Source organism: Pteronotus mesoamericanus, unplaced genomic scaffold, assembly GCF_021234165.1.
Source record: "Pteronotus mesoamericanus isolate MK-2021 breed Mesoamerican mustached bat unplaced genomic scaffold, CSHL_Meso_final contig_33, whole genome shotgun sequence".
Lineage (NCBI taxonomy): Eukaryota > Metazoa > Chordata > Mammalia > Chiroptera > Mormoopidae > Pteronotus > Pteronotus mesoamericanus.
Window position 1 is genome coordinate 3,985,247 of NW_026555135.1, and position 114,191 is coordinate 4,099,437.

The window sequence follows — 114,191 nt, forward strand, 5'->3', positions numbered from 1 at the left end:
AGTCTTGTGGGAACTTCCACGGTGTCACTTTCTCCCTCCCCGCAGGCCTCAGGGATATGGCTTTTCCTTGCCCTGGGCCCTGAGTCAGCTCCGAGGAATCCTCTCTTCTCTCAAGAGGGTTCTGAGGATGAAAAGCAGGGCCGTGCTGCGCTCAAGAGCATGGCTTTAGGAGCCAGAGGGATCTGGACAGGAAACCAGGCTCTGCCTCCCACCGGGCACCCAGCAAGTCCCCTCTTCCCTGCACCTCAGTTTCTTCATTTATGAAATGGACATAATCATTGTATCTGCCTCACAGGCTGGCTGGGGACTAAATGATATCAGTGCATGGTCTCCAGCACAGCACCTGGTTTACAGTGAATGGTAGTTGTTAGAGGACAGGAAAGAGTCAGGGATGTGGCTTTTGGCCACAGGTTTACTCAGCCAGCCGCGGACGGATGGAGAGGAGGCAGGTACCAGGGGGGCAGGGCCCGGGGTGGGAAGGAGGTGGTAGGACTGTAGTTCCCTTTAGGTCTTGGGTTGTATGAAGCCCAGCGGACGGTCCAGCTGGCCCATTTCCAGATGAGGGGATTCAGGCTTAGGAGGTAAAGTGACTTGCCCAAGGCTGGCGCTGGGGCTGCCTCTCCCCAAAGCCTGTGCTTTCCCTAGCACACCGCCTCCTGAAGCCTGCGAATGGGCTCGGCGGGAAGTGGAGTCAAGAGAGCTGGAGAAGAAATAGGCTAGCATGACCCCTTTCCCACTAGTGGTTTTGAGCCTTTGAAAGAAAATATTTACAACTCCTGTCTTAAAGTAGGTTCCCCAAATCAGATCCTGAGCCAAGGACTTGAGTGCAGTTCACTCAGGAGGTGACCCCAGGAAACACAGTGGGGACTGTGAAACAAGGCAGGGAGGGAGAGAACCCAAGAGAGAGTGCTTGATGAGCAGGTCTCTGCAGTGGGCACCTGGGCTCAAGCCCGCTGGGCACCCTTTGAGCTGCTGTTTAGAACATACACTGGGCTTTTCAAACTGGAAAGCTGCAGACTAGGGTGTTTGTCCAGCTTCCACCCTTGGTGACCAAGTGTTGCCCCTGGGGGCCCAGTCTCCAGCACTTCACTGCACAGGCTGCGTAGGGTCCACTGGTGCTGAAGGAAACCCTTTGATAGAAAGAGAGCAGAGGAGCTGAAGCTGAGAAGGGGAGGGGGCGTCCACGGGGCCAGCCTTGGCCAGTGGATGGAGCGTCCTCTTGAGAAAAACTCCCTCCCTCCCTTCCTTCCTTCCCTTTCTTTCTTCCTTCCCTTCCTTCCTTCCTCTCTCCCTCCCTTCATTTCCTTCCTTCCTTCCTTCCTTCCTTCCTTCCTTCCTTCCTTCCTTCCTTCCTTCCTTCCTTCCTTCCTTCCTTCCTTCTCTCTCAGTCTGTCTGTCTGTCTTTCTCTCTTTCTTTCTTTAAAAGATTTTATTTATATTTAGAGAGAGGGGAAGGGAGGGAGAAAGAGAAGGAGAGCCACATGGATGTGAGAGAGAAACATCGATACCTTGCCTCTCGTATATGCTTCCACTGGGGACCAGGCCCACAACCCAGGCATGTGCCCTGACAGGGAATTGAGCTGGTGACCTTTTGCTTTGAGAGATGATGTCCACCCCACTGAGCCACACCGGCCAGGGTGAAAAAAAGCTTTCAAACTATGTGATGACAGTTTCAGAAGCATATGTATTTAATAGGGGATGTTTAGAAATAACCTGGATAGCCAGCAAGAGGGGATTGGCTTAGTAAATTATGGTGCACCAACAAGATCGAATATTCTGCAGCCAAAGTGGAAAAGTGAGGAATAACGAGTGCAAGTGCACACAGTCCCAGATGCTGGTGCCTCAGTCAGGTCCCCGTCAGAGAGGCAGAGCCACAGGAGACGAACACAGAGAGACGCACTACCTGGAGTCGGCTGTGGAGCGTGAGGCTGGCTAGGCAAGCCAGAAGGACTCAGCTGGGGACCAGTCTAGGCTTGCCTGAGGCCAGGAGCTACATTAGGCTGGTACCACTCTAGTCTGAAGCGGGACCCTTCCACAGCTTCCCCCTCCTTCACCTCCCATGACAGCAGACCGAAGGTGGCCAGGGTGGGGGCTACTTTTCTCCTCAGCCTTGGCCTCAGCCTGCATCACTTCTGGGCTTGGTGCCGGGGCTGACACACCAGTCCTCGCCCCTCCTTACGTCCGGTCCTCCTGGGATGGGGTGGGGAGAGCTGGAGGAGAGATAAGGCCTGAACACAGGGATCACTTCAGTGATATCACTCTGACTGGCCATCACTAGACTTTCCCTGGCCTAGCAAAGGTCTGGCGGAGGCTGCCCTCACCCTCAGTGTGGGATCTGTTCAGCTTCCAGTCCCCCGAAATGGACTGACACCAAGTGGAAAGTGAGCTCCTGCTGCCCCGGCATTTTCTCAGCCTTGTCTATGCCTTCTGAAGCAGTCCCTCTCCTTCCCGTCCTCCTTCCTCCCTCACATTCCCCCCTCACCATCTCGCCTCCTCTGTCCCCAGCTCTCTCTGCTTCTCTCCCAGGGTCCCTCCCTCAGTGCCTTTCTCTCCCCGTCTTGCTCCCTCCCACTGTCACATCTACTTTAACTCATTCTCTGTTTTGCCTTGCTCTGTCTCAGTGTCTCCCTCTGTTTCTCTCTGTCACCTTCTGTCTCTGATTTCCTCTGTGCCTCTGTCTCACGCTCCCTCTATTCAAGTCACCAAAGGCCCCGCTGGCTGCTCTGGACCATGCCACACCCCTTCCCCTCTGCTCCCACCTCTGGTAGCAATTACTTGGGCTGGAGTGGACTCCTCCAGTGCCCCAGAAATACCCACAGGCCGCGCACATGGGGACCAGATGGCGACAGACTTCTCAAGAAACTAACCACTGTGGGCAAGGGAGCAGGGGCCCCAGGGGAGGCCAAGCCAGCTGGAGAGTGGAAACCCACAGTCCCGCACTGCCAACCCCACGCAGGAGCCTCTGGGGCTGTTCTTGCCACCGCACCGGGAGGCTCAGGGGTGGTGCCGACCACCAGGAGCAGCCAAAGGCAGAGGAGCAGGAAATCAAGTTGCCCGGCCCCGACATCACAGGTCCCCGCACCTGGGCAGTCCACCCAAAGCCCGAGTCTGGATCCAGGCTCCGCTCCCCTCCCCAGAGTGAACTGCTTCTTACCCTGGAGCCTGACCATCTGGGTTCTAGGCCCAGCTCCACTTTTTCCTGTGTGACCTTGGGCAAGTCACTGACCCTCTGAATGTCTTCACCTATAAATCACTAATAATAGTAGTGCCTGTCACAAAGGAATGGCGGGAAAATTAGGGAGTTAATGTACTAGCTCAGGATTTGGCCAGAGCAAAGGTTCAATCAATGATAAATAACATATAATAATAAATAGTGATTATTATTAATCTTCCTAAAGCATAGCTCAGTTTAAGCCACTTGCTGCTCAAAAACCTACCATGCCCCCCAGTGTCTACTGTGTAAGTTTAAGCACGCCAGAAAGACCCGTTTCCTTCCCTTATCTTGTTCAGCTTAGCACAGCCGGTCTCTCCCGCTTGATATAGAGGCATTTTGTTCACTGGCCGCTGGGCCTCTGCCCATCCCACTGGCCATATATGCTCCCTCTCCTGCTGAGAACTCCTGACCATTACTGTCCCCCCCCTTCCATGTGGCCTTCCCCCAGGGCTCTTTCCATCCACCAACTCCCTTGGCCGTCTCAGGCAGGCCCGTGGCGCTCAGTGTCACCAGATGCTGAAGACACCCACGTGCAAATCTCCAGGCTGGGCCTCTGCCCGGGACTCCTCACCATTCCCAACTGGTTACCTCCTTGACTCTCGCACTTGGCTTGTCTGAACCAGAACTCGTGATGTTTCTCTCCAGCTTTTTTCTTTTCTGTCCCACCCTTCCCATCGCTCAGGCCAGGAACCTTGCAGTCATTCCTCGGTCTGCTCTTTTTCTCACACCCCACATCCAAATGCCAGCGAGGCCAACCCGCTCAGCCTTCCGAGCTGCCCCCTGACCTGAGCCACCCTGCTCTGGGCCACCACCATGTCTCGCCAGGGCTATTTCAACAGTCTCGAGCTGATCGCCACTGAGGCCACCTTTGCCCTAGAAACAGTATATGTTACCGTGTGTAAATGTCATATTAATGTTTTAAAAAATAGAACAAAAAAGCAAAATGGACTACATCGCCCCTCTGCACAAATGTGCTGAATGGTTCCCAGCTCACCCTTTACAGTGGTCTGTAAAGCCCTGTCGGTGTTTTTCAAACTGTGGGCCATGACTCTTTACTAGGTCAGGAAATCAATTTATGGCTCATGACCATTATTTTTTTTAGATAAAAGAGAATAGAATAAAATGAAACATATAAGTGTACACCTATAATAAAGGTATCTTTCAAGAGATGACTACTTTGGTTTTATTTTTGCATTTGTATGCTTGTACTGAATGGCCATATAAAATTAAGACAGATCAGCATGGTCTGCCCCTCAGCCCCTAAGATCCCCTTATTCGGTCCTCTTATTCTCTCCCTCTCTCCCTCACTCTGTGGCAGCCTCACCGACTCTGGCTGTTCCTGTGACTCTCCTGGCACAATCCTGCCGCAGGGCCTTTGCACCAGCTGTTCTCCCGGCTGGGACGTTCCCCCTCCAGACATCCCCACAGATGTCTCTCACTTCCTCCCAGTCTTGACTCCAACGTCAACCTCCGGAGAGAGGCCTTTCCGGCCTGCCTGATTAAAATAGACCCCGTTTCAGTTTCCTTGTCATTCCCTTATCTCACTTTATTGTCCTTCATAGCACTTTGACTACCTGGAATGTTATATACTTATTTGTCTACTTTCTTCTGCTAGAATGTTAGTTTCAGGGACTGTGTCAGTTATACTCACTGTTGCACCCCGGTGCCTAGAATAGTGCTATGCGCACAGAGGACATTTACTGGGTAAATTACTGCTGAATAATTACTATCCTTGCCTTGAAAGAACATGCAGTCTGGTTTAGGTGGCCTCTCACAGTTCTCTTCAAATGGTAAAGTTCCTGGAAGCCACCTCCAATATCCACCAAAAGGAGAGAGGACACACCTGCGAATTCACTGGGGTCCAAGGCCCAGGGAGACCGCAACAGCCTCTGGGATAGTTGCTGCCTCGCTGGAATCTCAGGGAGAGCTGGCACCCTCTCCAAGTACCAGGGCACCTCTGCAGGAATCCCCTATCGTCCTGCCAAGATCCCAGTGGTCTGTGCAGGACCCTCGGACCTGTGCCCTGCTGAAATCAACAACATGGAAATGCTGCGCTTGGCATGTTTCATTCCAGTTGACAAGACTTGTGGGCTGAGCACTCCAGCTGAGACAAAAACACAGAAACCTGAACCAGATGGATGGCGAGAGAGCAGCCTCCTTGCATGGGATGCTGCCTTGCTGATTTGGAAGCCAGCCTCACCATAGCGTCCCATGCGTCCCACTGGCGGCCACCAGAGAACCCCCTCAGAAACCCACACCTGCCTCAGGGAGACTGGCTTTGTAGAGAAGGAAGGGGGAAGAGGAAAAGACTGAAAGTCCAAAAGCTTGAGGGTCAGTGAGTTCTCTCTACTAAAATGACCTATTTCCCCAGAGGGTGAATCACAGGCTCAGAACTCCAGCGGGGCCCATGGAGATCGCATTTCCATGAGTGCATTTCTCCATTTCACAGGCAGGGAAACTGAGGGCCAGACAGGAGAGCAACAGCCCCAGAGTCACACAACAAGATGAGGCTAGAACCTGCATCCAGCAAACAATGGTCAGGAGGTTTTAAACTGAGCAGAAGTTGTGGGGTGCGCAGGCCTGAGGGACGAGGAGAAGAGCACTAATGCAGGACCACCTGTCCTGAGCCATGGCATTGGAAGGCCTTGGCGCCCAGGCGGCATCTGAACTAACTCTTTATAGATTTACTGGATTTCAACATATAACAAAGGCATTCCTTGGGGGTGGTGACCAACGGGGAGGCTGGTTAAGCCAAGTTTCAGAGGTTCAGAGGTGGGAAGCTCACTCAGGACCCATGTGGCACAGTGTGGCTCAGGTCCAGGTTGCTTAATGGTGGGGAGCAGTTGGAGCTGAGACTCAAGGCCTCATCTGGCAATCCGCAGTTAGCCTATGCACAGTGCAAGGACGAGGGGCCAAGAACTTCGTGCTTGGACGGGATCAGGGAACGCAGAGTGTGCTACCTGGGGGGTTTCTGTCCAGGCAACCTGCCCTCTACCCCTTTCCCCCCCACTCCCAGCACTGTCGCTACAGGTGGCTGTCTCTCTTTGCCAAGTGCTGATGCTATTTTAAGATTGAGAACCTGTCAGCTGAGAGGGGCCTGGGCTTGGGGCCCCACCTCCTGCAGAGAGGCCAAGGGTCTGGGAAGCGGGAGCAGAGCCTGGGAAAACAGGCCATCAAAGCAGCCCGGGCAATTCCCTCTGGCCATGGAGAAGAGAGGGCTGCAGGGTCACAGCGGACAGCTAAATATAGGGACACTGGGAGGTGGAAGCGGTTCCTGCCAGCCGCAGGGGGCCGTTGGCTCCTTCTCACAGGGGCAGGGGCGAGGCTGTCAGGAATGGTGGCGGTGAGATGGAGCTCTGAGTGCTGGGCCGACCCGTGGCGGACCTGCTTAGAGTGTCTCGGCCTGGATTTGGTGTCAAATCTTTGCCCATGGCTGGGGTAATGACAAGGGTGGCCCCCTGTATTATTATTCTATAATTCCAACCATTATCCGTTTGTCCTCTATTCTGGCCTAGGACTTGAGCTTAGAGCTCAGGCTCAGAGACCCTGCTCTTAGGAGAAAATTGTTTCCTGGGGAGACAAGCTTATAAATGGCCAACCCACCATGTGGGTAAACAAAATAAGAGCTGACCCTGGAATAGCAACATCTACCCCACTCGAATGTGAGCTCCCAGGGAGAGGGCTTCTTGTCTGGTTCACTGCTAGATCCCCAGCAGCTCCGAGATCAGTGCCTGGCGTATAGCAGGTGCTCGATACATAGGTGTTGAAAAGCTGAATGAATGACTCTGCCCACAGAATTGGAACAGGCTTTATGGGGTGAGGGTGGCCTGGGACTGGCTCTTGAAGAAATAGTAAATTTTTAAGCCAGTCCACCAGAGATGGGCATATCAGGCAAAAAGGCTTGCATTAGAAAGACACAAAAATGTGTGATGTACTCAGAGACATTGAATCTGGTTTTATGTAGGAGCCAAGGTAGGAGACAGGCTGGAACAGATGCTGAGTGGGTTGGGAACATGGCCAAGGACCCTGCTGTACCATCCAGAAGTGTCCAACAGGGGAGTGCCCAAAGGGATCCGTTCAGGCAGAAAGAACATTCTAGAACTTTTATTTATGTTTATTTTTACCTTTTTTTTTTAAAAAAAAGGAAGAAAAACTTAAGCTCTACTAATATTTAATAAATAGACTGACCCTGTCCACACCATGGTAGGTCATGTGTCCCGCATCCCAGGTCTCCTGAGGAAAGCAGTGCGGGGTCTCGGGTGGGCTTGGTTGACAGCGGTGCCCCCACCCCGCTGGGGCTCCTTCAGTCAGCCTGCCACAGGATTCATCCAGGCTCTGCATTTTATAAAGGCAAAATCTTTCAATTGTGGCATCTTCACAAAACTTATTACTGACAGAGGTAGAGGAACCAAGATCTTTTTTTCATTTGTTTTGTTCCAGGTAGAAATTTGCTGGCTATCTCATAGCAAAATACTTAAAAGAGTTACCACCTTAAAGATAAGTTTTACCTTTTAATTGTATGAAAAAACAAATGGCCCAAATGTGGTGGCTCTTTCTGTGACAGCAAAGTTAATTTCCCAGCACGTGCTAAAACAAATAGATAGCATAGGTACAGGCATTGTTTTAAATTGAGTTAAGAAAGCAGCTGCCTTGGAAAGAAACTCATGCTATAGAGAGAATACTCTGCAGCTGGATATTTTGGAATGATTTTGTGATTTGTGCTAAAGTGATTGTTAGAACATCACCTGTCTCTCGCATTTTCTAAGTATAGGCATGTACCATTTAACATTGGGGGTAAGTTTTGAAAATTGTGTCATTAGGCAATTTCATCACTGAGTGAACATCAAATAGTGCACTTAAATAAATCTAAACAGTACAGCCTACTACACACAGAGGTAATATGGTATAGCCCATTGCCCCTAGGCGAAAAGCCTGTACAGCATATACAGCGCTGTATAGGACAACATGAGATTAAATCAAACACAAGAGAAAATGGCCCAATCAAGAGACGCAGTAAACACGAGATATGTGAGGCGGCTGCTGGTGTGACATGGTGTGCTATTTTACAGCAAACTTTTTTAAGTGCCTGGGCCAGCAGCCAGTGAGGGGAGGCCGAAGCCCTAGGTTCCAGACCACCAGACCAGGAGGTTGCCCTGGCAACGGGCTCTGTTGTGATGCTCTGTTGTGATGTTAGTCCGAGCCATGCAGGAAGGTCCCCTGTAGCCCTGGAAGGCCTGGCAGGCCAAATCTGGACATGCCTGGAAGTGGTCCAAGACTGACCATTGTCTGGTTTGGTTCTGGCTACCAGGCCAGGGGAAGGGCAGCTGGTCAAAGGGCAGAGGTGAGTGCAGCAGGGATCGAGGTTCAAAAACTAAACTGCTGTGCATTAACAAACTGGACTCAGCAGGCAAATCAGGCCCTACCCTCGGTGGGGGGAGGAGGGTCCCTGTCTATCACCTGAGATGGGATATCGTGGATGTCACCAGAACAGCCAGGTTGCATCCTACCAAATAGGCCTCGGCCTTGGACGTAGTCCGCTTGGGAGGCAGCTGTGCATATGCCAGCGATGTGCCTGGGGTGCCCACGTTCCAGGACTCCCAGGGGGAGCCACTGGAAAAAGGCAACTCACTTCAGACGGGGCTGCAGTATTCTAGTACGGCCTGGGAGAGACAATCCTCCTTTTCCTGGGCCTCAGTCTCCCCTTGGTATGTCGGCAGAGTGCCCAAGCGACTTGCCCCCTGCTCCCTTGTCAGAGCCCACCTCCCCCGCCGGCCCCTACAAGCCCTCACTTCACCCACACCGAGCTTTGCCCGTGCCACTCGGGTCTCACTGCCACATGTTTGCTGTTCCAGTTAGCTGCTCGGGCTGTGGGGTCTGCGCTGAGGGCAATGAGAGGCCTTGGGCCCAGGCACCACTCACCCTTCATCCCTGCCAAGGCTGGAGTGACATCCCCAGGCAGAGGTCACTTTCCTGCTGTGCCCACGCCCTACCCCTCACAACACATGCACAAATGCCCCCACCTCCACATTGGGGCACAGTGTCCTAATGACTGTCCTCAGTGGAGCCACTTCCCTCCCTGAGTCTCAGTTTCTTCACTGTAGAAGGGAGGTAATGAAAGTGACCTCACCGGGAGGCGTGCCTGAGCAGTTAGCTCCCGTGCTTCTGATCACATTTAAGGAATTGTTATTTTTATTATTAACGTGGGCGGCTCCTGTTGGCTTTTTTTGGGCTGTAGGATGAATAATTCAGGCATGGGTTGGACCCCACTTCCCTTGAGCCTTCCGTGGGTCGCTCAAGGCTGCGAGGGTGGTGTGTGGGAGGCCACGCGCTCCCGGGACCTGCCCCTCAACGTGCAGCTCAGGAAGCTGTGTCAACAACAGCAGACCTGAATCACTGGGCCCTCCCCATCCCTTGGGAGCTCTGAGAATAGGTCCAGGAGCTCTTCCCAGAAGCAGCCCAGAGCAACTAGAATGGCTGCCAGGCCTCACGTAGAATCCTGCCTCCGCAGGTGCCTCGGAGCAGGTCAACTGAGCTCCCAGCCGCATTCCCATCCCCATCCTCACCTTCCTGGCCTTCCCTCCATGAATCTCTCCATCCCTATTGCAACTATCTCTGAGGGCCTTGTGGTTTCCCACTGCTGTATTCTTGCTTAAGCTGTTCCATCTCCCTAGACTGCCTTTTCTACTCTTCTAGGCCCAGCCACTGCCTCCAGGGAGTGCTCCCAGGCTCCTCTGCTTGGAAAGGATCTTCTCCTCAGTACCTTGTAGGCATCACTTTAAAGGCCCCAAATAGGAGTTTCAATGCAGCAGCTGGATCAGTGGCTGGGCCTTCACATGCGGCAGCTCACCTTCCTCTAGTCTACAGGTGAGAAAACCGAGACGCATAAAGGTTGAGTAGGTAGCCCTGGAGAATTTGCAGAGCTGGGATTCAAAGCAAGTTGACATGGCAACCTCTGTACCCGCCCTCCCTCCCCACATCTATACTCTGTCTTCACTAGACAAATGAAGGTGATGTCCTGAAGGAAATCGGGACTTTAAACAATTAAAAATTAACCCAAAGTGACTCTCCAGTTACCAGTGACTCTCCTAAGTTCATTTTTCTCCAAAATATTTCCTAGAACAACGCACTCTCAGTGAACTCAAAGATAGGGAGGGATATGAAGTCAGTGTCTCCTTTAGGAGCCTGGATCTGCCCCCTCACAGGGACGCTCAGCAACTACCGTGGGGCCCGCCGACAGCTTCCCCAGCACTAAGGACAGTAACAATAACTACGTTCACACCAGGCAAAGAGCTAAGGTCTTTGCCTCATTTCACCCTCCCAACAACCCAGCTATATGGCTGTTATTGTCCCATGTCATGGGTTAGGGGGGACACTGGGGCTCAGAGAGGTTCAAGGTAACTCTGGCAGGTTTGGCTGGCTCAAAGTTCATGTTCTTAGCCTGCCAAGTGGGGACATTCCCACCCTTCCTCGGCCAGGGCAGCCATTCCCACAGGGGCCAGGGCATTCTGCCTGGGGGGATGAATTAGGTCTTTTGTCAGGGGAACTACCTTGGAGGCTTCTCTCAGGGCTTTGCCTCTTTCCAAAGGCCACAGAGCTTGGCCGACCCCAGCACCTCCCCACTGGTCTGGGCCTGCCCTACAGTAGTGTATTAGAAGAAACAGTCCAGACTTGAAGTCAAGAGCCTGGGGTTCAAATCTTTGCTCTGCCATTTATTTGCTGTGTCGTGACTTTAAATGAGTCACTCACCTCTCTAAGCTTCTGAGGCGAAATGAGGGCGTGGAGGGGATTTGCTCAGGAGCATAGTGGGACTCCCTGGAAGTGAGCTGGGTCTGAGATCAGGATGGCGGGACAGGCAGGAAGAATCCTGACCCAAGAAAGCAGGTCATTCCAGGTCTGGGTCAGGAAACTGAGGAGAGAAGGAAGTAGAGCATGAGAGCAAGGAGTGCTCATTTGTGCTCGGGCAACTTCAGGGTGCATCTCACCCTCCCCTGGGTAGAGGAAGAAAGAGCTTTCCCCTTTGGAATGTGCCCCTCCCCCTCTCCCATGCCGCAAGACGCAGACCTCCAGCATTTGGGCTGAATTAAGAGCCTCAGACGTCAGCTGCCTCTGAATCACAGGCTGCTTGGAGCCCCAGGGGAGCACGTAAGATCCCATTCCAGATGGTGATTTTCACATTGTGTCCTGCAGGCTCCGGGGGACCTTGGGGCAGCCCAGGAGAGAGGGCTCTGGGCCCTGCCCTGGCCTCTCTCACAGCAACTCCCTTGATCTGCCTTATCTATTGGGTCCCTCTTATTTTAAGTGAAGAGAGAGCTCTGCATCCAAATAGAGAAAGGAAGTAAGCCACTCGTATAGCCAAGGGTCTGATTTTAGAGTTCTGGAGCAGTCACACAGCCCAACAGTGTAAGGGTGGGATTAGCACCCTCATTCATTCATGCGTGTGAGCCTTCATTCACTAATTCACTCAACAAGCACATATCAAATGCCCTTCCTGTGCCAGGCATGGTACTGACTATGAGGATTCCATGGAAAACAAAATAGACAGGATTCCTGTCCTCATGGAGTTTAAAATCTAAGGAGAAGACGTACTTTATACATCATCACCTCTCATGACAAACCTGTGAGCTAAGTAAATTCCCCATTTACAGAGAAGTACAGAGAAGAGGTACAGAGAAGTGAAACAATGAGTCAGGCAGCTAGGAAGTGGCAGAGCTGAGATTTGCACCTAAGCTAGCTGGCTTCAGGTGTGAGCTCATGACTGCTGCATCATACAGATAAATATAACCCATGGTGCTCTCTGTCTTATATATATTCAGGGGAACTTGGCCAAGTGAAGGTTGGGTGGGGAGGGGTGTCAGCAAAGACTTCCTTAAGGAAGTGATGCATGAGTTTAAGCTGCAAGGATGACGTTTACAGGTGACCGGTTTTTGACAATGTTGTCAAGGAAACTCCATGGGAGAAAGAATAGGCGTTTCAACAATGGCGCTGAAACAATTTGATGTCCACATGCAAAAGAATGAATTTGACCCCTTACCTCACACCATAAACAAAAATGAACTCAAAATGATCAAAGACCTCAATATAAAAAGTAAAGCTATAAAAATCTTTCAGAAGAAAACATAGTTGTCTTTTGGACCATAGATTAAGCAATGATTTCTTGGAAATGACACCACAAGCACGAGCAATAAAAACATAAGTAAAAACATTGGATATCATCAAAATTAAAAACTTTAATGTCTCTTGAACACGAAGAATGGGAAAATTTTTTCCAAGTCACATATCTGGTGAGGGACTTGTATCTAGAATATATAAAAAATTCTCACAAATTAATAATAAAAAGATTTAAAAAATCCAATTTTAAAACGGGCAAAGGATTTAGATAGGCATTTTTCCAAAGAAAAGATACAAATGGCCAATAAGCCCATGAAAAGATGCTCCGAGATTTTAACCATCAGAGAAATGTAGCTCAAAGCCACAGAGAGATACCACTTGACACTCACAAGGGCTATTTAAAAAAAACACAAGCATATAGTAAAAAGCATTGATGAGGAAGTGGAGAAATGAGGACCCTAAAACACTGCTAGTTGCAATGGAAATGATGCGGCCTCTGTGGAAAACAGTCTGGCAGTTCCTCAAAAGGTTAAACATAGAGTTGCTACATGATCCAGCAATTTCACTCCTAGGAATATATTCAAAAGAAATGAAAGCATATGTGCACACAAAAATTTGTACATAAATCTTCGTAGGAGTGTTATTCATACTACCTAAAAAGTGAATACCAACCAAATGTCCATCAACTGATGGATGAATAAATAAAATGTGATATCATCCATGCAATGGAATATTGTTTGACAATAAAAAGGAAGGAAGTACATATATACAGGCATTGAAAGCATTACGCTAAACGAAAGAAGCCAGTTACAAAAGACCACATATTGTGTGATTCCATTTACATGCAATGTCCATAATAGGCAAATCCACAGACACAGAAATCAGATCAGTGGTTGCCAAACTGGGGGTGGGGACAGTGATTAGTGCTGAGTACAGGTTTTGGGGGAGGTGATGCAAATTTCCCATAACTGATCTTAGCTAAAAGGCTGAGAAGCCACCAAATGTTTTAAAATTGATTGTGTGGTAGTTACCCAAATCTATGGATGCAATCAAAACCATTGAATTTTATAATTTAAACAGGTGAATTGCATGATATATGAATTATATCTCAATAAGTCTGTTAACTTTAGAAGACAGAATGAGGAAGAGGCATTAACTAGGAACATGGAAAGGGCTGGGGCTTGGAGCATGTCTTCTAACTAAGGGGCTCATCATGCAAAGGCCCTGTGGCTGGGACCCTGGTAGGTTTAAGAAAGTAAAGAAGACCATGTGGCAGGAAGAACCTGTAGGGCACAAAAGGAGGAGGGGAGAGAAGAGGCTGCAGGGCCAGTGGGGCCAGGCCACCTAGGGACTTACGGACCATGGCAGGGCCTCAAGTTCAAGTGGAGGCAGAGCAGGGTGAAGCTCTCACCTGGCGCAGGTGATGGCATCAGGCTCACCAAGCATGAGTTGTCCTGTCCTTCCCCTCTTCCTGGTCTCTCTCTCATACCTGGGGGACCCTAGGATAGGATGTGAGTTCCAGAGGAACTGCAGAAGTCATCAGGGTGTGGAGGACAGGCTTTGCGGCAGAGCCAAGGTGAAAGCCCCAGCTTTGTCCTATGCTGTGTGACTCTGGGCAAGTTATTTCCTCTCTCTCAGAGGCCAGATTTCTGCATCTGTACAGTTATGGCTCTCCCTGTTCTACCTTTCTCACAGGGCCATGGGGAGGGGGTTGGGGATGGGGTGTTCATGTGATGCATCCAGTGATTTGCAAAGAAAGTTTAAAAACCCAGACGAAGGTCATTATCTCTCTGCCGCCAGCTGCCTTCTTTCTGAATTCCAGGGTCTGCTGAGAGCCGCCACACCCCCGCTCTGGGGATGGCGGGTTTTACTGAGGAGCTGGCTCTAATCCTGAGGTTGGAAGGAAAGCTTCGGGCCTGCAGGCCACTTCTCCCTGGCTCCAGGGTACTCAGGGGGTCACAGAGTGGGAGAGCTGGGGGCAGACAGGCTGTGTCCATAGCTTCGGAGCTGACTAATTGAGAGCAGAGGGCAGAGGGCCGGCTGACTGGCCAGTGAGGAAGGGCTGAGAGTAGATTCCTTGGAGAGGAGCAAAGTCTGGGGCCTTGGCAGCTGGAATCTGTTCGCTTGCTCTTTGAACAAACACTGAGGCCTCCTGCGCAACCTCAGAGATCAGGTTCAGGATCTGTGGGGGTGGCCAAGACCCAGAATAGGGGAGGCCTTACCCGAGGCCACACGGTCAATAAGAGGCAGAGGAAAACCCAGAATCCAGGAAAATCAGACAGAGAAACAAGGGGCTTGGGGGTCTTCTGGTCCAACCCCCACACTACACACAGAACCGAAGTCCATAAAGCTCAAATCATCCACCGTTGTAGGGACAGGCCAACCTGCCAACAGAGATGGGCCCAGTTACCCATCCCACCCATGAGGTTTCTGCTGACCTGACCCCTGCGGCCTACCTGCTCTAGAGGAGGACTCCTTGGTATCTTCACAACGTTCCATTTCTTGTCCTAGTCATCCCACTGCATACTCTCCTGTGGTGGCCTTTCCTACCCTCTCCCCAGCCCTGCCTCCTACCTTGATGCCTGGAGGCTGCTGCCCAGAGTCAGGGCTGAGCCCAGGATCCGGCATCACATAACCATGCTGTGTCCCAAACAGAACCTGTCACTGGGCCTGAGTACTACCTCCCACCCTCTAGTCTCTGCCAGTGACGGACACCATCATCCCCACTGTGCCCAAGCCAGCTAGACCCCTGGAGTCACCTGGCTCCCCCTCTTTCCCCAGACAATCACTGTGTCCCAAGGCCATCCTTTCATCTCTGAAATAGACCCCACCCGCTGCCCTCAACTGGGCTCAGGCCCCTTGTCTTCCTACTTGCATATCCGGACTTGCATCCCAGTGAGCTCTCGGCCTCCCACCCATCTCCCCACTGCAGCCCAGAGACACATTGTGGACACAGAGTTCTGATCACACCCTTCCTCTCTTCGCGCCTTTCCACGGCTCCCTAGCACCTGCAAGGGACAGCCCAAGCGTCTCAGCCTGCCGTTCCAGGTCCTTCCTCGTGCTCCTGCTGTGAGCCCCATGCGCTGGCCATCCCCACAGGAAAACGATTTATGGGCTCCCACCTCCAAGCTTCGATCCCCAGCCAGCTCTGCCCAGGGCTGTCTTCTTCTCCCTCTGGTCTGCCGGGAACCCCTACCCATTCCTCAAGGATCACATCCTGCAAAGATTTCCCCATAAGGTGTCCCTCTCCCTGTGCCCTGTTTGACTTGATTGGAGCCCCTGTGACACTGATTGTACCCCCTGCTCAGCCTGGGAGCCCCTCAGCCCAGGACCAGAGCGTGGGCCCAGGGCAAAGTGTGAAAGGAAAGCAGGAATGAAAGAGAAAGAAGGAATTTACTTCAGGTGCCCCCTCACTGCCTCTCTCCGCAGTCAGGACCGCAGGGGGCCGCATGCCCCTGTCTTGCCCACCCAGGCCCCTTGCTTGCCTCTCAGCTGGTGCAGTCATGGTGACTGTGTTCGCACAGAGTCTGCAATGTCACCGGAACTCCCGGCTCTGGAAGTTCATTTCGGCCACACCTCATTTTATAGGTGGGGAAAATGCACCGCTGAGCCTTTAACCTCCATCCCCCGACCTCAAACCCTGGGCTCTTTCCCTGTTCCCGCTGCCTGACGTTGACACCTCACCCTGAAGGGGTCTCAGCGGGACTGGGAGGCCCCAGGCACAGACTCCGCCACAACTGGGCAAGTGGTGGTGGGGGCGGGGGGGTAGGGTGGGGAAAGGGTGTGCAGAGGAAGGCAACAGGGACTGAGCCTTGTGGGACGTCCACTCTGCACTGACCCCTTCCCACCCCTTGTCTCTTCACAGCTCATTCTAGCTCAGCCAGGAGAGACCGGCTGTTCATGCCTGGAGCTCCCGTCACAGCCTTCCTCGTGCCTCTATGGAGTCAGGCCTCCCGGCGTTGAACCCCAGCTCTGGGAACCTGTGCTGTCACCTCCTTGTGCCTCGGCAGCCTCCTCTGTGAAATGGAAATGTTAGCAATGTTAACACTGTGGGGCTGTGTGTGAATTAAATGAGTTTATATGTGTAAATCACTCAGAACTGTGCCTGGTGTGTAGTAAATGCTTAAAAACAAGCTTGCTATTATTGCTGATGGTTATTACCTGCTTTTCCCTTTTTCCCACCAGCGAACTCCAGAGCACTGTGTTTTGGGGGGTCTCTCTTTACCCTGGTGCCTAGCCCTGTACCTGGTCCAGCAGGGGTTTACAAGTACATCTGTGTGAGCAAGGAGAGCCCATTGGTCATTGGTCATGTGAAGGGACTTGTTCAAGGTCACATAGGTACGTCAGCCTGCGGGACGTGCTTCTCTGCTTTGCCGGCAGGGTGAACACCATGTTGTGCTCACATTGGGCACATTGGCCAACATGACCTTAGTAGAGAGGGCTCCTTGAGGCCCCACCAAATCCAAGTGTAGCTTGAAGAAAACAAAACACATCTGGGTGTTAGAGTAGAGGACACCGAGTCTGGCGGGTGAAGGGCTCGCCTCCTGCCCTGTGAAACAGGTATCTCCACAGCGCCCACTTGCAGGGTTGCAGGGAGGGGACGGGGTGATGAAGAGAAGGGGCCAATCCCCTGCGCGCCTGCTTCATGTCATCCTGTGTCTGGCGTATCAGGCGTGTTTACATTCCCAAGTACTCCAGACAACAGCGGCTGATAAGGATGTCGCTGGTCTGGGAGCCTCCGCGTGACTTATCTCCCTAGATAGGTCTGGCCTGGTCCTGTCTGGAACAGAGAGGGTGACTTCGGTCCCTATGCCCACGTGTGGATGAGCCTACCTGGCTCTGGTGCCGTGTCCCCCCGCCCCCACCTCCGGCCCCTGCCTGCTGCACCCTCCACTCCTTCACCCCACTCCCCGGCCCAGTCACCCTGGACTGGGCCCTGACAGGGCCCACCCCGTCCCACTTCTCTTATTTCCACATCTCAGGCAATTTGGGAGCAACCTGCGGGCAGTGCCTTCTGGGGACCCCTCGGCCCTGCACAGAGCTGGGCTCCTCACGTTCAACATCCACCAGGACCCATCGCTTTCCAGGCTCCCTGAAATCCAGTTGTCCTCTGTCTCTTGAGTAAGTCAGAGTCTGGGGCCACATCTTTGACCTCTTCCTATCTCCCCAGTCTCACATCCCGGCCTCCACCTAGAAGCACTCACTATGTGCTGGGCGCTTTATTTAATGGCTTCCCAGACTCCTCAAAGTTACTCTCAGAATTTTCACTTGACAAGGAGGAAACTGAGCATCAGAGAGGGTTGGTGACCTGCCCAAGCGCACACAACTGGAAGCAACAGAGCTGGGCTTTGAACCAGGGCCTTGCAGCTTGGCTTGAAGGGCTCAGCAGTGGGCAGAGGACAGACTCCAGGTTCTGCCTGTGGCGATGGGAGAGAAACATGGGAAGGAGTTCTTGCCTGTACCTGGCTGGGTGACTCAGAGGGCTGCAGGAGAGGGAAGGCTGTTCCTGATGCCTAGCCTCGTGTGCCGAAAACTTGTGCTTGAAACAATGGCACTTATGTTGTTCTCAAATCTGTGTTTGGGTAGGGCTCAGAGGGGATAGTTCATTCTGCTCCACGGGACATTCCCAGAATGGTTTGCATTCTGGGACCTGGAATCATTTAAAGAATCACTCATACATATGTTCAGAGCTTGAAGCTGGCCATTAGCTGAGTCCTTAACTGGGGTTGTTGGCCAATGCAAGTATGTGATCTCTCCTTGTGTCTTGGGCTTCCTCACAATATGGTTGCTGGATTCCAGCGAGAGACAGAGACAAAGGGCTAGGTAGACAGGTGGAGGCCGTCTCACGTTTATAGATTTGGTCTGGGAAGTTATGTAATGTCACTTCTGCCACATTCTGTTTGTTGAAGCAGCCACAAAGTTCTGCCTAATTTCAGGGGAAGGGGTAGTAGACTCATCTCCTCATGAAGAATGACAAGGTTTCAGTAGGTGGACTTGAAAATACTCCTGAGGCCATTTTTGGAAAGTACGCCCTACCACAGGACTTCCTCTCCTGACCTCTCATTGGCAATTCTATTTCCATGGCCTGGCAGGACACTTCCAGAGGCTCAACCAACACTGCCTTTCTCACCCAGTCCTAAGTGGTGGGAGGGGAAGAGACAGTGAATGGCCATTTACTGAGCACCTATCGCATGCCAGGCTCTGCCCTGGACTTTCATGCTTTATTTCATTCAGTCCCCACCATGATCCTACATAACAGGCAATGAGGTCCCCATGTTGAGGGTGAGAAAACTGAGGCTGAGAGACATAAGGACTCACCAAGGCCACAGGGAGTCACCAGCAAGGCTGGGGTCTAAAGGTGATTGGTTCCTAAGGCCCTATTCTTACCTTTGCACCAGCTGTCCCCAGGCTCAAGATAAGGAAGGGGTGAGGAATTTAGAACATGGGCCTTGGATCAGAACTAGTTAAGTTCTGACTAAAGCCCCTTGACCTTGGGCAGGTCACTTCATTGCTTTAAACCTTATTTTCACGTCTGTCCAATGGGACATCACAGACTTTAAAAAACAAACCAATGAAATAAAATAATTTGTGTTACAACTTGGCACAGATGCTAGCAGGTCACACATGGTATCCAGATCTCCCAGCCCTCCCTAGACAGGATTGCTCATTTGTGAGGCAGAGCAAGTCCCTGGGCCTTTTGGCACTCACCAAGGGGGAGCCCCGGTCTCCAACTGGCTATTTTTAGGTGTGTGTGGGCAACCACAGAACCACATGTGGGGTTTACCACGAGCTGCCCAAGCCCGGAAGAATAAGAAAATGCTTCCAATGACAGAGGGTGGGCATCTGAGGTCACGATGGGCCTTAGTCCTGCCCAGCACCTCCAAGTTGGCTTGACACAAAGTCAGAAAGCCTTGTTAGGTCTCCATTTCATCATCTGTAAAATGGGGGTCATTGTAAGCAAAATAGACCACACTTTGGGACCGCTTACAGCGTGCCAGGTGCAAATGGAACATCTGCATGTGTTGACTCATGTCGTCTCACATGACGCTGGCCGTGAGGACAGCTGATGGTGCGGGAGTTGGCAGATAGAAGAAGGGGCGGTAGTAGAACCAGAACCAATCATTTTTTTCTATTCTGCTTCCAGCCTCTCCAAGTAGATGGGAAGAAGTTCACAAGAATTAGCTGAGATTATGGATGTGGGTATGCTTTTTAAACTATAAACTAAAATGTAAACTGAAAAGACCCAGGAACAACCTAGGCTCAGAGCTTAGAACTATGTCATAGAGACCCTGCCGCAACCGCAGCCTTTAGCCACACCTGCTCATCTTCTTTTCATGTGAAGGGTCCTTGTAAGATTTTATTTTGACTACCGAAAAAAGAAAAAAGAAAGAAAGAAAGAAAAGAAAAAGGCTTTGAAAGCTACTGAGGTGTGGACGGAAGACCAGAGGTGGCAGCGACATTCCTCAGGGCACACAGTAGGGTCTGAGGCCCCTTGGTGCCCCAACCCCTTCACCAGCCTGGTCCACAGCAACGGCCCTAGGGGCCTCCACCCAGTTCTCAGAGGAGCCCCAGCCTCAGGCCTGCTCCCCTCCTTACTTACCTGGGACCTCTGACGCTCTTACTTTTCAGGTCCAGGAAACCATGTTCCTGGAAGAACCACCAGCCACAGCAGGACTCAGAAGCCCTGTAATTCCCCAAGAGAAAAAGAAAGAAAGGGCAAGAAGGATACATTTGTGTGTGCACATACTTGCAACCGTATGCATCACCCACACCACACATATCTCGTACGTGCACATGCATACTTCACACACACTCACCTATACCCACATTTGTAGATCTCCATGCACGCGTGTTCACACAGGCACACACAAAACACTCATTTCCACAGGCACCCATACATACACCTCGCACCTTATTCCTAATTAAGATGCACCTACAGAGCACACACACACCTTACACCAACATGCACACATGTTCTATACACTCCTATGAATTAACATAAATGCGCAACATGTATTTATGCAAAAAGCAGAAACAAATGCATATTTATACATACCCATATATATACAAGTCCATGGATAAACAGGTATATGTACTCAATGTACCTGCATTGTGAAAGCTTGTATGTAAATGGATGTTCACACAAATACATATGCCTATGCAGACATGGGTATGCATATGCATTTTATTTACATATTTCCATATATAATAGCAATAAACACAGATACATCAGTATCTGTATATCCATAACAAAACCACACATCATACATGTTCATACACACATGTGGAAACAGATGTGCACACACCTGCATGCACACATACACACACCTTTGCACGTGTACACACACGTTTGGCAACTCAGTATGCTCCAGGTACACACTGCCTTTTCTGGCTCCATTGTTGCTGTGCAATCCTGCAAAGGTGCAGAGGCACAGACACATAGTTCCGCTTCACCTGAAAACCCCCAGCCCCTGTGTCTGTGTGGGAGGGTGAACCAGACGCCCTCCCTGCAGGGGGCACAGTGGAAAGTATGACCCAAGTTGACTTACACAATAAGAGCAAAGGTGAGGATTTTTTCCACCCTGCTACCTCACTGTGTTGGAGGTGACCAAGGTCACCATTGCTAATCCTTGTACTATTACTCTCCGCCAACACTTGAGCACATTCAGGTCTAACATCAGTTCACTAAGCAATTAACTATCAACACCCAACTGTGCTGTGTGCCAGGCGGAAGGCCAGGGTTAGAGGCCGAGAGAGTGGCTGGACCTGAGCCCGGCCCACAGGGCTCGCAGGAGCAGGGGTGAAGGGTCAGATCAGTGAGAGTCTCTTACCCAAGTCTCTAAAAATATACTCACTTGACAGCAAATTTGCCAAGTGATCAATCTTCAAGTGACTGATTTGCTGAACATACCAAGTTTATCAATTTACTGTTATTTTTTCTTTCAGTTCAAAACTATATGGCAATTTTGTTGAATGGATTGGCATTTGTTTTCATTTGGTCTTCATAACAGCATTTTAAGGAATGTTCAGATGGTCAAAAACTAAGGGAGGGGGAGTTTAATTTAATAAAGACTCTTAATATTTTTAACTGGAGGAAGACTTTCTGAGGACAAGAATCAAGAACAGGGAATTCTAGGAACCCTGAAATATGACAGGCTTTCTGGGCCTACTGACCCCAAGTTTCCACGTGACCTGTGTCTAAGGCTTCCTTGTCCTGTGATATTGGCCATGTCCCTTCTCCCATCTGGGCCTCAGGCTCCCCACGGACAAAGAGCTCATCTTTAGGGCCTTGCTGATGTTGATGAGCCCCCCCCCCCCAACTTCCTATGACCTCAGTCTCCCAGGGTGACCAGGGCCTGGGCCATGGGCTCCAGAGGGTGCTGACTCTGTTGGAGGGTCGGGGCAGCCCTGCTCGGAAGTCAAAGTTGTAACAGCCCATACTCACCCATATTGTGTCGGTGCCTCTGTCTGAACCGTGGCACTTCTAGGTCCCGTTCCTAGCCCCAGGCAGAGGGGTCTAGCATGTTCTGAGTGGGGAGAATGGGGCCGCAGAGGGTGGGGCCCCGCTAACTTTCCTTTCCTGGTAACACACTTGCTAACCTCATTTCCTTTTTCTGAAGGGAAATGCCATTGACATCACACAACTGGATTTTCAGCGAGGCCAGAGGAGAACTCGTGATCTGGCTGGCAAAATGATGCGTGTGTGGGCTGGGCGCAGATCTGTCTAGTGGTGATTTGGGCAAATTCTGACCTGAGATGCCTACCTGTTGCTTCAGAAATGGGACCCAGAGGCCAGAAAGGGACAAAGACATGCCCTGGGGTCCACAGCCAGACAGTGGAGCGAGGGCGAGAACGCAGCCAGGGCTCTAGGTAGAGGGGCTAACCTGTTCCTCGAACTCTCTCTTAATAATGGCATTAACATCCACCAAGCTGCCCAAGCTTGAAACCTGCCCCGGCATGGCCTCCTCCCTCCCCAGCATCTCCTCTCTGCAGCTACCCATCTCCTCCAGTCCATCCACAAGCCACATCTCAGCTCTGGCCTCTCGTCTCTCTCCAGAGCCCCTGCCCAGGTTCTGCTCAGGTCTCCCCACACCCATCCAGACTTCTTCCTCCCATCTTCCCAGCTGGCTGGGTGACATTGCTAAAACACAGCGTCTTCCGGGGCTTCCTGGCTGGACATTCAAGGTCCTCCAAGATACTCTCTGTCTTCTCCGCCAGTACCCAGATATGCCCCTCTGTTCCCTCAGTGCAGAGGTTACTTGCTCTGCCCATCTGTGGAACCTTCTTGCACTTGCTCTTCCTTCTCCTGGAAACTCCTGTCTCTGCCTGCACATTCCTGCCTAAATTCACTCCCAACCCAGGAATAGCACTCCGGGATCTGATCTTGGAGGGAACTGATCGCTTTTGTTGACATGTCTGTTCTCCTTCCCACACCTTGAGAGGAGCAAAGACATTCTTTTGTGGAAAATTTCAAGCACGCACAATAGCAGGGCAGTACAAAGAACTCCATATATTCCTCACCCAGCTCCAACCCTCACCAGCTCAACACCAGAAACAACCAGCTCTTGTTTCATTTATACCCCCCAACTCCTGCCTCACTGGATTATTTGGAATAACTCCAAAACATCAAATTATTTTACCCATAAGTGTTGTTATATGTATTTCTGAAAGACAAAAGCATGACTAGAATAAAATCATCATACTTATATTTTAATAATATTTTTAGCATCATCAAATGTCCGAGTGTTGAAATTCCTCCAAACCTCAGAATAACAATACCAGCAGTATTATTAAAAATATACTGCTGGTATTGTTGACTGAAAAAATTTCACAGTTTATTTTGCAGTGTTTTTTGTCCTTAGGATTTACATCCTACAAGGGATGTACAGTCAAGTCGCCAGATTTCTAAACTGTTCCAAATAATTCAGTTCTGCGTAGTGAAGCCATGAACTCAAAACACTGATTTATTTAACTTTGTTTTTCATTTTTTGGGACTGCTTCTCACTTTTATTTTGATTTAACTTTGTTGCATTTTTATGTAAAACCTTTACATGGTTCTGAAATTAATCTACAAAACAAGGTATATTTAGAGAAGTCTAGCTTCTACCCCCATTCCCTTTACCCTATTTCTTCCCTTTCCCCCAAAGATCATTTTAAATTTGATTTTTTAAATATTTCAACTGATTTTTTGAAATTAAAGAAAATATGTATTCCCTTTCCTTGTTAAATGATAGTGTGCTATATATATTTTATCCCACTTTGCTGTTTCACTTAACACTGTAGCCTGGGGATGATGTCATCACAACATCCAGAGATATTCCTCCTTCCTTTTTTTACTGCAAAGTCACCTCTTGTGTGGGCTAATAATCCCCTCTGATGGACATTTGTGTGGTTTCTAGTTTTTTTACTATTACAGATGGTGCTTCTATGCATAGTATTTATGCATGCATCTTGTCTTATTTTTGCTAGTATATCTTTGGAATAGATTCCTAGAAGTGGGATTGCTGGGTCCAAGGGTAAACATATATGTAATTTTCTAGAAATTGCTGAATTCTCCACCATAGAGGGCTTGTACCATTTTGTATTCCCACCAGACAAAGTACAACAGCGCCTGTTTGCCCACAGTCTTGCCAATAGAATACATTGTCAACTTCTGGGGTTCCTGCCAATCTGATAGATGAGCTATGGTATTGTGGCTTAGTTTTAATTGGCATTTCTCTGGTTATGAACAAGGGTAAACATATTTTTATTTACTTAGATCCTGATTCACTTTTGGGTCCACAGCTCTCAGCTGGCACAGATAAAGTTCTTAGGAGAGAGTTCTAGAATGAAGGAAGGAACACATGAACAAACAAAGTGAGTCTTGAAGAGGGTGGCTGACTTTCTCAAGGCCACATGTTCAGTTAGAGCAGAGTTGGAACTAGAATGGTTCTCCTTTCTCCCCCCTTGTCTAATTAATGTTTTTCCAGCTGAAATATAAACAAGTTTATAGTTGACTTTTTCTGACTATAAAATGAATAGAAGTTTATAGTAGAAGGTTTGGAAAGTACAGGAAAGTATAAATCTAGAAAAAATTTTAATTTTTCTATCCTAAGCTAACCATTTTTAGCATTCTAGTCTATTTCCTTCCAGTCTTCATGCATTTTTTCAGTTATGATCACACTACATATATGGTTTTGTATTCTGGGGTTTTTTTACTTAGAATTTTCCATATTAATAACAACTTTTTATAAACATAATTTTAATGGCTGCACAGTATTTCACTATCTGAATACAACTTAGTGTATTTAAGCCTTTCAGTTACTGCTGGGCTTCTAGATTGTTTCCAGATTTTTGCTATTATAAATAAATTTCACCATGTTCATCTTTGTTCACATTCTGGATTTTCCCCTTTAGGATTGATTCCTGGAAGTGGAGCTCCTAGAATCTCAGGAATGACTTCCAAGGTCAGAGCTTTTCTTGGCTGCACTCAGAGGACACTGCTTGTTAAGTCTTGTCCCCATGATGTCCCAGAGCCCTGGGCCTGGCCTGGTTCTCTGTGTCCATGATCTTGACTAGAAATACACTCACATCCATGCCAGGTCAACAGGCGGGCTAAGCTGGGTGGTATGGAACCCACTCAGGATGAGGAATCAGACTCTACCGTCATTTGCCCTGTGCTCTTTGCCTTCCCAGGGCTATGAACAGATAATCTGGAACCAAAAAGAGGAAACTACACAGGAGCAAGGCCACATCTGGCTAAGAGTACTGGCAGGCAGCGATGCTGAATGGGTGTTATCTCTGTTTTGGAAGCCCTTGCCATCCAGTGGGACAGACAACTTGGCTTAGACCCTCCCGTCCTGAGAAGGGCTCCGTGATAGACACAGTGCCATTCACAGAAGGAGGGGCCTTGGAAAGCTGACTGGAGGAGGCTCCAACTGAGTTTAGCAGTGAGGAATACAGGTCTTACTTGACTGGTGAGGTTGGGCAGTGGTCAACTATGAGGGGCCCTGTATGCTAGGTTATGGATCCTGCATCTTGTCCTATAGGTAGTGAAGCAGGCAGATGACAGACTTAGGTCAGTATTAAGAACAATCCTCCTGCCTTCTGAGCTAGGGGCAGGATTGCAGATGGGAATTGGACAGACTGTTAGAATGAGGCCAGCATCCAAGCAAGAGACCCTGAAGCCCGAAACAGAACAATGGCCATAGGGATGGAAAAAGAAAATCAAGACAAGAGACGCTGGGTAGTCACTAATCAAAGCAGAAGAAGTCATGTTAACTTATGACCATCCTGTCATGTATACAAAAGAGTCCTGGGGGGAGTCAAGGTACCTGGGTTCCAGTCCCAGCTCCATGTGACCCAGGGCAAGCCTCTTGCCTACAGCTAGGCCTCAGTTTCCACTGTTATATGCCAAGAAAATTGTACTAGATTGTCTCCACAGGCCCTTACGATCTGAAACCCTTAGTCTTAAGATTGCAAAGTGGCCAAGGTCCCTGTGGGGAGGGGAGGGAAAAGACCAGGCTGAGCGAAGGGAGCATCCTGGCCTGAGGCCTCAAAGCCCAGGCTCTCTGTCTCCCTGCCCCATCAATCTTGCAGCATTGATGTCAGTGGGGTGGCCTGGGCCCAGGCCAGAGACCAGCTGCAGAGAGGGAGGAATTGTCTGGCCAGAAAAACAGAGGAAAGAATGCAGAGCTTCCAAAAAGCTGTGAACAAGTCGTCAGCTCTGGCTGGGTGCCCAGAGGTTTCGCAACTGTCTTCCTAGCTTAAATATCAAGAGCAGGTCAACGTGGGGAGGGAGTCTCGCTCCCCCTCTGTGCATCAGAAACTGCAAGGTGACAAGGGGCACTGAAGGTGCCTTTGGCTGCAAGTAAGAGAACACCCTGGCTCCAACATCTAAGTGTAACAAGAAAACATATCATCTCGCACCACAGCAACTCCAGAGTGTGTGGCTCCAGCACCACCAGCAGCCCCTAGTGTCATCAGGAACACAGACTTGTCTATTTTTCTCTTGCCCTCAGCTGGTTCCCTTTGTGGCCCCACGACAGCTGTCACTCTCCTCAGGATGAAAGACGGCTGACAATGGCAGTGGGAGCTACCGGCTTCCATGGGAACGTCCCGCTGGAGAGTGCAAGAGAGGACTTCTCTCCCAACCCCAGACTGAGTCCTTTTCTCTGGTTCAAATAGGATGACTCGAGTCATCCCCAACCAATAACAGGCTCTCAGGGAATGCCATGTGCTGATTGACTCAGAGTAATTGGGATCTAGTATTAAACTGGGGGGTAGGAAGAATGAGCAGTATCGGGGCTCTATGAGGAAGGAAGAGATGAACAGATGCTGGAGGAGCAACCAACACATCCACATGACCATGAGCCTCTGTTCCCCATCAGCCTATTGGATCCCCACCCAGCCCACGGGTCAGCAGGACAGCTTTCCTCTCTAGATGACCACTGAGGTCACTGAGGCATAAAAGTGGAATGGCCTGCTTGGGTCACACAGTAGGTGAGGGGCAGAGACTGAATTTAGAAAAATAAATACACAGCAGACAAACCGAGGTGGCCTCAAGCTGCCAGTCTTCCCTAGTCAAGCTCCTGCCCCTGCTCCCACAGTCAGGGGGCCTGCTGTCCCTCGGGGCTTCCACAGCACCTGCCCCACCAGCGGCCCTCTGTCTCAGAGTCACCTCGCAGTGGTGGGCGGCCATCTCCCTCTGCGGCCCGAGCGTGCTCTCATTCGCTCATTAGAGAGGCTGTCCAAGAGCTTCAGGATCCAAGGCCAGGGGTGTGGGTTTGGAGCCCAACCTTGGGCTTCTTTGTCCTCCTCTGTGAGATGGGACCATGAACCTCCCCTTTACCTCTTGATATAATTGATGGGCATGCCAATGAAATGAGGAGATGGTGCTTTACTGATTGTGAAGCACTCTGGGAACCATCAGGTTTCCCTTCTCCTGGTGGAAAAGGGTCCTTCCATGAACCTCACTGGCACCAGAAGATGTCAGGAAACAGGTAGCCAGAGGGATCAATGAGACAGTGAGAGATGGGTCCATTCAGCTGCAAATGCATAGCCCTGATCCACCAGCTGATAGCGGAGGAGATAGATCCTGAGAGTGTCAGTGACTTGCCCAAGGTCACACAAGGGTAGGACCCAGCCCCCTGGCTCCCAGCCCTGTCCTCTCTACACCAGGCCAAGGGGTCAACTGAGGTCCACTGCCCAGCCCAAGGGTGGGTGCAGCTGCAGCATGGTCCGTGACGGCCTGCACGTCTCCAGGTTTCTTGGGGGCCATTCTTCAGGGGTTCACTGAGGCGAGGCCACACTTCCCCTCGGGCGGCTTCCTGTTTTGGCCAAACAATGACTCTTGCCGAGACCTGGTGCCAGCTGGCTGCAGCTGTTGCCAAGGTCCTGATTCTTACATGAAGAAAGGGGAGACCTTGGCCCCGGGGATCAGCTGCTGGCCTCCCCAGGCCATGAACCCCACACTCAGATGTGGCCTTTGAGCCCCACTGAACTCTGTGATCCCTTCATGTACCAGTCACACTCATGCGAGCACCTTCTGTTTGCCAGGCTCAGTCTGTGTACCCAAAACACAGAGCTACATAGGGCGAGAGTTTAGCCATTCCACATTTATTCTCCATGAGGAAGGGGAGATTGTGCTAGGTACCAGTGATGCAGCTATGAATAACATACACCCTATACATCTGCTGACTGATTCATCTGTTTGTCCTCCCAGTGCCTTGCAAGAGCTCAGAGTTGGCCGTACCTGCCCATGTGAATGAGTCACCCAGCTCCTTCCTGAAGGAGTGTTTCAGGGCACATTGGGGAAAGGGTGTTAATGGGTGTAGGTAAAAATAATAAAGATGAAAATTTTTATGATACTTTTTTAAATAGGTGAGTAAATCAAGATTCAGGTATGTGAAGGGAGGGGATGGAACTGGGACCTTGACCCAGGTCCTCAGACTCCAAACATCGCACACCAAGATACTGTAAAATGCATCCAATCCAATGTGAAGATTGGGTTGAAGCAGGCTGTGAGTATGCCTGCTGCTGAATAAAATATGGGGGGGTGACCATACCATGGAAGGGAAACATGGAGTGCTCTCTATGTGCTAGACGCCTAGCCAATTGTTATTTCTATTCTACAGATGAGGAAAATGAAGAGGTGAAAAAACTTTCCCCCAGATCCCACATGGGTACTGGCAGTTCTTTATCTGCCCCAAGTTTGTCCTCTGGCCCACTCTGTATTCTGGAAGGCTGACTTCTGTGGATGCATCACCTTTCTGTTAGGTTCAGCCAATGGGAGGTTATGGCAGGAGACCAATGAGAGTGGAGAGAGAGGTGAAAGCATTTGGTCCCCCTGCTCTTCCCTATGTGGCCACCATGCTGGTAGCTGCTGCATTCTGAGGTTATGGCTCCAAGGACCAACCTGGTCCCCAGTGAACACACCATTGCTGTCTCTGGACCCTGCAGGCCTAGGAAGATAACCCTGTCCTACTATTGCTGGTTGGGGGGCTCCTCACCTTCTGTTGGTTCTCTTCACCCTGCCCATCTTTCTAGTCTTCTCTCTTCAGCCCCTCACCTTGAGCGGGCCTGTTTCCTGCTGGGATCCTAGCCAGGACTGAGCTGGACCCTTAGTCCACCTTGCTGCCTTGCTCTCTGTATCCACTGGGATGTCCCCTACCCCTACCCCACACCCACACCTACACCCACCTGAGACAGGGCAGTGACTTAGAAAAGTCTGCTTCGCCCTGGGTGTCCTGAATTGTTTGGGGGCTGGTGCTGCTGTGAAGATAATGAGAAGTTTTCAAAAGACTGGGACCAGGTCTGTCCACATCACCCATCTCCTGGAACAGGCTGGAGGGGCTGGATCTCCTGGGCTCAGGGCCCAGGAGAAGCACAGCGTTCTGCTTGGAAGGGAGGGGGGAGGGGTCAACCTTGGGAGAGTAGCAGTCTGGACCCAGGCGTGTCTGCTTCCACCTCCAAGCTGGGGGCAAAGAAGGTACCAGAGGCAGGGGAGGAGAAGCAGCAGGAACGGCTCTTCCTGCTGAGCTGCAGGACCCTCAAGAGTCACTCGAGGCAACCCTTTGGTTCAGCAGCAGAAACAGGCCTAGGAGTGGGTGACATGACCAAGGTCATTAGTTAGATGTCCCTCGAGTCTGCTTCAAGCCCAGCCTCCCTCCTGAGCACCACACGCAGAGCTCCACATGCTCCAGGGGCCTTCGCACACCACGAAGGCTGATGCCCATCATGTCCCCTTCCTCTTTATTCCTCCCCCATGTCCCCTCCACCAGGGAAAGACACCAGGATCCTGGCATCAGCCCTGACAATCTCCCTCCCACTTCTCTCTGCCTCCAACGCCTGACCTTATCCAGCTTCTCACCAAGTCCAGCAGTTCCACTTTCTCAACTGCCCTGGACTCTGTCATCTCTCCAGACCACTTCCATCTCCCTAATCTGCGCCTCAAATCTACACACAGTTACGACAATGGCCTCCTTGCTGGTCGCCCTGGCTCTGGTCTTGCTCCCGCCAGTCCATTTCCATTTAGTCTTTCAGAAATAGAAATAGAAGCATGTATCTTCTGTGCTTACATGGAGCCCAAACTCGCTAATCTCAGTGATATGTCCTGGCCTCCCTCTCCAGCTTCACCTCTAAAGCAAAACCCTATTCAATGGTCCATAACCCATTAGCCTTTGCTGGCTTCTTCACTTATGGCTCTGAGTCCATTCAGAATGGCCTCCTTCCTCTTCATTTCCGCCACAGCCTGCATTGCTCTCCTAGTCTGGGTTCCTCCAAAAACAGGGCATGACACAAGGCCTTGGTGCAACTAGTTTACTGAGGAGGTGACCCCGGGGAGGAGTGGGGAGAATGAGTTATGAAAGGAAGAACAGCCCACGCCAGAGTGTATTCATCTCCATAATGGGTGACAGGACCTTCCATGCCAACAGGACCCTGCAAAGCCCACAAACACCTCCCAGAAGCATCCCCTTGCAGGATGCGAGGCTGGAAGTCCATCTGCTGGCTCCTGGCCTATTGGGTGGAGCGTTTAGTCTTCTTGGCTGCATTGCCTGCCCAAGCAAGCTCCTGTGATACCGAAGGACCTGCAGCCCACACAGAAGCTCATGGCTCAAGCTTGGGGTAAAACCCTGGCCATGGGGGTGATCTCTGGCTGAAATCAGATGTGACAATGTCTTTGGAGGCGGCAGCACAGAATCATTTTTTACTCCGTCAGTACATCTGGTTTGTTGGAGCTCAGCTGCACATGAGATACCCCAAGTTGCTGAAGAGGAGGCTGTGGTCAGAATGTACCTGAGGAGTTCAGGGAGGAGCTCAGGAAGGACCTTGGCTGTCAGACGTTCTGAGCTCGCATTCTGCTTAAGCTGGTGCCTGCTGGGGCACCCTGAGCAAGGCACGTCACTCTTGAGCCACCATGTCACACTCAGCAGTAAAATAGGTAGGAACTAATAATTCCTACCATACAAGCTGTTTCTGAAGATCAAATGTGCCCTTGGAAATGAATGTGTAAAGCAGTCTGATGCTGAATGTAATGTCACACCTGCTTCTTTCTTCCCTCATGAAGCCGCCACCCCAGACTCCTCCGCAGCCAGGAGTACCCCCTCTCCTCCATGCCATGGGTTTAGCCGATGCTGCCCAGAGAGCCTGGCCTCCTGGCGGCAGTGCTGGCTTGGCCTTGTCCTGGCTTCGGGCCAGCACATTTACAATCCCCTCCCAGTTCCACTGCATTTAATTCCAAAAAGCAGAAGTAGCTTCTGTGGGAACACAAGATTTGACAGTGCATACCACACAGAGATAGCTTATTTTTTAAAATCCCATGAGCTCTTTCTGGTTTGTTGTTTTTTTTTCCCCCCCAAATCCCTCTTCTGACCCAGATGCCTTTCTTACATGAGTGAATCTAGCTTGTGAATTTAACAGCACCGCCAGTTCTAGCCTTCCACGTCCCTGCCCTTTGGGTTCTGGCATCTACTCACCTGCTATCGGTTGAATTTTGCCAGCCCCACCCCCGCCCCTCAAAAAAAATCTTACGTTGAAGTCCAAATTCCCAGCACCTCAGAATATGACCTTATTTGGACATAGGATCATGGCAGATGTTAATTAGTAGAGATGAGACCATACTGAAGTAGGGTGGACCCCCTAATCCAAAATAACTGGCTTCCTAAGAAAAAGGAAAAATTTAGGCACAGAGGCACAGGCACAGGGACAACATCATGTGGAGATTGGAATTGTGTTGCACAATTCATTCCCTGAAGCCAGACCAGAAGCCAGGAGGCAGGTTTAGAACAGACCCATCCCTCCCACCCTCAAAGGGAATACAGCCATGCCGACACCTTGATCTTGAGCTTACAGTCTCCAAAACTGAGACAATATATTTCTGTTGTTTTAAGTCCCCACCCCCACCTCAGTTTGTGGAACATTGTTCTAGCAGCCTAAGCAAAATAATACACTACTTACAAGAGCAACTTCTTTTTGCTGCAACTATCATTTTCTTACCCTTCCCTCCTAATTCAACATTTGCATCTCTGTTTGTCTTTATATTTCTTCACTCCTTAATGGACTGTGAAGCCCTCGGAGGCAAGACCTGTGTGACTCTCGCTGTTGTCTCTGCCGGGCCCGGCACAGCACCGGGTACAAGGATGCAATCAGCAAAGGTTTGCAGGAGACTCTTTAAAAGAGGTAACGTCGATGCTTGCCCTTGGAGGGTGATCCAGGTTTGGACAAGGAGAGCTGTGGGGAAGGCGTTGCGGCGGGGAGAGCAGCATGAGCAAAGGTACCTCGGCAGGAAAGGGCGGTGTGGGGTGGGGGTGAGTGAGCCCCTGCGGTTGGCTGGGGTGTGGGACACTGGTAGGGGGCAGAGGCAAGGTGGGACAGAGGGTTGGGGAACGCAGGTGTTGTCAGTGTTTCAGGGAAAGTATTTAGTTGAGTAGGTGATGGGGCAGTGAGGAGCCATGGAAAGGAGATAGAACAACAGCAGGGCTGTGGGACACTTATTCAGCCACAGAGCAGAAGGAAGGCTGGGAGGCCAGGAAGTGTGTGGCTGGGGCCACAATTCAGGTGAGAGATGCTGTTGGTCTGAACCCTCGGGGCATGAGGATGGAGAGATGAGAGACATTTAGGGGGAAGAAATGCCAGCCTGGTGACAGATTTGTAGGGATTTTCCCCTTTGAGGTGCCAGCCTCCAAGCTCCTCCTCCTTCTGAAGATGCTACACTGAGAATTTCCATGATGTCTACAGTGACATATAAATCACTCCACCCCCATCGCCTCTCTGACAGCTGTCAGTCTTGATGAGAGCAAAAAAAAACGAGCCACTTCCACCTCAGGTTGCTGAGGTTTCTGGGCACAGTTCAAAATGTCAATTCATGGAAGCAGATGATTTTTTTCACCTTTTTAAATATCATTTTTATCATTCAGAAATAATATATGTTAACTGTATCTTAAAATCTCTGAAAATAAGTGGCACTGGATCTTATGAGTAGATGGTGAAAATTGCACTCAGTAAAAATGACCCTGGGCAATCCCTTCAGTGGAAGGACCTGGGATATTAAAAATTCAAAAGACAAAGATTACATTGTGTAATTTTCTGTACCTTTTGACTGTGACCTTCTTTTCCCTGGAGCATCAAAAGCCAAGGTCTAATTTGAAGTGGGCAGAGTTTGGCGGTGGTAGGTAGCTGTATTAAATGCTTGTTGGCTGTGAGTCCTTTCTATGGATAAGACAAAGAAGACAGTAGAAATCACCTGAAACTCTCCCACCCTTTTTTGTAGGTGAATATCCTCCTCCTTCCAGTGTTTCCCCCACCCCTAGTACATATTAAAAGCTGTTCTCAGTGGAGCATGAAGCACCTCCTGATGTGGTGACCTCAGAAAGACACATCATTTGGGTGGTATTTCTGCCAAAAAGGCCGAACCTGGCAGAGGAAACATCAAACTCACACTGAAAATCAGTGTGCAAAAATGGCCCACACTCAACTAAAGGGTCAATGACATGAAACACAATGAAAGACCGAAGAACTGTCCCTGACTAAAGAGGATGAAAGTGACATGTCAACCAAATAGAATAACATGATCCCGGATTGGGTCCTGGATTAGAAGGGAAATTGCTATAAAGGGCATTTTTAAAGCATTTCATAGAATTTGGATCTGGCCTGAGAATTTGATAATGGCAATGTTAAATTTCCTGAATCGGTAACTATCCTATGGTTATATAGGAGAACGTCTTTTTTTTTTTTTTTCCTTAGGAAATACATCCTGAAATATTTGGGGTAAGGATGTAACACACTCTCACATGGTTTTGGAAAACATGGGTATATATAGAGATAGATGGTGACGAAGCAAAATGTTAAGAGTTGCTAACAGTTGGTGAATCTGGGTGAAGGGTATGTGGGAGTCCTTTGTACTAGTCTCACGATTCTTCTGCTAGTTTGAAACTGTTTCAAGACTAAAAGTTAAAAAAAAAAAATCCAGTTGAATTCAGTCTCTGGAAGAAAATATTTGCAAAAGACATATCCAATAAATGACTGTTCTAAAAAAATCTATTAAAAATAACAAAAATATCTTTAGTTTCCTACCATACTCCTATCTAATGGACTAAAAACAACAGTAACAATACCCAGGGTTGGTGAGGATGAGGAGCAACTGAAACTCTTGTACTTTGCTGATGGGAATCAAAAACAGAACTACCATTTTGGCAAATACTTTGGAAGTGTCTCTGAAAGTTAAACATATGCCTGTCACAAGACCCAACTCTTTCCCATTCCCAGGTGTTGACAAATGAAATCCTATGTTCTCATCAAAACTTATAGGTGAATGTTTTAGTAGTTTTATTTATAATTCCAGCCAGAAACTGAAAACAACTCACATATTTCTTAATAGGTGAATGTTTGACGAACTGTGATACATGCACTCAACAGATGGACTACTACTCAGTAGTACGAAGGAATTTCAATACTGTCAACACCATGGACGAATGTCAAGTACATTATGTTAAGTGAAAGAGCTCGGACTCAAAAGTCTGTGTACTGTGTGATTTCATTGATATGGCACCCTGCAAAAAGCCAAACTATAGCAGAAAAACAGATCAGTGATTGTTAAGGGCCGGGGATAGAGAAAGGAGTTGGCTGAGGTGCCCAAGAGACCTTTTTGAGGCGATGGAAATGTTTTACATCTTGACTGTGGCGGTGAGTACACAACTGTGTGTGTTTATCAAAACTCATGGAAATGTACATTAAGGTGAATTTTACCAAATGGAAACTACATCTTAATTACGCAACCAAACAAAGAAACCAAGTTTCTCAAAGCTTCTCTGCTCCCCTAGAGCTCTCTGCCAGATACGGTTCAGAAACCCCAGTTACAGAAAGGAAGGATTGTTGTCTTCCCTGTGTTCTGAGTCTTCGTCTTTGAATCAGGCTTGGAATTGAGTGGGGCTCTGGACAAGGTAATAGAAAGTGACTAGTCTGTTGGGAATGGAATCATTGTAAACTGGCATCAGACATCTCTGGGTGACAGATGCCCAAACTCCGGCCCTTGCTGTCATGAGGCAAACTCTTTTTTGGTTGTGGAGCCTTCTTTGTGGTCTCCTCCTGCTGGTTTCTGGGCTTAGGGGACATACTCCTGGCTGACCACCTGTGCTTGCCTCCTCCATTCCAACTCAGGGGTCCGCGTGTAGGCGAACGGCAGGCTGCTTGGACAGGGATCTTTCAGGAAAGCTCATGCTCAGCTACCTTGCACCATGTCCAATTGGTTCTGTCTTGGATGCACTCCTTTCTTTTGCTACCAAGCTCTGGAAGCACAGGCAGCTCCCACAGCACCCCCCGCCCCGCACCCCTCTCCCCCGCCCCATCAGGCTACCACCGGGACAGCTCCAACCATCCTCTTATCTTCAGACCTTTCCATGGAAGAGGTAGGCTCAGGCTCTGTGTCCTTTAAGCTCCAGGAAAGCCCCAGTTACTTGGCTTGTGCTGTGTAGGGTGACGCACAGAACTTGGATATCTGTCCCCATGGAAAGCCTCAGCACCCATTCTCCTCTGCCGGGTCAGTGCCTGCCATGAGGCTGGAGGGGAGACCTGGTGAGGATGTCACCATCGCTGCCGGAGGCTTGCTGGGTTGTGTCTGGTGCTGCTTTTGAGGTTCTGGGGGACAATAGCAAATTTGAGACAAGAAAAGCCCCATTGAACATCTTATTACACATACCTAACATTATTTTAACAAAACTGGGATCTTTTACATATTTTATAACCTGCCTTTTTATTTCATATTATGTTTTGAGCATCATTCCATGTCAATAAATACATCTCTACATTCATGTCATTTTAAATGATCACATTCTTTTGTGTAGATATACTATAATTTACTATAACAAACCCAGATACAGTTTGAGTTGTTTCTAATTTTAGATTATTATTAACAATGCTTTAATTGGCTTAATTTATGTGAAGCTAATGAAGCTTTAGCTGTAGAGTCCCTCGCCTCCTCAGAACTATCCAAACGCCTGGGAACGGTCTAGTAATTTTATATTCATGATTTCACCTTCTTTTTGTAAAAGGGTTCCTCTAAATTGCATTAGCTTCAGTGTCCACAAAAGCTGGATGTGCCTTTGGCTATGATAAACAGACTCACACCCAATTTTTTCTTTGGCTACATCTTTATTTCCTTAGGACGAACTCCTGGAAACAGAATTGCTGGGTTAAAGCAAACGCACCTTTTTAAGATTCTTGGAACATATGGCCAGAGAGCCCTCCAGAAAAGTGATCTAACTTGCACCTCAACACTGCCCTAAAAGAGAACACCCAAGGCTGGGATGGCTTCTATGGTTTGTGTTTCTTTGTTACTGTGGTTCAGTTGTCCCTGCCATTAACACCATTTCCGGAAAACAGGGATCTTGACCTGAGATCCATGGGTAAAATTCTTAGGGTCTGGGAACTTGGATGAGGAAAAAAAAAATTACATCTCCATTTCCATCATCAGCCTCCAATTAAAATGTAATAGCTTTTCCCATCATGAATGTAAGCCACAAGTCGCTGTGGTATTACAAGTCCCTGTGACATTAGCAGTCCCATCGCCAACAGAAAGCACAGGTGTTTCATGCTTGGTTACAGCTGCTGCAGATCTCTCCAAATATTGTTCATGTACATCAGGGCTTCAAAATTACAATAGTTATTAGACCTGCCGCTAGATCTCATTATTTAATGTATTAACTAAAAAAGTCTATTACCAAATCATGATTATTTTAAAATATTTTTACAATTGTAGTCAATAGAATTGATTTCCTTTGTAATCATGTGTGTTATTTGTTTTATAAATTTGAAAACCTTCTTCTGAGTTGGGGCCCATAGGCTTCCTCAGATCGCCAAGGGGTCCATGATACAACAAAAGGCAGACCATTAATGCACAGGACTCTTAACTCACATGTTTTTGAAACTTGTACATGATATAGAAGGAAAGAAATTAAGCTTTCATGGCCCCTGCTGGAAGCCACGTGCCGTGCTGAGGTATGGAAGGACGGGATGGCTCCCTGCCCTTGAGAAGCCCATAGGCCAGGAGGGAGATGCAGTTTCACAGCTCCTGCCACCCATTGTCCTGTGGGCTCGGGGTCCAGGTTTTCAGACTTTCAAGAATTTTAAGAAAAATCAGAAATCCAGACTTTTTTATGTTCCCACGTAAAACAACTCTTCCAGTTTTTAAAGGTTGGCAACTAATCCAGATTTACATAAACCACTGTGTGGGCCAAACAAAGCATGCCTGAAGGCTAAATCTGTCCCATAGGCCATCAGGTTTCAACCTTTGCTCTAGGAAGAGAAGAGAATTCCAGTTAGGGTGGAACAAATTCATTCTGGAGAACAGAACAGCAGGGACTCTGAACCCCCAACCCACGCCCCCACTCTGCTCCTGTAAACCACGGAGATGGAATTGGAGCCCTGGACTTAGGAAGAGAGGACATGGGAGAAGCTTTTGGGTGGGCAGTGGGGGTGCCTGCAACCTGGCCACAGGCTGGGCTAGGACGGGTCTGGATGGAGGCAGGTGATGCTCTGGTGACAGCAGTGAGGCCATTAAAAGATCGTATACCTAGAACACCCAAGAGCCTCTAGCAGAGAAACAAAAACCAAAAGTAAATGAAAAAAAACAAAGGAATGAATTTTAAAAAAACAATTTGAATTAAGAAAAATTGATAAGGTTATTGGATACAAGATAAATATACAAAAACCAATCACTTTCTTTATTTTGACGATAAACACATAAAAATGGAAAGATACTTTCATAAATTGCTCTTGGAAATGTAAAACATTACTGTCTTCTGGAAAGGTGAGCTTTATAATATCTATCCATTGACCTGGAATCCCACTTATAACTACTTATTTGACAGATGTACAAGTCTAAGAGACTATAGGCATATGAACAAGGATATTTTTGCAGCATGTTTGTAGTTTCAATAAAATATAACAAAGTCAATGTTCATCAATTGCCGAATGGCTGAACAGATTATGGAATACCCGCACTATGGAATATTGTGTACTATCAAAACTGAATCAGAGTTATATGAGTTTGTTTGGGGGGATTTCCCTGAAGTATTGTTGAATAAAAAAAGCAAGAGGCAGAAAAATGTATACATTACCCCCTTTTAATAAAAGACTGATATATACCTATGTACACTTGCATATAATGTAAATGTCTGTCAGTGATTACTTGATTATGGAGAAAACACTACAGTAGGTGAGATATGAGAATGTCGACAATTTACCTCAGGCAAAAGAAGAGGGGTGGTGCAAGCTGACATGGGTGAGGAAGAAATGGAGGAGGGAGCCAAACCCATCCTACACCACCGCCAAAATTTAAAAGCAAGGGCTTTTGGAACTGGACTCTCTTAGCTTGCAGACTAGTTAGCCCCATACCCTTAAAATGATTGACACCCAAGAGCCTTTCTTTGGCCCTCCCTCCCACCACCAGGTGGCCTTCCATGTATTTCTCTATGATTCTAAAATGGACAGCCAAGGCACTGAGGGCGGGGAAGGGCTGGGTGGGTCCCCGTGGAGGGGGCTGTCTTCAGTGCATGAAAATGAACCTCAGGATCTAGAGTGTGGCTTTTTCTCTCCCCAAGCATTTAGGCAAATTCATGAGGGCGAGGGGAAAAGGTTAGAAGGAATATCAGTTCCCTCCCTCACTCACTCAAGTCCTCCCACAGTCTTAGCTTATGGATGCCATCCTCAGAGACCACTTGAGTCTACCCATCTCAATTCCAACTTCTTATTTCCTCTCATGGTTCCCATAATAATTTGCCATTTTGTATTTATTTGAGTGCTTGTGTCTGTGAGTGTGTGTTTAAAGTCAATTCCCCCCAATAAACAGTGAGCACTATAAGCAGAGGGATCTCGTGTGTATAGCACCTAGTGTGCTTTGTAGCAGGGGCTTACGAAATTTCAGTTGAATTCAGTAACTCACTTACTCATTCTCTTTTTCATCGACTCACTCTTTTATTCATTCCTTTATCATTTCCTTATTGATTCCAGAAACATGTGTTATTGGCTAATGATTTCGCCCCTGCCCTAAGTCTTCAGTTTTCTAGGGTGACTGTTTGGGAGGAGGGGGGAGTGCGGACATGACTGAAAAATTCTGGGAACAGACATCCGCAACTTGGGAGAGTGGGATGAGTCCAGGTTCTCCGGAAAAGTAGAGAAAAGCCCAGAGGCTGGAAGTTCAAAGCAGAAGGTGCTATGGGATCAAGGAGGACAAAGCTGGGCATAAGCAGACCGCTATCCGCCCCACCCAGGACGGCCTCTTCCCACTGCCCCGCTTGCTTATGCATTTGCTCTGTCTGGAAGAGCCTCTTCCCATCTTCATAAGCTGAATTCCACCCTTCCTTACAGGGCAAGCCCAGATGTCCTCGAAGTCCACCTCACTCCTCCAGCTGGAAGAGCCACTCCCTGCTGCAAACAAATCCCGAACACAAAATCTGGACCTCCCTCGCAGCCCGACCACTTCCTGCCTGTGCTGCGGTGCAGCCCCTCCCTCCCCCTGTAGGCAGAGGCTCTGTCTGACTGTTCCCAGGGATCCCACCAGGACCCCGCCCAGAGTGGACGCTCCAGCCGTCCTGGCCTGCTGCGCGTGTGAGGGGCAGTGATTATGACCCCATTTTACAGATGGGGAACCGGAGACACAGACAAGTGGCTTGGCTTGTTTCTGTCCCCAAAGCAAAGCAGCAGCAGAGCCTAGACTCAGGCCTGCCTCTCTGATCCCACAGGCTGGGCTCTTTCCAGGGCAGCTTGGTGGGAGGTGGGAGCTAGGTGGGTGGAGTGGGAGCTGGGTCCTGAGAACCAGCAGGCCAGAGAGCTTTGGAGTTCGAGTGGACGAGTTCAGGGAAAGCACAGCTGGGGAGGAGCCAAGGTATTTATTATGCTTGGTCTCCAGCTCCAAACAGAGCTGATGGATGGAGCTGCTCCAGTTCCTATAAACAGCTCAGGCCTCCTCCCCTCCACCCGACCCTGCTCTCAGCCACCGCAGCCCCGACAGCTTCCAGTAAGACGGGGGAGGGGAGAGATGACCGAGGGAGGGAAGAAGAGGAGAGTGGGAGGCGGGGGAGAAGATAAGACAGGGTCCTAGAGGCAAGAAGAAACTGGAGGGAAGTGGAGGGAGGGGAAAGGAGATTGTTTCTTTGCCGCACCCCTGGCCACTGCTGCTCCTGCGCAGCCCCCACACTGAACTACCCTCAGCATCTTCTGGGTGCCCTGGGTCTGTCTGAGAAGCCTGTCACCCCACCCTCTGACTGAGGGCCAGTTGCAAGCAAGTGTTTAAGTCTTGGAGAGCTGGGGCCTTCAATATAGGAAACTTTTTCTTTTTTTCTTTTTATTTATTGTTTTTATTATTGTCCAATTATGGTTGTCCCATTACTCTCCCCGCCCTACCCACCCCCACCTTCCACATTCAATCCTCCCCCTCCCCCTCCCTGCCCATTGTTTTTGTCCCTGGGTCCTTTATTCAGGAAACGTTTTCTGAACTCACCTTCTGCATTGGCTTGTGGGCCCTGGGGACACAGAGAGGACCCTGGTAGGCCCCCTCTCCAGGAGCTCCCCACCTGGTGGCAGATCAGGCTGCTATCCCAATGGCGGTGGCCCAGCGCAGTCCCGGGCTTTGGGCAGCTGGAGGAGGGAAATCAGGGCAGTCACCCCAGAGGAGGTGATGTGGACAGTGATTGAAAAAGGAGGCGTTTGGCAGGTGGAGTCAGGGTGGGTGAGACGTTTCGGGTGAAGGAAGCAGGAGAGAGCCTGGTGCTGGAGAGGCCAGGAGGCAGCACCACCCAATGGGTGAGACCGCTGGCTCTGGAGTGGGGTCCACCCGGATTTAAGTCTCAGCTTTGACGCTTCCCAGCTCCGGGAACTTGAGTCTTGGTTTCTCTAAAATGAGGAAGATAATACAAATCTCTTCAAAGATGACTAGAATTACATATGACAATGTACATCCCGTGCCCAGAGCAGGGGCTGCCCAGAAGCACTCAGTAATTGTCATCTCTGAACGCAAGGCGACAGGTGGCCAGAAAGAGATGGGGCTGGAGGACCTTGGGGACCTGGCCTTGGAGCTGCCTAAAAGACAGGGGCGCAGAGAGTGGGTGCCGGGTCCTGAGTGGGGGGCGGGTACCAGGGGACCGAGAGAGCCAGGAAGCTTTGGGCCAAGGGTACCGCCACCTCCCCTCCCACCTGGCCCACACACCCAGCTCCTGCGGGCCTGAGCCTCCTGGGACGCGGAAACGGTGCGCTGAGTAACATGAGCCCAGTGGCCTGGCACCGCAGGCTGTCTTTACTGGGCGGGCGAGGGCCTCCTCTCCCTGGCACTTGCCGGATGCTCTGATGACCTAGTTGGCAGCTATGTCCATGTTTGGCTGAAAACAGGAACTTCTGCCTCACTGAGGGTCTCACCAGATGAGCAAACACCCCTGTTTTCCAGGAAAAGGGGTCAGGGGCCTGATGGGCTCCCACTGGATGGGAGGTTGGCTAAGCCCTGGGCCCAGCTCAGCTTTAGGCCTTCGCTGAGCACTTACTGTGCATTAGGGCATTGACTCACATGCTCTCTCACTGCCCAGCCCCATCCATGGAACAGGAATTTCAAATTTTCCTTTGGAGAATAAGCGCTGGGAGCAGGAGTTGAGAGGTGAGAGGTTACAGACCAGAGAAGAAACAGGGTTGGAGAAATTTCCCAGATGCTTGGGAGGGGCGGCGGGAGCATCATTAAGCTGGAACTTGGGGGAAAGGAGGATGGCATCTGCAGAGGAGGGTGTCTGGGTGTCAGGCAGCTGAGATGGGGAGGAGGGGCCACACCAAGACAAGCACAGGGGCCTGCGAAGTAGGGGTCGGAGGAGAGCCATCCATGCTCTCTAGACTCTGCATCAGAGACCTTTGCCTGCCCCCACCCCATGTGAGGTGGCCTTGTCTCCTCCCCCAGACCTCACAGCCCACGCTCTCACCCTCCAACTCCCTTCTGGGAACCAGGAATGCTTCTTCTGGACCCTCTTGGTTCTTCTTCCGAGGCCAACCTTGAACTGCAGCCCGGCTGCTCACTCTCCAGCCCCTGGGAGACCTGGAGTACTCTAGCTTGGGAGGCCTTGGGGTATCTGGGTATCAGGGCTGAATGCTCAGAAGGGGCTGGGGCTGGAGATAGAGATACGGGCACCGTCAGAGCCGTGGGCTGGGTGGCTATGGCAATGAGGGCGATGGCATTGCCAAGGGAAGAGGGCCTGTGACAGGAGTCCTGGTGGTCACCATTCTGACCGTTCAAGGCAGATGAACACACAGCGGAGCCTGAAAAGGAGTGGCCCAAGAGGAAGGTGAAAAACAGGTGGGGTCCCCGATCCCGGGAGAGTGTGCCAAGGGGCGGGCCTGGGTGTTGGGGAGGAGAGGAATGAGGGGCCCCCTGCAGCAGAGAGGTCAAGGGGGTACGGACTGAAAAATGCGCTGAGTTTGGCAAACGACATTCTCGGTGACCTTAGCCAGGCCAGTGTGGGGCTCTGAGGGGAAGGGAGGGAGAAAGAGAGGGAGGGAAACATTGATGTGCAAGAGAAAGATTGATCGGTTGCCTCCCACACACCCCCAACTAGGAACCTTGCCTGCAACCTAGGCATGTGCCCTGATAGGGAATTGAACCAGTGACCTTTTAGTTTCTAGGACAACGCCCAACCCACTGAGCCACACCAGTCAGGGCATATTTTATCAAGAAGTTTACTTGTGAAGTAGGAGAAGAGCAAAGTGGTTTATGGATCTTTCACTATTTTTAAGATGGGCATGGCTTGAGCTCAGCTAAAGTTTGAGAGGAAGAAACTTCCTCTCAATGAGATCAATGAGATCAATGGGGATCAACGAGAGAGGGAGGGCTGAGCAGAGAGGGATGTGGGGAGCAATGAGAGAGGAGGGGATGAGGACCCCGAGGGAGGGGCAGAGGGGGTGAGCACAGAGAAAGGGCCAGGAGTGTAACTACTGACAAACACCATTTTCTCAGTGGTGGGGTGGGGAGCAGGGTTTGTTGCATGTGAAGGGACATGACTGGGACCAAGGCCCTGAGGTCCAGAGTGGCGATGACCCAGAGTCTCAATCTCCCACCCAAAAGTCCTGTCTCCCCAGTGCTGCTCCATGAGAGCTCAAAGACCGTAATGGGAGCAGGAGAGGGCAGGGTTCAAGTCGATGCGATGGTGCCGAACACCCGAAGCAAGGAAGAGGCTGGCAGGCCGCACTGTTTCTCCAAAATCATTCTTTAATACATTCACGTGGGTTATACAAAGAGCTGGTCCCAAGGCCTGGGCTGCGGCCCGGCCCCTGGGAGGTGAGAGCAGCACTGTGTAGTGTTTTCAAAGATCAGGCACAGAGGGGCCCACACCTGCCCCTAAGCCTGAGAAAGAGTGTTTGTGTGCGGTGAGCACCTGAAGTCATCATCCCAACCAGGACTGGGTCCCCTGAGCTGCTCCTCAGGCCCCCAGAGCCCCAGATGGAGCCAGGACTCCAAGTTCCAGCCCTAGCTCTACCATCAACTCCCTGAGTCCTTGACCATCTCTGGGCCTCAGTTTTCTCATCTGTAAAATGGGGCAGAGAGAGCGAAGGTTTCCTTATCTCACACTTTACCCAGCACTGTCCTGAGCCAGGTCGCTGCCCAGCACGGGGTCCTGGGCTGACCCCAGGGCCTCCTTTCTTCTGGACAGCCCATGGTTCCATGGGTATGAGGGGCAGAGGGTTAGATCTGGATGGTTTTTTACCCATTTTTCGAAAGGGGGAACATTCCTGCATGATGAGGACCAGAGAGAGTGTTTAGAGCCAGCATTGTCTTGAGATGTGACAGCTGAGAGAGAAGGAAACCACTCAGATCCAACCCCAATCCCCACCCCACCCCTCAAACACACCCCCAATGAGGTCTGAATCCACTTTTTCCTCAGAGGCTCTGCCACTGACTTGTGCCATCTCTGAGCAAGTCCCTTCCTCTTCCTAAGCCTCAGTTTCCCTATCTGTACAATGGGCAGGTGGGACTCAGTGATCTTACGCTCTAGGCTGTGCTCACTGGACAATGGGAATGAGAGCATGCAAGAGCAAGAAGAGAAAAAGGAGAACCCACATCAGTCTGCAAAGGAAGGAACGAGGGAAATCAAGGCAGAGGAGGAGGAGAGGGCCTGTAGCTGCCGGGCTTCTCTCTGCCTGCCTGGGCAAGGAGGGAGAGGAGCCAGCGGGGACAAATAGCTCAGGATGCTCCCAGGCCCTGTTCCAGCAGTGGGGGTCACTTCCTGTCCACCTGACAGCCTGCAGCCCCCGCAGTGGCAAAGCTCAGCCCCCAGGGTCAGGATGATGTGAGTCTGAATCTCAGTTAAGGCATTTCTTAGCTAGGGCACCCTGGAGGGACACCTGGAGCCACTTGTATAAAATGGGAATAAAGACCAGCCTCAGACGGTTGTCATAAAGAGGCAGATGCGGGCTTGGGTTTGTTACAGCTGCCAAGCCTGGTGCAAAACAGAACCAGAGAGCTGAGGCTCCAAGTCCCATCTCCCCCACCAGGGAGGGACTGGGGTGCAGCACGGAGTGGGGGCTAGGGCTGTATTTGGGTGGTGTGTGCAACACTAGAGTGCCAAGTGGGGAAAGAGCCTGTCCAGAGCAGGAAACGGAAGGCACCAGTGCTGGCCAGAGCCCAGGCGACAGCCTCTTAGCCCGGGCCTGCTGGAGCCACGGCCTGCCTAGTAGTGCGGGATCCAAGGCGCACTCGTGTGGCTCCAGTTCTCTTCCAGCTGCAACTTCTTCATGTTCCAGAGAAGCTGAAAGTCATTGTCAGAAGATGTGACAAATAGTCTACTTGGAAGGATCTCAGACAAAATCCTCTTGGTCTCTCCCTTCCCGGGCCCTGGCCTGGCAGGGGCAGGACTCTTCGCACTCAGCTTGCGCTGCCGAGCTTTGGAGCCCTGGGCCTCACTCTCTGTGTGGTCGCGACACAGTTCTGCGCCCCCTCCCCACCCAGGCTGGGAGATGCTTGAGGACAGGGATGTGTCTCCTTCACCAGTGTCCCCACTGCTCAGAGCAGGGTGTGGCACAAAACGGATGTCTGGCGAAGATTTGTTGATCCGATGGGTCATCCTCGTTCTTTGTCGCTCCCAATACTGCTCAACTTCCAGCTTCCACAGCTGGACCACATGTGTGGCCTGGGACATGGGTCACCTATCAGTGCAGCAGGATGCAGAGAAAGCAACCCTGGGCTGGGATTTAGGGACCAGGGTTCTGGGACCCTGGCCCACTGTGTGACTCTGGGTCAGACCTCACCCTTTTCTGTGCCTCCAGCACCCTCACTGGCCTGGAAGTGTCTCCCGGCTGAGGTGTTCTGCAGCCTGGCTTCTCTAGGCTTTGTACTGTTGGTTGAACTTCTGCTGGCGGACACAGCAATAGGTGGCCAGCATGATGAGGACAATGGCAGAGACAAGCGCCAAGGTGACAATGATAATGAAGTTGACATTCTTGAGCCCTCCTTTCTCACAGTCCTCGGGACGCACGTGGCTAAGGAACACCTCCTCCTGGGAGCTGAAGCGGCAGATCAGGTCCTGGGTGGCATCCATGTCCACACGGCCCTGGTGCAGCTGGGCCGCCAGCCAGCTATTGCCGCAGCAGCTGAGCGGATTCCCCTGCAGGTAGAGACACCGGAGGCTGGTCTCCAGGGCGCCCATGGCACTGCTCGGCAGCAGGCTGAAACTGTTGTTCCTCAGGTCGAGCACTTCCAGGGACACAGCCTGCGTCCAGGCCGGCAGGCGGCTCAGGCGGTTCTCGGCAAGATTGAGCTTCTTGAGGCAGCTGAAGCAGGGCAAGTCTACCTGCAGGACCTCCAGCCCGTTGCCCTGCAGGGCCAGGACCTCCAAGGAGGCCTCCAGGCCCGCCAAGGCCCCTGTGGCCACATCCAGCCCAGGGTTGGAAGAGAGGTCTAGCTCGGTAAGTGGTGTGTGGAGGAAGGTACCTGCCCAGAGTGTCTCCATCTCATTGTCCACCAAGTTGAGGACACGGAGGGAGGCCATGTCAGAGAAGTCCACGCAGCCCGGGGGTTCAGGCCCGCCTGGTCCCCCACAGGGGCTCACCCGGTTCCCCTGCAGGTTAAGCCTCTGTAAGCTGGCCAGGCCAGCAAAGGTGTATGGGGGCAGGTCCCGCAGGGCATTGCCCTGTAGGAGCAGCGTCCGCAGAGACCCCAGGGCTCTGGTGCCCAGCTCCAGTGTCTCCAGTGCATTGTGGCTGATGTCCAGGAGCACGAGGCAGGGCAGGGAGCCTGCACTCCGAGCCTCAAAGGCCCGCAAGCAGTTTCGGCTGAGGTTCAGGAAGCGCAGGGAGGTCAGGTGATCAAGAAATCCCTCGGGGACAATCTCAATCTCATTGTAGCTCAAGTCCAGATTCAAGAGCTGGGAGAGGGAGTGGGTGCTGGCATTCCAGCTGGGGTTCGAGAGGGGCAAGGCTGACCAGCCCTCGGAAGGTGCTTGGATGGCCTTGCCGCCCTGCGCTGACCCCGCAGGGAGCCGGATGAGGTTGTTCGACACGTTCAGGTAGATGAGTCTCGGGAGGGCGGCCAAGTCAGGCAAGTGGAGCAGTTTGTTTTCCCGCAGGTCGAGCCAGGTGAGCTGGTACCCGGCCTGGGGCTCTGGGGCCATCTGAAAGGCCTCGATACTGTTGCAGCTCAGGTCCAGCACCCGCAGCTGCTGGAGGCTGAAGTCGGAGATGCAGGTGAGTGAGTTCCTGGACAGGTTGAGGTGGGTCAGACGGGGCAGGGCCTCGAAAGCGCCGTCCTCAATGTCCATCAGCACATTGCTATGCAGGTCCAGCCACTCAAGGGCAGGTGTGCCCCAGAAGGTCTGGCGGGCAAGGCGGGTCAGGCTGTTCTCTGCCAGCGTGAGGGTGCGCAGGGCTGGCGCCTCCCCCAGCAGCTGCTCCACCAGGCCAGTGTACAGGCTGTTCCCAGACAGGTCCAGGGACTTCACGTGCAGCAGGGGGCCCAGACCACCTGTGCTCAGCGCCAGGTGGTTGTGGGCCAGGTTGAGGTACTCCAGGTGGGACAGGGCCTGGAAGACACCTGGTTGGAGGAAGCTGATCTCGTTGGAGCTCAGGTCCAGGTGACGAAGCGCTGTGTAATAGCCCAGGGGTGAGGTCGGGATGCGCCGGAGCTGGTTTTCAGACAGGTCAAGGGCCTCGATGTCTCGTGGGAGCACCGAGGGGACCTGGAATAGGCCAAGGAACTGGCACAAGACCTCCTTGTTCACCTGGGGAGGGGGCAGAGGGGAGAGCAGCAGGCATGAGTGGTTGCAGTAGGAGCTGGAATCAGACACGTGCCTCTAGGAAGGATGACTTGAGCCCATCCTGCTCCTACCCCTGCCTCTGGCACCCCATACAGCACTGGCATCAGGGAGGGACCCAAGGAGCTTTTGACAGGTAGACAGACAGGTGGCAGAAAGTGAGAAGGACAAACAAACAAAAAAACAAAACAAAACAAAACAAAAAACGCTGTGCTGATCATTACCCCATTTTATAGGAAACTGGGCCACAGACCATCCAGAGTGACCCAGAGCCAGTGAGGAAAAGAGCCAAGCTGGGACCCAGGGCTCCTGGTTCCACATCCTGAGTTCCTTCTATGGACCCAGGTCGTTAAACTCACCCAGCTGGTGTTACACTAGAGTAACCCACTTTGGGGAAATTGTTTCCAAAACGGAGAAATGCGATTTGCCCTCTTGTCATCAGTTTTGTCTCCCCTCCCTCAGACCTCATTCAAGCCTCATTCCATAGGGCCCAGCTCTGGGTCCAGAGGCTGCATCCTCAGTGACACCGCCAAAAAGTCTCCTCCTTTATGCTGCTGTTCCCTACCCCCGCTCCCCACCAGTGGCTTCACTACCCACCAGCCGGTCCGTGCCTGCCCCTGGAGATGGGGTAACAGTAAGGGGCAGGAGGAGAGACGGCCAGGGTCCCAACCCACATTCTTTAAGGACAAGGTTATGATTTTGCTATGTGAGCCTCATCAAGTCACATTATCACTCTGGTTTCTTATCCAAAGCATAAGTCATCCTTCCCCAGCACCTACTCAGCGTTGTCTCATTGGATCTTCACAATAGCCTGCCCATCAATATGATCAGACCTATTTAAGAAGCCCAAGCTCAGAGAGGGTAAGGGAGGTTCTGACATTACCCAGCTGGTGAGGCACAGACCTGGGTTTTGAATCCAGGTCTCTTAATAACCAAATGCCCCACTTTTGTCCTTCTATCCCACGTACTTTCTGGGGCCAGAATTCTTTGCATGTAAATGCAGTCTTCCTCTCATCTCGTCCCAGGAACCCCAGCCTTTCCCAGTGGGTCTGACTTCTACCGCCACCCAGCCAGGCCCACTCCTCCCCCAGCCTCTGTCTTCACTGACCCCTTCCGACCAATCTGCCAATCAAATGCCTGGCAGCTGCTCAACAATTCCACCCTGACAGTGCTGCCCTCTGCTTGAATCCCTCCAGGACAAACTCCAGGACTCTCAGCAGGGTTCAAAGCTCTTTGTGGCCTCTGACACACTGTCCTCTCTCCTCCCAACCCACTCTGGCCCAGCCCCCACACAGCGACCACACCTGACGACTGCCCATTGTACCCCCCACCCCCGTCCCCACCTCTGGGCCTCCTCCCTGCTGTTCCCTCTGCTGGTTATGCCCCTCCCATAAGGAACTGCATGGTGAACTCTGCATGCTGAGCTTCAGCGGTCTCCTCTACCAGGAAGCTCTCCCTGACTGCTGGCCAGGTCAGGGCTTCCTCTGGGTTCTCACAGACTCTGTGCTTCCTCTCTCATAGCTTTGGCCCCTGCATTGTGGCTGTCTGTGTAGGAACCTACTAGGCAGGTGAGCTCAGAGCAAACAGGGACTGGTTTGATTGATGTGAGTGCCTTGGATTTGGCCCACAGAAGGTGCTCAGTAAGTTTTATTTAATGAATGAAAGAGTCACAGACATCATCAGATTGAGGTACTGAGTCAATCACCTTTCTAAAAGGAAAGAAAAGGGAAGATCCATATATTCAGACTAAAATCAAAGACTTTAGCCCACCCAATTCCCAGATGGGGAGACCAAGCTTAAAGATGGCAGTAACCTGTTCGAGGTCATGGTGAGTCAGTGGCTAAGCTAGCAGGGCAGGAACACATGCCTGGAACACTTCCCAGCCTAGCTTCCCTTCCAGACCCCCAAGGTGAGGTTGGGATGAGAATGGACCGCCCTCCAGCAGGCACCTGTGTGCCTCTTCCTACTCCCGGCAGCACGGTGACTAGCCTGCTCAGAGGCCCAGGGATGCGCCTGCAGTTGAGCACCCTTGTAAACCAGAAACCTAGCCCAGCCACCTTACCAGTCCTGCCTAGCTCCTTGTCCCTTCCTCCCTCACAACCTCTCAGCCAGCTGGGCCACCAGACATGGTCTCCTCATCCTGTCCTTGCTCCCAGACTATCCCGATTAAAGAAGGAACAGCAAAAGGAACACAAACACAATGACTGTCTCTAACTGTGGAGCGCTGGCTGTGAGTCAGACTTGTGCTGAATGCATAGATTCCTTGCCTCATTTAATCTTCTAAGGCATATTTACCCCATTGACCCCCTAAGGAGACTGAGGTTTGGTGGGGGGTGGCTGCCCCAAATCAGATAGCCAGAGGCTCAAAACTACCATCGCAAGTTCCTTTCCCTATTGGTGCCCACCAAGTTCTGAGCACTGGGCCCTCAGCTGGCTGAACACCCGGTTGAGTCCTTCAGCACAGTAAATAACACCAGCCACCGCCTCCTGGGCATCTACTGTGGTGGGGAGGGGGCACTGTCCTGTGCATCCCTCGTCATCCTACAGGCAAGCCCATACCTCGCTTCACCCCTGGATACTCAAAGGCTCCCTGGACCACCAGCCCCTGAAAGTTGAGTCAGGGTGCAAAACTGGCCAAGCCCTGAGGCTCAGACTTGCTTTCTGGAAACCCTGGTGCCCAGGACCCCTGAGGAGGCCGCTGGCAGGCAGGGCTGCTCTGGGCTGCCCGGCGCTCCAGAAAGCCCTCTACCCGCTCCCTGGGATGCCAGGATGCCACTGCCCAGCTTCTTTTTTTTTTTGGAGGGAAATGGACTTCCCGCCTAACTCCGTTTTACCACCTGCACAGAGAAGAGAAGCAGGGCAGTAAGAGTCACGGGCAGTAGACAGCATAAGCTCTGAAGGGCAGGGTTCTAATACAGCTCTGTTACTTCCTATCTGTAGACCCTGGTAGGTCACATCTCTTCTCTCAGCCCCGGTTTCCTCAGCTAAAAAGAGGAGTTCTGGGCAGGAGAAGAGGAAGAAAGCCCTCAGCATATTGCAGGTACCTTGGAAGCCCTCAGAAAGTGGCAATTTTTTTTTTTTTTTTTTTTTTTTTTTTTACCATTTAAGCAATCATCATAATTCTTTCTGTAGTCATCCAGAAAGTACTTTCCTGCCTATTATCTCATTTTTCCCCAATCCGAAGCTCACCCAGTTGGGCGGCCCAGGCCCCTCACTCCGCTGAGCCTGTCTCCCCAGGTAGAATGTGGGGCTGCATTTGGTGGTGTCTGAGACCTTCTCTGCCTGCTGTTGTGGGTCCTGGGCATCTCAGAAGGGCTCTTAAGGCAGGAAGAGAGGTGAGAAGAGCAGGACACTGAACCCCAGGGAAGGGCTGCCGGGCCCTGGCTGCCAGCACATCCAGCCTCCCGGAGCAGCCGCCCATTCTGTCTCATAAGCTTCCAGTTCCAGGTCCAAGCGCAGATGCCAGAGGGCTGTCCCTTCCCCAGCACAAACTCCTACCTTTACCTCAGTGGCTGCACAGCCTTACAAGCAGACCTAGGTGCCCCCTTTTCCCTGTACCTTAGAGGGGGACAGTAACGTTGGGGCTAATCTCCCTGGCGTGGGGCAGGAAAAAGGAACAAAGTGAATCAAACCTGGTTCCTGCCCTCAAGAAGTTCTTGGTCTAACCCATAAGACAGCCTTGGGCCCATTTTTCAACTACACCATGAGCTCAGTACTGAGACAGAGGAAAGCCTGGGGCTGTGGAAGCCCAGAGAAGGGAACACACTGAACCAGGTCAGCCTGAGATTAAAAGAGGCTTCCTGAAGGAGGCAGCATGTATTTGACCTGGGCAGTAATGAGTGAGAGACTTCCCAGCAGGATGTGGCAGATGGGCCCAAGTCAAAGAGCCCAGTTAGGAAAGGGGATTTGTCCCCAGGAGGGACCCAATACAGAAGAGCCTTTCCCAGCTGGCCCGCCCTAAATTCTGCATCACCCAGCTAGACCCACTGCCCTACGGGGGCAGCTTTGGGGAACAGAATCCAGTATTGGCCCCACTGGTCCCAGCTGAATGACCTTGGGCAAATCACCTAACCTCTCTAGGCCTCGGTTTCCAACTCTGTAAAATGGGAATAATGGTACTTACCTGGCAAGATTAATAATAAATTAGGTATTTAAGCATTCTAGCAGGTGCTAATCAAATGCAAGGTTTAAATGCATTCTCCTTCCTCTTCTGACTCCTCTAACCTCTGGTTTCTGGGGCTGGGACAGTAGAACACCATAGGGCTGGGGGTGGGGGTGGAGCTTACCCTGCCTGGGCAGGGCTTCTTACCATCTTACAGGGCACCTTGTCTCGGTGTTGGGAGGTGGCCAGGTCCAGGGTCAGCGCGGCCAGGAGCAGCAGGATCTGGTGGCTCATGGCTCTGCATAGGGCAGGGAGGAGAGGGGAATATGTAAAACCTCAGGCTCCTTCCCATGGCCAGCCAGCACCAGCCCACCCCCCCACGCCGCATCCCGTTGGTGCCTGTGCTCAGGAAGCCCAGACCACAGCTGCATTTGAAATTAAGGTGCAGGGAATGGGGCACCTTGTGAAGGGGTGGGAAATGGGACTGTAGCCCATCACATAGGGCCTCCAATGCCAAGCCAAGCAGCTAGGCCATTTCCCCAGCAAGAGCTCTTAAGCCGTGGGTGACAAGGTCAGAGTCGGGTTTCAGAAGACCCCACCTGGTGGAAGACATCTGGAGGGAGTGAGCAGGAGGCAGAGGGACCCTAAGGGCCAACCTCGGGGCAGGTGAGTGTGGAGCTGGGTCTCCCATTCCATTTCTACCCAGGCTGCAAGCAGGTCACCCCATCCTGGCTCCTCAGACCCCAAAAGGAATTCCTCAACCCCCCTCCCACCCTGGACTTTTATTTTGCCTATTTTCTTTTGATTTTCTGATTCTCAAGCCCCTGCCATTGTTTGAAGCTTGGGCCCAGAGCACTGACAGGAAGCCCCACCAGGAGGTCTGCCCTGCCCCCAGCACTGTGGCCGTGAACTTCCCCAGGAGCAGGCTGCCAGGCCCTTTACTTTCACTGAAGCCACCACCAGTGCCAGGGCAGGGGGACGCTCGGGCCTGCTGGGCCAGCCCTTGGCTCTGTGAGCAGCCAGGGTAAGGCTGACGGGGAGCACAGCGGCCCTCAGAGGGTGGAATCCCAGGGCTGCTGGGGGCTCGCTTACTGAAGACCTGGGTCAAGTGCTAGGAATACACAGGTCAATCTATTAATTTCTTTCATTCATTCATTCACTCACACTTTTACTGAATGCCTCTTCACATCTAGCTCTGTGCTGGGAACTGGGGACACAAATAAATGCACAGAAGTGACCCTAATACATACAGAGCATTAAGCAGGAGGGACACATAAAGCCCTCCAAGAGCTCTGGCCTCAGAGTTACTTATATCTGACTGTTTCCTCTGTCTCCTCCACTTACCTGCTCTGTGACTTTATGCAAATCACTTTACCTCTCTGGGCCTCAGTTTCCTTTTCTGAGGTTATGGCCAACTTCATCAAGTTTTGCTGAGGATCAGCTGAGATACATGCTATGCAAGTGCCACTTAGAGAGCCCTTCTTATGCACCAGGCACTCTCCTCCACGCTTCACATGCATTAACTCATTTAATCCTCACAACAATTCAATGGCTTGGCCCCATGATTACCATTCCCATTTTATAGACAGGGAAGCTGAGGCTCAGAGAGATGAAGAAACACATCCAAGTTCTCACAGCTCACACTTCTAGCTCCCAGGTCTGTGCCCTTAACTTCTGTGAGGTCTCCCACAGGGAATAAATGAGTGCTGAATGGTGACTCTGAGGGTGCTTTAGAAGAAGAGGCATTTATAGGACCTCTGAGAGCTGGGCCTTTACTGCTGGGACCCACTAGTGTTTTTATAATGAATTCTAAATCAAGATGGCTGCCCTGAGGTCCTTGCTCTTTCAAACAATGGTCTTTTAAGCCCCGTTTCCTGGGTTCCCCTAGGCCATGGGCCTCTGTCTCCGCAGCTGCTCTCTCTTCTCACCTGCATTACAGGTCAGACTTACACGGGAAATTTTGTTCTGCTGTTTAAAAAGCAGAACATCACCCCCCACCTGAAAGCCGGTGAACTCAGAATTGAGTGGAAACCCCTCAGTGGAGCCTTCGAGACGCTGGGGAGCATGCTGTGCCCCGCTGGCTCTTCTCCCCAACCTCAGCTCTTACTGTCCCCGCTCCCACGATGGGTTCTGGAAGCCTCCTCTCTCCTTCCGTTCTCAGGGCCCTTTTACACTGCCTCAAACCTTCACTTCTTCCCTTCTCTTGTGCTGAATACCTCCTCATCCTTTGGGTCTCAGCTGAGATGTCTCTTCCTCCAAGGAGCCTTCCCTGGTTCCCCAAGTCGGGCTAGGTATTGGCTCTTCCTCCAGGTTCCCACAGCCCCTGAGCTTCCGGTGAGCACAGCACCAAGCACTCTATGGTTTACCTCCCGCCCACCTCCACACTCCCACGGAAGTGCCCCTAGGGCAGAGGGGGCTCACTCGCCTGTGGGGCCCAACTCAATCCTCTGGGCAGGCCGGGGAGGACACTGAGAATTGACATGAGGAGTCTCGGTGACACGGTGGCACTGGTGAGAGCAGTTGCTCTGCTTAACGCTCCCTTCACCTCCCTGCCACACTCCTTTTTCCGTCAGTGGGTTCTGCCTGTTCTCCCTGAGAAACAACCCCCGGATCTGCCCACCTCCCTGCTCCATCGTTGCCACAGACAGACGCCACCATGACCCTGGGCCTCGACCACAGCAACACCCTACTCCCACCCTGACGCCTTTCAGTCTGTCCTACACAAAGCTGCCAGCAAGGCATTGTTAAATCATAGATCAAATCACAAATCTCACTGCTTAAAAACCTCCAATATAATCCAGGCTTTATACTTCTGTCTCTGACTCCATCTACCATTTGCCCTTCCCTTACCAAATTCTAGCGTTCGCCGTGCTTCTTGCCATTCCTCAAACACAGCAAATGCCTGCCTGCCTCAGAACCTTTGCCCTGCTGCTTCCTCCACCTGGAATGCTCTTCCCCAGGCCCACACATGTTTTATTGTTTTCGTCGCATTGATCATTTCCTGATAATTAATTTTTTATTCTATGAGAACAGGGGTCTAGTAAGTGGTGCTCATGAAAGATCTATTGAACAAACAGCAAAGAGAGGGGTAGAGGCTCTACTGAAATGGGCTGAGGGGTAAGTGTGAGTGGAGTACAAGGAAGGGCCTGCCTTGGCAGAACCAGAGGCATCGCTGCCCAAAAGGCCCCATTTCCCCCTCCTCCATCTGCCTAATCCCATTCCCCCCCACAAGGTGGGCATCAGAGCTTCCAGGAGCGACTGGATGAGATGAGAGTTCCCTGCACCCGTGGAACTCTGCCCTAGCATCTGACAGAAGGGGGCCCCTCACCGGTTGGCATCCATTGGCAGTGTCTAAATCAAAGTGTGTAGAATTTGAGGGCAACTCACTCTCAAGAGGAAGGACTGGGGTCCCTTAGACCCAGGCTCACATCCAGACTCCACTGTTCTCGCCAGCCTGTTCTCTGGGGCAAGTCCCTTAACCCTTCAGTGCCTCAGTGTCCCATTGGTAGAACAAATAGCCTGGTTCCCATCCTGCCACTGGCTATACCAGCCATTGTGATGGTCAAGCTGAGAATGCCTGTGAAGGTGCCCTGGACAGGCACAGTCTTTTTAGCTGGGACGATGAACACAGGGCTGGGCAGCCCAGGTGTGGTGTGCTGAGGATGAAGGCCGCAGGCCTGCAGACAAGAGGCCTCAGCAAAAGGAGGCAAGAGATATATTAGGACTCTGACTGGGAGAAGAATTGTCAAAGAATGTCTGTGTGCATCTGTGTGTGAAAGAGAGACAGACAGAGAGAGACAGAGAGTGATGGAAAGAGACAGAGAGGCAGAGGAAATGAGGTGGGGCAATGCCTACTATCATAAATAAGCCCATCCTTACTATTTAAGGATATTAGACGCTCTTCTAAGTACCTGACCTATATTATGTCACTTAATTCTCACAACAAACCAATAAAGTAGTTACTATAATTTCCATTTTACAGATGAGAAAAACTGAGGCTCAGAGAGATGAAATGACTTACCCTGTAGTTACCCAGCCCTTAAGTGTTTTGGGATTTAGCCCAGGTCTACGTGATCCAAATGCTGTTTTCTCCAGCAGTGGCTGAGCTGCCTGCCCCTTTTAGAACTGTCCTCAGTTTGCTCACGAGTAAAATGAGGCTCAGACAGGTGACTTACCCAAAGCTACACAGTCAGTAAATAGAGTTAGGATCAGAATCCAGTTTCTCTGCCTCCAAATTAAATGTTTCCGCAGCACCAGGCCAAGATCTCCCCCTCTAACCCTCTCTAATGACAGCCCCCCACCCCAAACACCAATATCCACCAGTTGACAGACTCACAGTGCTGGGTTTGTGGTGCTTCCCCCTTCCTCTCAGTCAGGATCACTGGCAGAGTGGGGCCCTGGGAGAGCTGCTGTGGATGCCCCTACGCTGCAGTGAATCACTAAGGGCAGACATGTGCATCCCACGGGGGAATTAGACCTTAACCCAAAGGAATGTGGCTGTGATGGTGGAATTTCAGGCAGCCCCGGGGGTGGGGGTGGGGGGGCCCTCACATCTTACCACCCATGAAGAAGGCTCGTTTTGGAGCCCCCTGGAGAGAGATGGGGGCCCCCCACCAGGCGGGAAAGCTCTCTGGTGGGGTGAGATGGAAAGCCCCCCACCCCCCGCCCGGCTGAGTGAGAGGATGGTAGGAGACCTGTATTCAAATCCTGGTCTGCCCTTGACTAGCTGTGTGTTCCCGCCAAGTGCTGGCCTTTCTGCCCTTATTTTCCCATCTGTCAAATGGGAACACTGGCCTCACCTCTCTCAGGAAAGATCAGTTGAGACAGGAGTCTGGGAGACCTCTGGGGCAGCAGGAGGGTCAACCCTGGGTCTACTCACGAGGTGGGGGCTGCGGCGGCAGGGGGTTCTTGGGGATGGGGATAGGAGTCCTGATGGACTGGCCCCAGCCCAGCTCCACGCCCTCTGCTCTAGAGCGGCGCGCGGGACAGCCAATTCCCCAGAGGGCTGGCCAGCCTCGCCGCTGGGCGGCTCCTACCTGGCTCAGCGCGGCCGCCGCTCCTCTCCCGGGCAGCCACCGCACATTTTGTGCAAACCTGCCCCCTGGTCCCACCCCGTGCCAGACCCCGGGGTCACGGCCCGAGGAGGCGCACGGTCGCTCCACTGCCCCTCGGGAGCCCGAGCCGCCCCCTCGCGGGTCGGGCTCCAATTTAAATACCTCTCCCGCCCCACCACGCCCCCCCCTCGGCCAAGCCGCGGGGTCCTAGCGCCCGGCCGACGCAACCCGGCAAGACTCGGTTTATCCGGAACCCACGAGGGAGTGAAGCATCTTCTTTACGCTGAAACCCCGGCTGGGAAGGGGCGAGTTATAGGGGGCGGGATCAAAGGGCCGGAGGGCGATGGGTCACTGAGGAAGCCCAGTGGGAGCGAGGACGGACCCCGGACCGCTGCACGTGCAGCTCGCGGCCCCGCGGGGTCCGGAGGGGCGGGTGGCTCTAGGAGCCGCAGGTCCACAGAGGAAATCCGGCCTGGCCCCGATTTTCCCGCTGCTGGCGCCGCCGCACTTAGAATGGTAGTGGGGCGGGGCGGGGGGGTGGGGGGGGGCACGTTGCGCAAACAGGAGAAGTGACCGGGGGTTAGAACGCGGAAGGAAATGGCCCTTCACTGGCCCTGGGGCGGCCACCGAGGGGGTTCCCCACACCGCGGCAGTCTCCTCTGGACAGTCCAGGCAAGTCACCGACCCTTAAGCAGCACTGTGAAATGGCACCTACCATCAAGTTTCCAGATTTCAGATCGAGAAACTGAGATTAAGGATGGGGACAGTAAATATAAATAAAAACCAATGGTCTGCGATTGATTAAGATCCCTATTTATGGGGAAAATGAGTCTCAGGAAAAGTTAAATGACGTATTCAAAGTCATACAGTCCATAAGACGCAGGGATTTGAGCCTAATTTGTCCATAAAGCTAATTCCAGGCCAATCTGAGTGCCCCTTCCCAGGCACCATTTTGCTCAGGTTGTGTTAAAGTGCTGTGCAAGGTAGCACGGGGGCATTACAGTCTTTTACATCAGAGTTTGGAGCACATCTTCCCCAAAGCCACCCTCTCTTCTAGATGCCTGACCCTACCAAATCACAGCTACCGGGCCCTGCTGGCTGTGGACTCGAGGCAGGGGGTGCTTGCCAGCGGAGGGTCAGGGCTGTCTTTGGGGTCCTGCTTCTCAGGGTAGAAGGGAGTTCTTCTTCTGCAGTGTTTCTCTTCCCTGATGGAGTGGCACAGTGCCCCGTTTTACAGATGAGAAAGTGACCACCCAAAGCTCGTGGTAAATCAGGGTAAAGCTGGGATTCCTGAATGCTAGACGGCTGCTATCCTCACTTTCTCCCATCTGGCTCACTGTGGGGATGGGCCTGGGCAGATGGGGCCAGCCCAGAGAAGACAAGCTGTGACAGCAGGTGGCCCGGGGCCTGCAGCCTCAAAGGAGGTGATCAGGGGAAGCTTCCGAAGGAGAGACCTAAGCTGCCATGAAGACCTGGGTAGGAAAGTTGCCAGATGTGGGCAGGGTGTCCACACCTCCGCGTTCCCTCCCAGCCACCTGAGGCCTCAGGTCTATGCTCACAGAGGTCCCAGCTGGTCATCCCAACCCCCCTCTCTGGGTTCTAGTTGCTCGCCTGGTCAAATGGAACCTCAGTTTCCCTTTCTGTAAAGCAGGAAGATGGTAGCTACTTCTCAAGGTTGATGCCAGAACTAAGTGTAGTGGACCCAGCCTGGGGCCTGAACCCGGTGGTTGTTAGATAACTTCTCACGGTGTTTGGTGGTGATTGGAGATAACCTCTGCTATACCTTGCAGGCTTCCTTTTCCAAATCCTTATCCAAGAGACCGATGTCCAGAAAGTGATTGTCAGCACCATCACCACCCCCTGCCCCCCGCCCCGCCAGCATGGGTGGGACGTGGCTGAGTTGTATTCAGACAATTCCCAGCTCTCCCACCCAACCTGATCCCCCTGGGCCAGCTGACCACTGCCTCACCCTTTCCTGAGCTGCTGCCAAGCAGCAAACGCTGGGCTGGCACACAGCACTGGCTGGGGCTGGAGGAGGGCAGGGCTGGCGCCATGGCTGGCTGGGGAGAGTGGCCCGCCTCCCCACACACCCCCCAAGGCTGCGTGTTGTGGTTACTTAGTTCATGGGGTTCTACCTCACTCATTGCCCAGATGGGGCTCCCCAAGAGTTAGACACAGTTGGGCAACCAAGTGTGTTTACCTGCTGCAGATGCCTCTTGGGACCATGGGGTGAGGGGGAGCTAAAAGCTGGGAACTCCGCGTGCTCAGCACCCTTTCCTTCATCTCTTTACTTCTTCAGCAGTCATGTTGCTGTGTGACTTTTTGCAGGTGCCTGATCTTTCTGACCTCAATTTGCTCATCTGCAAAGGAACGCTAAGAGTAGCACCTGACGTCCTGGCTTGCTGTGAAAACAAAATGCAATGATGTATGTAAAATAGCTAGTTTAGGGCCTGGCCCATGGGCCTTGCCCAGTAACCATGATCCCTTCCCTGGTGGGTCCCGGAATGCCCAGAATTTACCTTTGTGGAGCTCCCAGTATAGATGGGAGGCAGAAGAGGACATAGGATGATTGAGGCCTCAAAGGCCAAGTTCGGGAGTCTGAGCCTGATCTGAAGGAGGAGCAGTTGGAACTGAGCAGGATGGGATTTGCCTGGCAACCATGTGAAAGGCAGCTTTCTTTAAACGCCACCAAGGCCAACTTTCCGTCCTATGTTGCTTACTTAGCATCTGCTCACACACCTCCAGGAATGGGGAGTTCTCCTGGACAGCCCATCAATGGGCAGCTCACTGTGTTGGTATTTTTGTGGATATGCTACCAGTCCCGCATGCATCTATCCGTGAAAACAGGAGGCCGTCTTTTCCTGTGCCCTCAGGAGTACCATCCTGAGGTGAGAAAACCCTGTCAGGCACCAAGCCATGCCCCAGACCCCCTGGGAAGTTTTCACCTTAGGCAAAAGTGAAACCCAAGGGTCCCAAGTAGGAGCAGATGACCCAGGAAGGTAATGATGTGCATATCCTGTGTGACCTTGAACAAGCCGCTAACGTAGAACTGGAGTGAGAAGGATTGTGGCACCCTAGATCCCCCATGTAGTCTCCACTACTCGTTGCTGAATACCCACTATGGGCCAGTCCTTCATCTCATGTGGCAAATTAGGATAAGGCAGCTACAGGCAGCCTTCCAGTTAGTTACCTTTATTCTCAATTACTCCTAAGAAACTCAGGCTCAGAGAAGTTAGGTAACTGGCTCAAATCATGTAGCTTTAGAACCAGGAATTGAACCCAGGTCTCCAGACTCCCGGTCCAGATCTCAGTGCAAAGACGTGGCTGTCCTCACTCCTTGCCCCTGCCCAGCACCTCTGTGGGCCCTGGGGAGTCAGGAAGTTCCCTCGTCAACCCCTGTTGGGGCCTTGCCCTTTGGAGCAGAACCCTGGGTTCCTCAGTGCTTCTGCTCACCCTCCCTTGCTCCCTGGGGAAACTGGGCTCAGACCGACCAGCTACGGTCCACCTCCTGGAGGGGCAGGAGGAAAGGAGAGCAAGGACTGCTGGGTGTCAACATTTGCGGGGAGTTTGTGGGCCAGAAGCCAACACTGGGTGCTTGGGAAACAAGCACTCACAAAGGGACAGGTGGTGTAGCCCTCGCTCTGAAGAATAGCTGAAGTGTTAAATGGGAATAATGAGGGCTTGCAGAACTGGGCCTGGCGCCAGGTACTTTACTTGAATTATCTCCTCCTCACAGCCATTGACGAAGAGGGGACTATCACTGCCTGTCTTTTACAGAAGAGGGACTGAGGCTCGGAGGGATTCCGTGACTTGTCCGTAGTCACACAGCTGATGGGTGGGAACGGGCAGGGCCCAGCAGCCATTCCCATCCGAGTCCTCAGGCTCCAAGGCCCTTGTGCATGGTCAGCACCCGGCTTGGCTGTTTTTCTGTTCTCACTGGGCTACAAGTCACCCCCCACACTGTGGCACTTGGAGTGACCGATGCCGGGCAAGCAGGTGCTGGTGAGGCCCTGTGCACCCCAGCTGCCGCACCAGAGGCTTCCGGCTCAGTCCTTTCAGTGAGAACTGAAGCTGAGGAGTCTGGGGGCTCCTAGGGGCCCCGAGGGAGCAAGGGGCTGTTAGGTGAGAAAACTCAAGACTGGGTGAAGCAGGCAGGGCAGGATCAGAAGTGTTTCCACAACTCTACTCTGCTGTGTCACGGACCATGAAACCACAGCTCTCGGCAGCACCCAGCCCTGCTGGGAACCTGAGGGTTTGTCCCTTTGAGCCACACAACTTTTTCCTCCATTTTAACCATTTGAAGGTTAAATCCAGTGTACACTTTTCTTGATGATTCAGGGTTATTGGTATGGGTTTTGGTTATGGCCCATGATGTCATAAAGTGTCCTTTTCATGTTAACAACAACAGCAACAGAGCCAAGCCCAGGGTGAGACAGCAGCAGACACGTGAGCGCCTCTGAAGGCAGCGCGAAGGAGAGGAAGACCCGCCGCAAGGGAGCTGGATGACCTTGGACTAGGCGTTTTCCCTGGCAGGCTCCGTTTCTCATACGTAAAATTGGGCAGTCATTCTGCCACTTCGGTGGGGGAGGGGGGGGAGGTTGAGATGGTGACACCGTGGAAATCTGAATGGAGTACGGGTCAATATAATTATTGATATTGCCTTCCTCTTGGGGAAGTCGGTGGTTAACTGAAGGGCTCTGTGGGCAGATGGAGCACCCAGTGCTGGGAGACGGGCACGGAGAGGGAACGGAGTCGGAGGGACTCTGTCACTGCAGGCTCAGTGGTCCCAGAGCAGAGGTGGGCGCGGGCTCCTTGCAGGGAATGGTCGTGGCCCAGACAGGGCACCCCATGGCTGGGGCACCTTGCCTCCAAAGGTTCCCTTCCCAACTTTGGATTTTTTGCTCTGCTGAGCTCCCAGAAAGCTGTGGGCTCCTGTCCTTGTCTGGGTGGCCAAAACCCCGAGGGCTGGCAGAGCTTCCAGAAGCAGACTCGCATTCCCGGTGATCCCCACAGATAATGGTCACCTCTTGAAGTGTCAGCGAATCCCCACCCCCACCCAGTTTCTCTTACTTGTCTCACATGAGGTACTGCCGGTTCACACAAAAGCCCCTTGGGGTTCTAGCCCAGGTCCTCTCAGACTTTGGAGAGTATCAAAATCCCCAAGGGTGTTAAAGCGGACTGCTGGGGGTTGTATTTTCCACCCTCTTGGGTGGGGTGAGGAGGGGCCTGGGAGGGCAGAGCCAGTGAAGATGAGCAACCCAGGTTTCCGAGAGGAACCCCCTTGAGTTCCCATCTTGACGGTACTGCTCCCTGCTGTGTGACTCTGAGTTGGTGGCCTCACCTCTCTGAACCCATTCTGTGTCTGGAAAGTGGACCAACGATGGATGACTGGGCTGCTTGAAGAGTGAGCTTCTTGTGTCAAGTGCCCGCCTGCCCATGGCACTCACCCAGGCCACAGCACAGCCTGTGATTCCTGGCCGGGTTATTGTTGGCGGGTTTTTGGCAGCAGCTCCATCTTCTTCATGCTGGTCTAGTTCAGGGAGGCGGATAGAGGGGCCTGTGAAGCTCTCCCGGCTGTGCTTGGGGGATGTGGGGTGGGGAGCAGCTGGGACCACCTTTCGGGGCAGGGAGAGTGGGCAGCTTTTCCATTCTGCAGGGGGGCGGATGGGGCCCCCAGAGGACGGACGAGGGACCGAGGCCTGGCACATCCAGCTCTCACTGGGACTGTCCTCTTTAGAGCAGGCCTCCGTGACCCAATGTCATACTCACATTGCCTTCCTCCGGACCATAGGGCCTTCCTAGAACATGTCAAATCCTTGCCTTTGGGGGAATCTGAGACTTAAGTAGGGCAGGAATTAGCTCAGGTCACACAGCCAGGACATATCAGAGCGGGAGCTGCAGCTCGGCCCCTCTCTGCCGTGCTAGGCGCTCCCCCCCGGTCCCCCGCCCCCGACAGCCCTACGTGCACACAGGCCCCCCCCGGACACAGTACACTTGCAGACGTGTACTCCCCCCCAACACACACATATTCGCACACCCTTCATATACACCCTCAAACAGCACAGGCTGCACAGGGGCACAATTCACGAAAACAACAAGCATGCATCGGCCTCACACGAAAATTTCACATAGGCACACGTGCTACCCACAAACATTTCAAACATTTCACAGAGACACCCAGAAAAGTGGCCTCAGTAGTTCAATTCTTGTATATGCAGCATGCATGAACCACACAACACAAGCACACACATTGGACATACATGATGTGCACACCAAACACCACCATCACAAACGCACCACACACATTGCCAACAAACACATGCCACATCCCATATATACAGCGAAGACTTAAAACACCCAGGCTCCCAAACTCAGTGCACACACATCAGACACAGTGCACAGCGCACAGATCAGCACGCCCTCTGCATGTGTGGATGTGGGCATGCACAGACATGTGTGTACATATGCACATGACCATGGGAGCCAGGCTGTGATCTTGCATTGCTGGTGACTCTGGTGTCCTCAGAAGGAGATGGGTCTTGACCACACATGAGTCGAGAGACTTCCTCTAGGAAGTGACAGACTTCCGCGCCTCCCAGGGGTCCTGTGACTAATCCTGATGGGATGCTGTGGGCTCAGAACCCCAGGAGTATGGAGGCTAGGCTGGGGTCCAGGGTGCAGAGAGCTGGATCCCGTCTCTTGATGCCCATTTTTGTCCCCATAACCAGCCCCTTCCTCTAGGTCTGGAAGCCTGGGAATGGGGGTTCAGCCATCCAGACTGCTGCCCTCTGGCCTCTTCTGTCTGCTTGCCTTCCCTCTCCCCTCTGTGCTGGGGCAGGAGACCTGGGTTTGAGGCCTGAACCAGACCCCTGAAACCAACCTCCCCTCTGCCAGCTCGAGGGCCCGCCTGGCCTGGGGCTGGGTTGGACTGTGCCTCGGGCTGGCAGAGGCCGCCTCTTGAGAAAGCTCCTAGGCAGCCCCCCGCCCTCTGTAGGCTCGCCCACCAGCATGGACACTCCCATCTCACAAACCCCTCCAGACCTTCCTGGTCCCCAGCCGCCTACTGCCCCGCCCTCTTGTCTCCTCCTAGCCAGACCTGTCAAGGTCGTTGCCTACCCCTGCTGTCTCTCTTTCTCCCCACTCTCCTGACTTCTTCCTCCACTGTCTCCAGCCCCATGACTCCACCCAGCCCCTCCCTGGCCCCCACATCTAGAACTGTAATGCACAGACACTCTTCTGTCTCCAGCTGCCTTGGTCCCTTAGTCACTTGGCTGCATTCTTTACAGCTGCTCAGTCCCTCCTTCCTGAATTGTCCTCTTCCCTTGGTACCTGCCAGGCCCTCTCCTGGTTCACGTCCCAATTCCCCAGCATTGCCTCCTGGGTCCTTGCGCTGGCCCTTCCTCTTCCGCTTCTTCTTCCACCTGATCTTCAAAATGGAAGCTCTTGGGTCTCCCTCCCGCTCTGGTCTTGGCTTCTTTCTCTCCTCTCCCTCCTCCAGGGGAGCTTCCTGCCCGGGGTCTCCCTTTCCTGTTCATCCATCCAGCCATTCACCCTCCGAATGGAGGCCAGATGGAGTCTCTCCAAACACAGACTTGGCTAGGTCACACCGCTGCTGAAAACCCTTTGATGGCCCTGGGGGTCCAAGCACATGTCACATTTCCCATTTTCCTGTCTCTTTCACTACTCAGGGGGGCCAGATTCCATATCATGCACCCACAGACATCCTCCATCTCCCCCTCTCTCCTTCCTGCCCTCTCCCACTGTGCTCAGTTATCTCTGTCAAACTCCCTCTCCCCTCTCACTCTCTCTCCATTTAGAGTTGCCAGAGGCGAGGGCTGTAGGAACTAACTTATGGGCCTCCCATACACAGGGGAGGCTGTGGCTACGAGAGTGAGAAAACCACCCTCCTCATGGGCTGCCCACAGGGGTGACCTTAAAGACATCCGGCCCAGTGCGCAGAAGGCCCAAATCAGCTCCTTAAAAGGCTCCGGGGGACCCGAGCGAACTGGCTTCCCTGCTCCTCCCCTCTCCTGCTGCCCCACTTTCACTGCAGGTTATGACCTCGACCTCTGTTCACAACACCCTCTGATATCCGCCCCATTCAGCTCCTCCATCCGCCAGCCGGACACCTGGCTGTTGGCCTTGGCTTTACCCAGGGCCCCGGCCTCATGTGCCTGGCCCTCCGGACCTCACCCCAGGACTCACCCCATTTCCTTTGGCTCGTCCCACCCTGCGTCTGGTGACTGAGGCTATTGCTGCATTGGTGTCACCTTTTTCCATGTAATGTGTCCATGGCAGGCAGGGTGGCCAGGGTGGTGTGTGTGGTGGGCCTTTGGAGGCAAGGTCTAGTTCTGCCACGGGCTGCCACGGGCTTGCTGGGTGACTTTGGAATGAACCTCAGTAGCTTCATTGAAAATAGGGGAAAATGAGGTCTACGTTTGCAGTGAGGATTAAAGTGCAGGTATTCCATTGATAGCAGTTCCTTCTTTTCAATGAAATAAAGACCCTCTCGTGGGCTGCCTGCAGGTGAACCCTTGAAGACACATGCATGGGAAGGCCTGCATCTGACCTTTAAAAGCCCCCTGGGCCTTAAATTGAGGTTGTAGTTGCTCTTTGGGTAACCATCAATGAAGCAAGAAGCTGAGACTGGGTGCTGGTTAGCTTGGGGCAACAGGGGGTTGGGAGGCAAGGGAGCGGTGAGGAAGAGGAGTGGGGAGAGGGGGTGCTGCCAGGGAGGGGTCTGGGAGGGAGAACTGGAGGGTTCGGAGGGGTTCACAGAGCTTGGCTGCATGCTGCATGAGGAAACACTCTCTTCTCTGCTTCCCAAGAAATCACCAGCAAACCCTCAACTCCTCACTGAAACACTAGGAAGTTGGGCTTGGTTTCAGGGCTATAACGAAGTGTTGAGTGTGGGCTCAAGGGGGATACAAGGGGGAACAAAGACTGTCCCCACTGCTTAGCTTTCTCCAGGCCCTGAATGTAGTGACCGAGTGGATATTACGATGATCTCGCAGCTGGAAGGATTCCGCACCTGGACACAGTGGTGAAAGGGGAAGTTTAGACAATCTCCAGGCCACTGGTTGCAGGTCCTGGGAGGCTATTATAAGTGCTAATAGGAATGTTTTCATGATAAAAATCCCCTCGGTTGACACCGGGGTCTGAGCCATGTGAGAGGACAAGATGGAGTTCGGCATGGGGGTGGGAAAGGGCTGGGCATCAGAGGAGATGGTGCGGGGGGCGGGGGGCCTTTGGGCGGGAGCATCGTGATGGAGGGCCCTGGTCGTCAGCAGCGGGGACAGTGCTGGGTAGGAAAGGGGCACGGCGAGGTCTGCGCTGCAGGTAGACTGGAGGTGGCATGAGCCTGCGGGGGAATGGAGGCAGGAGAGCAGCAAGGAGTCCGGTGCTGTCCCTGGGACCCAGGCGAGGGGCCCAGACAAAGGCAGAGGCTGGTGATGGGTGGGATGGACAGGGGGACTGACGGGGGTGGAAGGGTGAGAGAGAGGGCCGTGGGAAGGACAGGGGAGAGAGGGTGATCGCCCTGGCTCTGGCCAGGATGGCGCAGGGCACAGCCAAGGCGATCCTGGCTCATCGGGGCACGCTCAGAGTGCAGCCGGGCACGAGGCCTCAAGTCCAGCAGGAAGGTCCAAGTCAGCAGTGGAAGACGACTGCCAGCAAGAGCCTCCTTCTCTTGTCTGTGCATGGGGACTGTGACACCTGCCTCCTAGGAGTGGTTGTCTTCGGCTGCGTGAGCTAACATCCAGAAAAGCACTGAACAAAACAGAGTGGCATCCATATGTTATTCAATAGGAAAAGCAAATGGCTGGAGGCTGGACAAACCTCTGACACATGCCCACCTGGCCTTTCAGGTAGGGCAGGACACTGAGATCTGCTGTCCTCTCACCGCCCTTTCGTCTCCAGGGGGATTCCTGAAGCCGGAATCACCTAAGGGGTGGGGTCCCACCTATTACCCTGTGCCATACCATCCTCCCTCTCTGTCTGGGAAGTCGAACCCAGGGAATCTGTGGGCTGGGCAGGGGCCAGGAACCTCAAGGTGGCAGAAGGGGCTTCTGGCTCTCTCTGAAACAGCTTGCCTGCCCTCTAGTGGACTTCTGAAGAGTCTCGCACACTCGTGCTCTTGGGAATCCAGAGCAGGGGTGCAGCACAAGCAAGGCCAGGGACAGAGCGGGGACTAGAGGCTGCACGGCAAGCCCTCGGGGAAAGGACTGGGGCTTTGGTGTCCTACAGCCTCAGGTGAGCTCAGCAGCAAGTGGGGACCCACTTCCTAGGGCTGCAAGGACGGTCCCTGAGACAATGCACATACCACATGTTCAGTACATGTGTGGCCCTTTCCTCCTGCTCCACATCACTTCGCTTCCCCCTGTAAGAGTATAGACTCAGCTTTAACAGTCTTTTGAGTAAACCTGGATTTTTAAAAAAGATTTTATTTATTTATTTTTAGAGAGAGGGGAAGGGGAAGAAACATCAATGTGCGGTTGCCTCTTGCGCACCCCCTACTGGGGACCTGGCCCAAACCCAGGCGTGTGCCCTGACTGGGGATCGAACTGGCGACCCTGTGGTTTGCAGGCTGGCGCTCAATCCACTGAGCCACACCAGCCAGGGCCAAACCTGGATTTTTGTGCATTAATGTAGGTGAATTCCCTTAAAGTGAGGTTCACCTGCCACCACAGTGACCTCCTCCACCTCCCTTACCCTGCTATATTTCTTCTTTCACCAGGGTCACAGAAAGAAGGCTTAGACCCAGCCCTGCCCTCCAGAAGCCCCAAGTCTGCTAGACATGGTGGCAAGGATGCTGTGGAGCCAGAGGAGATGCCCCTCCCATAGCACTTGGGGGTGGAAGGCAATATATCAGGGAAGGCTTCCTGGAGGAAATGGCAAAGTAGCAAAGATGTGAAGGGTGAGGAGAAGTTGGCCAGAAGGGATGGGAAGCAAAGGGGCTGGGGAAGAGCACCCAGGCTGGTGAAAGGATTGGAGGTAGACAGTCCAAGGCAGCAGCAGGGGTGGTAGCCAGTAGAGAAAGAGCAGCCGGGGAAGCCACCGGCTGGCACACCCAGCATGCAGGATCCCAATGAAGCCTTAGACTAAGCAAATCCAGATGCAGGGAGCAGCCGAGGAGACCTCAGGAGCAGAGATGGCTCATTGAAGGCCTTTGGGCTAACTAGTTCATTAGCTTGTTCACTCATCCACTCAGCCTCCCAGTACGCACCTCTCCATGGGCACTGGAATGAAGGGATAAACTACATAATGTTGTTGCCATCAAGTGAGGGTCAGGCACGGCACCTACCTAATTACATACAGGGGGAAGCTGGGAAAGGTTTTCTGGAGGAGGTGGTTTTTCTGGTGGACTTTGAAGGATGTGTAAGAGTTTACCAAATGTTGCAAAAGGGCTTAGGTGATCTGGGTAGGGAAAACAGCAAGAGCAAGGCATGGCATCATGAGGCGCTCAGGGAAGAGGACACAGACAGGGCTGCCACGGCCGGGGGCTGAGTGGTAGGGGCCAATGAGGTGAGGACAGCGCGCATAGGGCTTCGAATACCAGGTTCAAGCATTTGGTTCAAGCACTTTTCTAAGGAGTTCATCCCAAATTGGGCCCGCCCGAAGAACCATGAATCAAGCAAGTCCCGATCACCTGGCCCTGTGAGGACCTTCTGGAGCCCCGTGGGCCCATCTGTCATCACAAGAACCCAGTCCCCTAGAGGTACCAAGAGTGTCCCATTGCTGAGAACCATCCCAAAGGAAGAGGAGTGTGGTCTCAGGCTGGCAGGGGAAGATAGGGGGACTTCAGAGGGACCAGCTAGCACTGACTGATCATGAAAGTCATAGTGTGGGGCCCCATCTTTGGGGTTCCACCTGGCATGTGCCCGGAAGCCCCATGCAAATGCTGGGTGGCTTCTCACAAGAGGAGGGCCAGCTCTGAGGCCTCTTCAGCCTCATCCGTCCTCACCCCATTTGCAGAAGAAAAAGTTGTGTGGCCCCTGAGGCCATCCCCTCCAGGAGCCTCTCAGGGACCGTTGCCATTTCTCTGGGCTGTGGCCGCACTGTGGAACCACCTCAGATCAGGAGACCGACTTCACCCTCTGAGCCTCTGTCTCCTCATCTAGAAAGTGGGCAAATAACTCATCTCTCAGAAGGTGCTTGTGGTTGAGACATTGTGAGTAGACGCTCCAGGCAGAGTCTGCCCCACAGCAGGCAGTGGGGAATGCAGAATAAATGAGCCCAGGACAGAGGAAACCAGCCCTGCCCCTGGCAGGGATGCGGCACAGGAGCCAGGTGGGCACTGGCCTTCCTCCTCAGAGACCTGGTTCCAGGCTGATGGAAGAAGGCGGGGAGGGGAGAGGACCTCAGTGCGTGGTGGTCTGTTTACAAGCAATGTGTCACCCTTGGAGCCAGAGTTCCTCCCGGAGCCCCCAGGTTCCGCCCCGGGGTTTGGGCGGGGGCACCTGAGAGCAGAGCGGCCTCAGTCCTCCTCAGACGGTGGGCAGAGGGCTGGGGCCGCCCTCCTCTGGAGGGGGACCCAAAAGTAAGGAGACCCATGGCTGGATGCAGACACACCAAGACATACAACCCACACGTGTACAAAGCATGCACTTGGACACACACCGCACATACAGACACGCATTGTGTGCGGAGGCAACAATATAAGGAGATTCACCACTGTTCTCAGACTGGTGCCCAGACAGACATACTTGGACACATGACATACACAGGTAAAGCAGCACGCATGCAGACACACCAAGGCCCATGTATATAAGATACGTATACACAACTCACACAGACACAAAAGTGCACATGTACAGAGCCATGGGCATGTCCCACAGACGGGTATGTGCAGATCCTCCCTTCTCAACACTCCCGCCAGAGGTGCATGGTGTTTCCACAGTCCTCTCCGTTAATCTCACAATGCCGTGGGAGGTAAGAGTGACTGGCCTCGTTTTGCATTTCAGGAAACTGAGGTGTAAAAAGGTTAGGTCTAAGATGAGCGGGCCATGGCATCTCCCAAGGCCAAATCCAGCACTTCCCACCACACAGCCACTCATGGCTCCAAGCATACATTACCCATATCCCTTTCACATCGCTGCTCTCTTACACACACACACACACACACACACACACACACACACACACTCACACACACTCTGCCTGGCCTCTGTGAGCACAACCATCAGGCAGAGCATTTTCCCAACAATTCCCAAGGGGTCTTTTGAAGAAGGACCAGTTTGTTTAGGGTTGAACCTGGCCCTTGGCCCCCAGCCCTCTCCCCCTTGTCAGGGAAATGAATCCCACATGCTCCTGGTCTGCCTGAGGGTTTTAGTAAACACTCTTTGATGTCAGAAGCCAGTTTAATGAGTTAGCTGTGGGTTTGTTTTTTTTCTGTAAGAAGTCTCCTTTTCTTTAGAATCAAGGCATTATCACTCTCCTGCCCTCCCCCCCCCCCCCCGAGATTCTAGGAGCTCACGACCTGAATTCCCAGCCCAGCGCTCACAGATGCTCCGAGGATTAGGCCGGCTCGGGGAGGAGGCAGTGTCCTCTGAGTATCCACTCTGGGCCGAGACCTGTGTTAGGAACAAGCCCTGCACGGGCCTTTCGACTCCTACTTTAGAGATGACAAGACTCCGAGAAGAGGTGTAATGTGAGAAGGTGGTAGCCCTGCTGAGCCTGGAGCCCTGTCTGCCCGGTTCCAGTTCCTGGTAGCTGTCCTGCTTCCTCCGTGCCACTGGGGCAGATGACCTCCTCCCCCTGCGCCTGGGCACCTTGGCTGTACAATGGGGACGGTGTTCTGGATGTGAGGGATAATGAGCTCTATACTAATGAGCTTTCAGAGTCAAAGTGATTTGTCGAGAACAAAGCACTGCCTGAAAGGAAGGGAATATTTCCATTTTTATTGCTTTTGTGTCAAGAGGCAGCATTTACCCATAGGATTCATACTAGAATGCGTCAATTAATATCGCCCCAAGGCACTTCTTAACAAGCCCCCAGTTGGCTGCTAGGGAGCTCGGCAAGAGAATTCTTTGAGGGGAGTGAAGCGGGAAGAGGGGCTGGAGGTGTCCAGGCACAAGAGACTCTGGGCTGGTGCAGGCCCCTGTCCCACTTTGTCCCTCTCCTCGGGGGCCCAGTCTAGGCCTTCTCTGAGCTCAAAGGTCCAGCCGAGCTCTGGCAGACTTTGGCAAAAGCCTCCCTGATTTCTTGGTGTATGAGGTCCTTCCAGGAATCCCTAAGGGAAAAGAAGAAACAAGGATAATAAAACCCCACCCAGAACAACAGGGGCAGGGATTAGGAGCCCACACTGCTTCCAAGGAGCCCTTTTCCCTTCCTTGGCTTCTCCTGATCCCTACATGAGTGCCTTTCCCATGTGAACTTCGGGGGACCACGCCCCAGAGAGGTGCAGTGCTGCTGACTCATCCGCACATGTGGCTTTGAGTCCAGAAGTCTCCCAGGGGATGGGGAGCTAGCTCAGCTCTGGCCTTTCTTGCTTAGGACATGACTAGGAAGTCCATTAGGGTGGGGGGCTCTGTGACTCTCTGGGTATTACAGGAGTCCAGAATGGGGACTCTGGACCCCCACCATGCACACATTCATTTTCACATTCGCTTCCCACATGTGCCCAGAGGAGAGCAGAGCTGGGTTATTGCCTTTGCACAGAAAAGTGAGCAAGGCTCTGAGGACTCACAGCAGCCTGGCGGGGGATGCTCCTGAGCCTGGTGAGCAGAAGCAGAGGGGAGAGAAGGGCCGCTGTATGGAATGTTTCTATGACACATGATAAGGGGCACTTCCGTGGGCCCCGCTGCCTGGGTTGTGGCTTCACCAAGACATGGAGAGGGCTTTTGCCCCCTTCCCCTAATCTCCACCAGTCTTCCCAAACTGCCCCAAATACAAGGATGAATAACGTAAGCAGATATGAAAAATATAGAAAGGGAGGAAAAAGCATCCTTAGAAAATGTGACTTAAAAAAAGTCAGACTACAGCAGTTCAAGTAAAATTTAGTTAACTGCCTATAAATGCAACTCTAAGACAAGTTCCCATCCAACTGGCATCTTAGCCCTTCCTGTAGAGATTCCGTATGTGTGTGGGTCTGTGATATCATTTCCAAGCAGGAGGGGCATGCGGTGGTGTTTCTATGTGTGTATGAGCATGCGTGTGTGTGTGCGCGCGTGCGCGCCTGATGCCTATGAGGAGTGTAGTGCGTTTGCACATGTGTGTGCACTTGCCTGTATGCGCCCTTGTGCATAGTCCTCTGCGTGCTCACTTGCCGGGTCTGAGCCTGCCCATGGGCCTCGGTAGGTGTAGGATTCTCCCCTGCCTGCCTGGGAGCCCAGGTGAATGATCTCTATTCTCCTCCCTCCCTGAGCCAAGAAGATGAGAATGTTTCTGGCACTTTCTAAAGCTTCTGTCCAGGAGTGGAAAAGTCATCAGCTGAGGGAACTTGGGATGACAAACGGCTGCCAGACCTGCTAGTTCCCACTCCCAGGACGGGCGGGTCAGGACAGCCGGGAACTGGGCTGCCCAGCCCCTGCATGACCAGGGCCCCGCTGGGGAAAGGTGGGAGCAGCATCAGAGCTGAGACCTGGGGACTAGGCCAGGGCCTTCCAGGTACAGGGGACAATGAGAGCAAAGTCCCTGGGGTGGAAAGAAGCGCAGTGTATATTAAGGAACAGTGAGAAGGCCCCAGGCAGGTGGCTTGGCAGCGGAAGGTGGCAGGAGAGATGAGGCCAAGGGGCAGGCACGGGCTGGAAAGAGCGGGGCCTCAGAGGCAACAGGAAAGAATTTGGGTTTGAGCCTCAGAGGGATAGGAAATCTCAGAGGGTTAAATGGAGAACTCTCATGTGGATCATGCTTGTGTTTTCTTTAAAAGATCACTCTGGCTGCCCATGGAGACCGATGGCGGGCCCAGTGGATGATGGGAAATGGCGAGGAGCCCCTGCAGTGGCCAGAAGAGAGGCGAGGAGGTGGGGAGCTGGCAAGTAGGGGGTCTGATGGAGGCCGAGCTGTGGGATTGCTGAAGATTCCAGGACAGCGTCCGGCTTTCTGAGGGAGGCCAGCAAGGCCATCCATGAGGAGAGAACTCTGCAGGACGGCCCAGCTGCCAGGTGGACCCAGGAGTCTGAGATGCCATGAGAGCTCCAGAAGGAAAGAATGAGGGGCAGTGGGAGCTGTGCAGTCCTGGGGCTCAGAGGGGTGGCGGGGGCCCGAGGCCCAGGAGGGTACCGTAAGCATCTGGATAGGACAGAGAGCCCCAGGAAAGAGCCCTGAGCATCCGCAGCATTGAAGGGTTGGGGAAAGGAAAGGAGCCCCAGGAGGATGAGCTGGAGAGCAGGGAGCACGGCCGGAGTGCCAAGGAGGCAGGGGAGAGCCTTTTCTAGGAAGCAAAAGGGCAAAGGGGAAATGATGCTAAGCAGTCAGGTTGAGAACTGCTCATAGGTCTAGTGACATGGGTGGCGGTCACCGGTGACCTTCACAGAGAGTTCCGGGAGGATGGGTGTGGAAGTCAGACTGCGGGGGCTGGGCAGGGAGTGGGAGGTGAGGAAGTGAGGTCAGCATCAGCAGATAGGCCTTCTGAGAAGTGCAGCTCCGAGTGGAGGCGAGAAGTAGGGTGGGAAGTGGAGCGCTGTGAGGTCAGGGGACTGCCTGCTCGCGGAGGGGCGAGGCGAGCTGGAGTAGAGGGCCTCGAGGGACAGGGAAACGGCACAAAGGGCCAAAGCCGCTCTCCTGGGAGTGGGTGAGCCGAGGCTGCTATGGTACATAGAAAGGTGCAGAGGGGACAGGGACCTGCCCAAGGTCACACAAACAGTCCATGTATTGGACCCAGGCCCCATCCTCACACCAGGCAGCCACACCAGTGAGCCTTCCACACAAATGCTTCCTGCAGAACTGAAGGGCCCAGGGCTGCGTGGAGGCCTTTCTGCAAACAAAAAAAGCTGGTTCTGCACCCGGGAGGCTGGCGTGTCCTTATAAAAAGGGTATATCTGTGTGTTCTGTCCCCTGGCGGCTTCTCTCGCCCTGTCCCCTCCCTGCCTCGCTAAACCCCACTGTTTCTCGGGGAAGGGCACTTGGAGTTGGATGGGGCCAGTTCCTGTCCTCTGGCACTCTCTGCCCCAGGGTTCCTGGGGTTCCCGAGGCCTGGGGGCGCCCTGGCAGCAGGGTGGAAAGGAAGTGGCTGCTGCAGCTGGCTCCCTGCCAGTCACCCCATCCACATCAATCCATCCACATACAGGACACAGCCTGTGCTGCCCTAGGGCTGCTCCTTTCCCAGGAAGCCCAGGTGAGTCCCACACATTTTTCATCTTTGAGAGACAGCGGGGGGCAGCTTGGGAGGGGGCCATCCTGAAAGAACTGAGAGGAGCCAGAGGGAAGTTCCGATAAAGGAAAAACTCCGGTCTGTGATGGGGTCATGCTGTGGGACCCTGTGTGGGCCCTGGCCATCCCCAGGCTCAGTGTCCCCACTGGCAGAATGACCTGTGGGCCCCTGTGGGCCCTGGGACCTTCTTATTTATAGGAAACTGTAATTCTCAGTAATTGACAACACCTGTAACCCTTGCCCTTTAACCGCTGCAAAAATAGCCTGAATGGTAACAAATGCCCAATAATATTTATCAACACGTTACCCGTAGGCGGCTCAAAATGGGAAGAGTCTATATTCTCAGCCACAGGGGAAAGGTTGAGCTAATCACGGCGCACCCACGTGTTGCGACCCTGATGCTATCGCTACCAGTGTGTTTATAAAAGTGCTCTGAGCAGTACAGGAGGCTCTCAGGACACGGAGCCGAGAGCTCCGATCCGAAGGAGAAGTCGTCGAAGCAGCATGATCTCATCCGCGTCAAATGCCTCAGAAACAGGCTAGCAGGAGCCCTGCTGAAGTGCTAACAGTGCTGGCTCTCAGGGGTAGGAGAGTGGCGATTATTCAATCATTAAAAAATTCTGTATTTTCCAAGTTTTCCGCACTGGACAGGTAAGACTTTTATAATCAGACAAATAACAAGTATCAAATTTCGCACCAAAAAAAAGGCCAAACTTCTGGGGAAATTCCTGTTACTCACCCAAGTTTGATGTCCAGAGGTGTGGGGAGGGGTCTGGGGAAACCTGCCTTCCCCATCAGCCAGTAGGTTTCCTCCACACCCTTCCCCTGGAAGAGACAGGAAAGAGGATTGAGCAACCTATGCAATAGAGAGCAAGGCAGTGGCACGCAATTCCAACAGCTTGGTGGAGGGCAGCCCGGAGCCTGGAGGCAGACTGTCTGGGTCCAGATCCTGGCTCTTTCACTTCCTAGCCGATTCAGTTTGGCCGACTGACTTGACCTCTCGGTGCCTCGATTGCCCCAATACCTCCCACAGTTGCTGTGTGGATTAAATGACTTAATACTTATCTGTCAGAGAAATAAATAATCAATCATGAATTCTCTGACCAGCAGATCTGGAATGCTAAGATGCCAGGATTCTATGATCTATACTTCTCCCCGGCTGCTGAAGGGCCCGGTGGCCTCCCCTGGGATGGGGCGCAGCTGCCTGGAGGTTACGAGTAGAGGGGGCACGAGGGGCGCTCGGGTCAGGGCTAGCTGGTCAGAGGTTCCAGACCACACCCTGGGACCGAGGCGGCCATTGCCCCTTGGAGCCCCCAGGACAGCCTGAAGGAACTGAGAGTGGCTTGCTGCCCTCCCCATTCCCTTCTGGCTTCCCTTTCTGTCGTCAGGGTGCTTCTGTTCCTCAGGACACCCCATGCCCACTCCTCCCAACAAGACACACTTGCCCTGACCTTACTCCAGCTCACTCTCCTACAACCTCAGATTCCAGGGCAAAGGATTGCACACTGTTGGCCCTCGCAGGCTTTGTGGCTGTGGACAAGTCACTGCCCCTCTCTGAGCTGTATCCTCCTACTCTAACACTCTGCGGCGCAGTGCAGTAAGTCCCCTGGAACACCCAGTTTCTGGGGCCCAGTCATATCCCTGGGCCCTTAAATGCCTAGGCTGCTCTAGCCTCCCTACCAGGCCTGACTCTAGCTGAGGGACTGCGGGAGAGAGAGCAGGTGGCATAGGGGAAAACCCATTCGCAGAAATACTGTACCATTTAATGAACATTAACGCTAAAAAAGGATGCAGAGGTTACAGAATTGTCTCTGCGGTGCTCATGTGCAAGTATTACCTAACATCACACCTGCGACCACAGAGGGCTTGTCATTAGACTGGCGGGTGCACAGAGAAGGCAGGAAAGCTTCCGCTGGGGCCGAGGAAGAAGAGAGCTCCTGGGTCAGAGCAGGCCTAGTGAGCGGTGACTTCTGTGGCAGTGTTCCCAGGGCTGAGCCGGGGCCCAGCCGTGCCATGGAGAAAGCGCAGGCTTTGGAGCCACGAGACCTGGGAGACAAGCTGTGAAACTTTGGACAAGTCACTTTGCCTCTCTGATTTGATTTCCTCAACTTATAAAATGGGGACATTGATCCCCCTTTCGTTACTCCTATGAGTAATAAACATGTTAATGTATGCTGTGCACCAGCATGCAGCCAGGGTAGACCATCAATAAAAGTAACTTCTCTGCCCCGGCCCTTCTCATGAGAAGCCAAATGAGAGAGCAGCTCCAGGAAGAAGCGTTTCCTTAGAATGTGGGGAGTGGAGAGAAGGTGTGAAGGTGGTCAGCTCTATCCCCAGCACCAGGCAGGCAGTCCCTTTGGCCACATAAGTCAGGTGAGACTCTCTCCTGCTGCCCACAGACACGGACCTTTAACTTTTCTCACCAATACCAGGAAATAAAGCCTCTTGCCTTTAGCTCAGTCTGGCCTCTGATGTCAATTCTGTAGCCTTCATTCAGGCGGAGCAGCGTCTGGACAGTGCTTCTGCTGACGTGGATTCTGTATGCTGAGAAGAAAGGTAGTAATCCAAGTCGCCGCCTGGTGGCAGCACTCCTAGAGTTTGGTGGAATCCTTAAGTGCCTCTAATAGCCCCAGTTCCAGCCAGTAACACGCACAATTCTGATTCATGCCACACCCTTTGCCTGGCTCTCTTGTTTCTCCACTAGGTAGCTGGTCCCTAAAATAGAGGCCTTGAGGAAAAGCACAATTCATAAATTAGGTGGTAAGAGGAACTCAGGATGAAGTCAGAACCTTCAGGAGCAGGATTTCCACATATAGGGAAGTCCATGAAGGCTGAGTCAGAGCAGAGAAGCAGTCTTTTTTTCTTTTAAAAGCAGGACTCCCCAGTAGGGCCACCACGTCTGGATATGCAGGACGGGCACTGAATGACCGTATGGAGCCCACAAGCAGTGTGGCCAGCAGCAGAGGTCTCAGGGCTTCAACTTTTTGGCGGCTCTAACCAAACCACAGAGTGGCTCCTGCCGCCAGCAAGAACCAAAAGTGGCATCTAAAAATTGGAGGGGGCCTCCTCATTGTAAAAACGGCAAAACCAAGACCCAGAGGAAGAGCGTTTTGCTCAAGGACACTAAGCAAACCAGCTGCAGTCAGAGCTAAGACCTAGGTTTCCTGCCTCTTGAGTCATTGTTTTCTCCACTAATTTTCTCATGAGATCATCACAAAAACCTCGTGGAAAGTTAAAAGAACCAGTGACATCTCCTTATACTTGCTTTACTAACAACTAGGGTGCGCTGCCACCAGGTGGTGATTTGGTCACTCAGCACAGTTTCAAACAGCCAGGCTGCAGAGGTCATTGAGACAGAGCCTTTCCCTGGGCAGGATAGAAATAAGAGACACTCACGTAGCCCTGTGGACTCCATCCGAGATGCGGTGTTAGCAGTGTCTCCAAAGAGGCAGTACCGAGGCATGGTGAGACCCACGACCCCGGCCACACAGGGCCCTGAAACCCAAATGTGCTTAGTGAGCTCCAGCAGGTTCTGGAGCACAGAGAAGTCCCCACGACAGCCTTACCCTTCCCACCCGCACTGCTGTCCCCACCCCACATCCTGGGCTCCAGCCAGGGGTGAGGATGAAGCTATCCGGAGTTTCCAGCAACATCTAGAGAGGAGATGACATCTGTGCCAGGTTCCGGGCTGGGGGGGGCGGGGGCAGGGGCGGGGGGAGGGGAGGCAGTGGGGACACTGATAAATCAAAGACAGTCTCTACTCCTGGCTCAGTGGGGAGATGTGCAAGCTGTGATCAATGGTGTGAAGAGAAGCACCAGCACGGTGCCAACCCAGAGAGGGAACTGCGACCCGGCCCAGCGGACTTCCTAGGGGGGGCGGTGCATGAACTGTGTCTTGAAGGATGAGAGGATGAGTCCGCAGGGAACAGCAGGTGCCAGGGCACAGAAGCAGAGCCCACGTGTCTGTGGGAAACTGCAAGCAGCTGAGTTTGGTTGGAGGGCCAAGCAGAGAGTGGTGGGAGGTGAGGCCCGAGGGGTTAGCAAGGGCCTTGGTGACGAAGGGGGCAGGGCATTTGGCCTTTCTCCGGTAGGAGAAGCTATGGAGGGAGAAAGGAATGGGAGTATCCGAAGGAGAGATCAAACACCCTGAGGTTTCTCTCAGACCCATCGCAGCAAACATTTAGTTGTTCGCATGACCACAAGAGGTCTCTGGCCTGCCTCTTCCATCACACTATCTGCTCCTCGGCATGGACTTACATACTCTTGACAGATGCTGAGCCAAAAGAAAAAAAAAAAGATATGCGAATCTCTAAACACAGATTCTGTGATTTATAACACCTTAAAATAATAGGAAGAAAAGAAATGTGAATTTTTTCTATCACAGAGTTTTAGAATGTCTGAATTCCAGAAGCACATCGTTGGGGTTGCCTCAGCCAGTAAATACCCCAGGCAGGGCTGGGGGATTGGTCTGGCCCATCATCCCCACAGCCCCGAGCCCGTACCTGAGTGCAGCCCAGCCCTGATGCAAATGGGCACGTTGGGAGCGCGCCTCATCCGGAAGCTGCCCACAGAGCTGAGGATGTCCAGGGCCATGTTGGCAATCTCAGCCGCATGCCGGCTCCGGTTGCGCCAGGGCAGCCCCGATGCCACCATGTAGGCATCCCCAGTGGTCTCCACCTAGAAATCATAGCCTTCACACTCCAACGTCAGAACACACTCTCTGTGGTCTCCCCGACATCCCACACAAGGCCACCCTATGGGAGCTCACAGAGACATCTCTGCCAGGCCTCTGATGTCACTCTAGCCATGACTGGGTCTACTTATTTCAGATGGCCTTTGTCCGAGTCGCAGGCAGCCATGCCTGTCTCATCTCCTCTGACCCCAGGGCATGAGATCCTTGAGGGCAGATGCAGGTGCCCTGTCTGCGCAATGCCACCATGACAGATCAAAGTTTCGTCTGCAAAAGAGCATGTGTATATTGAATATATATCCTGGTTTCCAAACCTCATTGGCCTTGCAACACATACTGAAAAGAATGTAGATTTTGGAATCAGACAAGAGTGGGTTCGAACGCTGGCTCTACCGTTTACCTGGGGCAGACCACTCTACCTGTGTGAGCCTGTTTCTTCTTATGGGGAATGCATAGTAAAGATGCCGTATTTAAAGAACTAGGCAATTCACAGATACTAAATAAACGTAGACTTCTCACTCCATCATCATCATCATTTCCTTGGCTAATGGTTTTGGAAAAGATAGAATCCAGAATCTCAGAATTGGGAGGGACTTTAAAGGCCACCCACCCTCCTCCCCGGCTCCCGTGGCTGTCCTGGCCTGCTCATCTCTCTGAATAAGAAGGTCCTTCCTTCTCGGGGTGGCCTCTTCTCCCTTCAGGCAACTCTGACTTTCAAAAATTTAGTTGAATTGAAACTAGCCCCTCACCTCTACCGTCTGAATTCAACCCACAAACTTTTCCTAAAGGTCTTCTCTGTCCCTAAGACCCTGTTCCAGGAGCTGAGTACACGTGTGTACCACGGCTTTCCCCCTGGCCATACACCAGACGAGCCAAATTGAAGATAGCACCTGCCCCTCCGAGTCTTCCCCTCTGCAGCTAAAGAGCTCAGTTCCTGTACTGCCTCTCCCACAGCCAGCACATCCTGGCACTCCCCCGCCACCCCTCCTCTCGCCCCCCTGGGCTGGGAAGGAGAGCCCTCCTCCTAACCAGGCATGGCCAGCCACTCTCCCTTTGTATCTGGTCAGCCATAATGATAGTGATGATGCTTTCTCTGCCCACAGAGGGCGCTGTAGTTCAATACACAACATTAGCTGTGGACTGTGCCCTACTATTGCGTCCCCCAAATCTCTCCCTCACCGCAGCTGTGTCTGCTCTGACACCAGGAAGTGATCTGCTCCAGTCACACCACATTCTGCTCAGTTAAATTTGCTGTTTGTGGCCAATGGCTTAAAATTCACACCCCATGACCTAGCAATCAGGGTCTCCTATGATTTGCAGAATTTCCTGACTTATTCCTAATATTTGCTCCTGGCTCCCCAAGCTTCAGCCTAGCGGGGACCTTTCTACTTTCCTCAGAGACACAGAGACACATTTGCTCATCTCCAGGACTTGATCATCAGGTCCCTCTGCCTGAAAGGCTCTCCCCGAATCCCTATCTGTTGAAAACCAAGCCCTCCATCAGCCCAGCTCACACCTGACTGAGCCCATATAATCCTTCTGGTCACCAGCTGGGGAAAAAATTTTTCCCTCCTGAGGGCTGTGTGACCTCCCTCCCTGTCCATGTCACCTGTTGTTGGCCACCCAGCATTTATGGACTGGTGGCGAATGTGGCAGGGGCAGGGCTACCCCACCCAACTGTGTATATTTCCACAGAGGAGGGAGACCTCCCAACCCACACCCCAGGAAAGGAAAATATGAGTGAGCCCCAGCTTTCTCCCTGCCTTTCCCCTTCTTGGAAGAAGGCAAGAGTAAGTGCTGAAATAATTGTATAGCAGTTATTATGGACTAGACACTGTTCCAAATCCTTTACAAATATCACGCATTAGATCTTCACAGGAATTCTGTGAAATAAGTATTATTACTATTGCCATTTTGCAGATGGGAATGGGGCCAGAGAGGTTAAGTCACTCACCAACATCACACAGCGTAGATCTGAGCTTGGTCAGTCCAGCTCCAGAGCTCGTACGCTATGCTGCCTCTTGATGCACATGGCTTGGCCTTTTCTCTCTCTCTCTCTTTTGGGGAGAGAGGATCTGCCTGCCGTGTGGCGTTTCCCTCTGATCCTACCCTGCACGAGGTTAGCACATGTGTCTGGGCTGAGACCTGCCTCTCACAGACGGCCTGGGAGACCTGCTGCCTGATGGGCCCCACCACCAGCCCACCAGGCGTGCAGCTGCAATTCGAGGACAATGTACTTCCTCTAGGGACCCAGCACTAACTCAGAGAGGTGACCCAAGATCCAGACTGGGGAGGAGGAGCAGCGGAAAGCCACATGGTGGCCATACATCCAGGCCACATTCTCCAAACTGCAAAAGTTGACCTCTAGCCCTCCATCTGCCTGCTGCCTGAGCTGAAAGGGAGAGCACTGTGTAATCAACCCCAGCAACAGAAAGCTGGCCAGGCATGGGATCCACTCTCTAGGAACTCCGACTCATAAGCATGACCTCTCAAAGACTTAATTAGATCTTAGTTCATGGCTTCAAGTGAGGGCCGTGACTCCTAGTACACAGCTGTGGTCCTTTCGCAGATGGGAGAACACAGCCAGGGGAGAGGTGAAAACAAAGGCTTCCATACTGACAAACACAGATGTGAATTCTAACTCCACCACTGGCTTGCTGTGTGACCGTGGGTGAGTCACCTACCTCTCTGAGCCTATGTCCTCACCGGTACAATAGGGATAATGATCCATCTCTCTGAGGGGTTCTGGAAGGGCGGAATGAGATGCCCTGTGACAGTCCCTAGGCTGGTCCACCCCCCGTAGATGCTTCCCTAGGTCCGATGCCCCCCGTCCCCGGTCTGTGCTTTCAGGGAGAGGCCTCAGTGGCTGCACCTACAGTGCTACACTCCACAGTGAGTCGGCGAGTGAATGAACGATAGCACTTTGTTTCATGTTACTTAGTCTGCAGAACAATTGTAAGCCATAAACACTTTCATTTCTGTTTACAAATGAGAGCTGGAGGCTCAGAGTGGTGAAGTGATTTGTCTAGGGGCACTTGGAAGTATGGCTGGGGCCAGACTCACCCCCTCCGGCAGCTCACGTGGACTCTGCTCTAGAGTTCTTTCCACAAAAATGCTCACTCAGCGTGTGCTGTGAGGGAATTGCAGTCCCCCATGGAACCCGGAAATGGTTGCCTGGTTGCCTCCCAACCCAGACTGGATTAAAGAGCAGTAACCAGATCCTGCTGGGGATGGAGGGGAAACCAAGGCGGATGGTGGGAGTGATGAGAGACACGCTCGCACATCGTGAGGAACGGGCGTCCTGTTTCCCCACATCTGGAGGGGTGTGCGGGCCTTGTTTTATTTCATTTCACTCTGCCAGAAAGATGCAGACCTCTTGGCCAGAGTTCAGAGTAGATTAGAAGGTGTGATTCAGAGCTGGGAGGGACCCATGTGTGAGAAAAGATTAACAGGGGAAGATGAGACAGGCCAGGGGTGACTCAGGGCAGATCAAAGCTGCAGGGCTCAACAAGACAGACAAGATGCGGAATCTTTTCCTGGGGCCCATGGGGCCAGGGTGGCTCTGGAGGGAGAAAGGAAATTCAGCCAACACAGGAGACTAGGCCTCAGCGCCACAACCTGGGGCAGGAACGCGGGGTCCTGAACAGGGAACAGGAGGGACGCTGCATGCCTGGAATGTCAACGGCTCAGGTGTCTGCAGGTCAGTGTTGGGCAGTGTGATGCGGTAAAGAGAGCCAGGTTGGTAGAGGCGGTGATGTGGACATTGCAGATTCCTATTCTGGCTCTGCCACCTACCAGCTGTGTGACCTTAGGCAAGTCACTTCTACTCTGGGCCTCAATGAACAACTCATTCAGTGAACATACGAGTATATTTCCTGAGGACCTACCATGCGTTGGACATGGCCAGGCGCTGGAGACAGAGAGACTGTTGGAACCATAAAGTGTGGCTGTGTTGTCTGAGACAGTTATGAAGGCATCACACGGGAGTTCCTAACCGTGTCTGGAAGGGCAGGGAGCTCCCCGGAGACCAGGATGACCAGGGGAGAGCCAGGTGAAGACGAGGGAGTGGTGTTCCAGGAGGAGGGAACAGCATGTGCAAAGGCCTAGAGGCTACAGAGAGCAAAGCAGGTATGAGGGATATAGAGGCCTGTGGAGGTGGAATGACAAGAGACGCAGCTGGGGAGGTAGGCGGAGCCAGGTCCAAGAGGACCCTGTGGGCCACTGTGAACCTGTGGCTTTATCCTAAGGACGTCCATATCATGGGGATGGCGAGCCCGCCTAACGGGGTGTCTTGGGACTTCTACACAAGTTCCAATTGCAGCTTCTTATCCCACTGAGAATATGGAATTAGATAAGCCACCTCAGTTTCCTCATTTATTAATTAGGAGTACCTCATAGATTATTATAACGATTAAAAGGGTTAATATACACCTATAAAGTGCTTAGACTAGTGTCCAGTATATAGTAAGCACTCAATAGGTACTGATCATTGTTGTTGGTATACTGTACATAACGCTATCAGCAGACTGCCTGGACCTTTGAACACTTAGTTCTCCCCTCTGAAGCTTCCTGTTTAAGCATCGTTTCCACTCTGGCTTCAGCCCCAAGGCCTGGCCTTCGCCGCCGCTGTGTCCTTGGAGAGCTGTGGTAGGAAGGGGGATGGAGGTCACAAACAAAGGTTAAGGCCAGTCGAGCTTGAGTATGGCCGATTCCTGGGACCTCCCTTCCCCCCTCCCCTACCTTGTTGGAAGCTGATCCGAGGCCCCCAGCAACTGGATCAGAGCAAAGGACAGGGCTGGGGTGGGAAGGTCGCCACAGCAGGCTCAGAGGGGCAGGAAGCTGGTCTCAGTTTAGGCAGAAGTCCTAAAGTCCAACCATCCCCTGCGACCCCTTCTCCTTCTGGGGCTGGGGATCGCTATTTCTGTTTCATAGATAAAGATACAGATGCCCAAATAGGGGAAGCCATTTTTCCAAAGTCACAGAGAAGCTAGTGGCTCTGGAGCCAAAGCCAGGACCAAGAGGCACACAGATCGTGGAGGGTCTTGAGAGCTCTGCCACGGCGGCCCCCGCTGCGCTCTCCATGCCCCCGCCCACCCACCGCCAGCCCACTTCACGGCCAGCCCAGCCGTCACAACCATTCAGCATCCGCCACAGCCGCCGGGCCCACTCTCTCAAGCCTTGAGCTTTAGTACACGTTCCCCCGCTGCTCACGGGGAGCCACCGCACCCAGACTGACCAGTGCTAGGAAGACAGCACCTGTCCCCAGAAGGCTTTCTTGCTCTTTATTCTGCATGTCTGCCCTTGGCTGGATTGAAGGCCTTCTCAGCCTTCTCTGCCTCCCCTGATCATCAGCTTCACTGTGGGTTGCCTTCACCTTTTACCTACAGCACCCTGAAGGCAGGCACAGGAGCTGGCTCGCCTGTCTGCCCTTGCCCAGCTAGCCTGGGGGAGGCTGAGAGGCCATGTGGACCAGAGCTGAGTGGTCCCAGCCAAGGCTCCAGAGATGTGAGAGACCCAACCAAGATCAGCAGAGCTTCCTATCTCATCTGACCACAGGCGAGTGAGTCCCATCAAGTCCAGAGAACTTTGCAGCTCACCTATAGGCTTGTGAGCAATAATAAATATTTATTGCTTATACTCGTGGAGTCTGGGGTTATTTGTTACACAGGAATAGCAACCTAACAAAAACACATGACTAAACGAATGGAAGTAAATGCATGACATAAACATAGTGGAAGAGGGAGGAGACATAGAATGCCAGCCTCCTGGTACCCTCACCTTGTATACATTGTGGCTGCCCAGAACAGCATCGAACAGCGTGTAGAGATCCTTGAGCAAGCTCAGCACGTCAATGGGCTCACTCAGGGCTGAGATGGTGGTGACACCCACAATGTCACTGAAGTATATGGTAACTTGGTCAAAGTACTCCGGTTCCACAGTTGTTTCAGTTTTCAAAGCTTCAGCCACAGACCTGGAGGGGTGGGAAGGGTCAGAGTCATAAGATAGGAAGGTCCCTTTTCCACAGTTTCGAGGTGGGGGGCGGAATATTTAGGGGGAAATCCTTGGCTGAGAGTCAGGAGATCTGAGACAGGTATGGTGGTGTGTTGGCTACCCTCCAGCAAATACCTGTCTCTCTCTGGACATTACTTTTTCCAAAGTGAGACAGGGGATATTATACCCTCTCCTTGGCCCTAAGAATGCGACAGAGCAGAGATTCAATACCCAAGTGCCCAGCACGGTGCCCAGCACATGTCAGGGCTCTATGAAAATATGTTGGATAAATAAACAACAAATGAATTGAATGAATTCATGGAACCCAGATTTACTAAGCACCTACTCTGTTCCAGGCCCCATGCCCAGAGCCACCGAAGCTAGAGACACAATCAAGTCCCAAGGGGTCACTCACGGAGAGAGCATCTGGGAGAGCAGCCTTTCCGTCTTCTGCCTCTCCAGCTGCAGTTCCTCAGTCCGCTCCTGGATCAGGTCCTCCAGGTCCTGCGAGTACTTCTCCAACATGTGCAGCATGGAGTCGGCAACACTGGTCTTCTTGCCTTGGTTGATGCTTTTGAACTGAAGATGGAACAAAAATCCCAATGTATCCATGAAGACCTGCACATTCAGCCCATAGCGTGGTAGTGCTGGCCACAGGAATGAACCCGACACAGTCCCTGCCTGGAGGAGATGGATTGGTGGGAGCCAGTTATGTAATAGATGGGGACAGCAGCTCTGAGGAGGGAAAGCACAGACAGCTGGGAGGAAAAACGGCTTAGTTCTGTACGGGGCAAGCTGAGAGGGCTTTGCAAAGGAGCCCGTGCCCACCCCAGCATTACCATTAACAAACACTAGCACTATTGCACTGGTTCTTACAACAACATTGGGGACAATGCACTCTTTGTTCTTCTCAAAGATGGAAGGATGGATGGATGGATATGTATGGATGAATAAGTGAATGGATAAATGGGTGGCTAGAAAGGTAGGAAGAATATATGTAGATTATTTATATAATAATCTACTTCTATCTCTCTATTTCTGCCTATGTTCTTAAGTATTAAGAAAATAAAGAAATGCCACAAAATGAAACAGCAAATATATAAGGACACTGTGACCAAAGGAGAGTAAAGTTGAAAAAAGACAAAAAAAAGCTAATCTAGGAGTGAGGCCTCTGTGCAAAATGCATGCTAGAACTTGGCCAGAAGTTTAGATATGAGCTCCCTAAGAACAACAAAGGAAAGAGGAAAATATAGATTACATGACCCACGGGGCCCACAAGACAATGGAGCATTAAACTAGTTGCTCAAAAGAAACACACTTAGTGCTGGCACTGAGCAGAGAGAAACACCTCTCTTAGGCCTTCCTACGAGGACATGCACGTGTGGTTATAAACCGTACCTTCAACAGCAGCCTTACAACCTCTGCTTGACAATGTTCTGCTGTGGCTGGGGAGCGTGGGGGCAGGGGAGTGCGGGGATAGTTGGGAGAGGCCTGAAGATGTCCCCTCGGGCTTGGTGGTTGGCCCTGAGGGAGCCATTAGCCCGTTCAATCAGGCCCACACACCCGCTGCCCCATAGACTCGTACAGACTTGCCTCACCCCTCCCTCTGCAGTCCCCGAGGCAGCCCGGGGACCCTGGCGCCCCTTGCATCTCCTGCTCGTTCCACAGGGAACCAGCCCTGCCACCGCAGTCGCAAACAGCCTCTCAGCTCCGGTGCCAGGAGGGGTTGGGGTTCCCAGTGCCAGCTCTGCAGGCGGATGAACCTGGGTGCGGACTCCAGCCCTCAGTTACCTCAGGCAAGTCCCCTCACCTCTCTGTGCCTCAGTGTCTCTCCTATAAAGCCTAGATAATAACAACATGGCTTTTCGAACTACAGCAAGGATTAAATAAAATACGCAGAGCACTTAGCATGGGGCTCTGCTCTCAGGAAGACACTCAGAGGGTGCACCTCAGGCCCCACCCTCAGGGGTTATGGTGCCGGCCTGTTGCCCTCTTTCTGCACAGGCTTCTAGGCCCCAGGGATAGCCTGGGGCTCCCACTGGGCAAAGTGAGGTGAATTGATCAGCCATTCCTTGTGAGTACCCAGCTCCTCCGGGGAGCACTGACCTGGGTGTAGATCTGGTCCAGGCCGGGTCTGTCCTCCAGAGCCTCCTCCCAACACGGCTCCATCAGCTGGATGCACTCAGGTGGCCCATGGTCAGGGGACACGAGTGGCCGGCCCAGGGGAGGGGGCGATGCCACCTTTTTGATGATTTCTGCAACAAACACTATGTGTGTGGTGGGCCTGACGTCTCCAGGGGGGCCGTGGAAGGAGCTTGGGGTCCTGAAGGGAGAGCAGGGCAGGCCTGTACGGTGCGGGGATGAGGCCTTGAGGGTACTCCTTGGCCCCTGTTCCTGGCCCCAGGGCATGCTAACCAGGGGCCACAGAACTATTGCTTTCCTGGGCCTCCCCTGGGTGTGACTAGGGAAAGGGCCTCTGGTCTCAGGAAAGGGCCTCCCTCAGGGTATGGCTGGAAGAGTGGGGTTTAATTTCTTGGTCTGCCGCCACCTCTCTGTGAGAAGGTGGGCAAGGCAGCGACCCCTCTGACCCTCAGTCTCCCCATCTGTGAAATGAGAGTAATAATCTCTCTTCTTGAGAGGGTGCTGAGGAAGGAGATGATAGACTTTAGGTGCCTGGCACCCCGCAGCCTCTCCGCCACCCCCAGATGCTGTTGCTGCTCTGCTGCCAGTGAGATCCCCCACCCCCGGCCTTCCAACCAGCCCCGCCTCCTGGAGGCCTGCGGGCACCCACTCCCCCCACAGGCGAAGCGAACTGCCTGCTTGTCATTATCACCCTCACCATCATCATCGTTTCCCCAGGGCGACCCCTGCCATGGATCTTCTGTCCTCACTGCATGTGATAGAGACCACCAGGCTAAGTTGTGGTCAGAGAGACCCGTGTTCTAGTTCTGGCTCTGCCACTTGGCCTCACTCAGGGCCTTGGTTTCTCCACCTAACAATGGAGGCAAAGAACCTCGGGAAGCTGTTCAGCAGCCCCGGGGAGCTGAGAGAGTCACGAGGACGCGGAGAGGAAGAGAGGCTGGGCACAAGTTCAGGCTTTCGACAGAGCCGGAGGGAACTTCGAGATTACCCATTTACATTCTGTACAAGTTACATCACCTCTCGGAGCCTCAGGTGCCTCACCGATAAAAGGGGCATAATAATAGTGCAGACCGCCCAGGGCCTTCAGGAGCCATAGCTGGTTCGTCTCCTGCAAGGACGGCTGCGATCCTCCTCTCCTGGGTGAGGAAGGGGGCATCCTGGGAGCCCGTGGGAAGCTTCTTTCTGGATTTCACTCTCCTTCCCCCGCCCTTGTTGGCCTCCTTGTTGGGGGTAGTACCTGCATCTACAGACTGTGAAACTGAAGTTCCTGGAGTTAAGGCAGTAGCCCACAGCCACAGAGCAGCTAAAAAGCAGACTCTAGAACTGGGCCGGATCTCCTCCCGACCCGCCCGATTTCCTCCCAGCCTGCAGGCCTCAGACCCGAGGGCCTCTGAGTACGGCGTCTGGAAGCTGCCTGTGCTCACGAAGGAGTGTGAGCACATGGAACCAATAATACATCGCGTACGCACATGTACAACACTTTTTCAAAAGTATTCAGGTGGTGTTGTGATGGCCTAAAAAACAAATCCATTTCAAAGTGTTACCGATCTCTCAGGGCAGGTTTTGTCTTTGGGTATTTTCTCAGTCAGCGGATATTAAAAGTCAAATATTGTTACTCATTGACATAAAGGTCGAAAGTCGTGAGGTGTGGAGCTGGGTTGAGGTCGGTGTTCCCCAGTGACTGTGCCCTTAACATTTTACTCCCCCAGACCAAGGAAAGCACCGCAGAAAGTAGCAGCCTCTGCTCTCACAGCCCAACCCAAGGGTGGCCACGCGGCTCCAGGCCTGGTCCCTGCACCTAAATGCAGGATGGAGACGCGGCCTGAAGCACCCTGCCCTGGCGCCATGGCTGGCGGGCCCCATCTGGCTGGTTTTCCTTTTAATGGGCAGAGGTGGGGAGGTGTGGCAGCTGCAGAGTGTTGAGCAAATGGCCTGATGAACCCCACTTCTTCCCACCCCTCCACCTCATAAATTTGGGGCCTGGAACGCTCATTATTTACTGAGCACAGCTTTGATGAGAAAGGGAGCAGGGCCGGGCCTCCTTGTGAGTTAAAGATTATCCACTGGGGGTGGGAGGGGATGGTGGGCTCGGCTCCACCACTGCCCTGTGCTTCGAGCTGAGATGCCAGGTATCTGTGGGGACAGGCCCCAGAGACGGGATAGAGACAGCAGGGGGACAGCAGGAAGAGCAGCCTGGAGTCCAGGAAGCCCTGACAGAGAACAGGGAAGGGGAGGAAATGTTTCTGAAGTTGGGCCGTGGCACTGGGAGAGAAAACGTCTAAGATCAGGTGACAATGGGGAAGGTGTGAGCGATTCTCCTGTCCACCCAAAAGTATCGGGATAGAGATGCTCTTGAAGGAGCCCCACCCAGGCACAGAACCAGGCCCCCAAGACTGAGCAGCCTGGCCACATCAGACATGGGCTGGATGTCTGGCACATTTTAAATTTGATTCCCATCTAAAGGTGAGAAAGCTGAGGCTCAGAGAGGGTACATGATTTGTGTGAGGTCACACAGTAAGTGAGACAGCCAGGGAAGAACTGAGATCTGTGAAGACACAAAGCCTGTCCGGGGCTGTAGGGAGGGTCCTGCAGGAGCACCTACACACTTGGCGACAACACTGGGAGAGGCAGACAGGGTTGGGGCTTTCACCCAGAAACCAGTGTCCTCAGCCCTGGATCTGCCGGCTGCCATTTTGGCAGAGTTGCTGAACGCCGCCTGGCTTAAGCCAAAGAAACCCAGCAGTAATAGTCAAACCAGGCAAGCATGTCTGTGTGGTTATTTTCAGGCCTGGATTTCCAATGGTCACAGAGCCCCCTGACTATGTGGGGAAGAGGATGCCGCACCTTCTGCTGAGAGCCCTGAAGAGCCGTAGGGCGGGCCTCGAGTCAGGACCTCCTGCAGGATGATACCAACCCTGAAGACGTCTCCTTTGAGGGTGCCCCGCCTGGGCCCCCCAAGTCCCCATAACAGCTCTGGAGCCATCCACAGCAGCTCTGCAATCACAGGGCAGGGACACACAGTGTCACCCACTAACCACCCAAGCTGGGCTGAGCTGGGCAGGCATTTCACACATGTAGTGTCACCACCCTCTCCCTTTAGCCACGGGAGGAGGTAGGGTCTTCCCCAATCACAGGCAAGGGGCCTGAGGCTCAGAGAAGACAGCTGTCTGCTTCAGGTCCCCTCACTTGAAGTGCTGAATGATCATGATCTCACCCTTTCCCCTGCCTCACAAGCACCCAGTTAAACAGAGGCCTCAGAACAAACTGCTAACCCCCTGCCCACCCATGGGCTGACCTTCCAGCGCTGGACATAGGCAGGGAGTCCGCTGAGCATCCAGGAGCTCCGCATAGCCGTGGTCAGTGACCTTTAGCACAAAGCGGACATCTACCACACAGTTTCGGGACTTGAGACGGCCATGAGGGAAATGTCGATGGTGCAGATACCGCACCCCCTGGAAGGGACATAATGGGGGACCATTAGGGCTGTGGTGAATGAAGGGGAACCTGGTCCTCTCAGAATTGTCATGGACCCCAGAAAACTTTCTTGCCTCCCCTCGCCCTTTGCCACACTATTCAGACCTTTCTCAGACAAAACGAGGACAGCCCAGGTCTGGGAAGTCTGAGCATCTTCTCTCTCTACCCTCCCCACTTCCCCCTCAGCTCCAGGCCCAGGGGAGGTCCTCACACAAATCAAATCCAGCAGCAGGGAGGCCTTGAAGGTCCAATCCAGCTGCAAAGCCTCATTCTGCAGCAGGTCCTCCAGGCTGCCCCGCGCGCAGTGCTCCAGCACCAGAGCACGGGTCCCAGGAGCCACGAGGAAACCCAGGCAGGCGGCAACGTTTTCATGCCTCAGCTCCTGCATCTGCCAGGACAATGAGCATCTTTAGGAGCTCCCAGGGGTTGGACCAGGTGCAATCCACATCTAGGCCCTTGGTACATGCAGTACAGGGCTGAGCATAGAGAGGCATCAGAAATGCTGGATGAATGGGCAGATGAGTGGATGGATGGATGGATGGATGGATGGATGGATGGATGAGCAAATGAGTGGATGGATGGATGGATGGGTGGACAGATGAGTGGATGGATGAACGGGCAGATGAGTGGATGGATGGATGGATGGATGGATGGGTGGATGGATGGATGGGCAGATGAGTGGATGGATGGATGGATGGGCAGATGAGTGGATGGATAGATGGATGGATGGATGGATGGATGGATGGATGGATGGATGGATGGGCAGATGAGTGGATGGATGGATGGATGGATGGATGGGCAGATGAGTGGTGGGTGGATGGATGGATGGATGAGTGAGTGAATGAGCAAGTGGAAACATAAAAGATTAATAGTGAATGAGTTGTAGCCAATTCCACAGTGCAGGGATCTGAGCCTATTTCCCGACCTAAGAGACACCATGAACCTGAAAACTCCAAGCCTCAGTCACTGACGAGGAGAGGAAGAGTTGCAGAAGGGATCAGGTCCAAGCAGAAAGCAGCCTCCCTGACAGCTGCCCAACAGGTCAGAGAGCTTGAACCCAACTGACAATGCTAGCATTTGCTCAAGCAAGAGAGAACCCCTGTCTGGTGAGGCTGTTCTCACAAAAATAGTTTAGGGTCAACTAAGAAGGGGAGACCTGAATACTCTCCCCCCTTAGAAAGTCACACACATATTAATATATGTGGTGAGTAAGAGTGGCCTCAAATCCTTTGACATTCCTGCCCTCAAGAGGTGGGGCCTCTGTCTCTGCCCCCTCCCTCTCCCCGCTCCCCGAGTCTGAGCAAGCTCTGTGACACTGTGACCAATAGGACATGGTGAAAGTGGCCCCGTGAGTTTGTGGTCTGGGTCTTAGAAGACTGGCAGCTCTGTTTCCCGTCTTAGAGTCCTCTCTGTTGGAGCCCTGAATGGCCATCTGAGGTCCCTCTAGCCCGAGCTGCCGTGCGGGAGAGACCACACGCAGAGGCCCTGCGGCTGCACAGGGTGGGAAGGCAGGTCCAGCCCTGCCGAGGCACTTAGCACGTGAGTGAGGCCGGGTGAGGCCCTCTGGACGGATGGTTAGCAAACTTTTTTGCAAAAGTCCAGATGGCAAAAATTTTAGGCTTTGCAGGCCATACAGTGTCTGTCACAAATACTCACCTCGGCCGTTGTACTGCAAAAGCAGCCATAGACAATATATAAACAAAGGAGCATGTTATGGTCCAATAAAACTTTATCTATAAAAACAGGTAGGGGGCCTGATTTGGCCTGTGGGCCATAGTTCACCAACTTCTGACCATTTATAAGCTGACTACCACTGAGTGGCTCCAATCAATGCCAAGTGAAACTGAAAAATGGTCAAGCCAAGCCCTGCCCAAATTTCCTGCCCACAAAATTGTATGATAATATAAAATAATTTGGGGGATTATTTTTGTTGTTGTTTTAAGCCACTATATTTAAGGATAAGTTGTTATACGGTCATAGATAGCCAAAACAGTATATTGAAAGTTCTGAGAAATCCTGTTGCTAACCCAGGCAAGTTCCAAACTGATTTAACCACAATTGAGCCTTTTCTTTTAGGAAACATCTGTACACATGGGTTACAAGATGCCCACTGAAATGCCTACCTCCATTCACTTAGTGTCTACGAACCTGATTTCAGATGGCAGTGATGTTGGAAACAATAATAAAATTCACAATTTATGAAGATACATTACTTGCCGGGGCAGTGCTAGGTTATTTCATACGCCCTCTCTAACCGTCAGAGTTCCCCTGGGTGGTTTCACTATTTCCATTTTACAGGAAAGCCAAGTGTCCTGTGGAGGCCGAATTCCACCTGGGATCTTCCTGACTCAGATCCTGTGCTCCGTCCTCCATCCCACAGAGCCTCTCAGGCCGGTGACAGTCTCAGGGGAGAAGGGACTTATGTGATTAGTGATGACACATAACTGGAAGCTCCCTGGGGGAAGGAATCCTGTTTCCTTTCTGCAGCTGCCTCTTCCAAACCCAGAACAGAGCTTGGCACAGAGTTGGTGTTTAATAAGTAGTGAATAAAAGGTAAATGCATGGAGGGATGGCGGCTACTCGGATGTGTTGATTATACGTGCGGTGACACTGACAGAAGGGACTGTGCCTCTGGTGGTCATGGTGATGATCATGTTAAGGTGGTGACATGACTTTGGGATGCCGGTGTGTGACGGTGACAGCGATGGTGTATAATTGTGACCGACAGGGTGGTGATCGTGATAATAGAAGGACTTCCTTTCTGAGGTTAGAAGCTTCCACATTAAGTAGGGACCAACCCAGATCCGCAGGGGTCTCCTGAAGGCGCCCCGTCCCCAGCCCACCCTCCGGGCCCTCTGCAGCCTACCTTTCTCAGGAGGCTGAGGCAGCTTGGCCGCAGCTCCGGGCCGTGCCAGCTTCAAATGTCTTCAACCACACCCACTCTCCCTGCTCAAGCAAGAACAAGAGTTCAGTGGCTGCTAGTTCCCAGCTGGGTGACCTCGGGCAGATTCCTCAGCCTCTCTCAGCCTCAGCTTCTTCCCCATAAATGTGCTCTTTCTGTGTGCTCCACGCCAGGGGAAACAAAAGCTGGGCTTTTACTGCAGCCCCCACCCCTGAGGTTAGGCCAGGGGCCCGGCATGACTGACAAACTTGAGTTCCAGTCCTAACTCCCCCACTTTCAAGTTCTGTGACCTTGGGCAGGTGACTTCAGATCTCTGAGCCTCATGTTTCAGTTCTGTAAAATGGGGATGATACCCCCATGACCATCACAAGGGTTGGTGAGGTGGTGGATATAAAGGTGTTAGTTCCTGGCCCCAAGGACAGATTTACTCTGCAGGGCCTCAGACACCCATGACACCCCAAACCCTGGAAGTGAGGAGGCTCTGTGACCTCCTCCAGGGGAGGGCAGAGGGGAGGGGTGGAGGAGCAGAGGCCTCGGGCCAGAACCAGCTGTAACCCCAGCCCTCTCTCCCCTCTCAACAATAGAGTTCTCCCTCCTCAGCCTCAGTGGCAGCCTCTCAGCTAACTCAGAAAAGACACAGCAAGCTTTGTACATCTTTAAAGCCTCCTTCCAGCAGAAATGAAAAAAGAGATGGAATTCCCCAAAGAGAAGGTAGAAAAGAAGGAGGAAGAGCCTCCCGTCCCTTCCTGTAGAAACAGCTAGCCCAGTTCGTCAAGTGTGCATCATAGAACAGGAGAAATGGAGCACTGGCCAATTGCTGCGTTTGAGAACACAGCTCCTGAGAATTCGCAGTGTCCTCAGCAGCTTCAGGATCTTGCCAGTCTAACCTCTGTCCTTTCAGGCTCCCTGTCCTCTGGTGGCCCAAGCTCTGCCTAGAGGCTGTCCTGGGCTGGGTGCTGCCTCGGGCTGGGTGCTGCCCCCACGTGTCAGGGCCTCAGGAACCAAGATCTCATTGCCTCTCACCAAGGCAGGCCGGAGGGCGACCTAGGCTGGCCCTTGTGCTGAGAGAGGCCCTGGGGTGGGCCCTCCGCTGACAGTGCCCAGGAACTCGCTGTTTCCCAAGGTCGGATCACAAACCATGCCCGACTGGGAGCTGGGAATCCTGCTTCCCAATTTTAGCCCTGCCACCATCTTGTTATGGAACCCAGAAAAATCACTGCTCTTCTTTAGGCCTCAGTTTCCCATTCTGTAACAAGGGTGGGACATGCAGAGATCAGAGAAGCTGTGGGCTCCCTCAGTTTCTCCCAAACTGCAACTCCCAGGCCTGGGCTGGTGGCGGAGGTTCTCGCCTGGTACAGGGCCACGTTGGTAGGCTCCTGGGGGGCTGGCAGGCTCCTCGCTGATCCCTGGGCCACAGACCTCAGGCTCCCACCATCTGTCATACTTCTTGATTCACTCGTACTATCCACTTGCAGCCTCTGGAGGGGCCAGATCCAGTCAAGAGCTTAGATCGGGCCTCAGTCCACTGCCTACCCACCTGGCCCAGTGGCTGCCCCACCCACCTGTCTGCTCAGGGGCCGCTGGATGAAGGTGAGCTCCTGGGCTGTCAGCAGGATCCGGCAGGGGCCCCGCACCAGCTGCAGTTGCTGGCTGCCCCATCTGGAGGCGAGAGAAAGTGCAGGGCAGAGGGTGTGGCCGGGGTATCACTCCTGTCTCTGTCTGGCCCCTTTGACCTGCCTCTGACCCTGAGCTCTCACCTACCCTCTGCCCATTTCCCTTCCTGCCTCCCCAGCAGTCCCAGCTGGGCTAAGACGGCACCACCAAGCAGTGCCCTCCACAGAGACCCCCCTCAGCCCTGTCTCAGAGCCGGACCCCCAGCCCGATGTACCTGCTGGGCTCAGCCTCAGGGTTCCCATGTCACCTGGAGGCCTCATGGGAAAACCAGAGCCTGAGGTGAGGACTGGGAGTGGAGGGCTGCCCCTTCCTGGATGTAGTTGAGGCTCAGGGAGGAACACAGACAGCTTGAGACCCAGAAAGAAGCATTTCCAAAGCCGAAGGTCACCCTGGCCGACCCCCTACGGTACAGCAGCATGGCTGAAACTCGGAGGGGACGGGGTCTTGTCCCAGCCCCAGGCTTCTTCCCCAAGTCTCCTCAGGAGGCACCCTGGCCTTGACAGAGTCTCACAGAGGCTCTGGGAGGGACAGGAGTGTGAGACAGTCCTGAGGTCCTGGGATGGAGGAAGTCCCCTGCAGACCACCAGGGCTGTGCACACAGGAGAGCGTCTCAGGCTCAGGCACACAGCCTCACCTGATGAGGCGAGTGAGGGCCCCACCAGCGAGCAGAACACAGGCCAGGACCAGAGCAAGCAGGTCGCCCGGGGGCTGCGTACCTGGTGAGGAAGCAGGGGCAGGCGTGAGTCCTAACAGTAACAACCATGCAAGGAGTACATCCCCTTCGCTCAGTCCCAGCACCTACCTCTTGGGTCCCCTCTGGGACATGGGGACACAAACTTCTGCCCACCACCTCCCCAGGAGTGAGACTCGGAATGGTCCCCAGCCAGGGAATTCCTATCTGCAGCCGATCGTCACACACAGATGTTGACACTGAGAAGTGTTGCTGTCTGGGTTCTCACCTCGGGCTCTCTGCCTCGGGCCCCAAAGACCCTGCTGACGCCCCACTGCAGTCCTGATCCCACCGTGGCCTTTTGTCTGCCAGAGGTCGGGTCCCTTTCCACTAGACTGAGAGCAGCAGAACAGCCGGGCCTGTGTCTCATGCATCTCAGGGCTCCCGGCCCTGAACGCAGCGTCTGGACAGGGCAGGTGCTGGATAAAAATTGTGTATCCTTGTCAATTGTTATCCTACTTCTTGTTGCACGCCCTTCTCAATGGGCCACGCCCCGCTCGCTTTGGCAGTCAGTTTCATTGTCATTCACTTTGACTGTTAGAAGTGTCCCCTTTACTTTGAATCTGAATCTCAAGCCCTGATCATAGGAGTTGGATGAAAAGAGGCTGCTTAGGACCACGTGCTCTGTAAATGTTTTAGCCCCGCTCAGCTGAGGGGAGGCCTTGCTAACCCTCCCTGGCACTGCACACCTGTTGGTTCAGTCTTCTCAATAGAGGGTCAAGTCTCTTCTTTTACCTATTCTTGCCCCTCACCTGGCTGACTTGACTGTCCACAGGGAGAGCCTTAATGGGTGATGGATGGATGGATGGATTACCTCTCATGCATAATGTATCGGGGTCAAACCAGCAGCTGGAGTCACGTGCCGGAAGGGCCCCTTCCGGGAAGTGTATGGCAATGTCCAAGGGCTGCACTTGCCACGTGCCTGTGTCCAGAATGTGGGTGGGGACCAGCTGGCTTCCCCGACCACCTGTGTCCGAAATGACATACTGAGCCAGCCTCCAGCCCTTCTCATCTGTCCGGATCCTCTGGCTAAAGCCAGCCACATCCAGAGCTCCTGTGTGGTCCCCTAAGTGGGCCCCAGAGAACCCTGTCCCTTGTCTCGCCGCGCGGTTCAAGGCATGGGCCAGCAGGATAACAGCATCGTAGATGGTTCCAAAGAGCGGGGACACCTGTCAAAGAGAAGGTCCCTTAACCCCAAAACCCCACGGCACAGGCTCCCAGACATCTCTGAGTCCTGGCCCTTCTGCCAGCAGCAACTGTTTGGATTGCCATCCCTTAACCATCACCGCCCGAAACACACTTCCTCTCTTTCCTCCCACCATCGCCTCAGTCCCCACTCAGCAGCCTCACAGTCTCCACGGCTACCACCACCACCAACTCCGATGTCTCAGCCATGTCAAACCTACCTACTGTGTCCTAAATACAACTAACTCCTGGTTCTGCAAGGTTCTGCCTGGCTCTACCACGCCAAACCCCACTCCTCCCACATTTTAGGACATGGAACCACCGTCTGCCCAGTGCCTCAAGCCTCAGGTTAACTCCCGACTCCTCTCTTTCTCTCTTCCAGTCCATCATCACATCTTTTTGGCTTTATTTCAAAATGTATTCCAAACTCAACTGACTGCTCACCAACTGTACTCCTGCTACCTGGGTCTGAGCTACACTCACTGCTCACCTGGACCACACAGGAGCTTCCTAGGGGCCTCGTTGCTTTGTTTAGCCCTCTTCCGGCCATTCCCCATAAAGCAACCAAAATGGTATTTTTAAAAAAATCAAAACATGTCTTACTTAAAACCCACTGATGGTTTTCTCAGGATAAGCTCAGGCTCCTAACCCTGCTCTGCAATGCCTCACGTGATCAGGCCCACGCTCATCTCAGATTCCTCTCCTCATCACATGTGGCATAAGCCCTTCAGCCTGCTCCCCCGGCCTTTGACTCGCACGCTGCCTTGGGGCCTTTGTACTTGCTGCCCTACCTGGTTGTTCTTCATCCAGAGCTTCACCTGGATGCCTCCTCATCACTCAGCACTCAGCTCAAGCACACCTCCAAAGCGAGCTTCCCTGCCTCTCCTCTCTACCTCTTGTTGCCCACTACTCTGGCACTATCCCTGGCCACCTTCTGACACTATCTTGTTTTATTTTCTTGGCAATGTTATCCCTCTAAAATTTTGTTATCAGGTTGCTTGTTTATGGTCTATCTCACCCTAACAGAATGGAAGTTCCTTGAAAGCCAGATCGGTCTTGCCCATCACCGTGTCCCTGTTGCCTGGCCCAGTGGCACATGAGAAGGACTCAGTTCACATTTGTCAGATGAATGAATCACTGATTGAATGGCCCTCCATCAGCGTCTGAATCTCTGTCACCACCTCTAGGCACCATTGTCTTCTTGTCATCAAGAAGCATGGCCATCCCAGGGAGACTCAAGCAGCTGAGTGCTAGGGCCAAAGCCGAGCCAGCAGCCGCACCCGCCCCCCGCCCAACACCCTTCAGATTCACCGCGGTGACTTCAGGAAACCTCCCCCCTGCCCACACTCCCAACACTCTCCTTCTGATCCTCAGAATTTGCTAGAGATACAGAGAAAGGAGGGGACGAATGTTTGCAAGAGCAGCTGACCTAGGAGTGACAAATAAAGAAATTAAGTTAGAGATAGAAAAATAGAAGCCAAAGAGACACAAAAGGAAAATAGACCAAGCAGGCTAAAAGAGTGACTAGTATGAGAAAGAAGAGAGAAAGAGACAGACAGAGGCACGCGTACACACACACAAAACCCCATGAAACAAAAAGAGAGAGTACACCAGAAACTAAACAGAGTCACTTTGTCAAATAAAGAACGGGTCATGTGCCCACAGTGGAGATGGGACCAGTCGGCCAGGCTGGCAGCTGGCCAAGGCCAAGAAGGCCCAGAGTGGGGAAGGAGCACATGCACACCTGCCCGGGGCCCTAGACTCTGAATCCATTGAGGGTCGGCACTGACCTACCTGCTCCGGCTCCAGGACAGCCACCTCTCCACTGGCCCCAGAAGCTTTGAAGGCCTCATCCAGGGAGCCAGACTCCAGGGTGACACTGAGCACTGCATCATAGACCCCTTGAAGCAGCCCGCTCTGGCCAAGGGCTGGGTAGGAGCGGTTTCGGTAGGGCAAAGCGAAAAGCATGGTGTCATAGGGCAGGAGGACCAGCCTCCCATCTGCCAGGCCCTGGGCCCAGGCTTGTCTCAGCAGGGTCACCTGCTCGGAGCCACCCGGGAGTGCCGAGTTCATGCACAGCACCACGACTAGAAGCAGACGGGCAGGATCACTTTTGCAGGCCGTCCCTGAAGTCCAGAAGCCCGTGGCCCTGGAGAGCTGCTCAGAGCTCCTAGGTCCGTCCTCGCCCCTCTGCTACTACTACCCAGCTCCCTCCCCACCCCATCCTGCCTGTCTGGGAAAAGGAGAAATATCCCCTCTGTCTGTTCCCTCTGTAACCGTAACATGCAGGACCACCAAATGGGTTCGACCTGGTGGAAAAAAAAGATCCCCTCAACTGAGGATAGATTTCTGTTAACTCCTCCCTTCCAGCCTGCACACCCAGTCATTTTGACCAACTTCCCCCCTTCCCTCTGCTCTGCCATCTCTGACAATCCCTAACGTATATTGACAGCTTGCTCTGAGTTGTCCTAAAGTACTTTTGCAAACATTAGCTATTTGATATTACAACAGTACTATGAAGTATGTTTATCATTGTCTCTCCTTTCAGACGAGAAAAACCAATGTCCGGAGAGGTTGAGGAGTGACTCCTGCACATCTACGCCCGGGGCGGCAGGGCAGGGATCGGAACCAGGCAGCCTGGCTCCCCCTTGTAATCTTTTCTTTTCTTTTTTCAGATTTAAAAAAATTAACATAATTTATATACCATCAAGTATACCCTTTAAAAAAATTTACAACTCAAAAAAAAAAGTGAACTCAGTGGTTTCAGTATATACACAAGGTTGTGTAACCATCACCACTATTTAATGCTAGAACACTTTTTATCACCCCAAAATCGACCTTATACTCATTAGTAGTCACTTCCCATTCCTCCCGTCCCCTAGCCCCAGTTAACTATCTATTCATCTGCTTTGTCTCTATGGATTTACCTATTCTGGACATTTCATATAAATATAATCATACAATATGTGGTCCTTTGTGACTGGTTTCTTTCCCTTAGCATCAAGTTCTCCAGGTTCATCCATATAATAGCCTATAGCAGTATTCCATTCATTGTTATGGCTACACAATATTCCACTGTGTGGGTAGAGCACATTTTGTTTATCCATTTATCATCAGCTTGTAAATTGAACTGTGGCTCTGGGTGGCATCCTCAAGGTCTAAGCAGGCATGAATACAGTCTCCTTTGCCTTAGTAAAATAAATTGGCTCTGGGAAATAAGGTAGCCAATTTCATCCCCAGGAACCCAGTCCAGAAGGGAGCCCTGCCCAAGGTAAAGGTCCCACACATCTGCCCAAGGTAAAAGTGCTCTGTATGTTGGGTCGCTGACCTGGGCTGCAACCCCAGCCAATAAAGGACCACCACTTGTTTTGAATGTGGCCCATGTTCTTACAGCAAACCCTTTCCCCAAAAATCCAGGAATATGGAGCCAGCTGAGGAAAGCTGAGGGTCTCTTTGCTGGGTCCTGAGGACCCCTGTGGAGGTCACGTGGAGGTCAGAGCCTGAAGCCCTGGGTAGCCATGCTATGTGGGCACGGGTAGGCTCCACGCCCTCTTTTCCCCAGAGTAGGCCTTCCGAAGGAGACCCACCAGGACTCGGGGGAAACAGAACCAGGGCTTCCTTTGTCCCTTCTCTGCCTGGCTCCTGTTCCACTTCCCGCCAAACCTCCGCTTTCCCTTAGGAGGAGCCGGAGCCGCTGTTTTATATTTGGCCACAAGAGGGAGTTGATGCACAAACCTGGGGAGGTTAATGGATAAAAGCCTGCGTGGATTTTAAGCAGTGCTCACTATGTGCAGGGCAGGGTTCTAAACCCTTTGTCTGCAGTTTATCTCATCTTCACAACACTATGAAATAAGAACTTTTATTAGGCTCCTATCATTGATGAGGAAACAGCACAGAGAGGTTTAGTGATTTGCTTGAGGTCACACAGCTGGTAGGAAGTGGGGCCCGCTATGGGATCCTGATTATGTGAGTGCAGAGAATGTGCCCCTAACCACTCTGCCTCCTGGATGCTGAAAGTCAGCGCAGTGGCTGGACTCAGTCTCCTGCAACAGTGTTGGAGAAGGAGCCTGGTTCGTTCCCGCACGACTGCCGCTCTGCTCCAGCCACCCAGAGGTGAACTGTTCGTTCTCCTGGGCCAGTCAACCAGCTGCCTCTGTTCCTTTGCACTAGCTCACCCCTCGGCCTGGAGTGCCTTCCCCCCCATCCCCCTGCAGTCAGCTTCTCATTTTCAGGCCCTGCCCCAGTGTCACCTCCTCTGTGAAGCCCTGCTCATCCCCAAGTAGGTCAGCTCTCCCAAAACCTCTGGGCTCCTCTGCTGCCTAAATGCACACTGTCTCCTGCCAGACTCACTGCTGGGTGGGGCCCGGCTGGTTCCTCCCCACATCCGCAGAGCCAGGCCAGGGTCAAGCTCACAGAAGTGTTCGGTGACTGTTGGTTGAAGGGTGTTTACAAAGCACTTGGTCACATACATGTGCAATGCACTCCATATTCACTACTTTTATTCCATCCTATTTTATACTATTCTACTCAATTTTATTCTTCTCTATCACTTTCTACGTCATATTCTCTCTCTCTCTCTCTCTCTCTCTCTCTCGCTTGTCTTGATTCACTAACTTGGTTTATGAACCCAAATGGCACACACCTTGAAAAACCCCGGTCTAGAGTGACTCTAAGGTCCCTTCTGTCTTCCAGGTGACGCCTCTCCCTATACCCCAATCTACCATCCCTCTCCTGCTAACTACTTCCTTAAAGACAGGTCAAGTGTCACCTCCTCCAAGAAGCATCCTCAGATCCCCCAGGGCCTAGCCCCATGTCTCCTCTGATTCTCCAGGCCTTTGCTTCCTGGGATGACCTTGACCTCTCTGTCATAACCCCCTGTCTGTTCACCACACTGTCATCCCCTGGAGATGAGCCACCTTGTCTGTCCTGTTCACCCATGCAACCCAGCACGCAGCACGGCAGAGGCTTGGTAAACTCAGGAAGCTAGCAAACAATCAACAAATCCGTGAAAGTTCTAACTCTAACTCCAAGAAACTAAGAACGGCTCTGACTCCCTTCCTGGGGCACCCTTCCTATTCTCTCACTTCCTTCACTATACCAGGCAACAACTAAGAAAGCCTTTGGCTCCCACTCCACAACTGATGTTTGAATCAGAACTCAAAATCTGGCTGAACTGCTTGCCAGCGATGTGACTCAGGCATGTTACTTCCCTTCTCTGAGCTGCAAAGTGCAGACCTCAGCAGGACCAGCTCTCAGAGCGGCTGGGAGGTTAATTGCGGGTCATTGTCAAGTGCTCAGCCCAGTGTCTAACATGGAGGAAATGCCCCATCCGCAGCCCTATGAAGTCTAGGCGGCCTGCAGGAGGAAGACACCCTGTACACTTACTTTTCAGGCCATCCACGCTGCGGAGCTGCTTCAGTACCTCTGTGGCCTCCTACCCTCTGGGTCCCAGAGAGGTCACCGGCACCACAGGCAGCCATGTGTCCTGAGAGCCGTGGCCACCTGCCGGGCTATGGCCACCCAGGTGCCTTGGTGGAAGGACACAATGGCCACACGAGCCCAGCCGAAGTATCTCATGATGGACAGCAGCACCTGCGCAGCCGAAGGCAAAGTGGGCACCAGCTCGCCTCCTCCCTCTGGAGCTTCGCATGCCCAGGAGAAGAGGGTCTTGCCCCAGCCTTGGGCCAGCAAGGCTGCCACTGGGCAGTAACCAGGGTCAACAAGACCCAGCTACAGCGTTCCTGTGGGCCAGAAATGTGGCCAGGGCATGAGGGGTGTCATAGCCCATGGGAAGGACCACACAATCCAGCTGCGAGCCCCGCGCCAGTGAGGAGTCCTGGTTAGCTCGGTCCACAGCCAGCTGGGCAGCCGCACTGGGGAGAGCCTGCGCAAAGATGGGGTTGCGGTCCCAGGGACCCAGCACCCCCAGGGTGAAGGTGCCCACCCCACAGGCCAGATTGGGGAGGGAGCCTGCCAACAAGAGGGCACTCCAAAGAACCACAGAGAGAAACGGCAAGGAAGGGGCCATCCTCGGGCGGCTGAAAGTGGGCTCCCACAGGGCCTGGCAGGTCGGGAGGGTCTTCCCGGGTGGCAGCATCCAGGACCAACCTTCAGGGCGCGAGCCCCCTTGCATTGCTGGGGAAGGAAGATAAGGACACGTTTTCTGCCATGATCTTCGACATAATTTTGATGCAGACACCCTTCCCAAAACCTCTACCTCCTCATTGGTAAGACAAGGGATTTGGACCCATGATGTTGGAAGAGCCCCAGCCTCGTGAGGCCCACACGTAGTCCTGGGCTGGAGCCCAGTGGCTCAGGGCGTGGGCTCTGGAGTTGGACCTGGCCAGACCCTCTCACTGCTCCCCATCCTTGTGGCCCTGCACCAGTCTCTGAAGTTTTCAAGCCCATTTTCCTCCTCTGTTGAAGGTGGATAATGAAACCTATTTTATGAAGTTATTGTGATGATTGAAGGACTCACCACTCTCCCTGGTGCCTCGGTGTTCCATAAAGTCTACCTCTTTCAATCTATTACTATTATTCCTTTCTGCACTCATCCTCCAAGGGGTCGAGGTTCTCCTGGTGCCCCTCGGAGCCTCCTCCGCCTCTTACCCTGAAGCCCAGCACCATTTCATAGAACCTGAATCAGCTGGAATCCTTGGGTCCCCTAGTGTAAACAGGGCCTAAGTACAGGGAGCTCCTCCATCGCATGTCTGTGGCTAGAGGGCTTACAACACATGTGCACAGTGCCCTCTCTGATGCCACACAGCCCCGTGCAGAGGACTTTCTATCCTTATTGTACAGATGAGGAAACTGAGGGGAACTGAATGGGGTGCCCCCTTGACCAGGACACTTGGACCGGGGCATTCTCTGTTCCATCAGACTGTTCCAGGACCTTGATGCCATCCTGCGGCCCGGCATCTCATGCCTGACCCCTGCCTGCATCCCTGCCATTGCCCCTTCCCCACCCACAGGACTCAGCCAAGCCTCCAAGTCCACTTACACAGTCAACAGCCTCCACGGTGGGTGCCCCCAGAAGGCATCAGATGTAATCTCACCCTTCAGAAGCTGCCAGGCTGATAGGGAGGCAGGTCCCTGCCCGCCCAAGAGCAGAACTAACCGCAGTGCGCGCAGTAGGCGGGGCCAGGGGCGTGGCTCTCAGACCCTCCTGAGAAGGCTCAGGAAGGGCTTCCCAGCAGAGGCCCAGCTCAAACCAGCTGACACTTGGATGTGTAGATCGGGAGGGTAAGAGGACACCCTCCTGATGCCAACAGCGGTGGTCTGTTCAGAGTCCAGGAATAAGAAGGGCCTTGGAATTACGCAGAGCAATAAACCCTAATTTTATCACTCACCAACCCCTAACCTTTGACAAGATGCTTAACTTGCTAAGCCTCGGTTTCCTTATCTGTAAAATGGAGATGAGAATAGCTACCTGGGAGTGTTGTGTGAAGACTGAAATGTGTAGAGCACAGCGGGATACTCATTGTGGTAAGTAGGGAAGTAAGTAGGTGCTAACTAAATGGCATAGTTTGACTATCACCATCAGCACTATCTTTGGATCTCTGAGGGGAGGCATGTGCTTTGTGGTTTAAAGAGAGCTGGACCGGAGGTGGGAGCATGAATTTCAGCCCCAGTCCTGCCTCTCCCCACACAAAGCCTCAGCCTCTCCAGCTGTAAAGAAGCCAGTTTGAAGGGCTGGCCAACTGTGGCTCCTTCAGGTCTGCAATTCTATGGCTCTCCCAGCTCAGGGCTCGGTGGCTTGGGGGTGGCTGCTCTTCTGCCAGCCTCTGAGGAGCCCTCTGTACCCTCCCTCCCCTTCTGCCATGCTCCTCAAAGTGGTCTCGGCATCCCTGCCCCTGAGGACGGACCCCTTGGAGGAGCTGGGCTTGTCCTGGGCTCACAGAGAGCTAACCATTTCGAGCTGGGAACGTAAGCATAGGTGGCTGATACTAATGCCAGCCGCCTTGCCCCTCAACTTGTACTTTCCAGAGCACCTGTGACCCGCTGCTTTGCCTCTATTCCCAGAGGCCCTGAGAAGAGACAAAATGACTCTTAGTGGGTCAGTTACTTGTCTGAGGTCACACAGAAAGTTAGGGCTGAGCTGAGTCAGGGCTTGACTTCCCATGGCCCTGTCAAAAACGAAAATCACCTTTTAACTGAATACCTAGAACATCAGAGCTGAAGCATCCTTGGAAATCTAAACCTCTAAACCAACTCCCCTGAGGCACAGAAAGGAGGAAGAAGAAGGGCCTTCCCTAGGTCCCACAGAGCAGCAGCCGGCTCCCGGACCCCCTGCCCTGCTGGCCATGCCCGGTGTCCCAGGAATTCTGCATCCGAGGCAGCAGGGACGCGCAGAAGGCTCAGGCCTGCAGCCTGGCCAGCCGGGGGCCAGGGCAGGAGCCCACTTTAGCCCCAGCTCTGCTGCTGATATGTGAGATGGAGTCTGTTTTTCTTTGTATGCCTCAGTTTTTCCATTTATACAGGGGCGGGGGAGAGGCTTAGTTTAGATGTTTAGGTCTTTAGAGTCCTTCAGCTCTGATGTTCTAGCTGTTAATAAAAATCAGGAAACAGGTGACGTGTCTCCGAAGATCGCCACATCCCCTCTCCCAGCCCCGCCCCCGGCAGTAGGTGGGCTGTCAGTGTGCCCCCGCCCCCCCGCAGCCTGGGCACAGTGGGTTAATGCACCGCCTTCCTGGGGGGAGGTCATTTGTAATTTTAGACTCAAGGAGATGGACCCCAAGAACTAGCCACAGATTGTTGGCTCAGGGAGCCACGTTCATGGAGGTAGCCAACTCCATACCATCATAACCCAAATAGATGAAGACACCGTTAGCTACATGAACAGACAAAACACCAAAATAGGGAAGATGATAGGAAACATGGGAAGGGGGATGGGCAAGTCCTGTCAGAGCCAGGGCTCCTTCACCTTCTGTATCCAAGGGTCAGCCTCCTACCCCCAACCTGATCCTGCCTGCCCATCTTCTGGACAAGACCCACCTGGCAGACTGTGGTGGGTTGGGGCTGACTCACTGCCTCTTTGGGATCCTAGGTTTCCGCACCAGGGTCCTCAGATGTCAAGCTCTTCAAACAGACTCTGGCCTGGGGGGCCCCCCTTGCCACCGCAGCCAGCATGGTCACAGCTCCTGTTGCCCACCCACTTCCAGAGACTCCTGCCTGGGGAGCGCTTCATATATGGCCCATTCCCTCCCTGTCCCCCACAGGAACATGAAGAAGCCATTTGGAAAATTTGATCTGTTTAGATCCCAGGACTCTGGGGAACCAAGCCAGAAAGGAAGGAAGGAATGGACGAGGGAGCACCTGAGGGAAAGAGGGAGGGAAGCGGGGAGGGAGGGAGCTAGGGAGAGAAGATGTCTTCAGCACTCCGGACAGCTCCAGACCTGGCTGGGACTCCCAGGAGGAAGGGGATGAGCCAGCACTAAAGAAACCAGCATTACTGAACATCCACTATGTGCCAACACCATTTACAAACCACTGAGACAGGTATTATTATTACTGTATTCCCACTTTATAGATAAGTAAGTACAACCCAGAGAGGTTAAGTAATTCAACCAAGGGCACAGAGCTAGTAAGTAGAGCAGTGATTATAGATCCAGGTTTCTGCTCATCATATCACATTGATTCTTTGGGAATTATGACGAAGGTTTTTCTCTCTTCCCTTTTAGGGGACCCTTATGAGGAGACAGACACAACTCTCCAGTGGACTTTCAGCCCTTCCTCCCCGCTTAGGTGAAAGTAACCTTCACCAAATAAGTATCTACCATGTGGCAGAGATCATACATACCTTCTCTCATTTAATAATTACAACAACCCTGTGAAGTAAGTGTTGTATTTTGCCTTTTCCACATCACTTTATTCAGTCAGCAATATTTACTGAGGACCAACTATGTTTCAGGCACTGTTCACTTGAGATATATCAACAAAGAAATAAAAAGACCCAAAGTGTTTGCCCCTCACAGAGCCAACTTTATAGCGGAAGTAGAGAGAGATGTGCGTGAGTCAACAAACAATAAACATGATAAATAAGTAGATTTATCTTTTATTTACAAAGTGATAGGTGACATACAAAAGTAAAAGTAGACTGGTAATAATGTTGTATTATAATTCAGTACAAGTGTTTCCCATAATTTTACACAAGCTCTATAATTCTAATTTAATGGTCAAGGAACACATTGAGTAGATATTGTTGGATATTTTTATTTAGCCCTTATTTTGTTCTGGAAGGATTTTATGGCCCTTGTTGATATGCCAGAGAGATGCCTGTTTGCTCTCAGATCCATTCCCTGATCTTTCCAAACCTGACAGAGTCTCCAAGAGGGAGGTTAGAGGGACCTCTGTCCCGCAGGGAGCAAACCCTGAAAACTTCATTTCCCAGCATCCCCTGCCACTGGCTTCTGTCTGGGTTTAGCCAATAGGAGACACTCACAAGAAATTGGAGGACAAGAAAAAGGGAGAAGCCAGGAGATTGCTCTCTCTTTTTGTGTGTGTGCATGAGAGAGAGAGAGAGAGAGAGAGAGAGAGAGAGAGAAAGCACGCACGAGCGAGCACTTTGGACAGTGCTCCAGTGATGACTTGGTCTCCTCTCTGGCTCTGGCCTCTTCAGATACCCTTCCTATGTGGCCCCAATTTTTGGACTCAGGTACGACCACCTCTTTCCTCAGTCTTGTCCCTCCCCACCACGGGAAGGAGAGACTTTCTGCTGTGACCAATCTCAGAACTGCTTCTGATCCCAACACCTTTCCTTATTCTAATTTCCCACCATTGAACTACTGATCAGGATTCTGTTTTCCAGAGCGTACCCTAACTGATACATTATATATCTGATTTGTTTGAAATTTCTCACCATTGTGAATATTTCTTTAATAGATACCACACTTTTGTAATATTTTGAATTTTTCCTTTATGATAAATATGTGAGGATTTACTCAGAAATAGCCATACTGGACCAAAGAATAGGAACATTATTAAGGCCTTTGTTGCATATAGCTTCATATTGCAAATTCAAAAAAATGTATTGAGTCAAGATATTCTTTAAATAATTAGAGTTACTTGAATATGGACTGAACATTAGTTGATACAAAGTTACTTTTAATTTTGTTTGGATGTGATAATGGCAAGGTGGTTATGTAAGAAATTAGACATTTTTTCAAGTAGTCATACTTGAATGTATGTAAAGGGAAATGACCTGATGCCTGGGATTTGTTTGAAACTATTATACAAAAAGAGGAGGGATAAATGAGGTATAGAAAAATCTTGGTTTTTGAATCTGGGCCATGGTTACACTTGGGTTTATGGTACTATTCTTCTTACTTTTGTGTATGTTTGAAAACTTTCATAATAAAAGAAAATAGTGTTAATGCCCATTAAAAATGTATAAATTTCATCACATCCTCCTCAACATTTAGTATTCTAATTTAACCAACATTTTGAAAATCATACGTTGTATTAATTTTCCATATTGTATAATAAATTGCCAAAAACTTAGCAACTTAAAACAAGACATATGTGTTATAGTTGCTTTAGGTCAGAAGTCTGGGCACAGCTTAACCGGAACCTCTACTCAGGGTCTCACAGGCTGCAGCCAAGGCATTGGCTGGGGTGAGTCCTCATCTGGAGGCTCAGTAGGGAAGGGTGCACTCCCAGACTCCCTCGGGGCATTGGCAGTAGGATCCCTGGCAGCTTCCATTGTCAAAGCCAGCAACAGAGCCAGAAGCCAGCAACCTCCTGGATGGGCGAGGTACTTTCATTTTCCCAGAGGACAGTTATTCCAGTAAATGACAACAGGATCCCTTGGGGGAGATTTATGACATACTTTCCTCAAAGAGACCCAGAACTTAGTTCAGTCAAGGGCTCTGAGCCTGTGAGCTGCTCAGTCTGGGACCTGGGTAAAAGGCAACGCATCCACGTGGTGAGGACTCAAAATAGGTTTCTACCCAGCAGACCTAGGGATCCTATGGTTAATAAGCCATCCCTGAAACAACCCAAGGACCAATAACCACTGCATGTCTGTGGCTTATTATCATCACTGTGTTCATCTTGCTTCTGATGGTGAAGTACTGCCATCTGTCTGGGCTCCCATTATCCACATGGAGAGCGGAAACTTCCATTACCACACCCTCTGTGGCCACCTCTGGCTTACAGAAGCCCAGCACTTTAAAATTCTTTAAGGATGGTGAGGCACCCTCACCACCATGAATGTGTTCCTCAACGTTTTGGGGAAGGGAGTGTCCTCAGCTTCTCCTAGGGGAACGAGCAGATTACATACAGTACATCCACTCCAACATGCCCACTTTCCTGAGCCTTCGGACTCTTTCCTGGACAGTGTCCCAAGGAAGTTCTGGCATTTCAAACTCATTTAGTGAGACATGACCCCGGTGGTGTTGTTTATACAGATCAGCCTCCCGGTGCCCAGAGAGGGAGGTAAAGGCAGAGAGAGGATCTGGGGAGGCAAATGGAAGACACTGGCACAACTTTTCCCTGAGACAGTCAATGGGCGGGCTGTGTCAGGCCCTCCAGGCCTCGACAAAAAGGAAGTTTCCCAGGAGCGGATCTTAGGAGATCTCCTAAGGAGAAAGGAGCGACCCAAGCAGATGTGATGTGGAGATCAGAGAGTGCCGGGTACATCCAGATGTGAGCTGTGTGCCCGAAAGGGAAGGGCAGGGGTCAACACATGCAGCTGACAGGCCTCGGTCAAACTTGGGCCCAAACCTCCTTTCATCCAAAAGATATCCTATTTCTGAAGTCTGTCCATCTTCCTGGCTTGGCCCACCCTGCACTAGGCACCTGGAGACCTCAGAAGACCTGACGCATAGTGGTCCACCCAGGGCTGACACCCCCAGCTAGGTCCCTGCTCATTCTATCCTGTCGTCTGCCCAACAGCCACGGCCTTTCAGATCCTGCTCTTGCCAAGGGCTCATCTGATCAAACTTGGCCTTAACCGATTTGTGCTCGGTGACCAGCCTTACAATCAGACATGGCTTCTGTGTCTGAGGGAGTCATGGTCTGGTGTTTGCCTGCACAGAAAAAGACCAGTGGCTATAATGGCCCCGACAGAAAGGACAAGGTGTGCCCGGAGCCAGAAGAGATCGACTGCCGGGGCAGAAGCATAGAAGGCTCTGAGGAAGTGTCTTGCTCTAGTTCCCCAAGGCTGGGAAACCACCTCACACTTAAAGGCTTATCACAGCAACCATTTCTTTTGCTCATGAACCTGCCACTTGGGCAGGGCTTGGTGGGGAAGGTTCACCTGTGCCACCACATTAGCTGGGGCATCTGCTGGCCTGAGGCAAGCTGTGGAGAGGGCACGTCTAGGACCAGGAGGCAGTTCCTGGGAAGGGCGGTCAGGTCTCAGGCACTAGCAGAGGGCAGGTGCCTGACATCAGGATTGAGACCAGGAGGTGACAGCCAGATGCTTCGGTGGCTGTCACCAGGAGAAGGTACTGCTCTGACTGGTTGTCCTCCATCTCCGGGGCTCTCTCCAGGGGTATTAGAGTTCACTCTGCTTGTCCCCAGAAAACAGAAGCCCTTAGCGGAAGAAGGAGCATTGAGGGGTCCCTGCGCCACCTCTCAGACAGTGTAGGGGCTCCCTCTGGTGTCTCTGCCCATGTCTGCAAGCCTCCCCTGGTCACTGGCCACTCACTGCTCCCTGGGCTGGTTACTGCCTGTTGTGGGCCGCTCAGCCATTAAGGCTTCTGTCCCGCTGAGTTAAGAAACCTGCCTCTCTCTGACCTCAAACCCCTGGTCCCCGTTCTATACTCTCTGTCCACAGAATAAGCTTGCCCCGTCCTTGTCATCAGCCCCAGATAGTCATGAAGTGTCACCAACATAAAGTACCAATATAAAACATCCACAGAGCCTTCACAGCTGTCAGGATAATCGCCAGAGCAAACATACGGCACACATTGCATTTAGGACTATTCTTGGTGCTTGGCGTGTAATAATTCATTTAATCATCACACTCCTATGAGATAGATAGGACAGGATGTTTCTGCCTTGTTCATGGCTGGGACCCCAAGACCCTGCCTCGCACTTATTAGATATGCAATAAGTATATGTTGAATCATTATCCTTAGTCTGCTGATGAGAAACTCTAAGCACAGAGAAGTTATCACTTGTTGAAGATCACATAGCTCTTAAATGTCTGAGTCTGGACTCTCAAGCCAGCAATCTAGCTCCAGAGTCCATTCCCTGAACCCCAATATGTGCTGCTTAAAAAAAGTCTTCTGTTTTCCCAGAAAAGAGAAAAGCATCCCCCCATAATAACAATGCCATGACATAAGTGGCACTTACGCGGCCCCATGATATATTCCCAGCGTGTTTAAACTCACTATAACCGCCACAGTGTAGAGTTCGGAGGAGCAGGGGCCTCTCCAGTCCTGCTCAAAGCTGGAACCCCAAAGCCAAGCCTGGCACATAATAGATGCACAATAAATATAGGTTGGTTGAGTTAGCTTTACAGATGAGGGACTGAGGTTCATACCGCTTAAGAAACTTGCCCAACATGACAGAATCAGTAAATGAGAAAGCCCTAACTTGAAACCAGTCTCTGTCCCAAAGACAGTTTCTACTGCACCATGCTGTCTGGCCTCTCTAGGCCTCAGCTTCCTCACCAGTTAAAGGGGGACCTTAATGCTCCTTAGGGGTATAGGAGGGACAAAGGATATGATGGATGAGAAGTTTATAAAGGATGTGCCAACAGGAGAGGGGCACACAGGTGTGGTGTTTCCTTGTTCCTGTCTCTGGGTCACTGAGGCCTGCACAAGGTCTGGTACAAAGCAGGAGCTGGGGGTGTTGCCATGACGGTGATGCCTACAGGACATCACTGAAACTGGGATGGATGGACGGATGGATGGATGGATGGATGGACGGACGGATGGATGGGTGGATAGGTGGATAAATGGATGGGTAGATGGAGAGATGAATGGAAGGATGGACAAATGGATAGACGAAGAAATAAATACCCTTTTGAAAAAGACGTTAGACCAGTGTGGACTCGGGCTGGTATTTTAGTCTTTCTCCAGCAGAGGGCACCAAGGTTCCAGTAATTGGCCTAGACTAGCGTTCTTGGCGGTAAAAAGCGCCTTACAGGAGGGCACACCTGTAGCCAACTCTAGGCCTGGCCTATGGCTTGATGGCAGCTCTAGCAGGTGAAAGGATCAGAAACACAGAGGACCAGGTCAGAGTCCGGGGGGAGTGGCAGGGGGAGGGGTAAAGGGCACAGGCTTAGAGGCAGACCCAGGCACCCCACCTCCAGTAACAGGGGCTTGCGGGGAGGACTTCACACCCCAGAGCCCAGTTCCTTTTTGTTAAATGGAAAAATAAGTGTACTTTCTAGGCGTGTCATGAGGATCAAACGAGATACACCCTAGAGAATGCTCAGTACACTGGAGGCCCTCAACACTCACAGGTGGGCATTCATGGCTCAGACAGGTTTATATACTTTACAAGTATGAGATGGGAAGTAAAGATGGCCTCTAACGCCCCTAATGAAATTCCTATGAGAATAGAAAAAGTCCAATTAGGATAAAAGTGGTTCTGGGGAATGAAGACAGTTCTAGGCAAGTGTGGAAATTTTGTGGGGGAAGCTGCCCAGAGGCTGGGAGGGTTCTTGGAGACAGAATTAAGTGAGCCCACCAGGGCTGGGTAACAAATATCCACTTAACAGCCCACGCAAGAGCTTCAAGCGTACCTTCTTAAGGCAGGAAATTAACATTTTTAGTGTGGAACTTGGCTTACATTTGCCATCTTAACGGAATGTTTCAGGAGGCTGAGCTTTTCCTTCAGTATCTATTTTACATGCTGCTGTCACTTCTGATCTCCGCCGGGGGTTTGTCACAGGAACCAGGTCTGACTTGAATTGCCTCAGAATGAGCTTGTGTGGGCAGGCGGTCCCCTGCAGAAAGCCAACTCCAGTTCCACACGCTTTAAAAAATAAACAGAAAACCAATGTTTTCTGGAGCGAGCAACCTTGCTGGGCTGAGGGAGTGTCCTGCCCAGAACACAAACAGGGAGCGAGCTTCAGATGGTAACCTGGCCCAGGCTGCGGCCCTGCTCCTGTGGAGGACTATTGTCCCTGCGGCAGTGTTCCTATTTCAGAAAGCCACGTGTCCGGGGCAGGCCTTGAGACTGGGAGGGGCCCCAGAGAGGGGCGATGCTTTTGGTTTGCCTTTTTTCTTAGGCATAAGGCAGTGTTTGGACTCTGCTGAGGTGCTGCAGGCTAATCTAACATTGAGCAGGATCATCCCCACCATGGTCTCAACCTGCTTCTGCTGGGGCCAAGGCTGCTTCTGGGTTTCAGCAGGTGCCCACCTGTGTGGAGGGTCACCCGCAGCACATGGCCCAACTCCCGACCCAGCTCAAGTAGGATCTTGACCTCATTCTTAAAGTTACTCTGTGCACCTCCCATTCACGAGTCCAGCTTGTTGAGATTTGCCCCTTCATTCATCGGTGACTCAACATTTTCTGATCCCCTAATCCAGCTCTGTCCTTGGTTACCAGGGAGACGGGCAATTAGACCAGGGCCTCTGCTAGAACCTAGTCGGGGAAGCTGAGGGTTGCTACCTAGTGGAGGGTAGAGGCACAAAAGGCGGTGGGAACAATGGGAACAGTAGGAGCTGTGGGAACGACTGGCTTTGGAATGGATTCTGTGGTCTGGTGAACCTCGGCCCCTCCCCTCCTCGGACAGGTGCGGGCTGAAGAGCTCGGCTGCCGCTTCACCCCAGTCTCAGCAAAATGACTGAGCAGAACACAGGCGACAGAGGGCAGCCTGGCAAACCTCACCAACTGACCGGGGGCCAGCAGCAAGTAGCAAGGAGTAGATGAGAGGACTAGAAAACCTTGAGCAACAGCATAATGAGAAAGTGAGCCCCACTTGTTAGCTGCGTCCCGGCCAGCCCCCCAGGGGACATGGGGCTGAGAGTTTGCAGCCTGAAGCACTGTTAAATTATTGTCCATGGCTCCAGTACCTCAGACAGGGCAGGTCCGGCACGGTGTCTGCAGAACTAACCACAGGCTGGGAGCAGGACCGAATGCACAGAGCCGACTCCAGGCCATGGAGGCCTGAGGAGCCCACTCGGACTCGAGCAGTGAGCAGTGAGTCGGGAGGAAGGCCGCTCCTCCCTGTGCCATCACACCTCCAGCTGGGCACCTCCAAATAGGCACTGCCCCTCCTCACTCTGACATCTGAGGCCACTCTTTGGGGACCTCCTGCTCCCTTTAAAGGTGTGCTACCAGTGATGTAGCCTGCCCCCAGCCAAGTGCCACACCCCGTACCCCAACATGCAGTTCGGAGCTGTCGATCGGAAATCTGGCTGTAGCAAGGTGCCAGCTCGGGCAGCCGACCTGACTGTATTTAGTTCTGCTTTTCCTTTTCCAAGACTTGAACCAGCTGCCAGTGGTCAGCTTCTGCACAATCTCTCAGCTTCTCCTTTCTTTGTTGGGTTGTCACAGTGGATAGAGGACACTGTAGGCAGATCAGACTTGTGTGGGCTGTACATTCTGCCTCTGACTGGCCTGTGATCTTGGAAACCCAAGTCTCCTTACTGTGAAATGGAGGACAATTGTGGCTGCCTCCAGGGTCACTGTAAGGTTTGTGAGGGGTGATGACAGGTGCTCCTGGCACAGGTAGGGAGTTGCCCAGTAAATGTACGTTAGCACTGGATTCTGGAAAGCATGGGGCCAGGCTGCAAGGTGCAGAACCTGCGGATTTGATGAGAGCGAAGCCAGATCCTGACCCATGATGGGTCAGAATTCTCTCCTCCTGAGTCTTGATCCATGTCTACATGGAGAACATTCCAAGAAGTGGAAACTGGCAATGAAGGCCAGAGTAGCCTCCAAAGAGTGGAAGCACTTTTTAGGT

The 114,191-nt window shown here is 52.4% G+C and overlaps 2 protein-coding genes across 2 annotated transcripts; both read right to left on the bottom strand.

Annotated features, from left to right (window-relative positions):
• Nucleotides 1–45,124: 45,124 nt before the first annotated feature.
• LRRC32 (leucine rich repeat containing 32) lies at nt 45,125–56,284 on the bottom strand. Its single transcript, XM_054576156.1, has 3 exons — nt 56,206–56,284; nt 51,377–51,467; nt 45,125–47,034 (listed from the first exon to the last, which is right to left on the bottom strand). The coding sequence occupies exons 2-3, from the start codon at nt 51,461–51,463 to the stop codon at nt 45,142–45,144; spliced, it is 1,980 nt and encodes a 659-aa protein (XP_054432131.1). The 5' UTR covers nt 51,464–51,467; nt 56,206–56,284; the 3' UTR covers nt 45,125–45,141.
• A 14,072-nt stretch (nt 56,285–70,356) lies between these two features.
• Nucleotides 70,357–102,350, bottom strand: LOC129072688 (guanylate cyclase D-like). Its single transcript, XM_054576184.1, is given in 21 exon segments — nt 70,357–70,453; nt 74,274–74,359; nt 75,984–76,078; nt 76,931–77,029; nt 78,037–78,211; nt 84,003–84,195; nt 84,631–84,794; nt 86,322–86,470; nt 89,202–89,351; nt 89,653–89,809; nt 90,043–90,219; nt 92,698–92,741; nt 92,744–92,777; nt 94,083–94,211; nt 94,296–94,392; nt 95,042–95,123; nt 95,952–96,306; nt 98,117–98,409; nt 101,708–101,797; nt 101,800–102,050; nt 102,052–102,350. Coding segments are annotated over 21 exon segments (3,216 nt in total).
• Between the last annotated feature and the right edge of the window lie 11,841 nt (nt 102,351–114,191).

Coding starts and splice junctions, on each gene's coding strand:
- LRRC32 (XM_054576156.1), bottom strand. CDS start 51,463: ATGAGCCACCAGATCCTGCTGCTCCTGGCCGCGCTGACCCTGGACCTG. Junction 47,035..51,376: donor ACAAGGTGCCCTGTAAGATG/GTAAGAAGCCCT, acceptor CCCCCTCCCCAG/GTGAACAAGGAGGTCTTGTG.